The sequence below is a fragment of the Cygnus atratus genome, chromosome Z, assembly GCF_013377495.2.
Source record: "Cygnus atratus isolate AKBS03 ecotype Queensland, Australia chromosome Z, CAtr_DNAZoo_HiC_assembly, whole genome shotgun sequence".
Taxonomy (NCBI): Eukaryota; Metazoa; Chordata; class Aves; order Anseriformes; family Anatidae; genus Cygnus; species Cygnus atratus.
In genome coordinates this window covers 63808958-63953136 of record NC_066396.1, presented here as the reverse complement: position 1 = coordinate 63953136, position 144179 = coordinate 63808958, and the positions used below count along the sequence as shown (strand labels likewise).

The 144179-nt window shown below is 40.7% G+C and overlaps 1 protein-coding gene across 1 annotated transcript; it reads right to left on the bottom strand.

The window, feature by feature from the left end:
• Positions 1-56680: 56680 nt before the first annotated feature.
• Positions 56681-135243, bottom strand: ZNF608 (zinc finger protein 608). The gene is made up of 8 exons (XM_035567020.1): positions 134298-135243; positions 99567-99822; positions 64975-65062; positions 62044-64495; positions 59849-60266; positions 59115-59287; positions 58013-58166; positions 56681-56766 (listed from the first exon to the last, which is right to left on the bottom strand). Exons 1-8 carry the CDS (start codon positions 135183-135185, stop codon positions 56681-56683), a joined length of 4515 nt encoding a protein of 1504 aa, XP_035422913.1. The 5' UTR covers positions 135186-135243.
• Positions 135244-144179: the final 8936 nt, after the last annotated feature.

The following is a 144179-nucleotide window of genomic DNA, read 5'->3' as shown; positions in this document are numbered from 1 at the left end:
TTAATATTTTAAGAAGAATTTCATTTAGCAAAAAGTTATACATATTGGAATGTATATACACTTTATTATAGTTTGATTACCTTTCATTTATACAAAAGAGATTTGGTTCCATATTTCAATATTTTTTTACCTGTTCTATTACAATATGTGAGGTCTGTATGTAAATTTGAATTGCTGTTAACAGAATAATTAACAGTAGGGAATTTTCTTAATATTAAAATGGTGAAGAAAAAGATAAACATGTTGTCAGAAATGTTTGGAATGCCTGAATTCTGTGATTAATATCTGTGAATCTGTGAGTTGCTGCTTGCCAATTTATTCCAATTAAAATGTGAAAGAGAAGGTTATTCATTATAAATAACACAATTATCATGTGCACTTCTCCTTTGCTTTTCTTTTTTATGATAAAATGAAACTAGTTTCTTTATTACAGAGACAGTGTGTAGTGAAGTTAGAGTTAGTATAGCATTTTACCCTCCAAGTTATTCTGTGTTTCAAAAATTAAAAATATCAGCACTATGTTCAGTAATAAAACAAAATGAGGAGGACTGTAACAGGTCAAATCAAGCATCTGTCCAGCCCGGTTACAATGAGGAATTAGTACAAGATGCTTCGGAGTCGGTTACAACGTAGCACAACACTATAGACTTACAGCATTTTGTAGGTCCTAAATTCTGGCAATTAATGGATTAGAGACTCCCTGAGTTGGAAGCTATATCAAGACACTCATTTTTACTAGCTACTGAGCAACGTTTTTCTCTAAATTTTTCAAATCTCTCCTTGAATCCAACTACACTTAAGGTCTTCACAGTCTTCTGTAGCAGTTAGCCATATAATTGTAATTCCATGTGATATGGAGAAAGAAAATTATTTTTGTTTGTTTTAAAATTATTGCCCAGGATTTCCATACAATGCTCCCTAATCCTGACATTACAAGAAAGAATAAGGAAATGTTTTCTCTTCACCCTTTCAGTAATGCTTGTAACCTTACAGATGTCTGTCTATCACCTTTTTCCTGTGTTGTCTATTACCTTACAGAACCATTCAAGCCCATTTAGTTTCTTTGTTTGGAAATCATGTTATAATTCTGAGCATTCCTGGTGCCCTTTCCTGACTTTTGCTGTAAAATCTCCTGAGATACAATGACCAGATCTGTATTTAGGAATCAAGACTTGTGTTAGTAGGTGTAATCGAGGATTTCTACACCAGCATAACAATATTATTTGTTTTGCTCTCTGTTCTTTATCATGATTCTTCAGACGTTGTTGTCCCATTTGGACAGTTGGTGCTTCATCAGTTTCATACCTCATTGCTTTTGGAAGCCTTGAGTTAATGCTCTCTGAAGCTGGCAACAAGGCTACGGCAAGAGGAAGACATCATGAGTAAAGTACCCACCCTTCCCATCCATCAGAGATGCCTAATGTAGCATCTGAGCACCTGAACTCCATTAACTTCTGGGAGCCATCCGGAATTAGAGTCGATAAAGCCTTTTTTTTTTTTTTTTTCCGAAAAATATACATAAGGAGACTACAAGTTCCTAATCCTGTGGTAACTGGAAGCAGGTGAAGAGAGCCAGAAAAGGAATGAAAATGGGATGAAGAAACCAAGTTCCATCCTGGATCTAGACTGTTTCGAGCTGGTTCAGATCAGTAATTTGCTCTTGTTTCCCCTGTTGATTTGTGAAAAGTAGGTTTTATTACCAATTAATCCTAAGGAGTTCCATAGATTTATATCATATAAAATGGATCTGAACAGAGAAGCTTCAGGATTTTCTCCTGGGTGATAGAATAGAAATGATCCATTTTGCTTCTCTGTTACGGTTTTAATCTTTCTTTTACACCTCAATCACATTTTACTCCCATTAGCTCTTTAGCCATGTTCTTGTTCTGAGAAACTGAAATATACCATATTATAAACGTATGCTTTTAACAACTTCCTCTTCAATATCTTTTGAGTCTGTTCTTATTTCAGTTTTAAATTTAAGTCAACTGAGGCCATATTACTTTTTATTTTGCATTTTTTTTTGGACATCAGTTTTATATTCTGAAGGTTATCTTTTTAACTGCTTGTTTTTTACCTTCAATTTTTAACTTTTTTTTTTTTTTATTGTGGGGTTGGTGAACGGTAGGATTTGATATTGGTATTAATTTCATTATTTTTATTTTTGTTGTTGTTGTTTTTTCCCCCACAAACTTGTAAACAAGGATCTTGCCACTTCTTTTAGTTCTCTCTATCTCAAATCTCTCTTTATTCTCTTGGTTCACTTTCTTCTAGAACTTGTTAGCTCTGGCTAAGAAATACTTAACATTAATAGATCTTCTGTTTTCCTCTAGTAAATTTAGATATACCTTTCTTTTAAGCAGTTTACTAGTATATACTAGTGGCTGGGTTATAACTGATTGCATTAAATGTTTTATTTGGAATCTATCCTCAAATATGTGCCATTAAAAAATTGCCAGCCCCATCAAACACTTCCAATTTGAAAAGCACTTTGTTTAAGTCCTGTCCAGCTGCACAGTTTTTCATGTTTCTAGTCTGAATTATATACAGTGTTTCAGGCTAACCTAAGAACTGTGCAATGCAGTATATTTTTTCCTCTTGGCAGTGTTCATAGCTGTGAGAGACAAACTAGTTAAATTTTTTCAAATTGATTTATCTGTTTATGATCTCTTATTAACACATGCTGAACCCTTTTGTACTATCTCTTGCTTTTAAACTAGATAACATGAGCTATGGAAAAATGTTGTTGATTGCATCATGTCAAGATATAATATGATGTTATAGATCCTCTCTTCCAGAATTATTGGGCCAGAAAGTAGTGTATAGGAAATTCCAGGCCGTTAAACAGATTTCAAATTTTCTTTGTGGAAATCCCTGTCATGCAATAAATCATGCATCAAATAAACTGTGATTAAAATAGCTTTGTTATGCTTTTAGACTTCTGGCATATCTTACCAAAATATGTGGAGCTGAGGCAAAATAGCTCTCCAATTTTAGGGAGATGTCCTACTGCTGACCAAGTAGCAATGGCAGAAGTAGTGCTGTCTCACAGACTGCGTTTTTATTGCTGTATTATCCACCATTACTCTGAGCAGATGCTCCTTGATTTATGCCAAAATGCACTACATTTAAGACTGTGACATCCACACAAAACAGTTTAACCCACAACTAATCTAGTATACTGCATGTATACTTTCTTGCGTTTTCAAGACTGTCATTTCATATGAGTGTAAAGTATTTAAGTAAATAAATATATTTATTACTGCTTCAACAGCAACAACTGTAATTAAACCCCTATCAGAATGAAAATCCATGAAAAATAAGTAATGGAGGGGGTGTACAGTCTATTTTTATGGCAAAAACTGCTGTGGGGTTAATACCAGTGATACTCATAGTGTTAATATATACAGTAGTCTTTACACGGTTAATACATACTGATCAATTTTAATGTAAATTAATTGACAGGAATTTACTGCCTCTGGTTAAACACACAAAAGGCTTGGAGAATATATCTTTGAATTATTTATTTTTCTTCATCACCCAGTCTATTTTTTCAGCAAATATCTGGTTTCTTTTTGTTTAGAAAATAATTTCACCCAGCAAATAAAAGGCACTGTGTAATACAAATGCTTAAAATAAGTCATCTGGGGGTTGATCCAAAGCCCTTTGAAGTCAATGAGAGCTTGCCATTGACATCAGTGACGTCTGAATCAGATCCTCTAAGGGATAGATATAATAAAAACTGATGACAGAGAAGAAGGTTAAAGTTAAAAGGTAGATTAAAAAATAAAAAAAAAAAAGATGAAAGGAGAAAAAATTGCTGGACTCACGCAGCTTCATACCACTTGTGGTGAGTCCATCAAAATCTTTAACAACTTAAACTAAATACAAGTTTCTCTTTATCATGATCTATTAAATGATAGGGAGAATACAACAACAGTGTCCCAGACTTTGACTGAAGGTAGGTTCCCAAATCAGGTTGTGGTGTTCAGATGTGTTGCACTTACAGTAACTGCTGTCTATTTCAGAAATAGTAAAAACTTCACTGCAACATCAACGAGATATATAGTATTTTTCATGGGTGGCTCTTTTCTTGGTAATCTGTTTAGTGAAGAAATGCAATGTCAAAGAACTACGCATGTCACAACTGAAAAGACAATATACTTCCAAATATTACCCTCTTTTTATGACTAATTCTTTTCTTCTTGAAAGACTCTCCTTCCAACCTTCCAAATAGCATACTGTAATACTTTAATCTTTTTTTTTTTAAATGTAGCGGCATTCTCTCATTCATTTTCTGCCCTTCTGCAGTATCCATTCCTGAGTCCTATATCTTAAATACATATTTTTTATTTGGAACAAGTAGTTTAAGCAAATAGAAAATAAACATTTCAATCATAGCTGGCATTTTTAAATATTAATATTAGGCTAATATCTATGGAAGTAGATACTGGTGGAAAGCATCTCATTAACATCAGGACAATCTTTGATTCACTGTTTTCTGAGCTACATGACTATAAAAGCCCTTTTGATTCACTGTTTTCTGAGCTACATGACTATAACAGCACACACACTTCCTGTAACACATACCTGTAACACTTTCCATATGTACTTTCCTGAAACACATGCATAGTTCAGCTGTAAAGTTACATGACCTCCTCCAGTTTTAGGCCAGGTCAAACATTTGGTCTACATGTGCCTTTGAATTTATGCTAAAAAAAAAATCTGCGTGTATATAGTATTGGTACAGTCAAATACATGCAAGTAACTTTGAATATCTGATTCATTTAAATGTTCTTAATTTTCATAAATACATCATCTATGAAAGTTATGTTCAGTTTCTAAAGAACTTTTTTTTTTTTCTCAAGTGGTATGCCTTAAATCCTTTTGTATTCAGCCAACAATTATTTAATGGTTATGATTTTCCTCAGATTTTTCTAATGCCTCTTTATAAATTTTCATGTATGAGTATAAATAACACAATACACCCAGCTGCGTGTAGTGTGATATAATCTGAATAATTTGAGGTTGTACTAATTTTGGAATCTCACAATGCAGGTCTTACATTTATGATTTATTATGCCTAAACTGCAAATAATTGGCATTACATGGAACTAGGAATAAGACTACTTTATACAGTCTGTTGTGAACACACACCCCTGAAATAAATGAGCTGACAAAAAAAATTAACCCAAGCAGTGACAAATAACAGCGAAGATCTAGAGAGCAAAAGCATTGACCTGTTTAGGCCTGTGTGCTGGGGACTAGACAGACTTACAATCTCTACATCCTTGGATGCATAGAAAGCATTGAACAGATTGAAGTTATTTCATATTTTGAAAGATTTTTAATTTTTATCCAGCTTTCCCAGGCAATCAAGGACATTTAAGCCAAATGGATGAAATATAGATCAATCAATCCTATATTTTCATAGATAAGGTTCCAGGTGAATTAGCTTATAATGTTTAAAATTATCAGTAAGGGTCAAGTAATGCAAAGTGATAAATTTGTTACGTGTAGGACAATCACTTTTGTTTTCACAATAACCACTGAACATCTATGTTTTTTCCTAAGGCTCAGCTCACACAGGTAGGGAGGAATGTATACCAATGAGATTAAATACCTCTGTTAATGAAGAATTTAGGGCATTTTTCCAAACATTTAATAAACGTTCTGGAAGATTTTGTTTTACTCTAGAAGTCCAAAAGCAAGTAGTCCAATTTTTTTTTTCACTTTTGAGTTTTTCTTTCTTTTAAAAGACTTTCATCTGGAACAATAAGACTGGTTAAATATCTGTATGTGTGTATGTATATATTTATTGCAATTTTTCCCTGGATTCAATTATTGATGTTACAAATTAAAATGCATGATAGTGTTTTCTGAATGCTAAAAAATCTGACAGAAATTAGTACTGATAAATATTAAATGCTGTATTGATTTATAATAATGAGCAAACAAGAATATTTTAATTGTATTTCTATAACAAATATATAATTTGCATGCACATACCTATTTTCTGTTTGGAATAGCACATTCTCAGCAGCACATGTAAAATACATACCAAGGATATAACGAAACTGGAGGAAAGAAACTAAATAACATTTGGATACTTTTTACCTTTGTGATATTATCTATAAGGTCTTCAACAAGTGAAAACTTATTGTGCTAAAAGACCGTTTAGATCAACATCATGAATTGAGCAATCTACATAGCAATAAGAAAAGAGTTTTTTGTTTCTTTTTTGAACCTGTAAGATTTTGTCATTGCTTGATAATGGATTCTTTTGTTTCTGTACATTAATAGCTTTGGTTTTCTAAAATCAGTCAAGTGCATTATACAAGCTTACCATGCCAAAGAAGCACAGTCTGCTATTTGCTGCTTTTTTTATGCCTCCTCAACAGAAGAGACATAATTGTAAAGTTTGTATTATATCCTGGTTCCTTTCAGACACCTGAAACCTGGAGATCTAGAGAGTTAGCCTGGACTTTTCAAAACAGCAACTGAACTAAAATTATTCTAGGGTATTTTAATTATTCACATGACAGATGTTAAAATGGAAACAATCCAAGTGACAGAAAACTTCTATATGAATGTTAGCAACTTAACTGTTAAGGAATTAGGGAGATGCTTCCTAAAAGCTTTTCTTTGCTATTATATCCAAACCCAAGATCTGTCATGGTTTTGACTGCAACAGAGTTTTAATTTACTTTGTAGAGGCCTGTATGATGCTGTGGTTTGGAATTTTGATTAAAACAATGCTGATAACACATGGATGTTTCAGTTGTTGCAGAGCAGTGCTCACACAGAGCCGAGGATGTTTCGGCATCTGGTGCTGCCCTGCCAGTGAGGAGGCTTGGGGGTGCACCAGGAGCTGGGAGGGGACACAGCCAGGACTGCGAGTCCAGGCTGACCAAAGGGGTGTCCTCTACTGTGTGGTGTCATGCTCAGCAATAAAAGTTGGGGAAAAGAAGGAGGAAAGTGTTCAGAGTGATGGCATCTGTCTGCCCAAAGAACCACTATGCATGCTGAGCCCTGCTTTCCTGGGAGTGGCTGAACACCTGCCTGCCAATGAGAAGTAGCAAATGGATTCCTTGCTTTGCTTCACTTGTGCATGCAGCCTTTGCTTTACCTAGTGAGCTATCTTTATCCCAATCCCTGGGTTCTCACACTTTTACCTTTCTGATTCTCTCCTGCATCTCGCCTGGGAGAGTGAGCGAGCAGCTGGGTGGTGCAGAGCTGAACTCTAGGTAAAACCACAAGATCTTATGGTGACAAAATGTAAGGAAAAGACACCTCTTTGGGTAGTCAGACTCTGTGTGCTAAATCGCCACATATTAGGAATCTCTGGGTAGCCCAACATAGCAGCAGAGGCCACATGGCTGCTGGTGCTGGGAGCCCAGAGGCCAAGTAACCATGATGGGAAGGGCTCAGCAGCACAAGCACTTTGCTCTGCTTCTGGTCATGGTCCTGTCTCACTAACCTGATCTCTTTCTACGATAAGGTCATCTGCTAGGAGGATCAAGGGAAGCTGTTAGATGTAGTTTTTCTGGATTTTAATAAGATTTAGATACTGTTCTTCACAGTATCCTTGTGGACTAATTTTACACCTGTGGGATGAGCAGGTACATGGGGCTCCACAGTATAGAAAGGATGTTAAGTTCCTTGGAAGCATTCAGAGAAGGGCAGCAATATTGTCTAAAAGTCTGGAAAGCATGTCCTGTGAGGAGAGGCTGAGGGCACCTGTTTTATCAAGCTTGGAGAAAAGGAGGCTGAAGGGTGACCTCATTGCTCTCTGCAGCTTCCTGTGGAAGGGAAGTGGAGGTGCTCATCTTTTCTCTGTGGTGTCTAGTGACAGGACATGTGGGAATGGCTCAAAGCCGCACCAGGGTGGGGTTCAGACTGGACATAGGAAAAATTCATTTACTGTGATGGTGGTCATACACGGGCTTCTTAGAGAGGTAGTTGATGTCTTATACCACTTCGTGTTTAAGAAGCATTTGGTTAATGGTCTTAGTGATGTGTTTTAACTTTTGGTTAGTTCCAAAGTAGTCACAGTTGGACTCACTGACCTTTTTAGGTTTCTTCCAACAGAACTATTCTAGTCTAGTCGAGTCTAGTCTAGTCTACTGACCTGCATGAAAAGGATTGGGCTCACCAGTGCAGGTGCGATGCATGAGGGTCATTACTCACAGACTGTCATAGAGGAAAACAAACAGGGGATGTTGTATGGGCCCACCTCCTGGCTCAGAGGTCCTCCTGTTAGATCAAGTTGCTCAGGGTTGTGTACAATTAGGTTTTGACCCAGTTCTTCTAACCTCTCCTGGCACACCACGTGTGTCAGCCCCGTCTGCCTTGGCACCTCTCCCTTGGATTTGCACCAGTGCATCCACATCTTTCTTGCCCTGGGGAACCAAAACAGGACACTGCATTCCAGGTGCTGTTGTTTCACAAGTGAAACCCCAGAGCTGAGCAGTTACCCAACAATTCCAATCCCACTTTTTTCTCCTCCCATGCAGAGGAAATAATTCACAAATCTAAGGACTGTTCACTTGCCTACACATAGGTGCCTTGTACTTCTAAAGGATGGTCATTCCCCTGTCTTTCTTTGTGATCTGTCAGCTTTGGGAATAGATGATGCTACAGCTTGGGAAGCTTGTGCCTTTCTGAAGTGGCAGCTGGAAATCAGTTAGTACTCTCAAAGGTGTTTCAGCTGACACTAACATCGATGCATGAGCAGTGAGTCCCTCCTTCACTACCTGATTGTACAGAGCCTTTGTAGGAGACATGCAGATGTTGAAAGTAAGGAGCTTCCCTAACAACTTTCCCTGTCTCATCCAACACAAAGGTGATGCTCCAGTTAAAGTCACACTGTGGTATATGTCTGGCCACCCACTCAGTTTACATGGTGTTTTTAGTTGTGCTTTTTATCAGTCCATCTATATGAAATGCTCCTCACCTCCATGAACTTCAGTGTTCATCCATTCTTTATTTATCTGACAGCTATTCCATTCTTCCCTGCCATCTGCAACAAAATGTCATGATTTGAGGCCCTGGGTATCAATTATGACAAATATCTCTATTTAGTGCAGAGTAGCTGTAGGGGGTATGTTTAGTTTTTCTTTCTGTCTTTCTGAGAAGTAAAATTGCCAGGTGGGAACCTGAGGAAGGAAATATGCTGTTGGAGCAATAAGGAGGAAAAGACATTTAAAGTAATGCTGTAATTCTGCCAATTCAATCAAATTTAAAAGAAGACTGGAAATCCAGGATAATAAAGTCCCTAAAGTATGTGTGAAAATTGGCAGCTGTGGAGAGGACAGCAACATCCCCAGTGCCCCTGCAAGGGGGCCGGCAGGCTGTACCCAGCCATAGCCAGGGCAGACCGTGCCTGCCTGGAAATGTGGCCATGGGGAGCAGAGAGAGGCAGCATTGAGAGATGGATGGCGCTCTGCAGGGTAAAGCATGCTGCCCTGTAGAAAATCTCATTTCATTAATTCTCCTGTTCGTTGAAAACCATTTTTCCAAACAGCAGTAGCAGCCCACCAGCAAGCTTGTGGTATGAACAATAATGTGGGACATAATTGCTCTATTTGTCTAAATGCCTTCACCCCTAGCCCTTCCCTTTCCTGTCAATTTAGATTGATGTTTTTAGGGGTAGAGCTTGTCTCTTAGTGAATGTTCAGTGGCATCTTAATAATTGTGAAGGTCCTGCAGCATGACAAAAAATAATGTGTGTGGTTTAGTACAGTGTGACTGATTTGGAGCCCAAAATAACCCAGGTGAATGGAGGGGCTGGATTTGATAGTTGATCCTGAGCTATCAAACCTAGCTCAGCACCACAGAAATATACAACATCAAACTGAATACCTGGCAACAAGACAAACCAGTATGGTATCAACTCAGAGGCTTACAGTGGGTGTTAAAACTCATAGTTAGCCACCTGCAATAAAAATGCAAGCAATGCTTAATGCTGCAATAAACAAGCTAAGACTGCTTAGTGATCAGCCAAGTGTTTCCTTGCATCAGGGAGGACAGGGTTCATACCACAGCTCTGGGAAGACCTGGAGGCTGTAGTTTCATGTTGGGTGATGGGGCCAAGCAGAGGTTTTCTCTGAAAGGTTGGCTCCTCTGCCCAGGGCTACCTCACAGCCTCACAGTCTCTGTGCTGGGGCTGAAATGAGAGAATGAAAAATGGGGAGAGCAGCCATGCCTGCTTTGCTGCTGCAGATGTTGTGGCATTGTCACTTTAGTTTGGTGCTTGACTGTTCTGTATAACCAGGAGATCACCGCTTTGCTGGTGGCTTTGTAATCAGCAAAAAGGGAGTCCCAAAGCCAAGGAGGGTTACGCAGACTAAAGACAAACCCACTTTTTTTTTTTTTTTTTTTTTAATAAACTCAAAGTTGTTTTCACCTGGTCCTTCTAAAGCTCACAGACAATCTCTTGAACCTAGCGTAGCTTAGGGCTAAGGAGACTTCTCCCATGCCAATTTCCCTGACCTGGTTTCAGAAATATCTTTCTATAGTACCCTCGATGGAGATGTCACACCATGCTTGTTTGGCTTTTTGACAACACCAAAACAGTCCTAGACAGACACTTCTGTTTTCCTGATCAATGATACTGCACCTCAGAACAAGCTGCGCTGCACCATGAGCTGGTCTCTGCCATACAAATGCACATATTATATTATATCTATATATATTTCTCTTTCTATATATATATGTATGCATTTATATTCTCAACACAGAGGATGAAATAATTCTCCACCATGTACATTTTTGTGCTCTTAAGGCACACTGTTGCTCTGCAAGCAAAACAGTAGATCTTTCATTTGCCGGTGACATTGCACAAAGTGCTTATAATTCAGTGTTAGCTTATCAGCTGTCCAATCTTCCACTCCAGGGAATGTGTCAACCATCAAAAGGAGTGGAGGAGGTGTGCTGAATCTTAATGGCTTCTATTTCATCAGACTCACTTTCTTAAGGGCATTTAATCAATGAGGACAAGTAGTAGGCAGATTTTTAAATAAATGTGTCACTTTAGGTTAATCCACAGTACAGCTGAATGTATTTGTTTATGTGATTCCCTGAATATGTTCTTCTGCTGCTCAGCTGAATTGATAATCTGTAAATCAAAACATGTTACAAGTAGTTTTAAACTAGCCCTTGAGCAATAGCTTCATTTGACCTACTGGTATCTAAACCATCCAGAAGTTTCAGATCCAAGGGTATTTAATGTCAGTGTTTCATATTCAGCAGAGTTTCACGGAAACCTTTGCCTCAGTGAATTAAATTGTTTTCTGGTCACTACAGGCTTGTAGAAATATTTTGTAGACTGCTTCTCTTTAATCACATTTTATTTTTTCTTCTTTTCTTTTCTTTTCTTTTCTTTTCTTTTCTTTTCTTTTCTTTTCTTTTCTTTTCTTTTCTTTTCTTTTCTTTCTTTTTTCCTTTCCTTTCCTTTCCTTTCCTTTCCTTTCCTTTCCTTTCCTTTCCTTTCCTTTCCTTTCCTTTCCTTTCCTTTCCTTTCCTTTCCTTTCCTTTCCTTTCCTTTCCTTTCCTTTCCTTTCCTTTCCTTTCCTTTCCTTTCCTTTCCTTTCCTTTCCTTTCCTTTCCTTTCCTTTCCTTTCCTTTCCTTTCCTTTCCTTTCCTTTCCTTTCCTTTCCTTTCCTTTCCTTTCCTTTTCTTTTTTCTCTTCTCTTCTTCTCTTCTCTTCTCTTCTCTTCTCTTCTCTTCTCTTCTCTTCTCTTCTCTTCTCTTCTCTTCTCTTCTCTTCTCTCTTCTCTCTTCTCTTCTATTTTTTCTCTTTTCTCTTTTTTTTTCTTCCTTTCTTTTTGTGAAATACAGAAACTAAATGAGAAAGTGAAATTAAAAAAAACACAATATTTTGAAATATTTTAAAATTGCATGTTAGCATTACTTGTTACCAATAATTTAACAACTAATGTAAACATATAATAGGATAATCTAAGAAATCTTATGTACGTTTAAGACAGTTAAAATGCACAAACTGTTAAAATTGTATGAATAGGTAGATATAGCTGTGTGTGCATGGGCAGGTGATAAACAGATACCCACAAGCTCTGATTTACTACATTTTAACTCTTCTAATTAAAACACTGAATCTGTTTATCCTTTCTGCTCAGACACGAAACAAAAGTTATCAGAAAATTCATGGGGGAAAATTGGTCACAAATTATGGTACGTTAATTGTACAATTACACCAATATATACTGTTGTTCAGAGAGAGGAAAGCTGACAGACTAGCGGAAAAAAATATCTAGCCCATCCATATGAGATTTGCACTGATGTAAAATATTGGCTAAGTTGCTTTGATTTCAACTGATAAGACCAAGATTATAATCAAGCCTAACAGCTAGACTGAACATCATTTGTGCTACTCAGCTGTAAGAACATATAAGGTGTGGCTGCGTAGTTAAAATCCCTAAGAGACCAATGCTGGCTTTACCTGCATAATGACCACTGTAATAGTGCAGAAATTATACTGTGCAGTAATAGAAAACTTTCACCTACAGCCGTTTATTGGGGCCTTTGGTGGAAATACTCTGCAGATCAAAGTGTGTGACATTGTGAAGGACATCTGTGATTATGAGAGGCTGCTTGTGTTATGTAATACAAATCACTCAAGCATGGGCATTCAACCAGAATATGACTTTCCAGTTCATGTGAGGAGTAATTAGATTGACGAGAGCGCGTCACAGGCAGAACAGTGAAATAAAATAAACTGCATCAACAGTGCTCATGGACAAAACAGAAAATAAGGCTGAACGTGTGTTACAGGTGCTCTCTGTAACGTTCTTACAATTTTAAGGGTGATTCTCACATGACTTTAGCCTATCACAACCGCTCCATTTCCAAGCTACACAGCACTAGCATTGTAAATGCTCTTATAAACGTATGTATAATGGATACTTTCAAATGCATATTCATGTGACAATTTGTATTACAATTTTACTCTTCTCCATTCACGACAAATTAAATTCATTCCTGTGCATCCTACTGGTAATGTACAATTAGCATCCCGAGACTGCAATCTATTTTTTCTCTTAACTTGCAGGCGGGTTTGAAGACAGCAGGTAAAACCTACCTTATCCCTTTAAAAACAATCTTTAATATGAATCTGAATGCCACGTAAATCAATCTATCCCATAAACTGTCTCAACCTCTTTAAACATATCTCTGTGTTAGCTTTAACATCATTATGTCCCATTGTGATGAAAATGGACTTTGTGTCCTGTGATAATGAAAATAGCCACTTTATGCAGTTTTTGCCAGCAATTATCCAGGCTTTTCTCAGACTCTAGAGAAATCTAAGCTAATTGCTTTGGGACATTTGCTACATTTCCATAAATTCTTTGTTAATTTTTCATGAGAAACTGTTATTGCAGCTGGCCTTAAAGTTCCCATTGTATTCAATAATGTAAAGAAGTCATTATGAAAACATAACCAATTCACTAGCGCCTCCATCAAAGCTATGCTCTTTTTATCTACATGTATTCTCAGGTGAGACTGAATGACTCATCCAAACCCTTCAATGGATCTTTTTTGTATTTTGATGCAAGCTTTTCTTCATCTGAGCTTACTCAAAGCAAACCTAAAAGTGGTTCTATGTGGTGCATGACCTTGTCATTATAGGACATGATTTGAGTTTGCTTTATCTGACAGTTGGCTATGGAATTGCATTTATACCTACTCGTGAAGCCAAAGACAAAGAATTCTGTTTTAAGTGACATGGTAGTAATAAAAATGAGGCACATTTCCAAGGGAACGCTTCACCACTTGTGATGTTGTATTTGATTTATTGATTAGTCTGAACTCAAAGTCACAATTTCTGTAGACTAGAAACAACAATAAAATATTAATCTGAATCCACTGCAGTGCATTTTGTGCAGATATCCAGTAATACAAACACAGGTTCTATTCCAAGTGGTATTGAGCACTGCTTATCAGGTTCCTTTTTTCTTTCTTTACTCACCTAGAGTACAGTACACTGGTGCATGTTTTCCTCTGCAACATTCTCCTGAAATGTAGTGATTATGAAAGTTGTTGTATTAATTAGATGAAACGCTACAAGACAGTGAGGAAGAATAAATTCGAATGAGGAGTTCTGGGGTAACTGCAGGTCGTTGCAGACTTCTGAAATAACAGCAGCTGTGGGCAGCTGGCTACAGCTTGTCAAGTGTTTTGCAGAAAGAATACTGCACAAATTAGAAAACAAGAACCATCAAAAGCATGGCTAAAGTTGTGTTATCGACTGTGAAAAAGTATGTCACTGTCTTCTGCAAGATGCAGAGTAAAAGTAATGACTGCATTGAGGACAAGCTTCTCAATACAAAAAATCAGTTTTGCTTGATTTTGGTGGTGCCATGCCAGTTTTCTCTCACTACAACACCAGCCTTGATGAGGCTTGAACAAAAGCATCAGTGCAGTCCACCAAGATGCCACTTTAAAAGTCCCTGAACTGCAAGAAACCTGCTTGGCTCCCCCAGAACCCTGAAAAACACTAAGAACCAAAAGTAAAATAAAATAAATAAAATAAAATAAAATAAAATAAAATAAAATAAAATAAAATAAAATTGAGCCTGTTGCATTTGCAGTTTACAGATTTCCACCATTCAGCTCTTTCTGTTGTGATCACAAAATATTGACCTCTTCATAATCAGATATGTGTCACTGCCAGCTCTGAAGCAGTTCATATAATTTTCAGCGAAAGACACACTTCTGCAGTGATTTTCCTTGACATACTGTAACTGAAGAGAGAGTGCATTTCTGAGAAACAAAAGGAAATGAAGAGGAGCAGGGTGAAAAAATCACCCTGAAAATATAAGGATAAGCCAGTGTATTCCTAGTTAGATAATATTGCTTAGTGATATGATTAATGGAAAGCACAGGTTTTCTTGATATCAATAGCAACCATTATATGCTAGATCTGGATCATTTAATGACCTATATTTCTCTAAGGTCCTCTAATGTCTGATTGCTGAAAAAGGCAAGGGATTGTAAACAAACCTCAAAAATATCTAAGGTTTGACTCAGAAACATGCTCACAAATCCCATTGCTTATTCTAAGCTTTTCTAAACCTCTTTTGTGTGGTAATGAAGCAGAGGATCATTGTATGATTGGATCTCTTTTTCTTTTGTGGGTAGGTGGTCTAAAATAAAAGAAAACCAATACTGCTTGTGATATTTATCTTAATCTGAAGCAAGTAAAATGCAAAATTTTAAATAAGTAATATGGTAACCCCACTTTTTGCATTCTCACAAAAAAAAAAAAAAAAATAGTACATCTGGCTTCAGTATTGTTCACAGACTCAGGTTTTTCACGTTTGTTAGTGGATTCCCTGTGCTGGAGACTATTGATTCAAGAACCGTGCCCTTCCCATGCTGCTCAGCGTCTGCTGTGCTTTATTCTCTGAGGAACCGGCTGACTTGAATGGGAATATTGGCAGCATATGGCAATGCTCAGGACATCTGAAGTGGACGGTTCGTTATATGGGAAGGAGATTTACTCTTCTTTAGCTCTCATTGTTGCACGTGCTTTTGAGCAGCACACGCCCACTAACTCCCCAAGATGGCAATTTTACAGCTCCTCTTTTTCTAGGATTTGCTGCCCTGATGCTAACAGAAGTGAAAGAAACAGTACAGCAGCTCATAGGCTGAGATTTTAACTACTAAGCTGTTGGGGTCATCTGTTTTGTTTTGTTTGTTTTGTTTTGCTTTACTGCAGTGGTAGCAGAAATAGTGGGGGGCTGTTACTAGGAAGATAAACCTTCTGTGTATTTAACTTCAAATATATGTGAACAAGGCATATCTCTACTTTATCCAGAGCACTGGATGTGCGTTTTTGACCAAGAGGTACACCCTCTCCACATTCTTCCATTCAAAATAGGATGTGCTTTGAAAGAGAGAAATGACTGGAAGGCCTTCTCTCATCCCCAAAGTCTACACCTGCTGGAAGACTAATGGACTTACCAGCTGGTCTGCCTTTCTTTAATCATCTTCCTTCCAACATCTGCTCAAAATGGCCTAGGGAGGAGGGAAGAAAGATGGATCTGCTGGTGGGGTAGAGGACTGCCATTTCACAGGGGGTGTGAGAGACAGGAAAGCACAATTATGTTTTTCCCTGTGGGTTTGAGCAGAGTGAAATTGATGAAAAGGTGATGTTGCTTTGGAATTGGGCTAAGCGATGTATTAACTGAGAAGGGTGGGACAAGGATCAGTGGAAGAAACGTGGTACACAAAAAGCTGGAGAGTAGGAGAGGAGATAGAAACTTCTGTGCATTCATGAAAAGCTGTGAACATCTGTGTGTTTACAGAGGATTGTAGTGGGAGCCAAAGGACAGAAAGGAAAGAGGAGTAGGGAGGTGCAAATGCAGGGAGCAAATCCAAGTCTTCTTGCTCAGGAGAACTAAGCCAATGTTTCTTGTACAAACACTGCTTCGGTCATGCAGGAAAAATGACTCAGCTTCTGGGGACTAACTGAATGTTTTGGCTGTGCTTCCCTAAGCAAGTCATTCTGCTTCATTTGTACATGATAATTGCAACAGGCTTTACAGCTCGTAGTCCCCTTACTGTTAAAGAAAATTTCACGTGGACCAATTTAGGCCAGAAGGCCAGTTTTATTGTATCTTGATCATGTTCACAAGTTCATACAAAGGCTAGATAATTTCTTCTTTGGTAGCTGAGTCTTAATGGTGTTTTCTTTTACATGCCAGCTATTTTCTAGCTTTTAAGTATTTTGTCACTCTGATATTGCCTGAACCATGAAAGCTAATGAAGTGATTACATAAGCTAGTGAATACGGCTTGGTTCTTGTCTCTTTTCTTTGCTAGAGTATCTGTTAAATACATGAGCAAAAAACAGCTCTCTGAACTACTGGGGGAAAAAAATAGAAGCAGGAGCACACACATGCAGTAAAGTAGCCTTAGATTTTTACACACCCATTAGTGTTTAATTTCAGTCTATCAGACAATTAAGAAGATTGTTTAGGTAGTATTTGTATAAAAGGCATGTATAAAATTTTCACTGAATCATTAGCTGGGTATAAGACTGATCACCAAAAGCAAAGCAAAACCCAACCAACCAAAGACTTCCATTCTCACAACGATTATTCTATTCTGATCAGCTGGGTGTATGGAAATATCCCTTGACATGCATATATACAGTATTGATTTCCCTATAAGTGCAGTCCAGCACTATCACATTCTAATTACATAGCTGTGCTATGAAGACAATTGTTCACTGAAAGCTGCTGGGAAGGCAAAGTTCACGTGCCTTTAAAAGCAAAACAAAACAAAATGTAAACTTTTGACTGTTAAAATTCATTACGCTTTCCGCTGCTCTTCACTTCAATGAAGGATCTCGCAGGAAAGATGTTACAGCAATGAAAAACCCATTGCTTTACATGGTGCTGTGTTTGCAAATTCCCTGCGGCTAGTGCATTTCTTTCCCAAACTGAAAGAAATGAAGTGTCATGTACATCAGGTTGTTCTTCATTGCTCACATTCCTCTTTGTGTTGACCAGAATTTTTCATCACAAGAATGCAAGAATGGCACTTTACTTAAAGATAGTGCGTTATGTTAAGCAGACAGTATTGTCGTTATTTAGCTGCTATGGTAGACTGTGGATGCAGTCCTGTTGATTTTATTAAAGAGGTTGTCAGGATCTATAATTCACACATCATTAACCACTTCATTAAGACTACAGCAGCTCTGTGAGCCCTAAACTTGTAACAGTTTCAAGACAATACAAGTAAATGCTCACTGTCTGAGACATGCAGACATCTCCAGTGACTTGTTCACTGGATAGTTAAAAGGCAGTGTTGGTTTTTAAGAAATACTTTTTTTTCAAACTATAAGCATGAATGCATAAAACATGTTCACATAGAATTTATTTGATTTAAGTTAAAAGCATTACTTTGCAATGAGGTGTGCATTCTCACATCGTCAATCAAAAAATAAAAGGCAATAACATACCAAAATGTACAGTCATTTAAGCATTTTCATATGGTTTAAGTTTTCTTTACTGGAATATGAAGCATCCGGTGTCCTGAAACAATGTGAAGGAAAACACTAACAGCTGTGAGCAATGTGAATCATATTTATTTAAGAACTTAAAATTAATGGAGCATTAATTATGTAGAGATAATTTTTATTTCCCTATTATTTTCCCAGAGTCCTTCTATATTTCTGTTTTGCTATAGTCAGTGTCTGTCCCTTGTTTCTCTTTCTGTCTTTCACCAGATACCTCCTTCTGTCTTTCCCTGCTTCTTTTGCTAGAGCTACCCACTCAGACACAAGCATATACCATGGATTTTTGAGCTGTGCTTTGGAGCCTGGTCAACTTGAGCACATTTGGAAGCAAGCAGAAAGATTTACACTTCCACCCATAAGCTGTGGAAGCCTCCTGGGTGGGATGCATGTGCAGCTCTCACAGCTCTTCCACCCCTCTTTTCAGAGCCACCAGCCATCCCTCCTTACACTCAGGGAGTCTTTTGTCACAGCTCCACGGTGTCCCTGTGAATTCAGATCCTGTGCACCTGTCCCATAGGCTGCCAGCCTTCTCCCACACTTCCATCACCCCGAGCACCCCAGCCCCATGGTCAGCCCCACAGCCACCCCTGCAGATGCCCTGGCTCAGAGCCACCAGGATGCTCTGAGCTCGTGTCCCAACAGGTCTGGACCTGCATTTCCGGGACCAAGTGCGTTGCACTGCAGTTCCCCAGCAGACTGGCATCCATAAGCCAGGGTTCTGCTCAAGCTATAGGCACTACCTAACATATAAAGAGCCAAAATCTGCATTGCTTGCAAAAAGCAAGCAAAAGCTGAGCAGATATCTGTGGAAAGCTGGCAGCCTTGTGGGAGTTTCAGTCCACTGCTATTGTTAGAGGTAGAGTCAAGGGAAGAGCAAACCCAGAGCTATCACAAGAGTAGGGAAGCCCAGGGAAACTGAGGGTTCCCTGGCCATCACACTCTATGGGTTTTTATCGCATTCTTTTGGAAGGCTGCTAAATAAAATAAATAGCCCTTATTTTATTTGTTGTTATCAGTCCAGGAGCGCTATGCAAAGCATAATTGATTGATATTGCCCTGAAAGTCCATTTGAGTTTTGCTGACTTTGAGTTTACAGCTTCACTGAAAAATTAAATCGCATATTTGTTGCCATACAGTAAATCTCTGGGTAAATGTACTGTCAGCAAGCATGTCGTACCTTTCTTGGAGTCAGTATGTGAATATCTCTATTGACATTTTTGTGGGGAAATAAGTCAAATTTTATTTTCAGAAAGTTTTTTCTCTTCTCCTCCCCATTTACCTATAGAGATGCACAGATATAGAGATAGCTTTCTGCTCAGTCATGCTAGATTCTTTCAAGGTTAAATCCCAGGTCTCCAGGGGAATGCATTATTCTCTTTGCAAGATGTCAATGTTTCCAAGAATGGTCTAAAAAGGAAAAAAAAAAAAAGGCATTTTTTCCAACAGCACATTGCTTACAACTATTTTTGCCAGGGCAGAGCAGTTCATAATGGTCACCAGTTATAACATGCTCACAATTTATTGGGATGTCTGGGCAGTAAAACTGTGGCTTGCGTTGAGATTATTGTTTCTATATTTTGGTATAGTAGTAGTTACTGAGAAATAAAATCAGGTAGGGTTAGTAGCGTTTGTCTATAGCCCCATCCAAACATGTCAAATACAACAAAACTGGCTTTTGTAAAAGAGGAATGAATGAGGAACTCTGATTTATTTATTTATTTATTTATTTTCTGTAATAATCACTGGTGAGTATTTGTGCTCTCAGCAGAAAAAGTGCTGGTAATTTTGGGAACCGCTAGATCTTGAAAAACCAGAAGGCTAGTCACTGTATAAACAGTTAGAAGCCAATATTTTATTTATTTATTTATTTATCTATTTATTTGCCATGACCTTGCACTGACCTCAGCCTTGAAGTAGGAACTTCTTTGCAAGAGATAAACATTAATGCCTTCCTGTCTGTCCAGGACAGATGGCCTAAGACATGGCAGTAAATTCAATCTGACCAAGGACATTCTCTGGCAATGAAGCCAGCCTAGAAAGAATGGCACACATCCTTTCCTTTAAACTATCTTACTGCTCAAGACAAGTTGGCCAAACCTGAACCCACAGGTTCTGCACAGTCACAAGCAATGCCCAGCACAAGACTGCTAGCTGGTACAGACAAATCTGGGCTGAGGCAGCCCTGGCACTGTCGGTGTGGGTAGCTGAGCCTAGTGCCCAGATCTGTTCCCCAGCACTGTTTCATTTCACAGTATACCATATAGCAAGGGGGCTGCTTCTGGTGCTGTCCACTTTTTCTGGGGAGTAAATCTACGCATTCCATGTTCATTTTACCTAGAAAACTTGAAGGAAATACAAGCAGTGACCTCTTAAAGGAAGGTCAATTGTTACTACAAAAGCTTCTGAGCAAGTCAGATTGTATTCATACATTTTCCCAGCACAATTAGCACATTTCTTTCACAGCCTTATCCTTTCCCTGCAACCTGTATTAATTCTTAAACTAAAAAGTAGATTAAAAAAAAAAAAAAGAGAGAGAAACAAAAGAAAAGAAAGCTCAGATATTCCAGATATTCCTAACTGACCTGGCTGTGTGGAGGGTTGTTTGTGTCTGGAGTCTGGATGACAAGAGGCTTGTATCTACGGCAAATCAACATGTTGTAAACGCTACAGAAAGTTAGCAAGGCTTAATTAATTAGTCCCACAAGACAGTATTGTTGACTAACTGGGCAAGTCAACAGTAAAATATTTTTCCTAAGAGATCATCCAACTTCGCAAGAGCTGAAAACTCAAAAACTTGTGATTATGGGCTGCAAACAAAAACTCATAGAATTCATCATGAGAAAATCTTTGTCACATATAATTGTAAAAAAAAAAAAAAAAGTGTTTGAAAAATAACTAGAAAAAACAGAAATGTCTTTCCAATAGATACAGAAAAAAATAGAAGAAAAGCTGCCTTATCCCTCCCGTGCAATTCCAGAAACCTGCAGACCTAACACAAAGATACTGTGAAACAAGCAAGTACATCTACAACAGCCACGTGAATACACCTCCCATTGGCAAGTTATCATCATCATACAATTCACTAAAGCAACCACAGTTCATGCTTAATCAATGCAAAAGTAAAGAGCAGCCCAACACAACCCTCTTAATTACAAAAATATAATAATAATAATAACAATAATTAAAAAATACAAATAAAAATAAAAGGTTAAAAAGGTACGTGACAGATTTTGGCGAGAACTCAGCATGAAATGTTAGCCTTCAGAGCTCAGACCTAACTGCTGCTTAGGTCTGAGCTCTTAGGTCACTCAAGAATCAGTGATGGTCTAGATGACCAGTATTCTGGGCTAAAAGGACTTTTGGTATGGCATTATGTGATAACCCTTAATCACCTGCCTTTCTGATGGGCAATGTATATACCTCCCTTGCTCACTCCTTCACTTCTCAGCTTATCCATAACAGCCAGGAAGTACAAATTACTTTCCCTTTTCATTTTTATTTTTATTCTATTTAAGACTTTTAGCTCTGATCAGACTCTTCTCAAAACTGAAATCCCTCATTTCTGACCATTTTCATTCCACATCTTGGATGTGGATGTTTCATTCCACATCTAATGTCCAAAAAAAAAGACAGGGCAAGGCACTGACTTCTTCCCATTGCTCTATAGAGTGGGATCATTACTTCATGTGTTACAGAATTTGCTATTTCATATCCCAGCATGGTGTGCTGTTGCTTTCACAATAGCATGACGCTGTTGACATTCTTCACTTTGATCCGCAATAAACCCCTACAAAGTCAATACCTATCCACTACTTGTGCAGTTTATTTTTACTTACCTAAGTACCTCGTTTTGCAAATGTTTTTCAGTGCACTTTACCTGTTCTGTTATGATTATTTAGCATTACTAGAATGACATTAAACTCCAAAAATGATGGCAAAATGTGAAAGTTCAGCCAAAGGAAACAGCCATCTCAAACTCAGAAATTCTTCCAAAATGGAAGTTTTTAACTGTTACCTAATGTTTTGTGTGTATATTTGTCTCCTTGCACATCCATGGGGCACTACGTCAGTCCAAACATTTCCCAGTGTCGTCAAACAATGGATATTCTTCATATATTAGAGGTGGCAAAGAAACCTTGTCTGAAATCCATCAACACTAACCTATTTTGCAACCAGTAGATTTTTTTTTTTCTGTTCTGGAAACTACAAACTGGTAAAAAGGGAAAAATATTTTAAAATTAACCCCTTACAGGAAGGCATTAGTCATAGCACAGAAACATCATTTGCAAAAAAATAAAATAAAATAAAAAAATCATAGAACAGAAACCTCTTACTGGAAAATTTTAGACAGTAGAGTACATTTGCCTGTACTCTAGGTCTTGTCATAGCCATGCCACTTTCCTAAGAGTAAGTTTGTGTTCTCTTGGGTACCATCAGAAAGATGCCTGAAGAAGCCAGGTGAAGAAGGGAATCCAGAGATGGTGCTTAAATTTTTCTCATTTCAATGAGTTGTGAATAACTATAAATTAGGACATACAGAGCACAATTAAACATACATAGTGTTACTTCTCTTACATTTTAGCCTAGGTGAGAAGCACCTGTCTTGTCAGGATAGGCTTCTGGCCTGGATGACCTGGCTTCAATATGTTTGCTATTGTGTTTTTGTGGGGAGGTCAGCTTGTAGGTACGACAATGAAAGCAAAGTCAAAGAAAGAAATCTTGCACCTGGAACAGATTATTTTTTTTTTTCCACTTTCATTCACTGTTTTGGAAAAACCTTCTATGAGAGAAAATGTAATTGGCTTACAGAGGTGTCTGTTGTGCCAAGAATGCATTATTGCCCAGTCTTCCTCTCAGAATTATAAAGAGTCTTGATTATGACCTTAGCTCAGAGCACCCAGAGGGAAATGTATTTTAATGTATTTTAATGCTTTGTGGTAACTGAAGTTTACTGAAGAATGAAGACTTCCTGAATAAATGTTCTGTGCAATTCTGAGATGTTGTAGACAGCCTGATCCTACAAATATACATCTGCCCTATAGATGGGTAGATGCCTTTGTTCTGCTGGGTTTGCAGAGCCTACTTTGGCTTTTATGGTATTTTCTGTGCTTTGGAGAATTCTGGATTTGCTGTGAACTGCTAGATCACATTTCAACTATTTTTTGCCTAGTTTTCTAAAGGTACTGTCTTACGCAGTCACTATCCCATCAGTGTCTTCCTGGTAATGTTTTAACTTTGACCTAATTTCTCAGAGGAGAGGGTCTCATGGAGAGCCCAACAAATCATTTGTAGGAATAAATTGATGCCCACAGAGGAGAAAAGCCAACAAACTCTCTCAACTGAATAAAAACAAGAGTTCAACATGTATCTGTTTTGTTTTGTTTTGTTTTGTTTTGTTTTGTTTTGTTTTTTAATCTTGTAACTAGTACATAGCTGAAGTATGTGCTTCCTAACTATCCAGTAGGTATTGGGTTAGAAGTAAGGTAAAAGTACTTCTTTTGGTAAGAACTTTGGAAGATAGAGCTAGAGCAAGCCAAAAGGGATGGGCCAAGATTGTTGCTTGAAGACTGTAGTCTCTCAATTCACAGGAAACAAGGCCACATTCACAGAGCAGTTTGGTATTTCAAGGAGACATTTACATGCAGTTCAATAATAAAAACTAAAAAAAAAAAAAAAAGAGTATCGAAAATAAAAATACATTTTACTTTATTTCAATTTCTTTTTTTTTTTTCAAACATCGAGACACTGACTACTTCTAGAAACATGGTCATAAAATCATATAAAATCATTTAGGTTCTGAAAATATACATGAGATCATCTAGTCCAGCTTAAGAGACAGAGTAGTACAGTGGATAAAATCAGTAAAGAAGAATGATTAACCCAATTGTCAAATATCAATCCACTAATTCCCCTCGTCTGACGGATATCAGGGAAGAAGGACTCAGTGCTGGGAAAGGCAGAGGGAAACCCCTTGAGAGGACAGAATGGCTGAGGGTGGAAGGGACCTCTGGAGGTCACCTTGGAAAATGTCCACACTCCAGCAGGCTCCCCTCCAGCAGGCGGCCCAGGGCCATGTCCTGATGGTGTTTGAATATCTCCAGGGATGGAGACTCTACCACCTCCCTGGACAACCTGTTCCAGTCCTAAGTCACCTTCAGAGTCCAAAAGTGTCACCTGATCACAGGCTCACAGTCACAGAGTGGCTGCGCTTGGAAGGGGCCTCTGGAGATCATGTAGTCCAGCCCCTTTCTCAAAGAGAGCCTCCTGGAGCAAGTTGCCCAGGACCCTGTCAGGGTGATATTCTGAAGTTCTCCAAGGATGGAGACGCTGCCACCCCTAGGCAACCTGTTCAAGTAGTCGGTCACTCAGGCTGGGGTGCACAGCAGGGATGGGGTTGTCAGCATGGCCTGCATTCCTGGCGGCTGCACGAGATGCAGTTCCTCAGGACCTGCAGGCTGGATGCTGGCCAGAGGGCTTGGACAGCCACGGGCTCGTGCTGGGAAGTGGGAGACTGGAAGAGGATGACGGACATGCCTTCTGTGTTGGCATATGCGTTAAATGCAATCATCGTATGCACCACAAAACGCTCCCCTCTGGCTTTCCTCCACTCTGGAGACAAAGTTGGAAAGTCTTCCTTAGAGGAGGTAGCTCTTTGGTTTTGAAACAAACAAACAAAAAACAGAACAACGGAAAAGTATCAGGGCATTTATTGCACGTAGAAGAGTTCAATGTGCACAGCTCCTGATGCTTCCATTCTGAGGTGGAAGAAGACTGGAACCACAGGCCAGGCCAGGCGCCCCCCTGCACGCCATGGGGTACGCCCCCGAGGAGACCTGCGTGCACGAGCCTGCTGGGAGGTGCCATTTGCAGGCCCCGCAGCTGCGCTGCCCCTGGATGCTGGGTTGGGCCCCACAGGTTCTCTCCTCCGAGCTGAGGGGCCGTGGCTGGTGGGCCGTCCGCGTGAGTTGTAGTGCTCCTGCGGGGATCTGCTGTGCGGCTCATGGTGGAGCAGCTCCAGGTGGGGCTCTGTCCTCACTCACTTTGTCCAGGGCTCGTGCAGGCACACACGCAAGTCGTGCAGGCTCGAGCAGGACTGTGAGCGTGCTGGCCAACTGTTGGCTTTGCGGAGAGCGGCAGCTGTAGACCCTGAGCCAAGGCAGCCCCCTGCCAGTGCTGCTGTCCCTGCTGCCTGGCTGTGGGGTGCTGAGGGTCCCACAGAACGACTATCCTGTGGCTGTGGGCACGAGGAGTGTGCTGGGGCTGTGAGAAGTGCTGAAGGCTCCCAGTGCATTGCTGTGCCTTTCCTGACCACCTCCTTCAGGTACCCTGGGCTAACTCCAGCTTTGTTTGGGATGGAGCCTTGGGACTCCGGGGTCCTGGGCATGCCAGCTCTTCCCCCAGCGCTTGCTGACAGGATGCCAGAGCCCACCTTGGGCTTGAGCACTGGGCAAGTGAGGAGGACATCAGGGCTTCCCTTCCTGCTGTTCCTCCTCTTCTGCCTCACACATCCAACAGGGTGAAGATGCACATCCCATCCTGCCCCACTCACTTGTGTCTGCCCTGCCCCAGCTCCTGCCAAGCCCCACCTGGAGCCACTCCGCAATGAGCCGCACGTGCTCCCCCTGCCCAGGCCCTTTTGCCCAAGGCTGCACCAAAGGCTGCTATCGCTGCTTCTCAGACTGGAACAGGTTGCTCAAAGCCCCGGAATATGTATGCCACCTCCACACCTTCACCCTCTTAAGGAAGAATACTTGAGGAGCTGTCAGAATGCTGTTGGGTTAGGATTACCAGGGAAGCAGTGACAGGTGACCATATAGTGGGGGTCTGCTACAGGTCACTTGACCTGGAAATCCAAGCGGTTGAGGTCCTCTAAAGACAGATAGAAGCAGCTTTCCTTTCAGAAGCCCTGGTCATCATGGGAGTTTTTGGCCATCCCCATATCTATTGGAAAGACAACACAGCAGAGAATAAGCAATCTAAGAAATTCCTGGTATGTGTTGGTGAACTTTTTTGCTCAATGGATAGAGGAGCCAATGAGGAGAGGTGCTGCACCTCTGTGCAGCACCAAGGAGGTGCTGATTGTGAATGTGATGGTCAATGTCTGTTTTGGCTGCAGTGACCATGAAATGGTGGAATACAAGAGTCAGCAAGGAGGGTGCACAGCAAGCTCACCGCCTCAGTCTTCAGTAGAGCTGCCTTTGGGCTCTTCAAAATTCTGCTTGGTAGGGTACTGTAGGATAAGGCTCTGGAGGGAAGAGTGGCCTAGGAAAGCTGGTTAATAGTCAAGGACCACCTACTGCAAACTCTGGAGTAATGCATCCCAGCAAAGAGGACGTCAGGCAAAAATGCCAGGAGGCCTTCACGGATGAACAAGGAGCTCCTGGCCAAACTCAAACATAAAAATGAAGTGTACAGAAGGTGGAAGCAAGGGCAGGTGATGTGGGAAGAATATGGAGACAATGTCTGAGCAGCTAAGGATCAAGTTAGGTAAACTAAAGCCCAGATAGAATTGAATCTGACAATTTAGGGACATCAAGGACAACAAGAACAGCTTCTACAAGTATGCCAGTAACAAAAGGAAGACTAGGAAAATTGTGAGTCCTCTCCAGAAGGAAACAGGAGAACTGGTTATCCAGGACTTGGAGAAAGCTGAAGGACTCCACATTTTTTTTCATTGTCTCAGTCTTCACTGGCAAGTGCTCTAGTCACATAGCCCAATTCATAGAATCCAAAGGCAGGGACTGGGACTATGAGGTATCACACACTGTAAGAGAAGATCAGGTTCAAGACCATCTAATGAGCCTGAATGTACAAAAGTCCGTGGGACCTGATGACATGCATCTGAGTGTCCCAAGGGAACTGAAAAATAAAGTTACTAAGCCACTGTCCATCATATTTGAGAGGTCGTGGCAGTCTGGTGATGTTCCCACTGATTGGAAGAGGGAAATCATAAGCCCAATATTTAAAAAAGGAAAAAAGGTGAACTTGAGGAACTACAATACAGTCAGTATCACCTCTGTGCCAGGCAGGATCGTGGAGCAGATCCTCCTGGAAACTGTGCTAAGGTACATGGAAAATAAGGAGGTGATGGGTGACAGCCAACATGGATATACTAAGGGCAGATCATGCCTGACAAATCTGGTGGTCTTCTGTAACAGGTTTATGGCATTGCTGCATAAAGGAGCAACTGACATCATCTACCTGGACTTGTGGAAAGTATTTGACCATATCCAGCACAACATCCTTCTCTCTAAAATAGAGAGACATGGATTTGATAGATGGACCATTCAGTTGCTAAGGAATTAGCTAGATGGTTGCATTCAAAGAGCTCTGTTCAATGACTTGCTGTCGAGGTGGAGACCAGTGATGAGTGTTGTCCCTCAGGGGTCTGTACTGGGACCAGCGCTGTTTGACATCTATGCTAGGGACATGGACAGTAGGACTGAGTGCACCCTCAGCATATTTGCAGATGACACCAAGCTGTGTTGTGCGGTTGATGCACTGGAATGCCATTCAGAGGGACCTGGGCAGGCTTGAGAGGTGGGCCTGTGCAAACTTCATGAAGTTCAACAAGGCCAAGTACAAGGTCCTGCACCTCAGGATTGCCCACCCCAAGCACAAATACACGCTGGGCAGAGAATGGACTGAGAGCAGCCCTGATGAGAATGACCTGGGGTTATTGGTGGATGAGAAGTTCAACATGAGCCAGCAATGTCTGCTTGCAGCCCATAAAGCCAATGAATCCTGGGCTGCATCAAAAGCAGCATGGCCAGGAGGGCGAGGGAGGCACCAGTCACCCTCTACTCTGCACTCATGAGACCCCCCTGGAGTACTGCATTCAGCTCTGGGGCCCCCAGCACAAGAAGGACATGGACATGTCAGAATGAGTCCAGAGGAGGCAGCAAAGGGATGGAGCACCTCTGCTTTGAAGACAGGCTGAAAGAATTGAGGTTGTTCATCCTGGAAAAGAGAAGGCTCTGGGGAGACCTTCTAGTGGCCTTCCAGTACCTAAAGGGGGCCTACAGGAAAGCTGGGGAGGGACTCTTTGTCAGGGAGTGGAGTGATAGGACAAGGAGAAATAGCTTTCAACTAAAAGAGGTTGGGTTTAGATTAGATATTGGGAAGAACTTCATTACTCTGAGGGTGGTGAGGCACTGGCACAGGCTGCCCAGAGAAGCTGTGGATGCCCCATTCCTGGAAGTGTTCAAGGCCAGGTTGGATGGGGCTTTGGGCAACCTGGTTGAGTGGAAGGTGTCCCTGCCCATGGCAGGGGGGGTTGGAACTGCGTGGACTTTAATGTCCCTTCCAACCCGAATCATTCTATGACTCTATGATCTGTGGTAGTATTATTCTGTGAATTTGAAGACAAAACTTGCTCAGCTGTGCTTTCTCCCTTTTGCAAACCTGGTGAAATTATATATTTCTGCACTGTGAAACACAAATTAAAGCCAACTGGTCCTATTGCTTAGGCAAAGAATCACCTTTTGAACACTTGCACACATTCTAAAAACCCAAAGATTTTTTAGCACCAGTTAGCTGTTTCAAGCCAATGATTTCAACCATAACCAGTTTACTCAACTCTGTTCTTACAGCATGTTTTACATATAATCTTAGAAAAAAACCATATCTTTCGAGGCTGAAGCTTGGGAATAAAACAAAAATCAGCAGCTGAAGATAAAGTAACGTATAAAACCCTACTAGCAATTAGAAAGAAATCTCCTGGCATGAATGCTTTATCCCATAAGGTCCATGACCTTCCCATTAAGCATTACATGCTTTTTCTAGCTTCAGACTGACACTATAAACAGCTTTCCACAGGAAAAAAAAAAATAAAGGTTTAAAAAAATCTTTATGTTTCAAGGTGGAGCCTGTTCATGGCTTTAACTTCATTACTATTTCAAAAAGCAGTGCGGCACTCACCATATACTGATGTAAGTTAAACTCTTATCTATTTACATATTAAAATCTCTTGTCAAAGTCCTAGAACTATTCTACAATTTATAAATCTAAAATGCTTATGGGGTCCTTCTGTCTCTGTGGAAACTGGAGTCCCAAAGTAGTCTGAACTCTAAATCAAGGGTAACCTGAACAAAGACACATGAACTGCAGTAATCTCTCTGCCATATGTGCTTTATAAAATTCCTCTATGGCACCAGTGTGGTAATATGAATCCAAACTGTTGACCTACTAGATTTCAGCCATTTATCTAAAACAAGAGATGTCCTCTCCTTTTAACTGTGTCTTCACCATCAACAAGTTTAATATCACACAGAGGTGTATAGATGAAATTACACAGAATACTTTTAAAGACTGCAATGAAAGATAATCACTATAAATATATTTATACATCCCCATTACCAGGTACCATGCACTGCTGTTTTTCTGGAATCCTGCCCTGATTTCTAACCTAATCCTGGTGCCTGACAGTGTACACCAAATTTATGTGTACATCCAAGATGTATGTAATACACAGAACATGCACACTAAACAAAGCATTTCTCACACATGGCAGTGGGATAGCATGACCCTTACAAGTCTGAATAGTGTCATGATTTTTTTCTTGTAGGCTGATGGCCTTTGTGCTTTGAATCCTTGCAATTGGTTTTTGGATTAAGGTTAATCTAACAGAGTAAAACTTTGTCTACAGGTAAATAGGTTTTAGACAAATGAAAATAGCAGTGGCTTTAAAAGTGCCTTTTCTGTCACGGATGTAATGTGAGGACAACTAATTCAAGGTGATAATGTTAATGGAGGTTGATAAAGTGTTTGAGCAGACATTTGTATGGATTTATCAAGTGAAGCATGCATCTGAAATGCATTAGAAATGATCATCTCACACTGATTAAGGATGTAACATTTCCTTCCATTGAGACATGTTTTACACCTGGGGGGCTGTATTGAGTCTTGCAAATAGCTTAAGTATTTCACAGGCAAATTGTATGTTCCTCACTTCTGCATGTTCTGTCACTAACTGAACAGAGACGCCAGAAATCTCAGCTCTTAAAACAAAACAAAACAAAACAAAACAAACAAACAAACAAACAAAAAACTTTCACTGTTTTTCTGTCCAAAACAGCCTTTGTATTATGAACCAGCCTTTTTGCAAGTGCTCTAATACATTTTGAGATGTTTCTCTTGTATTCCCTTAGCAAGCTATGACACAGTTAGATAGACATGAGGAAACTTCAGCCTTGTGAACACTTGCCCATGAGAGACATGTAATCCCTGGCAGCAGTGCTTAATCACATTCCTCAGTCAGGTGTCAAACAGAGCAAAGGCACAAACACACAAGCAAGTTTTGTTCAGAGGACCTCAAAAAACCAGCCAAGTGGCAAATTTGGACATCTGTGCTCGACTGTGGCTGTCCTGTTTTTCCAGTCTAATCTGTCAAGATAACCATTTCCCCATTCTCTTAAACAAACACAGACTTCCTTGTTTAAACACTACAACAGTTCTAACAGAGCACAGGTTTTAATCATTCTCTGCTAAGTACACTAGCAAGAGACTGCAAAAAGAAACAAAACATCTTAAATGTAAGCTGCTGATTTTGCTCTGTGCAGAAGAATAGAGCATGCAACCCTCAAATTTCAGATGGACTGTAAACAGTGGGCTTGTAAGAAAATGCTGCAGCTTAAAAAGATACGAGCTCTTTTTTTGGCCTTTCAGTTTAAAGGAGCAGCTGAATTCAATTCTACTCTGACAGAATAATTAGAATGGGGGAAGGGGAGGGTTCATTTTTCTTTTCCTATAGGGTACACTTTCCTACAGATTTTCTCTTCTACTCAGATTATATTAATGTAGCATTAGTGAAAGGTTTTCCATGAGTAATATAATCATAAAATATGATAAATGTTGAACTATAATCATTTATATTTAGTCACTGCTTTTAATACCAAAATCTAGGAAGAAATAAGATGTCTTTCACAGGAAATATAGATACATAAATAAATCCAATTAAAATCAGTCCCTTTTTTTTTTTTTTTTTTAATATTGGCTTATCTTTTTACTCTCTTCAGGCTTTTTCCCTCCCTGTTCTTTTCTATTAGTTCTGGTTTATTCTATTCACTTCTGTATTATTTATCTTAGATTTTTTTATTTTTCTGCACATTGTTCTCTTGCTCTTCTCTTCTGTAACTGCTTGTCCTTTTTCTCTTTGAAAGGAGCATTTCTCTTCCATTCATTCTTCATTGCTTTTATGCCCAGCACCCATTACTGACCCACACACATGCTTTCTCTCTCCTTTTGCTATGATCTTACGCTTCTTTTCTGTTCTTTTGTCTGTTTCTTTTCATTGCATTCTATTGTCTCTTTCTTGCTGTCCCCTATCACGTTCATTCTTATCCTTTATCCCCAAAGTCTACTTTTTCTTGCCATTGAATCTCTCCTTTTAACTCTTTCTCAGTACGGGATTTCCCCACATCCTATTTCCAACATATGGTGCTTCTAACCTCTCATTCCTTATGAAGTCTCTCTTCCTGTCCTGCAGCAAAAGAAATATTTCTACTGACAGAAATACTACTCTCCTGTCTTTCTTTTTCACCTCTTGTTTTATTTACACTACAGCAACAGCTGAGTCATATCACGTGCTCAGAAATCAGTCTGCACAGGGTTTGGATCTTGTGATTTCCCACACAAATAATTCTGATAATTTTCCACCTGTGAGTCACCTGGGTGTACTCTGGGTGTGGGTTCTGGTTTGGGAGACTCCTTTTTCCTCAACAGAAGAAGGGTCTCAGCCAAGCCCATGCAGCAGACCCCCATCACAAAGTTTCCCATATAGTTCATACAGACTTCCAAGAGCTCCTCTTCTGTGGCACTCTGGTTGAAAATATTAAAAAAAAAAAAAAAAAAACAAAAAAAAAACAACAACCCTGCGGAGGGATTTTTAAAATACTTTATTCTTGGATAATACAGAAACCACACTGATCCATGTACAAACAAGAACCCTACATATGTCTCTTGGCCAGAGTTAGTTCTTCCCTCTTCAGTTATTCTTCAGGTTCAATTTATGACTGAGGCAGCTCCACTCCTTTCCTCTTCTTTGTTACTCTCCTGTTTTCCAAGGATGGTTCTTCAGTGGAGTAGGGAGAGAGGTCAGATAGGTCTGGAGAAGATATCTGTCTTCAAGTAAGACCTGTTCACCCTTGTTAGGTTACTCACCACTTTTAATATCCTAGTCAGATGGCTCATACCCAGCTCTGAGAGAAAGGCTAAGACAACTGACTTCCATTATCTTAGACTGTTGACAAAATATGTCATTTCTCCCTTATATTCAGGATAAAAAGAACTAGGCAACTGGTTTTACAGCACAAAATGAGATGAAACAATCCAGAAGTGTCATGTGCAGTGAATCTGAAATACAGTGTATTTTGACAAAATGAGATGCAGACAAATTCTCAAAAACGTCATGATTTCTTGCACAGTACTGTATAGAAAATGCTTCATCAATAGTGTATGGACACTGGAAACAGCCAGTCACATACCTGGAAAATGTTTCTCCTACCCAAAAGGTGCAGTGTGCTGCTCAGATCAGTACTTCAGATTGAACAAAATAATAACTCTTAGATGCTTCAGTGGTATAGCTACCATTCTTGCTCATTGCTAAATAATGCCAATACCCAAACAAACACTAAGGAAAAAAATTAGTAGCTAAGAATCATAAGTAGCCCAGATCTGGACAGAACCAGAAGCTGTTCATCACAGTCTTAGCAGGCAATAAGTCTTAAAGACTTGGACACTGGAAATGAAAAAAAAATCTAGTCATATCCCCATGAGACAGGAGTGAAAAAAAGACCTCTGATCTAACTGGAAAAAGGACCTACAAAAACCAGCAAGCCCTGGTTCGGGTCTTTGACCTAGGTCTGACTGCCTCAAGGTAAGTTTCCCTCACATGGGAAATCCAGACTTGTTTGCTACGGGGGGTCCCTTTAAGGACCAAGTGCAGTCTCAATTAAAAAATAGACATTTTAAAACTTCTGCAAAGAATTTTAGCAGCACCCACATAGAAATTCTTTTTCTTTCTGAAGTGTGACCATCCTTAGAAAATCCTTGAATCCAGAACTTATTTAAAGACAGATTTTAAACATTTCTAAAATTGCACTGTACTTCTCTGTGCTTGCAAAGATGTCTGTCTTTGAGTCTTCTATACATGCTATCATCTCAGCATTGTGCAAAATAAATTGCATCCTTCAAAATTATGAGGTCTGCTTTGGGAAACCTACAGTAGATTTCTCATGTCTACTGTGTTGAGGTCATCCTTTGAAGCAACACATCATGGGTGAGTTGTCTTCCACTTAGTGTTAGAAATTCTGCTGAGGGCTTTTATGTTTATGCAACATTGTGGTGTCTTTCCTCAGTTCTGATAAGGAGACTAACAAAACCATGGAAGGCTAATGAATTAGAGATGCAACATCCAGATTTCCTTCCATATTTTCCTGCTAATCTTGCCCTACAAAGTGGTTAGCTAAGCAAGTTCATAATCCATCAACACTTGCACATTCTGCAATTACTAATCACCTGGAGGAATTTATAGCTTGGGGAAAAGAGCATAGTTCTAAGAAGAATCCAAATATTAGTGAGGGCTGATGTTGCAAGGTAGTTTCTCACAAACGGAATGGAATATTGTCCTGAAGGTTTAAATGTCAGAACATTATGCGGGGAAATGCAAATGGCCATATCACTCAGTGAAAAGATGAGGTTTTCATAAAACTAGATGCAAAGTGTGTGAAGCGAGGAATTTAGAGAAAGACAGAACAGACTGTAAGCAAGAATGAGAATAGAAATAAAAACTCCAGAGGCATATGAATGGAACGAGCATCTACAAAGGAGAAATGTGAGAATGAAGAAATAGGACTCCAGAACACCAGGGCTGTCAGACATGGTATGTGACTGACCATCCAGATTTCAGGCTGGTGTCCAGGCTAGGATAGCATTTGGCCTGATGTGGCCCAGGACTGGCTTGCATTCCTGCTAGGGCATGCTGCTGGCTCATGCTCACAGTGGTGACCAGTGTCTTTACCCAGTCAGACTGCAGCCCATGCCTTTGCTTGAGATCACTGTGTCCCAGGTACAGGACTTAAAGTTAACTTTGTTAAACCTTGTGCCATTCTTTATGACCAAACCATCCAACCTGTCAATGTCTTTCTGTACAGTTGCTCTTCCTCCCTCTGTACATAAAAGCTGCTACTACTTTGGTGTCATATTCAAACTTAACCCTCGGTAAATATGTGTTGGCTTTTCTCAGTTGCATTCGTGTCCTTCGGGTGCTTGAAAGCAACTCACCAGGAGGTCTGTACCACAGTTTTTTCAGGGACTGCAACATCCTTTTCTCAGGCTTGAAACATCCTGGATCTGTATTTGTTCTGACCTGGCTGTGATTTCCCAGAACTGTTATCTTCAGTTTAACACCATATGTATTGGAAGGACACAAATGGGGTACGTCCAAAGTTTGTGTATATCACTTGAGGAGATGACATACAAAATGGCATTGTAGAAGCAGATGCTCCTGTGACTCATTTAGTCCCTAAAAAGCCCTTTAAGAGGTTCATTTGGGTCTTAGAGCATCCTGTAGTATAGCTGAAGGGTGAGCATACAGTATAGCTTTTGGATGGGAAAGAGAAGAAGCTACCCAGAAGCTGTGCAAAATGTCTTCAGTACATAGGCCAGGTCAAGCACTAATGGTACTTCTCCCTTTTTTGTCATGACCCAGTATGTGTCCAGCACTGTGCTGCCCACCCACACAGGCATACATTATCTGAGCATCCTCTGATGAGGCCCTGAGTAGTCATATCAATACCTTCACGAGCATGCCCTGTAAGGACAATATAGGCATATACTTTGTGGGTTTTGCCTGTGTATATGTCAGGCTGTGAGTGAGCACTCTGACTTACAGAGCACTCTGTAAGGCTGTGAGTGGCCAGGATGTTCTGACTCGCACCTTAAAATCTCTCTGTTGAGAGAAAGAAGGTAGAATGAATATTTGTTTGATAAACTCAATAGAAGATGTACCTGAAGGCACTTCTTATAAGGCAACACAAAAGGGATCATACAAAATACTAAAACCTACTTTGAATATTTTCTAACAGAAGAAATAGGTTTTGCAGCATAATACAATAGTAAGGGAATAAAGTTATCACTAATATATTTCTACCATCGTATATCTCTGCCTTTACTTTCAGACAAAGTAATTTAAACTGTTACACTGTACAGATACCATGTAAAGTCACAGAAAGGCTGCATTCTTTTTCAGAAGAAGGTGAATTTTAGCACTTCAACAGTAAGTCAGATTCAAGAGCCATGTTGGCACAATCAATATAGTTTTATGAATATTTAGTTTATTAGCAGCATGAATAATTAATTCAATCAAGGTAGACTCCTTTAAAAAGAAATTTACTAATCTGTCAACCAATACAGCAACAAAACACTAGAAAAAGCTTGCTAGGAAATACTTGCTAAGAGGCACAACTTTAAAAAAGAATCAATTATTAGATTAAAAATATTATAAATACTTTTCTTCTGAACCGTGTGGTTCAACTGCAGCATTGTCTTCACAAAAATTCACAACTGTGAAAAGTGGGTGAAAAACAAATGATTTTGTTATATATATATATATATATATAGATATAATTATATCTATATATATGAATGTATAAAACGTAACATCCTACAGGAGATATTTCCCATCTAAAATAAATGTTAAATGAATGTATTGCTTACTTCAGAATGATTTAAATATTGTTCAATAATTAATGTGCTGCTGTGCTAATGTGGCATTATAGAGAAGAACTAATTCAAAGGCAAGTAGTAGTATCAGATGAAAGTTTTGCTTTGGGGACTTTTATTATTTAGAAGCTATTTTTTATCATGAATTTAAACTCAGGTGGCTTAGATTTGAGGCCGTATGGTTGTGGCTGCCTGCTACATGCATGCATGCTCTCCAGCCCACCAGCCCGTACAGCCCAGAGACAGGGACTCCAGAACAGCTTTCTGCATTCAAGCTATCACATGGGTGTGCAAACATTTTTAACCCTGCCACCTCCTTGCTATTGTAGCTAAGATATAAAGGAAGAATGCAGCGTCCTGGCTTTGTCTTGCACTTCAGTCCTACGGAGAAGCAAACGTTAAGAATGAGGAAAATTAGGCAGACAGCCCTGTGTGGCCCAGAGAAAGACATGCTCTTCTGTGCGGGCCAGGGCCCCTTACATAAATGGGAGAAGGCTCTATGAATGAGATCATTTTGACTTCCTCTGCTCACATGCTAATGCGGGCTTTCTTTCCTTTGGCTGAAGCAGGTCAGCCATGTAGCACGGTTCAGCGCCGCATTGTGAAACATTTCCGAGCCCCTGGTGCCTGCGCTGTGACTCAGGTCTAACGAACGTGATGTGAGAGGGCTTCTCCCAGCAGTCCAGCATCCACGGAGCCCACCTTGGTCTTCCCACTGAGATGTCTGCAGAGAAGCCCACAGCAACCAGCAGGATCAGGAGGAACCACAGGCAGTGGGTTTGATTGCAGGCCACTTCTCAAGGGTTTATTAAAATGAGGTTTGTGTGTGCCCTGCCCTCACTGAGAGCAAATTAAATTTTAACGGGGTGCAGCTCTAGCGTTTAAGAGTGCCAGCCATCACAGACAAGTGACAGTGAAATCAGACAGACACACTCTTTTTCCTGGTGTTTATTTAGTGGCTTTTTTTTTAATCCTTGGATGACTTTGCCCTCAAATTCTTTTACAGTTTGCTCACTGAGTTATGTTCACTCCAAAGATGTGCATCCAGTTAGTTTCCTCTGCTCCCACAGCAATCATCAATTCAAGCTAAAGTGAAAGGGTCAAATTGAGAGGCAAGTAGAGAGTGGTGTAAATTTCTTGTTAGTGAACCGGTCCAAATTTGTGAAATTCTTTGGTATTGTACCAAAGTCATCCCTGTTTTAAGTGAAAACGAAGTCCATTAATTTCTTTGGGAATGGCATGTTTTTTACTCTCTGCTTGATTCATTGGGCCAGATTACCTCTATACCCTTGACACGACTGCGAATTTGGATTAATTATTAATTATTAATTGTTGTTAATTATTAATTACTTATGTGAACATAAATCTGTATAATTCACTGCTGAGAGGGGAATGGGGCTGATGTAGGAAAAAAGAAAGTGTAAGACCAACGAGTTTACATGTATAAATGCGTGCATATATACATACATATATATATGTGTATATACCTATACATATGAAATTTTAAAAGTATACTTAAAAACAGAATATATCGCACATTAAAAATTAGAGAAACAGAAAGGCATATATATGTCGTTTGCTGTGGAATTACTTCTAACCATAAGCTTTTTTAATGAGCCTTCATTCATGGAAACTTTGCATCAGCTGCAATTTTCTCCTCTTTTTCAAAAGACATCTTTAGAGACGCTTTATCATATTACAAAACCACTATAAGAGTCCTAAATCCTTATGAAATGGATGCATTAGTCAGGGTAGGTCACTTTTAGCAGTAATGTTGTCAAGGACAGCCTCAGCTGCTCTTTTTTTATTATTTATTTTCACACTGTCCAGATTTGCTTGATATTGTTTTGCATTTTTAGCCCTGTTATCTCTGAAAGCCAGAATGAAGCATTATACCACAGTTATACTATTATCTCTGAAATATATGTGAACAAAGGCATATTCAGAAGTACATGCAGTTTGGAGGACATACTATATTCAACACTGGAAATATTTAATGGATCAGATTCTATTCAGTCCCTTTAGGCAGTACCATCTCTTCCTCACTCATGCATAAAATTAATATTAATATATTTTTAAAGGAGATTTGCAGGTATTTAGCTCTACGTGCTTGCCTGCACAAGAGCCTTATAGAATTCCTGTTATGGCTAGAATTAATTTGTGAACAAGCTGAAACAGGATGTTAGCACCTACAGCTGTAAAGACCACTGAACTATATGCCACATACATGAGGAGTCACCCACATTTCCTGCAACAGAGACCAATATACATTCGAGTGGACTGCAGTCTCTGAACTAAACACTGGAGCCTGGGCTGCTGTTATGTATCTCTGCAAGAGAAGCTAGAGCCTGGTTTGCAGTCTGCAATAGTGCTTCTCATTAGACACTCGCTAAACATATGTTTTTGAAATGGTGGAGAATTGTAATAAATTCCAGGGCTGTAGATGGGAGGACGCACAGCCTGGACCCAAATTCTTGGCTCTGAACACTTTGGATTTTAGATTTGGATCATAATCTAAGCAGACAGTCAATGTCAGATTTGCTGTGGTCAGAGTCTCATGTGAGCTGCCAATTGTATTTCCTATCAAGACAGCAGGAATTTTATGAAAGCAGCTGTTCTGGAGAGATTTTTGCTATTCTCCAGGCTGATTATAGCTGATTTGTCTTTATCTACTTCATACCATACTCAAACTTTGGGAAATGTACTTCATTATCCTGTTTGGAGTGACTGAGAGAGTAATGTTATCACCAGCAGACTGAAAAGACTCAGCTCACCTTCCCGCTTCACTCACTGGTAGACTCGTAGCTGTGAAATAGCGAAATGGTGGAGGAGATTTGCGTGGTGTTGTTCCTAACGTGCCATCAGACAGAGGAACGACCACTCAATACCACGCCGAAGGCTCTCTCTGCAAGGGAAGGCTGTGCTCCTGCTATGGAGACCTGTCCCTTCTGCCAAGAGACATGGGGACATCAAGAGCCATGCACAGGCTTTGGAGGGTGTCAGACCTCAGGTATGCAAACCAGCAGTTAAAACCCCAGCTGATCTTTGCAAAGCTCATATCGTACGCTCTGATGGATCATAGTACTGAAATCACTTCAGTCCAAGCTGATGAATACTGAATTGCTTCAATTTCTGCTGGCTTTTAACGGTCCCCTTGGGGGCCAGTACTCTGTTTGGAATGAACTTCCTAGCACACACACTGTCTACCCCAGCGTGTGCTGTAAATACAACATCAGTCAGACAGTTCTTAAGGAATTGTTAGACACTGGCTGATTCTTTAGATCTAATCACCTGCTCTTGAGAAACCTAATTAAAAAAACTTGCTAAAAATTTCTTCCAACTCCATGTGAATAGCACGTGTATCCTGGCCCTTGTATTCATTTGTAATACAATGGCCCCAAATATTCATCTGTAAGGACAAGATTTGACAAATGCTGCTGCTGCTGTCAAACCAATGTACAACCTCTTTTTGACTAAAAGGCACTGGCTTAGTTCAACTTTCAGAACAGAAGGCTGAAGGGAGACCTGACTGCTGTCTACAACTACTTAATGGGAGGATATAGGGAAAGTGGAGCCAGTCCCAAAGCTCGACAGGAGTGTGAGAAGAAACAACAAACACAAGCTGGAACATGGGAAACTTCAAGTAGGTAAAATAAAAACAATTTTCACCATGAAGGTGGTGAGACACTGGAAGAGAAGCCTGGAGAGGTGTGGGATTTTCACCCTTGAATATATCTAAAACTCAACTGGACACAGCCCTGAGAAACCTCATCTAACCAGACCTGCATCAAGCTGGGTGTTCTGTGATTCTAAGAGCAAAACAAGGAGGTGGGTTTAATAAAATACAGCTGTGGGTACCTGTTTCTGACCTTCGTTGGGCTCCAGAGTGTCCTAAGACAATCATGGCTCATCTGCTCAATTCTGTCTATACAAAATCATGACATTTCGTAGTGCTCGATTAAAATGTCCAAATACCCATCACTTAGCAACTTTACTGCTTTTTCCTGCTGTATGCAAACACAGAAGGCACTTCCAGACTTGGAATTTCTGTCAGGGGATGTCCTGCCTTACAAGCCTCTTAAGAGCCTTTTGGGGGATCAACAGGCATATGGTAAAGGATGATACAACCAGATCACCCAAGTAATATTGTCTAGTTGGTTTTCCAAGAGCTTCTTGGCAGAGTCTTTCATGATGCTGTAGTTAACTCAGCAGGCAGCTAAGTACCCCAGCAGCTCATTCTACACAAGTAGAATGAGGGAAAGAATCAGAAAGGTAAAAGCGCAAGAACTCAGGGGTTGAGATAAAGACAGTTTACTAGGTAAAGCAAAAGGCGCGCACGCAAGAAAAGCAAAACAAGGAATTCATTCACTGCTTCCCATCAGCAGGCAGGCGTTCAGCCACTCCCAGGAAAGCAGGGCTCAGCACACGTAATGGTTCCTCGGGCAGACAAATGCCGTCATTCTGAACGTTTCCCCTTTCCTCCTTCTTTACCCCAGCTTTTATTGCTGAGCATGACGGTATATGGTATGGAATATCCCCTTGGTGAGCCTGTGCCAGCTGTCCTGGCTGTGTCCCCTCCCAGCTCCTGGTGCACCCCCAGCCTCCTCGCTGGCAGGGCAGCACCAGAAACTGAAACATCCTTGGCTTGGCTCTGTGTAAGTGCTGCTCTGCAACAACTAAAAACATCGGTGTGTTATCACCACTATTTTCACCGTAAATCCAAAACACAGCATTGTGTGAGCCTCTACAAAGAAAATGAACTCTATCCCAGCCAAAACCATGACAATACCCACCCCTTGTTCCATACCATTTATGTCATGCTCAGGTCCCGTACTTTCCAATACATACTCATTAATCACCACCCTTCAATTAATAAACAGATATAATTTTCTTAGTCTATGGACCACCCATATGAAATGTCCATAAAATGTCCATAAAAAGTCCACTGATTTCTTTTAGTCCATGACTTAGCTTCTATCTGTTATGGTGGTCGCTCAGGACAGGAGAGGCGGTGTGTTGTGTGGAGTTATTGGACGCCAAAGCCAGCTCAGGTCGGGTCACTGCTGTACTTGCACTGCTTCTTGTGAGGCTCATCCTCTCTTGATTCAAGTGCTTCCTGCTATAGGAATCCTGTGATCAAGGGTTACAACAGTTTGAAGGCATATCCATCACAATCTCCACCCCTTGTCCTTTTGGACCAGGCCGTAGGGTTTAGCATTGCAGTGAACTCATCCCCTTGCCCCTGCTGCAGCCTGGGCTTGTCCACTGGCCACAGTCCCTTAGAGGTGTACCTGCTCTGGAATGGCCTCATTCACGAGCCACAGTCCCTTCAGAAGTCTACCTACTGTGTTGTGGACTTATCCATGGCTTCTAATGCCTTGGGGTCCACCTGCTCTGGTGTGGACTTAGTAATGCGCCACAGTCACTTTGAGGTGTCCATGCTCTGGCACAGCCCTTTTCACTGGCCTCAGACACTTGCTGTGTCATGGTCTTATCCACAGCCAGACACTTCAAGGTGTTGTGGCATGTCCTTATCCATGGACACTGCAAGGTGTACCTGCTACACAGCATGGACTTCTCCATGGCCGCAGACACTTTGGGGTGTACATGCTCTCATGTGGACTCACCCACAGCTCACAGTCTCTCTGACTTGAGTTTAGTCTGGAGCTCCAGCCTGTCTAGTACAGCAGCAATGAGAACAAAAACAAGAACAGCAGCAACGATCTGGCCATCTGACAGCCCCAGAGAATGGTCACAGCTGATATCAAAATGTTGCCAGGCACAACAAAGCAAGATGCTAAGGAGTAGAGCAAATGGCAGAAGCAGAAGCAGCCACTAACAAGCACTGGACTCTAACATAAAGTAAGGCAAGCAAGCCCCATGGCAAGCACAGGGAGCCAGCCAATTAGCAGCTAAACAGCCTATAATATCTCCACACTCCAATCAAATCTGTCATCATCTCGAACCCTTCATGATGTACGTTGGGCTCCATAAAGGACTGCTGTATTTTAACCTGGCAGGCAGCTCAGCACCACCCAGCTGCTCACCCACTCTCCCCAGGTAGATGGGGGAGAGAATCAGGAAGGTAAAACTGAGAGAGCTCATGGGTTGAGATAGAGACAGCCCACTTGGAAAAGCAAAAGCTGTGCACACAAGAAAAGCAAAATGAGGAATTCATTCACTGCTTCCCATTGGCAGGCAGGTGTTCAGCCACTCCCAGGAAAGCAGGGCTCAGCATGCATAGTGGTTCCTTGGGCAGACAAACGCCATCACTCCGAACATCCCCCTTTCCTCCTTCTTTACCCCAGATTATATTGCTGACCATGACACCACACAGTATGGGACATCCTTTTGGCCAGCCTGGGCCAGCTGTCCTGGCTGTGTCCCCTCCCAGCTCCTGGTGCACCCCCAGCCTCCTGCTAGCAGGGCAGCACCAGAAGCTGAAATGTCCTTGGCTCTGTGTGAGCACTGCTCTGCAACAAATGACACATCCGTGTGCTGTCACCACTGTTTTCATCACAACTCCAAAACACAGCATTGTGTGGATCTCTACATAGAAAATTAACTCTGTCCCAGACAAAACTATGACACATGATGGCTTTGAAAGAAACTCACCAGCATAGAAGTGCACATAGGGAAAAAATTGGCTAAAAGCCAGGAAGCTAAAGGTATGAATAAAAGGGGAGTTCTCACAACATGAAGATGGATATGTGTGTCCACAGCTTAACAATTACATTAGAAATAAAAAAAGAGGTTCAGGGAAGGATGGCAAGAATGATTGATAGTCTCCATATAGCAGGGAAAAAAAAAAAAAAGAAAAGAAATGAAAAAAAAAAGATTAGTCTGGAAATCTTCAGTGAGGGGAAAAAAAAGATCACTTAAGGGAGAATATATTAAAGTCTATAAAATCACAAGAGGTATAGGAGGAAGATGATTAGAACTGAAATTGGTTTTGTTACTTCCAGTACAGGAATCCAGGTCAATCAAATAAAGGTAACAGGCATTGCAGTCAGAGCTCACAGAAGGTCTTCATGCAATGGACAGAACACATGGGAAAATCCATGGCAAGGGACACTGTGAACGCAAGAAGTTTATATTGCATTCAAGAGGGGAGTGAACAAGCAGTTGAAAAATGTTTGCACATTACTACATAGAAAAAACACAAGAGGGTTGGAAAATACCCTGGATGAAAACTGCCAGAAAGCAGGAGAGTGTTGGCATGGGTGAGTATCCTCTTCGTGTGCTTTCCCAGGCATTTGCTTGTGGCTACCAGTGATGACCAAGCTAGCCAGATGTTTGGCCCCATGTTCCTTGACCTCCTCTTTGACCTTCCTTCACCCCGAGTACTGCAAAGAGCACCGAGCAAACAGGTTCCCTGGCCGCAGGGCCACCCAGCATTGCTCAGCGTGGACGTGTGCCTGGGGATGTTGTCCTTCTGCCTCCCGACCGGCTCCCCAGCACCTTCGTGTCCCAGGGTGGCCTCCTGGCTGTCCTCCTGCACAGCATGCGCCTGAAAGCTGCTGCAACTCTGAGCTTTGCATCTTAGCCCTGGAGCTACATCTTGGCAGACCTGAGGTGCCAGAAGAGGGAAAGTGAGGCAACTGTGTTGTGTGGACCTTTCTGCTGTGGAAGCAGCTGGATTTTCAAGAGCATTCAGGTGCCTAGAAAGCTCTTCAAGGGAATCTCAAAATGTGCTTTGCTAGATAGTTGCCAGATGCCTAACTCCCCTTGATTTCACTGTGATAGCACTTGTGGAAACATATATCTACCTATCTACATCTTTAGGTGCTTAAATCTCTCCAGTGTGCTGACCCCATGCCCTCCAGAACTTAAAAATAACTTTGCCTAATTGGACCCCTACTTGACCCCATGTGGCTTGAGGCCCACTCTGCCTGCATGGGATGACAGGGCAAATGAAAATGTATTAATCTGAAGTGAAAAGCACTTATTGCAGATGGAGTGGGGTCCTTTGAGGAACGTTTCTTGTCCCAAAGTTATGGACAGGCAGAGCAATTTTAATATTAATACTACATTTTAAATAATAGAGAAGCTGTGAGATGTTCAATTCATGGCCTAACAAACTATGAATCACACTTTTGTATGTCAGATTAAAGGACTGCAATCCATAACTTTTCATGGTTCTCTAGTACAACAGTGCTATTGTGGAAAATAGTATTAAGCAGGAAGCTGCTATCCATTTGGTTTTTGTCCTCAACACAACCAAAAAGAAAGAAAGGAAGAAGGAAATTGACTGGGACAGAGCTCCGTCTTTAAGCATGTCTGTACAGGATTGAGTAGACCATGCTGGAATATTTGGAGGGCAGGGTAAAATACTTTCAGTGGGAATACTAAATCCTGACACAGAACAAAAGACAAAACACAGAGCAGGAGACACAAAACCCACCACGTGTGTACATGCTGAAGGTGACCACGTCACTGGGAGACACACGTGTATGTGTGCTTATCCAAGGGTTCTGCTGTGCTCTTTTCTCAGGGAGCTGTTTTGTTACCAGACCTGGCCATTCCCATGCTCAGCACATTCACGATTCATTCCTCTGCCTTTGCTATTTGTTGCTTTGTTTCATTTGTTCCAATGTCTGCTGCTGTTAGCACATTCTCTGGCTCCTGATCCACTGGAGATGTCTTCTAGTCCAACGCACCTGCCCTCGGCAGCTCTGAGCTACAGGTTACAGCTCCGGAGGAGAGGGAGGTGTGGGAGAAAGCCTCCTCCTGCCTGCCCAGCCAACTGCTCCGCGTACAGCTTCAGGTGCAGACCATGTATCTTCAGCAATGCAGGCGTTTGGTTAGCTGTCTGGATGAGCCTGCGCCAAACACTTGGATTTAGAAAGTTTGTTTTCAGCCTTTGTGGCTGCAGCCCTGCTCCAGTCCAGTGCTCCTCCCCACACTATTTATTTAGCTAAAACACATAAAACTCTTGTCAGTGCAGCGAGGATGGGATTAGTTCCTTTCTTCTCTCTTCCAAGAGAAGCATTGTTTTACAAGAAGAAACAGCTTGTGTCCAAAAGTAAATAGGTTAGCAAAATTGCTGCTGTCATTGGTCAACAGGAGAATCCTCCCTTCCTGTGCAAAACAGCTCATTCATTTGGGTGGTTAAGAAAGAAATTAGGTGCCTGATTTTAGATGCCCACATCTGGAATTATTGGCCTACAGTCCTGAACTGACCCTTCTCATGCCCTAATTTAATTCACATCAACATTTTTTGCACAGCAGACCAGTGAATCCTAACAATGGATGTTTGTTGTAAACAACAACAACAACAACAACAAAAAATCACTGCTGCGACTTCAATTACAGTTAGCTAAGCTTAGCAGTGTGCTGCAGGTATCTTTGCTTGATACTTCCTAACTCTAAACGGACACGCACAGGAAATAAAGATCCCCAGAAGCCGCGCCAACCTCATTTGAACATTAGATTATTCACTTTCCCAACTAATCAATAATTGTTATAATTAAAATTGATAGCTGCAAATAACATGACAGAGTGCTGCTGCCAGAATACTGATTGTGTATTTGGCTTGGAAAGATAGGCAGGAGCGTGGAACACTTATTTTCCAATTTGCTTTTAGCTGTGTGCAAATTGCTATAGCTGTATCCAGCTGATTTAGACCTTGCCTGGAGGTACACTAGATTAATTGGGAGCCACACATTCATTGCTTACAGAATGGACTATGTAATTGGTGAAATTTGTTAGTGCCAGTTATAAAATAACTATATAGTTCTGCTTTTTAGTTGTCCTTTCATTACTCTTTCAGGAAGGGGGAAAAACAATTAGAACCTTTCAGACAATCAAGATTGCTTTTAAGTCTTTATGTAAAACTGCCAGTGTGACCATAGTCAATATTTTATGCAAGCAAACATTAGTGTGAATATGGTATTGATTTTTTTTTTTCAGAACTGAAAAGCTCTTCAGCACACACAAGAGAGATTTTTTGTCCTTGTTGCGACTGAACTTTAGATAATGAAACCATTATGTTGTTACTACCCAGAGCTTTCAAAAATAACTTTTTTTTTTTGAATCTTAACTAGCTTGTTATTAAACAGTAGAAAAATTCATTGTTATTTGTTAACACCCAAAAGCATTAAAAAAAGACTGTGGCTACAGCTTTCCTTAATCCATACTCCTCTGTTGCTTGTGTGTATGTAATTGGTACATGCAAAACCTACAGCTAAATATATAAATAACTCTACAATGGATTAATTCAGAATTATACGTTCTTGCGATTACTGATGAATCTAGGAGTCAAGAGCCATGACCTACACTTATTTCTGTTTCCCGTGTTATTCATGGCTTTACCCTTAAAAGGAACAAGCAGTAAACCAGCTACTTCTCCTTACAGCAGCTGTGATCCCTGGAAATGTCCTGCATTCTGCCTGTGGTGCAGAGCATGGTGCAGTTTCACAGACAGGGCTCAGGTGAGGCCCCAAACACACCCCTGCATTGTGAAGGGAGGAGATGTGGCTAGCCCAATGCCACCTTTAAAATTAGGTTTTGGTTGCTCAGGACACACAACCAGGCTACAAAGACGAGAGCCTCGCACAACTCTCATTTACAGCTCCTGTGGTCACACCTTTCCCTTGCACACATCAATCAAGCCTGTTGTAGTTAAGCTACAGATGCATGCTCCAAAAACACCCTATAGCTTCACAAGTACTGGCAAGCAGGCAAAGGAGAGGCAGCCTGTTAGTGGCCTCAATTAGTAAAAAAAAATATGAAGTTCACACCTTATTGAACATCTGAGAGTCCAAACAGGCAAGAAAGCCATTGAAATCTTGTCTTTACTAGCTGCAATTCTCATAGAACTACTCATTCTCCTTCAAGTCTCTTTTCCTTGGTGATTAGTTAGCAATTTACTTTTGATGGTGTTAGAAGATAGGGGTAATTCAGCTGTTGATTCAAGCACAGCATTGGACCTTGATGCTATCTTAGGGACTAAACACAACAGCTGAGCCAGTGGCAAACACATAGTTTAAAAAAGGGGTGTGGGTGTGTGAAAGGGGTATGGTGAAGAGGTCCCTCACTGCCATAAATGCCCTGATAGACCTTCTCCTGAAACCAGCATCATGTGTTTGCTTTACAGATGTCACATACAGAGATTTTCAATTCTCATTCTACTGATCATTATACACTAGTCAAATAAGCTTTAGTACAAGTTAGAGGGGTAACTGCATTATTGATAGATATCTCTTTGAAACCAGTGACCTGGTCTGAAATTTCTTTTCCTTTGTGTCTGGTACCAGATGCTGCCAAGAATCTGAATGGCCTGTGAATGCATTTTGTCTTTTTAAAGAAATAGGGGGAAAATCGTGGAAGTTGAACACCTTGAAACTTTTTTCTCCTTTTCACATGAACAAGATCTCAAAACAAAACAAAACATTACTAAAAATACTTGGCACTTAATCACAATATCACAAGAAGTGCTGAGGTTGGCAGGGACCTCTGGAGGCATCTGGTCCAACTCCCCGGCTCAGGCAGGGACACTTAGAGCTGCTTTCCCAGGAATACAGCCAGCAGCTTTGGAGTATCTCCAACTGGGGTGTATCCACAGCCTCCTTAGGCAACCTGTACTCAGTCACCCATACACCAAAGGAGTGTTTCCTCCTGTGCTTCAGTTTTTGTTCATTGCCCCTTGTCTTGCCACTGGGCACCACTAAAAAGAGCCTGGCTTTGTCAAATATTATGACAAATAGTATGAAATCTAATACTAATTTTGAAGATTCAGCTGAGGCCTCTTTTAATGCTGCATGCTGAAGTGCTAATTGTCCAAAAATATAGCAGCCAAAACAAAAGCATCTAGTAAGAACAAAACTATCATGTCTCATTATGGAAATACACTTGTTACAGAGAAAAATACTCTGGATGGATTTTCAAACGTGTATCAGCCAATTAATGAGGAAAAATATAGGTCCTTTGTACTGGTGGCTAGTAATCTAATACTGCCATTTCATGGGTCCCCCTAAAATATAAGAATTGGATCTACTTAACAAGAAAACACAGAGAACAGGACTCTGAGAGAGGGGAGTTGCCTGTTTGTAACATGACAGGTGTAGTGTCTTCTACAGACAAAGTTGTCATGGCCAAGCTTGAGCTCTGAGGTTACCTCATGCTTTATCTTGTCTCATTTTCTGTACATTGTTTGGACTTAATAAACCTCACCACTCCTGAGATAACAAATACCATGTCTCTTGATGCTGCAGACCTGTACCACTGAAGAAAACAAAGTGTACTGAGATGGCAGCTCAAGAGCCAGCAAAATACGAGCCTGCAGTGTGTGCCTGAGCACTTCACAACAGTCAGATTGGCTCTGAGGGTCCTTGATTCACATTAGCTACATAAACAAGACCTGTCTGTCCAGTGCCAACGCCTTACTAGGAGGCATTGCAGCCCCTGGTATCAGCATTTGCTCTCTACATGCTTGGTGCTCACCTGTGCTTGCTCAGTGACTTGTGCAATGCCACTCACTGTTCCTTGTGCTGCTTGGGTGACCCTGCTGGACTTGTGACTATCCAAATCCCTGTTCCAGTACAAAGTTTAGCATGGGAGTCTTTAGGGCAGACTCAGCAGTTTTCAGTTGGGTCACTTTTATGTCAATCCTATCCTGCCTACACATCAGGGCCAGTTTTAGTCATTCTCTCCTGAGAGAGAGAGATATATAGTATATATAGGTACATACGTTGAATGATCTACCAGCCCCATACACTGACATGCACGCTGCTGTTCTTTAACAATACTGAATTTTGGTACATCCTGCTGCAGGCAGGGAGCAGCCATTCCCCTGCGGCCTGTGGAGAAGCCCCTGGTGGAGCAGGCTGTCCCCCTGCAGCCCATGGGTCCCACATGGAGCAGATCTCCACGCTGCAGCCCCCCGTGGAGGAGCCCCCGCTGGAGCAGGTGGATGTGGCCTGGAGGAGGCTGCGGCCCATGGAGAGCCCCCACAGGAGCAGACCCCGGGCCGGAGCTGCAGCCCGTGGAGAGGAGCCCATGCAGGAGCAGGGGGTCTGGGGGGAGCTGCCGCCCACCCGTGGGGGACCCGTGCTGGAGCAGTTTGCTCCTGGGGGATGGATGGACCCCGTGGTACGGAGCCGTGTGGGAGCAGTTCTTGAAGAGCTGCTGCCTGTGGGCAGCCCCTGCAGGCTCAGTTCGGGAAGGACGTTGGGAGGGACCCCACGTGGAGCAATGGCAGAGAGCGACCGTGAGGGAGCGGCGCAGACAAAGCGTCAGGGACTGACTGCAGCCCCCATTCCTTGTTCTCCTGCACTGCTTGGGGAGAGGAGGTGGAAGAGGGTGAATCACGGGAAGGTTTTTTTAGTTTTAGTCCTCCTTGCATTAGTCTGTTATTAGTTGGTGGTAGATTACATTAATCTTCCTTATGCTGAGTCTGTTTTGCCCGTGATGGTAACTTGGGAGGGATCTTTCTGTCCTTATCTCAACCTACGAACCTTTTTCCATCAAATTTCCTCCAACAGCCCTTCTGAGGAGGCGGAATGAGAGAGTGGTGTGTTGGTACTGAGCTGTCCATTGGTGTTAAACCACCACAGCATGTAAAATGGAAACTGGCCATCTGAATCCAATGAAATCACAAGACAGCTACAGAGGCTGAGCATTTGGCAAATCCTCTATTAAAGGAAGCCAGATTATTTGAAAGCAGAATGATCATGAAAGGGCTCAGCAGACGCTTGAGGCAAAGCCTGGTACTAAATTGTTATGTTTCAAAACATGGCATGGGGAGACATATTGTATCATTGACATTTCAATGACCTTTTCTGTATGGAGCTCTGCTTAAAAATCAGTGGCTTGATCAGGCTCATCTCTGTGAGCACTTAAACTGATGTGGAGATGGAGGTGGGGAAAGGTGCGAAGAAAAGGCCATTAAAAAAGCCTTGCTCTGGCATGCATAAGCAATGGAATAGCAGAACCGTCAGCCCTTCCTGCAGTCCATCTAGCCCTTGATCTGCTTCTTCCCACTATCTCCTGGGAAACACAGAGACCCAAAGGAAGAAGGTAGTCAGGTTTTTGAAGCAACCAGCAGCACTGAATAGAGACTTATCAAGGAGAAACTGGTTCTGACAAGGAAGCTACCTTTCCCCTCTCCCCTCAAGTTTTTTCTAGTGTCTTGTGGACTCAAGTTTATACAACCAAGAAAATAGGAAAAAATGCAAAGAAAAAGAGGAACATTTTTTTCATGGCAGCCTAACTACGTCAGAAATTCTTCAATCAGAAAACTCTGGGGCTTTTTATCCCACCTCATTTACACTGTTCTGTAAGAGTCTGACTTGAAACACACACACAAAATTCCTCTTTCAACTTTCTTTTGACTAATTAAGAAAATATTAACGAGGGTCTGACTGAAGCACATTTCCTGCATATCCTTCTATTAGAAACAGCCCCAAACCAAGTCCAACAGAAACTACGCGTCCTTGTTCACCACTGCCAGGGTATGGCCAGCAGCAGGGGTTCCCCTGGGGCCATCCTGGTCTCATCACACCCTCCTCAGCCAGGAACTGCAACCATTTACCTGTCAAGATGTATACCTTAAAATTAGTCTCTTGTGTTTAGGGTTTAAAGGAGCTTTCAGAGAACCTTTGCTTCCTGATTCAGTTTTTTTTTTTTTTTTTCCATCAGGCACTGCTGTACCATTCAGCTTCATAAAGAAATCCTGAAGTATTATGCTGAAAGCTATAAATAAGCACTGTTCTACCATCAGCAAACTCAAACAACAGAAATCATGTAACTAACATACACCATTATACCACCCCAAATTACTTCACAACGCTACTAAAACTACTACAAAGCTACCGAAACATTACTACAGGTACTGGCTTTATTTTATAGCAGTTCATTTGTCTATAACAACATATGCTTTCAAAGTCCCCAGAGCATTTTTCTATATTATGGTGGAGAATAACAAGTTTTCTACTTGATAAATATTGTCAGGCAGCAAGTAATAATTACCTTTGCAAAATCCTAAGTTTGCTAATTTATCAGCCTAGACAAGAAGTTTCAGAGTTACTACTGAGGTTGAGAGTGCTATTTAGCATGTGCTGCTTAAAATTACTAACAGACACCGTGAGGATTTAAATGGTATTCTATAGGCATCAAAATTCCTTACAGAAATGGTTAAAAAAGTGAAAAAATAGTGTCTTTGAAAAGCTTTCCCATTCCTCAAAATGAAACTGCTTCAGCTAGTAAACAGTGGATATGCCAGAAAGGACTTTCCATGCTCTCTGGTAAAGCAGAATGTTGACTGGCTAAGTAAAGACATCCTGAATATGAGCTGAAACGCACTTACAAGTTATTAGACTTCTTTTGTTTTCCACTTTCTGTAAAAAAGAGAGTATCTATCTTTTAAAGCTTATGCTCTAAAGAAATGGATAAAGAGCATAATGAAAACAGTACAAATCAAGACCTAGGGTTTTTCCACATTAAACTGAAGAGGATAGCTTATTCTGCTACCAAAAGTCAAATGTACACTTGAATGAAACCATCACATATTTCTAAGTAAAAGTAACAAGTAGGACTTACTCACAAAAAAAAAAAAAAAAAGAAAGACTATCTGGCTATCTGAGCTTAGACAACAGCCTAATTAAAAACCTACATTAAGGAAAACTGTAGTTCATGGTAATGCTGTAGAGTATTTAATACAGAAAGCTAGGTAAAAGTTAAGACTGAAACAAATGAAGAAAACATCTCTTTTTCTAAAGCAGAGCAAAGCTGGCTCATTAAGTGATGACTATATACTTCCAGTTCTCTCTGATTCAAGGAAGTACAGCTTTAGACTTCCTGTATAGGCTTGATATCACTCCCAGTTTTCGAGGCAGTAATGGTTTCAACATAGCTTTCAAAACCATGAAGTCTTTTGTCAGTTATCTTAAGCTCCTTGTTAGTAATGGTCTGCTCTAACTACTCATGACATCTTGCACTATCATCTACATGATGTTAGAAGCATCCATTGCTATTACTCTGAAAGAACTATAAATATGACCTACGCTGTGGGAATTTCAAGTGAGACATGTTCTGTGTCCCAAACACTTTATGCTGAAGACAGGATACATTAACACAGCATAAGACAGGAAAAAAAAAAACACCACAGGTCAAAGAAGGGAACGTGATAAAAGAAAAGATCGGGAACTAATCAAGAGCTGAGATCACAAATGTATGCAGAAGGATTTTAGCTCTACAGATAGAATGAGTAAGTTTTGATGATATCAAATGGAAGTAAGCTAGAGGGCTTATTAAGTGGCCAAGTAAGGTAAAGGGGAGAGATGGAGAAAGATGTGGAGAGAAAGAGGAGTGAGAGAGTATGGAAAGCAAATATTAGAATGAGATTTTCTTTTATGATGAGGATGGTACATCTGTCAGTTGTGATAAGAGTGGCAAGACCATGATGCCAGAAGGAAATAAGCACTAGATTCCTTGCACAACTCCTCCACTCCTTCCCTGACAACAGCCAGGGTGGAGAGCTGCATAAGGGCACCATAGTGTTGTTTATGGTGTTTTTTGTGCTATCAGTGATACCTGGTGTATTTTAGAATGCATTAATGGACTCTCTCATCTTACATCTTCTGAAAGCACATGCACTGCCAGCAATTGTCAGAGACTTAATGACCCAATGATTACATCCAACCAACACACCCTTCAGAAGCAAGGGATGGGATGAGATGGCACAGAATTAGCTCTATGAGTTCTTAGGTGTTCACTAAAATGACCAGGGAATCTAAAAATATGAAACTGGAAAAATGTTTCTCCTGGGCCGCACTTTCAACAGTTCCTGTCTAGCCCTGCTAGTCATCCAACTCAGTCAGTTAGACCCCTGTCTTATTTGAGCCTCTAGACCTGCAAGTTAATCAAACAAACCAACCAACCAACCAACCATGCCCTCTCCATTCACATCTGTTTTCTTCCCAGTGCAAGCACCACAGGCAATAACTCCCTGGCTGGGGTTTTGGGTTGGTGTGATGGGCTCCCACTGACAGACCTTTCATTCCTCTAGCTGCATGCCATGGACAGGTTAGAAACTCACAGAAGTCACTGTAATACTAAAGCCCTCGTTCACCTCTACGAGACAGCTGGAACACCCGAATGAAAAATAGAACAGGGTCACTGACTGCAGCTGCTAGCAGAGCAGAGTGGTAAGGGTGTTAGCTGGAGGTCACAAGGAGCACAAGCCCTGCCTGTGGAAAACAACAGCACAGATACGTCTGTACCATGCTGCTTCAGCTGCCCCCTTCCAGTGACCAGCTTCTGTGGCCCTAAGTTCCCAGGTTTGTAAATTGTCCTCCTCATACTGCTGCTTCAGTTTGCTCATCCTTTGGATACACAAGGATGAAATGATTACAGCAGCTACATGTCAAACTTGGACACGTAGATGGATATCTTTTGGCTTTGGGGAGTTATTGAGCCAGCTGCACAGCCTTTAAGGAGGTCAGCATGGCAAGTGCTAAATTAAAAGGAAAGTTATGAAGATAGAAGGAAAAGAATAACCTTAAGTGGAGGGAGAAAATAAATGGCAATGCCTGCTAGCCTCTCTTACAAATTTCAAGGATATAATAAAGTTATAACATTAATTATAATTTTAACTGCTGCTTACCCCATATCAATCAGAGTAATTCATTCCAGTTACTTACAACACTATATTAAACCACACTAAATCAAAATCACCAATAGTGTGAATTTATAAGATCTGTTTTGCTGCAGAAGCATTAATGGTCTAGACTGAAAAGAAATCAATGGTACATTTCAATACAAAAACCATCTAAGCTTTTAATATAGAAGTAATAAGGCACTTATTTTTTAGGAGTTCTGCATTCACAATATCCCCATCCACAAAAAAAAAACACCTCTTCCTTCCCATTTTTGATGAACCTAATTTGTAGTATGTCACCACTGTGAAACTTCTGAACGTGTTCAGAACAAGACGATAGGAGTAAGCCACAGATGAATAATGTGTAGTAAAAATCAATAAACCTTATTACTAGTCACTATGGGAACTTATTTTATGCCTATAAAAATAAAACAATTATACCAATATGAATGGCAGATTCATCATAGCAATATAAAAAGTCCAAGTGTGCTTGTCTGCTGGGAATCTTTAATTCATCCTTCTGCATTAAGTATTCACAAGGCAGGAGAAATGGAACCGACTTCATAAACAAGCTCTAACTTCTAATAATTCACCCTGCCAAAAAAAACAAAACAGTAAAACTTTAAAAAACAGTTTTGACTACTAATATAACTGGGATACGCAGGAAAGGATAGAAGTTAAAGCCTCAAAAACCTGACCAGTAAATCTGACTTTTTTCAAGTCATAATTAGTGTTTTCATATTACTGTGTACTGTGTTTAGTGCAATTAAACAAACCAGGTGGTATAGCCACAAAAAAATATTTATTTTGTGGTAATACAAGTACCAATGGTTAAGCACAGCAATGGCCTTTTTCTTTTACTCTATATGTCCTCAGTTTTTGTGCATCTATTCATTTTGGGGGGGGTGCAATACAGACATAACCAAAAAAAAAAAATCACCTGAAATTTATAGTACACAGAGCTGTGCTAAAAAAGGCAAATCTCTAATGCCTTTTGGAGTACCTCTAATACCACCCGAGGCTACTATGGGCCTTTTCCAAGCCTACTGGGGTCAACAGAAAGAGGTCCAGTGCTATCACCTGGCTCGGGTCCCGCATAGCCCCTGGGAGAGGACAGCACTGCGGGCCCAGCAGGGCAGGCAGAGGATCTCTGCGGGGGCACACTGGTAACTGAGCCCCAGGGAGCACTTCTGAGACACAGACCAGCAGTGGAGCGGCAGCTTCAGGCTCTGCTATCTACACCTATGACACATCTTTCAAAGTGGCCCATAGACACCAAGAAAGTACAAAAACAACTTTTTTTCTTTATTCTGATTGCCAAATTATTTAAGGCAGGTATAAAAATGAAAGCATTCAATATACATTTTACATAAAATAAACTAGATTACAGCATAAAACAAGTAACCAGGCAATGGCATTAAAGTCTCTCTTCTAAAACTGGATAATTGTAAACATTAAAAAAAAGACTGCAGGACTATTCAAGTAATAGAACAATCACAGATGTCTTCTGTTATGCAGGCTATTGGTTATCTGCCATTCAAGATTATCAAAAAAGACATTTCATTATTCACAGATGCTCATTATTTTCCATTTAAAAATTTTACATTATGTACAACACAGTTTTTGTGGTACTAAGATCCCCATGCCTTCCAAAGGTATATTTTTCACAATACACAATTACAATGAAACAGTGAATACAGTAACATTTTACACTGATGCATCTTAATAGGAGCCACCAAATAGACATCTACATTGTACCAAAGTGTCATCACAGTTAACCTCTCTGAGAGCTTGTGGGAAATATCAGAAGGGTACGCAAGGTTCAGGCACACTGATACATAACATTATTTATTTACAATATGAAAGAAAAAAAATAAGAAAGAAGAGAAAAGAAACAAACAACCTTTTGTGGTTAACACTTTCTAAACATGACAAATACATTTCTCCTTTTACTATGTAGTTTGCAACTTAGCAGCAGACCCTGTGTGCGAGCCTGGTTATTGATACAAAAAAAGTAAAGAATATATATATATTTTTATATATATATGTATATATATATACGCATATATATATATAAAAACAGAAGTCTAATTACAGCAACATTTGTTACTCTGTGATAAAATCTGCAATTTACAAAAATGAAATGACTGGTTTTTGCCTGCCATTAAGGCATTTCAAATTAACACCATGGAACTGATGTCTGTAATAAAGCGCTTCCTCATGTGATCCAGTCACATGACAATGTACATCTCCAAACTCATCATTCTCTGAAAAGAGAAAGAAGAATGTTTTAGTATGCGGTGTCCTCTTTTACTACTGTTTTCTGCACCTCGGGCAAACGCTGTGAAATGAAACCTGCACAGTGCTCTCAAACCCAAGCAGGAAAGACATCTAAGCCACGTCCTCTTCCCGCCCCTGCCAGAAACAACATACTTGTGAGTAACATGTGCCGAGATCGATCTCCTGGGCTCTGAAACCCTAGCATGCATCAACTCTCTCAGAAGTAGAAACCCTTCTCATTCAAATAATTCCAGGTGAGAGCCTTACATGGCCACTTGTTTTCAGAGTCAGCTTTCAGAAGGACATCCATAACCACAGAACTTTATAGCACTACCTAATACGTCAAACTCCAAGACTTAACATGGCAGTGATGAGAAAGACCCTACTGTTAAGGGTGCTTTGGGACTTTCAGTTGAAATGGGATCATTATTATACACAAGAGTCTCTTTCCTCTTGAAGGATAAGGGTAACAGCTGGAGAGTAACTTCTACTGAAAACCTAGTAAATACCTGAGAGGCAAGAGTACAGTACTGGTATGTAACTTTAAAGTGATGTAACCTCTAATGGATTCCCAGGCAAACCTCTCTGAAAATAAAATCAGCAAACCAGGCAGACTTGCAGATTAGATAAACTCGTAAGTTTTCCTGGATCTACTACAATGGATCTGATTGAATACTAAATTTAAACCCCTTTAAAAAAAATACAACGAACAAACAAAAAAACAACTTATAATTTCACAATCACTTACTTTATCTTAATAATACCAACACTTATAGTCTATGGAAAATCTCAGAAGGCAGACTGCTTGCTCCCTGTTCATGATCTATGTTAAAATTAGAAGACGCAGCATGACAAAATGTCACCTTAAACAGAATAAAACTATGATTATCCCAAAGTCCCAGCCAAGTCCCTCCTCCTCCTTAAAAACTATGTCACACAAGGAACTTTAGACCATCAGAGGTTGTAAAATTTATTATTTGCTTTCTCCTCTCTATGTTAAAAAAAAAAAGTAACTTAAGATTTACTGGCTATTTACCTTCTTTGTGCAGGAAACATACCAGTTGCAGATGCCTGCGCAGCCACCTGCTGAGTGGCAACAAGGGCAGCAGAGGTCAATCCTGAGGGAAGAAGAAAGAAGGAATGTTGATGTACTTCTGGATTTAATGCATTTTTGTGAGAAATGGTAGAAAGCATCTCCAAGGCAAACAGATAAACAAACAAACAAAAAAACACCATTCAAAATGTGTGTGTGTGTGTTAACACTACACAAATGGCAAATGTTTTGGGCAACAGTATTAAGGAAATCTAACCAGTATGATCAACATGCCTTCTTATACTATACCGAATTGTCCTTGATAGATATTTTACAAGAAAATACAGCATTCCTACTGATTGTATTCCTTTCCAAGTACTGCACTGCATGCTGCTAAATGGTTTGTATGAATTCCTGAATAGGAAGCTCAGCAGAAGTAATAGGTACCAGGAACAAGAATCAAAAGTCACAGTGAATTACAGAAACGACACGCCAGCTGCTCAGAATACAATACTTTCATAATAACTTATCATTTTTACAGTTTTCCTACTGAACAAGCATAATGCATCCCATAGGCATACGGAATCACTGAATCAAACTGAGAAATTTCAAGACTTTTACACAGGAAAAATAGCTGCTGAGGCTCCAAGTGAACATAATGAATTAATGTCATTTTAGCCAGCAATTGTGATAGCACGTACTTTGCTGCATGGGAGGAAACCTCCTTTTAATTTAGCTAGAATCCAGGCTTAGTGAAAAACAGTCAAAGACTGGTACAAAACCTAGGGAGAATGAATCGTGTCTTACTGTGCTGCTTTTCCCTGACTGCAACTTTGTGCACTGCATTTGCCAAAATACAAAGAGTTCTCTTTTAGACGCGCAAATTATAACAAGCACAAACCCTTGTGACTCCAATGCCTTGTACATAAAATATGCTCATTATAAAATGCTTTTGTCTTTGCTATCTTCCATTGCTTACGCAACTCTAATTATACAAAAAAGAAGGTTGTTTGGTTTGTTTTTCACTGCCTTTCAGCCAGTTAATGTCAGTTTGCAGTAGGTATCAAAACATTCATGTGAATGACAGCCTAACTGGTACATCTTCAATAATGTTCTAAAACCCAGCTTTGCTAACAAAACCTAGTGTTTCTGAATGACGTTATCTATTTGCTGTTAGTCCTCACTGTGAGTTTCAAAACCTTCTTCCTAAAGGTAAAGCATTTCTGATTTAATAAGGGGATTCAAAATGCTTCATGTAGGTATGACTTGCAATGTCAAGGTAACAACTTTACATGGCGAGCTAATGCCATCACTGGAAACCTTCTGCTCACCTTGAAATGGGTCATACTGTCCAGGTATAAGTGGGTAACCCATTCCAACATGGGTGTGATGGTGTGTATGGAGATGTCGCTGGCTAAAAGGAGAATGACGGTCTCTTTCCCTTTCTGCTTCCCGTTCACGCTCAGCTGCTGATTTTTCCACGGGCTGGCAATAAAAGGTGAAAGCAAACTGGTATAAAACTTTTTCTTTAAAAAGGAGAAAATCTCAACAAAAACACACTCGCCAATATTATGTGGCAATGACATTCAAATGATGAAGCTTTTTTTTTTTCTGATGAAGAAGTTTATATAACAGATTATTTGCATTTGATTCTAATCTAAAGCTTGTGTCTCTGACTAATGGAAGATTTTCCATGAGCAGAAATTTTGAAGCAACACACTGCAGCACGAAGACTTCCACCATGCTGACCTCTAGTTTTGGGCACCCTTATGCTTGGCTGACTTGACAGTGCCTGAACAACCTATTTAAGCTGCTGAGAGCTGATGTAAATGAATCCTCAGCCCTCTTTAAAGCACTCAGGGGATCAAGCCTGCCTGAATAGCTAGAAAGCCCTTTCAAAAATAGAATCAGTCAGTGACTTGCTCACAGTTAAAACCAGCACCAATTTCTCTGAAAGTGACATAGCAGTGTTTGTGCTAACATGGAAATCTTCAGAAACAGGAGCTTGTAATGAGCTATTTGGAAGATACGGCTTCATGGTAAATACAGCAAGGTGATATTATGAGATCCCACAGCCCAGCTTTTCATTATAATATTATAATTATTATTAAATAATTATTAATTGCAATATTAATTATTAACTGTAATTATTAACTGCAATAAAGTGTGCACCAGGAAGTACCTCTGAATCTTGGTTTCTATACAAGTCCATTCATTTAAGCCAGAAAGACCCTGAGCACAGAACCCTGTTATATGTGTCACTTCCAATTTGCCACAGAAGCATTTTGACTTTAAATTGGTTTTATTTTAAGCAATACTCTAAAGAAGCATCATGCATTCAAAGCCTGACGTCCGACTGTGTGCTTCTTAAAATTATGTTCTTTACCCCTCCCCACAAGTACTGCTCCTTGGTAACAACAGATGAAGCCTTACAACAGGGGACTTGCTGCGATACTGGTTGGCATGCTGCTGGAGCAAATCCAGTGCTTTGGACTCAGTGGTTGATTTCGCGTTGATGCTTGGGCTGGTATTGACTTTCTCCGCCTCTTCTCTCCCTGACATCTTCCCGTAAACTGGGTAATGAAATCCTGGAGAGAGATAGGCCCCTGCAGGTAAACAGTAAATACCACATCAAGTTACTGTTTTCATATTTTGGATATATTGAGGTAGGAGGAGGGGATACCAGGACAGGGGGTAACATTAAAAATGAATCATGTGACTATCAAATGGTATCTTTCTTTTTTTTTTTTTTTAACCTACTTTACACTGATGAATGGAGGCTATAAAGAGGGTTGAGCTGATAGCCATTTCAGACATTTATGGGTCCTCTTTAAGTGAAAGGAATAGTAACTATAATGGTTCTGACAGTAAGTGCTTAGAATATTTTTATAGGCAATAAACTATCTGTCAGCCTAACAGCAATAGCAGACTGTCAAGGGTTGAGGAAACTCTGGCTGGAAATGGTGACAGTTCATAAAAGGAACATCTTGTATTAAATCAGTTTCATCTACAGAACTTTACCTAGTGGAAGCAGAAGCAATACAAATGTCACCCGCAAAGCTTCTAATTTACTCAAGCTACTAATAGAAATAGTAAAATGCAAGCTTTACTGCACTTTGAGAGTGTAAATCTTAACTAGTGTACAAGGCAAATTTCAGAATACATACCAGGATAGCTGTGCATTAGGACAGGAGAGACTGCACGATAGGCTGGATGGTTGGGATCGTACATCTGTGGATAAGGATAAGCATGCAAGTACTGGATATATGACTGATGCTGACTCATTGGTGAGGAAACTGCTACTCTAGCACCCCGAGAGTCCTTCCAATTTACAGGAGTCTTTCGATCATCGTTTTTTATCTTGTTCTCATCCACTGATTGAGAATCAGAACGCTTGACCTCTTTAGGCTCCTCTTTAATGCTTGCTAACGAGACAGGAAGGTTAGGCAGGGAACTTTCCTTGTTAGGTGTTTTTCTAGGGCTGTCTTCTTTTAACTTTTTCTCACGATCAAGTTCTTCTGATTTTTGCTGATCAAGGTATTTGGGCTGATAGACATAATGATGCCATGTTCGTGAATCTGGATCCTAATATGGAGGAGAAAACATATTTTTTTTCTGAACTTATATACTGAAATAAAATTATTATTGATATTCCCATATTTCAGTTAATGTACTTTTAATAGCTGTTTTAATAACATAACTGTATTACATAGAGGAGAGGTTTGCTTGCTACAGAGTGCCTTGAGCTCAAAGTCAAACCAACATTCCCATGAAAGAGCAAAAGGCTATTATAAAAATTTAATTCAATTGCTTCATCTTCTATCCTTCTTCAAGCCTTTAACTAGTTTAATCATGAAATACATATGCATTGTATCGAAGTTCTGAGACCACAATGTTCATAAAACATTTTAATTAAAGCCCACAGAGATATTTTCCCACTAGAGAGCAAAAAATATCTGTGAACCACAAAATTAAAGCTGCCTAATGATATGCCAGAGCTCTTAGATTACCTGGAACAATGAACCTGAAAAATGTATCTAGCTGGAAAGATGCTTGTGCTGTCTCTGACACTACAAACATTCACGAATCAGTGGAAGTCAGACATTTAGGCAGACTTCCTCATCTGACAGTCTTATTTTAAGTTTGTAAAACTATGCACATTAAGTATTTACAGGATCAAGATCACAAGGTTTAGGGAACACGTACAGGATATCACAAATACATTTTTGCTTAATACATTACACAGAGCAGTTCATAAACATGTTACAGAATTAAATAGATGAGTTCTTTACCAGACTACATCAAATCAGTATTGAACAATAACAGGAAGACTTTGTTGTGTGTTTTTTTTTTTTTTAATGCAAGATATGCAAGAGCTAATTGCAAACACCATCTCCAACAGATACACACTCATGGCACATGCAATGGAAACATAAGAACTAGACACTTGGACCGTCTGGTTCAAAAAATCATTTGAATCAGCAGAAATCTTCTCCTGCTCAGGCCTGTACCATCCCACTTCCTTTAGAGCTTCCTAACTCCCATTCACCTGACCCCACTGCATCTTCAAAGGCAGACTGTTAGGGTGAAGTCTGAGATGTACTGCACACCAGAACATGAAAGCATTAAGCACTGAGGCTCCAGTTCAGAGCACAGAGGCAGTAACATTGCCTGGAATTAAGGAAATCCGACATCTAGGAAGGTCAGCATGAGCCACTGGATGAAATTCTGGTTCCACTGAAGTCAATGGCAAAACTATCACTGACTTCAATGGAGAGATGATTTCATCCATTGTGTAGGTCTGTAGAGGCTGGAGGTTGGTAGAGGACAGAAGGGGAACTTAACTGTTTCAAAAAGGTCACCTTGGGTTAAGATAAAGAGCTGAGCTTCAAGCCAACTCTTCAAAGAACCAGTTCACCCATCTTTGTAAATGCCAACTGTCATTTAACAAAAAAAAAAAAACACTTCAAACCATGTTTCAAATCTACTTTAAGTCCTCTCACAATGAAAGCTGCTTATGTTGCTTGAAATTTCTCATTTCTGAACTAAGCAAATTGCTTAGTATTTACATCTAAAAGAGAAATCTAATTCTATTTTATTCATGCATGTAATTTAAAATAAGTCTATTCAGGTCTTAAGCCTGGGTTCTGTCATCACCTTGCTAGATTTTTTTTCTTTTCAAACAGCTCAACTGAAATGTCTATTGGTCTATTCACAGACTACATTACTAACCAGCAAGACAAAAAGGATTGCAAAGCTTGTTTGACTGCAAAGGTAGAAGAACATAGCAGAATCAGATACAAAATCTCACATGATTTAAGGATAAACCAAGACACTCTTGTTCCATTTCCTGTGATCTCACCTGTTTAAATCTCGTGGTTGGATCCACTCCTGTTTGCTTCATGGAGTCCATAACAGATTTCATCTCCACAGCCTCCTTTATGAGCTGATGGTTTTCCATTTGTTTGGCTTTGAAACTGTCAGACTGAAGCTGCTGCTGGTGATTGGAAAGGATCTGTGATTTGCTCGTCTCCTCAGCTTTGTTAGGGACTGAAGACCCTATTTTAGTGTTATTTTTGCTCGACTCTGGAGTTGAAGGGGCCTTTGAAATAGTAGCAGATGGAATATTTTTCTGCTTGTTATCATCCTTTCCAATTTCCTTCAAGGGGGGTTCATTCTTCCTTTCACAGTCCCTCCCGGTTTGTGCCATTTTCTGTTCTGCTAGTCGCTGGTCCTCATAGTATTTTTCATACTGCTGTCTGTAAGCAGGATTAGAGGCCATTAAGGACTTTTGGTCCATATAGAGCCCATAGGCATACTGTCCATAATAAAGTGACTGAGCAAGTGCAGGGTGTCTTTGCGTTATTACTGACTGATGTTGTGGCTGCAAATTAGAGGAACTGCTTTCACTTTTCTTGGCATCTGACAGTTCTGCCTTCTCTTTCTTCTCAGCCTCTTCCTCAGCCTCCTTTTTGATCTTCAGTCCCTGTGGGGTGCTGCTGTTCCCAGCTGCTGGGGTGCTGACCTGTCCAGAGTGCATGTAACTTGGAGAATAATAAGGATCGTAGCCATGGTAATAGGGAGAATGGGACTCTTTCGCTTGAGCCGATTGTGCTGTGGTTGAAGAATGTCCTTTTACAACACTGTCCTTATTAGAAATAATATCCGAAGGAGAGCTGGCCTTTGACCTCATGCCCTCTGACCGGCTGTCGGAGCCACCATCATCAGCTGCATCAGAGATATCCGAGTAAGCAGGGCTGTTGGTTTTAGCGGCAGCGCTATCTGCACCATTTTGTGTCAACACATGCAGTGGCGCCATCGAAGATTGTCCATTCACCAAAGTGCTGCATTCCATCCTGGAGGCACTCCCTATAGAAGGGCTGGGAGCATTGTCTGTGAACGTGTAAACCTTATCAGCTTCAGCCTTAATACTCGCCATCCTACTCTCTTGAGACTCGGAAAGTCCATTAGCTAACACTTCATTCTTGTTGAGATGGTCCTTTAAAAAATGTCCAGATAAATCTTTCCCAGACCCTTTTGAATCCTCTAGCTTTCCCAGCTTAGAATCCATCTTAGGGCTTCCAGTCTCTTTGCTTTCTTTGTCCTTTAGCTTTCGCTTCTCCTTTTTCTTTTTGTCTTTGAGTGATGTGAGAGCTGGGTTTACAGTGCTTGGCTCTCCCATAATTGTGGGCTTTGGTTGAATAGGTTTTAGCGGAGGGCTCTTTGGTGTAGCCTGAACAACAGTAGTTGTTAGAGAGGGCAGTCCCGGTATTGTCCCTGTAGTGCTGGTTGTAAAGGCTGTAGTAGGTATAGCTATTAACTGGGGAGGAGTCGGGGCTGGCGCTGGGGCAATGGGCCTGGCTGTTTTCAGTTTGGATAGGTTTTTATCCACTTTGCAATTATTAGCTTTCTTGCCTTTATCACCCATACTCTTCTTGTCTATTAGCCCTTCAGCCTCCAGTTTTGGCATTTCAGTTTGCAAATTGCCATCTGCTACAGAGCAATTATCCAGTGCGGCTGCCATATTAGAAATTACTGGAAGGCTGTTCAATTCACTGTTCAGACCCTTCTTTTTGCCAGAATTCTTGCCAGTTTTGGAACTGATAACTGAACTGGGGCCATTGCTGGTCAGTTCCCTTTTTCCCTTGGGGGTCCCTGGGGTAGTGATAGAGGAAGGAGATGTCGGTGCTTTTGGCGGATCAAAGCCTGGCAAATTTGTGCTTGGCTCACTGCATTCAAGTGCCACATTACTCAAAGCTTCTTCACAGTCTGAAATTTTGTCTTCACTGTCAGGCTCAAACTCCAGTTTGTTTTCTGGGTCTAAATGTGCATGAGCCTGGTGGTATCGTAGTCCATTAATGTGCTTGTACTTTTTGTTGCAGTTGGGGTGAGGACAGTCAATCAGCACTGGAGAAGAGCAGCCTTGGTCCAAAAAAGTAGTCTCTGGTTTCCCCTGTGGGGTGGTGGGAGTGCTTCTAGAGTTAGTACGAACACGTTTTCCACACTTATTGTCCTCCGAACTGGAGTTCAAGTCTAGCTCCATTGGAGGCTTACTTTTTCTCTTGTTTGTGGATGAGGGGCTGGCTTTGACTTCATCCACAGCGCAGTTTGGGGGTGTCCTGCGCCCACTTGAGTTAAGGCTGCCCCTCCTTCCCTTCCCATTAGCACCACCTCGATTCTTACTCTGAAGTCCTCTAGACTCGGTAAAACTCGTATCATTTCCAGGTACAGCTGCAGCTGCAGCAGACCTTGCCCTCTTCCCCCTGCCCCGTCCTCCTCGCATTTCCAGGTCACTTGTTGGAGATTCACAGAACCTATATATAAACAAGAGCAGATGTCATCAGCAGGAGCTGTGAACTGAACAGATACCAAAACAACACCATTTCCCATAACAAAACCTTTATTTACGTTAAAGGAAGGATGTCCTTTCAAATGAGAATGTTACAGTCTCAGAGGGAATGTGATTAAAAAAAGACAAAAATTGTAAAAACAAGACCAACTAATTAGTTGAAAAGAAAGCTTTTTGAAATCTACAGAAATGTATTTTTAAATTGATCCCCCCTGTGTCTGAATCCCATGTATTTCCCCTCATACTCAAAAACACAAAACAAAAGGAAATAAAAATGCCCACCCGCATGTCCCCACTTTTCAGCGTGGAAAAGAGAATTACTCATTTCATGGCTGTATGTTTTCTATTACATCCATTTGTTTTTTATTAATGTCCATATAGTCTCTGGGCAGAGACCAAGGGTGAAAACACAGCAGAGAAAAAACAGACTCAATGATTGCCTACCTGGGAGGGGCCCAGTCATGCTTTGTGCAGTCCAGCAGCGTTCCCACATAAGTCTTGTTCCTCCATGTAACGTTTACCACCAGGACACCTGCCAGTGGGAGAAAAACAAAGTATTATCACAGTCAGAACAATAACTGAGAGAGGTTTTTTGTTTTCTTCCTTTCTTTTTTTTTTCCACTTTTTTTCTTTCCCACAAAGCAAGAGCTTTATTCTCATTCGCTTTCAAACGCTGTGGTCTATACTCTTCCTCTTTTCTGGTTTCAGTGACCTCAAGTTAAAACCACAGGAAAGAGAGCAAACGAAAAAGAACAAGAATGTGTGTGTAAATGTGTGTGCATACATGTGTGTGTGTGTGCATATGCACCTATCAGTGTGTTCAATCAAGATACAGCTGACAGAAGGAAATGGTTTTTGCCATGTCCTGTTGTAAAATGCCAACACTCACCTCTTAATTTTGCTATTATTGCACATAATTGCTTTCGTTTGGCAGCCAGCCAGCATAAACTGAGCACAAGTTAGTGTTTAAATCAGTAGGCGACTGAGAAGAATCTGCTTTGCTTTGAACAATATGATAATGATGCTTCTATTTATTTGAAATTGCATATATCCAAACACACAAACACACACACAGATGCATTATAAGTTTTGTTCATCAGACAGAGATGTTTATTATTTGTCTTGCCTCTCCTCTGTGCAAAGCGTGGGACTAGACATGAAATCTCAATCATGCAGTACAGCTAAGAGGAATCACAATACAGATATGTAGAAAGACTCCTTTTAAAAAATATACTGCCATTTAATTGCTTCGCCACTTATGGCTTCTTTTAAATGCAAATACACCTGCCCACCTAAAGCTGACTTTGAATTTTGGTGGAAGGGGATGTCATTTAAACGTTTTCAGGCTCCCCTCAGACACTTGTTCGCACAGATAATTTATGGCCCTGTGTACGGAGCAGCCAATATAACGACCGCCTTACTCCACTGGCCACCACCACCGACAAGCATCAGGTAACAGCTCTCTCTTCTCATCAGAAGGTAACACTGAAGTGGAGCTGCAGGCACTATTCTACCCAGCCGAGTGGCACAGTGCAGCCTTTCCGACCCATAAGAGGCACCGAGGCTGACTTGCAGCCTCGTGACTCGTTTTCCCTTTGCGCTGCCCTTATTCTGGCTCTAGCTTTTCCATAGAGGATATAACAATGGCCCTGTGCCAGGCGGCCTGAGCCCGCCTGCCTGCTTGGTCTTACTGGTGTGATCCCTAATTCTGCACAATTAGGAACCACTCTGGTAAGGAGGCCGCGAGTGGTGCCCAGTCCCGATGAGGAGCGCTGCGACCTGGCCTCGTTCTGCAGCCTGGTGCTGTGCTGGCAGACCCGGGCGCATGCCACGAGGGAAGGCCTGTGTATGTAGCACCTGCCAGGGGCAACACAGCTCCCAAAAGGGCACCCTCAGCACCCCACCTGGTAGCACCACCGTGCCTCTCTCCCTCAGCACACTTTCCTTTTTCCGCAGCTAGCTCACCTGCTTTCTGTTGTTAAAATGCAATGGGCACTTTAAACAAAATAAAGGTATACCCCTAAATAAGTCTCTGCCTCCCTCAGTATCTTAATTCTTGCCTCTCTCTGTATGTGTGCTGTATTTGTAAATGAATTTATGAAAGAGCTGTTACCCATTAGAAAACACATGGTCTGCTACCTGTTATTAGAACAGAAGGCAAAAAAATAAGATGTGGAGCAGGCGTAACAATAAAACCCTCAAATCAATAAACATCTCAGTAATTCTTAGAAGACATTCAAATGACCTTCAAGTGTAAGAAAGTCAATATTTCAAAGCAAGCATAAGCAGTCAGTTACAGTCAGTTACATTTAGCATCTCATTAATTTTGTTAATCTTAGTGAAGGTCCCAGTATGTAAATAGAAGGGAAGATTGATCCCCACACTGTGTTAGAGTAACCATGGTAAGGAATACATTTCCTTTCCCTAATGAACAGCACATTACTCAACCACAGGTAAGATTCTACAGAACAGGCAGTGAAAGTAGCTTATTTAATCTTCTAAAATTATCACAGAAATGGGTCAAAAGAATAGAAGTAACATGGGAGGTAGAACTGACCCCTAAGGCAACATGCAACTGGCAGGCTTATTAGACTAAAGCACTGGGAAATGAAAACGGATATGAGGCAGGTAAGTAGCCTACTCTGTATGCTAGAGGCATTACCAAACAGAAAGTATTATTCTTGCTGCACCAGTCAGGGTGTTCTGTTACAGGTTTCTTTGATCCAAAATTCTTGTCCTAGCACAGAACTTGAGCACAAAACAAGAGCCTCTGCTGGCACTTCCTTCCAGGTCTCAGAGGCAGTAGACAAATTGTACCACAGCAGTCTTTTGTTCACCTCCAAATAATGCATCTGAGCATACAGAGCAGGAATTCATAGACACACTGGCCATTCTCTTATCTGAGCACGTGTGAGCTCTGCATGTACTGCTCTATCTCATGAGGTGAGCAGTGTATCACATGCAGGATCAAACCTCTCTGGGGCTGCACCAAGTCATAAGAAGTCCCTGTAGTGAGAAACTCCCCAGTACATTACACTGTACATTAGTCTGCAACAATCTTTTAACATTCATTTCCTTAGCATTGTCTGAAGAAGACTGAAAATGTGAGGGCAGTCTGAAAATCCCACAGGTTTCATACTATCTGAATACAGCAACGTATTTTCACTTGAGAAAAAAAAAAAAAAAAAAGCCCCAAAGGCTTTAACTACTTAAAATAAGCACTACTGAAGAATGGAAGAAGAAATCAGATGTTTGTAATGCAGTGTTATCTAAGGGTATCGGGGCTAAGACTCTAATTTAGGAAACCTGGTCAAAATGTCTAGTCCAGTTTTTGTGAGGTAGAATCAAACAATTGTGAATATATGTACATAATATACAAATGTTTCTTCTACCAAGTAATGTCATCAACTCAGTTTTAACAATTACCAGAGCACAATTAAAAAGATTTGGATTTAATAGAGAGAAACTTATCCCAAAACGGGAGTGTAAATTTCTTGATTTAATTCATTTATTATTCCATGCACAAACTACTCAACTATTCATTTGCAGTATTCCTGAAATTAGCTGTATTCTCCACAGTCCTCAGTGTGAAATGTGTTAAATTAAAGTAGCCAAGAATAAGAAATAATCTTTTCAAAATTTCAAAAGTTACTACCAATGCTACTCTTTTATCATCAAGGAGTAGGCACAGTAACTGGTTGATTGATAATGCTCAGGGATTGCCAAATGCAATCTAATATAGGGAAATGGGGTCATGTTACTTAGAAGCTTTACAATTCAATTCCCCTACCAGTCAGTACCTTTTCTGCCAAAATCCATTATTAGCCAACATAGGATCATACACAACCCTTAATGTAAGGTGACAGTCACACAGTATGTTACCTAGTGCCCACACTGTCAATGGATGTCTCTCCCTTAAAATCAAGGGGAATCTCAGTAGCCTGTAAGGAATAAAAAGGCTTTATGTATTTTGGTATTTTTTTTTCATGTTGGATGTATCTTTATGAGCTTTTTTCTTCACTCATCACATTCATAATCATAACTCAGGTAGCTAGACTCCTGGCAAAAAGTAAGCCAATGCTAGCTGGCAAAAACTAACACATGCCTAGAGGACCACAAAACAATTTTACATAAATGTGTGACAATTTCTACTCGGACTTTATTATGGAATGAACGGTCACATGTCACAAAAGCGATTTGTAATAAAATTACTTTCAGAAAGGAAGAAGCACTTTTGAAGCATTCTTTGAATGTGATACATCTTTCCTTTCCCTACCTTTCCTTCTTTTCAATGACCAAACACCAAAAAGCAGCACTAAAATGTCATTGGCTATTTACTATTAATTATGTCATAACAATTCGGAAACAAAGAAACCAATATTATTTTTTTGCTGTTTAAAAAAATAGCCATATTCTTTTACATTTAATCTAACAAATGCAGATGCGCTATTTTAATATAGAAAAATAATTATTACAGGAGATATTTAGCACCAAGCCAGGATAGTGTGCATGTTAACTACCTTGATATGGCACCTCTAGCAGCCGTGCTAAGCTTGTAAGGATCTACCCAAATCTCCTAAGATACACTCTAGTAGATGTTCTTTCACCTAAAGAAAAAAGGTTTTGTAACTTCATTTTCTGCAATAAACATAAACCAAGGATTTTTATGCTTTGTATTCAAAGTTCTGAAAATTAGATCATATGGCTAGGAATCAAATTATCCTGTTAATATCTTAAACGCAGGGCACAATTTTTGAAAATACTGGCTTTAGAAAACAAACACGTTCAAAGTCCAATGTAAGTAGACATTAATTAATCAGACTGGAAAGCCTGACTTAACTTTTACAGCATAGGCTGCTTTTGTGTTCAGATCACAGCAACCACTAAAAAATTCTGTTTTAGTTCAAGCTGATTATTTTCCTAGACAACTCAAAGATCAGTTATCTGAAAGGGTGAATGGGTATGCCTTCTTTTTTTTTTTTTTTTTTTTTTTTAAAAGGAGCTGTTCCCTCTATTCTTCGTAGAGAATCTGACCCAAAACTATCTTCTAAATTCTGGTGAAATCTGCACAAGGTCTTTTCTGAACACTTCTGTAACTAATTTACTGAAGATTATCCAGAAGATCTTCCAAAACTAGGAATATTTTTTTTTAATTTTTTTTTTTTTCAGTTACCAAAAACTACTGAACTACTGTTTAAACCTGAATGAAGACTTGTCCTAAATTCCCATTCGGTTAACGGTTCTGCCTACTGCCTTTACTGTACTATTTATTTTAGACGACTTTTGCTGATGGCAAAGGGAGACCTGCCAAAGTACATGGTGTTTTGTAGTCATCATAAGATTACTTTTTTAAAGTTTAGTATGACACTCTTGCAGCAATATTCTTGTTGTATACCATGTCTTCAAGGTTGAGATGAAACTCTCAATATTGAGAAGGCATTACACCATTATTTGACATAACATTATAACAAAATCAGTTCCTCCTATCTTTATTATCAGTGAATCCATAAATTTGTTTGTAAGCCAAATTCCATTTGACTTTTGTCCCAGCTTTAATGAGTACAAATAATACAGACATGCATGGGGTAGCCAAACCACAATATATATCCATCAACAGTGAGCACACTACCACCAAGGATTAAACACATTCTATTCTGCATCTGGCACAACAAAATTTTTTAATCCCACAAATACCTGTTTGACATCACTGTTCTAACACCAACTGAAGTATTTCAAGTGCAAAAAACAGACGGATGAAAATCTATAACCTTAGGATTATCTCAAGCTTTTTTATTACTATTTGTTTAGTAAGAGCAGCATAGCTCATTTGCCTCACAATATCCACCACACCGTCATAAATTCCAGATCCACATATACACCTGCAATTCATTCAGGCATGAAAAACACAGAACAATGTTTATATTAGACTTGCAATGTAAATGGCTTATATTTTCCTGATTGCTTCCATCAAGAAAGTAATATAAAATTAACAGTAAACATTCTATGTATAAAGTCAAGTCTTCTATGTTGAATACTGATCCTGTAGACATACAATTTATTTACTACTTTAATCACACTGTCTAGCATGGCACAAGAACTTAACTGCATCTACAGCAGGTGCACATGTAACAGGCATCAACATCAGCAAGTCTGAGAATGTAATGACTGTCAGGTGGCCTGGAAATGCAAGACTTTTTTTTTTTTTTTTTTTTTTTAAGTGCTGTACTGGTGGGCTGGATGTTTGAAAAGTCACTTTAACCACATCCTGTAAACAAACCATCTGGAGCACAGATCTGCAATTAGTCATCCTGGACATTGGACTTTATCTGAACAAATACTGTATAGCAATGAAGATGAGAAGATTGGATAGCATTAAGGAAAAGATGCATAATGAATTACTGTTGGTGCAGTCATAAACCTCTGAGACACTTAGCTGTGGTGTTAATTTAGTACTTTACGAAAGCATAGTAAGCTTAAAGGTTAAAAGGGCTAAAAGGCTAAAAACTGCTATTTTAGATCATGTTGCCCTGCTGGTGGCTAAAGCAGGCTGGTGTTACTCTGGCCACATAAATTACAGCAGCCTCTTCAACAGCATAACGAACTCTGCTCACATCCATGCAACTTCCAGTAAGTTCTGAGTAATGTCAACCTAAATTTGACACATACTTTATTCAACGGCACGCCCTTTTCTTCCCTCTTAAGTACGAAGTCATCAGCACAATGTATTTAAAGTTGCAACCACCACCTTAGCTTAAAGAACTGTGTCATACCTTTAATGAGATACAGGCAAAACATATATTCCCTGGACTTGCAGGTCTGTCATTTGTATTCCGAAAATAAGCATCAATTACAGAGTGAGTACCTCTTGAAGCCATAGAGTCAGGCCAGCGAGGAGACAACCTTTGCATGCCACCTAATAAAATGTTATTAGTAAGAAGGTTTATCTCAGAGCGTACAGAAGAATAAGCATTGAAATAACTGACTAAGGCCTGTTCCCTCACAAGCCCATGTGCTTAATACGCAGAAGAACACACAGCCACTTCCATCACTGTCACACCCCCTGCAGCCTTTGTTCTGAAGTCTGATGAGCTGTATTGATTTGGGAAAATCATTTTGCTTCTTGGAAAACTAGACTCTAGCTTATTCACTGCCATCAATTTCTTTCTCATGAAGACAGTTGGTCAATATTCAGTTGACTGGTCAGCTACAAGAAGCTCTGCTTTCTTTCCTTTTTAGTGCCTCCCTAGTAACGTTATTCTTTTCCAGCTTTATGATAAAAGAAAATAGCACATTAGAAGACTTCTTGCTAGGGGTGACCTGAAATGGTAACGCCTCCGGACAAAGCAATGACCAAAATGCTAAAGATAGGTTGGCTCTCTAGGACTGGCAACATCTAATCAATAATATTCATTATCAGTAACAACAATAATTATGGCACTCCGTTTTTTTCAGTGTATGTTTCTTCTAAGGACATCCTGCTTAACAAATAGCCAACAAGCAATACCTAAATACAAATGGACAGCTGAAAGAAAACCAAATGGTCCTAATCAAATATAAGGCTAAATTTTATACTCATTAAAAGAGCAACAGAAGATGCAATGAAAACTGTGTAATACCCTCACAGAAAGTATGTCAGATTGGGTCTCAAATGGCTTGTAGGTTTATCCACAACTGAATAGTTCTACTAAAATACAAGCTACTTAGAGTGGTGACTTTGAAAACTATGAAGCCACAGAAACCAACATAATTTTCTTCTGTCAAATTTATATGAAAGTGATTAGATTTTGGCAGGACTAGAAAAACTTGTGGATAAATTGCTGTTACACCTCTTGAATGTCAGACCACATATGTGTTTACAGGAAAAAGTGCAATTAATGTTATTATAAACTAACCATAGGTTTCTGACCTCCAGAGTACAACTAAGGATTTGTTTTTATACAAACTTTACCTTTTCTTTGGCCAACGTAACTGAACCACCTCACTGTTCCAGTGAAGCTTGAGAATAAAACTGCAGTCTTACTCTATTTCAGCTGATACTAAAAATCTAAGTTGAAAATCCTTTAACATCTGTGTGTTCTGAGGAAAACCAAATCTGCTCCAGAAATAAAGTATTTTGTTTCTAGCAGATTCTTTTTCTCTTTTACTTCAGTAATCATAACTGTGATTCACATACCCTGACACTAAAAGATGTCATATACACAACTTTAGAAGAAAGAAATGCTATTCTGTAATCCCGTGAATTTCTCGCTCCCTTCTCAAGGACTGTTATTTCAGCTCCTACGTTGCGGCACTGTGGAACACACAGACATTCTCCTGCCTTCTCATAGAACGAACGAAGGAAAAAAACACATGAAATCCACTGCCTGTGCTTGTAATGCTAGGACCATACGTCCCCTGAGATAAGCAACAGAACACAGGGCTTTTCAACTCATCTGTCACACTTGCTTCCTGCAGTTAATATTAATTACAGGATCTCTTCAGCTAGTTATTTCTCTCCCAAACTCTTTCACCCTTAAAGCAAGTAAATAGCAAAGCAAAACAAGACTGGAGTGTAGGGCAAATCGTTATTGTTTAAATATGAGAAGTAAGACCAAAAAGGGAAAAACATTTCTTCTCACCCTGACAAACGTTCAGGAGTTCCTTTAATAATTATCTGCCCCCTTCCTATTCTTCACATCTCCGACTCCAGACCACAGAAATACTGTTTTCATCAGCAGACAGACTGTTGAGAAGCAGCTGCAGAAATAGGGAAGCTGGTATATATTTATGTGTGCATGCATCAATGCATGTGTGTGCATCTATCTCAACACACACACAAAGGAAGCCTTAAAGAGCTTACACTTTTTTTTTTTTTCTTCCTAACAGGAGTACTAGGACATCTCAATAGAAGTTTGTGTCCCAGCTCTGAACTCTGCTTCTGCAGGAACAATTCACTTGGCGAGTAAAAGCCAAACAAATTACAGATGACAAAAGGCACCTATAAAGCGCCAAGTGTCTCTGGTGATTAGTCCTCCAGTGCTGTACATCACGATAAAGACCTGCCAGGTGCAAACAGTGGTACAATTATTTATCAAACAGTAGAGCAGCTAATGAAACATTAAGGAATGGGAAAGGGAAGAGAGAGAGTTTGTGGGAAAGAAACAGCATGGATAAAGAAACAATTCCAAGCCCAAACCATGAAAATGCTTCCAAATCTGTAGGCTGCAGATACCAGAACTGCAGTAGAGCCAGGCAGACAATTCTGCTCAACCTCAAAGAGCTACTGCTGATCCATATACCTCATTGGGATTGAGAAGCAGAGCCTCTTATAAATTATGACGCTTTATTTAAAGTCAAAGCATTTATTTGCTTTTGTGCCAGCTTTGGATCCTTTTCATCTCCAGCTACCAGGCCCAAGAGAACACATTCCTGTAGCTCTGCTGGCAGCCAGCTGTGGCCTCAGTAAATCATAAAGCCTCCTAACAAGCCATTCTTTACAAAGGCCAACTGCAGTTACTAGACACGATAACTTCTCTATTATTCCACTCACTGGAATTTAAAATAGCAATTTTAAACTGCTGGCTGAAAACACTGAAATCTCCTGACCTGCATTCGACCTGCGCACATATGCACGTGTATATGTGTGCCTGCGTTAAGCATTGCTTACTGCACGAAGATTTGTCCTCAGGATAAGTAAGGGAAAAGGATAAGTAAACACCTGAGGCAGACACACCCAAGACAAAGGGGAAGAAAAAAAGCATTTGGGATTTCTTTCACAGAACTCCCTTAAGATTTCTTGCAGCAGCTAGCAGGAGACAAGTACCTCTTCATTTGTTCAGTTTCTGGGGTTTGCAGAGACATGTTTTATTTTTGTGGAGGCAAATTTCATTAAGACCTTAATATAGTGACACCCTACTGTGAAATTTCACAGTAAAATTTATACAGCTAAAATCAGTGTATATTCAAATATGGGGCATGTATTAGAATACTGCAAATATAAACAAGAATTCTCTCTCTTCTACTTCCTTCCCACCTGTGCACCTAAAAGGAATCACTTAACTACGTTACGGTGAGGGCCACCATTTCCTCTGTGTAGGAAAAGCAGATAAAAACAAACAAACTTTTGAAGTCTGATGCCCTCCTTCACATACAATTCTTACACATTTGCTTCACTTTACGGTTTGGACTAACATTATTTTAAGGTCTGTTGTTCCTATAGTTAGTGGACGAAAAAAAAAAAAAAACAACGCCTAAAACTCCACCTTCTAGATTTCAAAACTGCAAAACAAATATTATGCATTGCCAAGCTCTTAAAAAAGGATCTCAGAAATGAAGGTGGCTACATGCTACAATTTTTACTAATCCTTTTCCACAGACTACATTTTTTTTTCCCCTCCTTTTTTTTTTTTTTAATTCCCTTCAAAAACAGCAGGCAGTGCTAAGCTTCCTACTATAAATTTCTTATATTTTACTAGGGAAAAAGAAGACCAGAACATGTACAAGTATTTCAGTAATACATGTAAAACACCAGTTCTTTTTGGTAAACAAGCCTAATGATCTATGACTAATAGCGTTCTCCTTGAGCAGAAGAAACGTAAAAGGGCTTTTGTTAGCATCTACTGAAGCGAAGTAGTCATTTCGCTGGGACAGAACAAAAGTTAGCTACTTATCAACTGACCAGCTTCAATAGATGTCACAGTTCTGCAGAGCAGTTCACCATGATTTTCTTTTCCCTGTTTTAAATTACCTCCCAAGTGGGTAAACTAGTAAAATGTCTAGTTAACCAGTTGACTTCTCCCAGCTGTTCATGAAGCATGTTCTGAAGCAATTCCAAGGGAAGTTACCAGCAAACAGATTTCCCATTAGTGATCAGTACACTTTCTGCTAGGCTTCTCTCATTTTGCCATGGACAATTTTCCTTCAAGTGTCCTTCATGCAGCATGTCCCAGTTTCTCCCCTTACTGGTAAGAGCCAGGCTGATTTTCCCTGACCTGCTGTGAACTACGCCTGCTACTACAGCCTCACTTGGCTTTTTTCATGCACTAGATCTGATCGACCTTTGACCTTCTTAGGTTTAGAAACAAAACCATTCAGACATTAAGTACAAGCCCACGTTCCACAAAATGTAAATAAAATCTTAAGAGTTCTAGGAATCCTAATATAATCAGCTAAAATTTCTTTTGGCAATGAAACATCCCTCAAATGAGCATCACAGTCATGCCCTCCCTCATTCAAGTACAACTAATGTGATGACAGAATCACATATTTCAGTATTATTAAACTATTTTCCCATGTCATTAAAAGAAAAAAAGAGGTTGGAATGTCAGACATGACTTAATTCCTTCCCTGGTCAGACAAACAATATCAAGATAAAGCTTGCTTTACTCCAGAATCCACACACAAATTTCTACATGAATTATTGACTGCACTCTGGCCTCATCCGAAAAAATGCTGGCCCCCAAGGCTGATAAGCTGTGACCCCAGGTGGCACATCCAGCCCCTCACAAGGGGCAGGGACATTATTGCTTTGCACTGAGGACTGCAGCATGAGAGCCAATCCATCAAGCTCCCTGACAGCTTTTACAGCCTCCTCACGTTCGGCCCAAGTCAAACTCCACAGCTCCTATTGTTCACATTATGCTTTTTTTCCCTGCCCTGATGAAGTTAGGGCAAGTCCAAGGCTTCAATGAGAAAGAAAGGCTATTGATAGCTGCCCAGAGTTTATTGACTCTGAGCTGTGCACCAATGGCCCAGAAGCCCTTTCCCTGAAAGTTACACATTCCTAATTGCTAATCATCATCACAATTCTGTACATCAGCAATTAGACACAGATTTGCATGAAAGAAAGGTGTAACTAACATTCAAGCAGATAGTCTCATCATCTTTACACAGTAAAAAAGATCCCCTAAGATGCACAACAAGAACTATAATCTTTCAGCCTCATAGAGCTGTCATACAAATGCCAGTATGTTCCCTAACATTGCAAGTGTATTAGAAAACCAGTGACCAAAACGGATTTGATTAAAAATATCCCTCGTGGAATCGTGATAAGCTAACTGCAGACAAGCGGGTATGTTTTTCTTTACCCATTCTATAGCATTTTAAGATCAGTATGTTGTGCTCAAAACAGAAAAACAATTTCAGAACTGACTTGGTGTCATTGTTTCTCCCCAGCGTTCTCCTGACGTCTAAAGATCATTTAAATGCAACAATGACAGAGAACAATACTGACTTGTCTTTGAAAACATTGACCCTTAATTGTTACAATTATTTTTAAATAACTATGTATCACTTCAGTTGCATGCATAAATCTTACTACCACCAACAGGCCATTTACACTGTCATAATGTGTCGTCATCACATGTTCAGAAACCCCTTTTTTTTTTTTGTCTAAGTATTTCAACATTGTTTAACATGACCGGATTTTACAGCTGGCAGAGTTCCATGCCTTTTTTCCTCTTTATCAGAGTTAAAACTGGAAAGAAGAAAAGGAAAGGGAGGATAAAACAGCTTCCAAAGGACTTGTTTTGATAGGAGTGGAGCTCTTGATCAACTACCAGCAGCCAAATGCAGTGACTCCAGAATTCAATTTCCCTGGATACTGAATAAGCAGAAGGAAGAGACTGTTTCTTCTTTTGAACTTAGCTGTAGCTTTAGATGATTCTGCCATTTAAAAAAAAATCCAGCCTTTGGAAAGGCTAATCTCATTTTAAATTACACAACAGCATTTGATAGACGTATGTAAATATTTAGTTACTTTCTTGAACCAGAATATCACTATTAAGATAGTGAGGGGCACTTCCAATTAAACTGGTTCATCCCCGTATTTGTTCATGCACTGACTTCACAATTGGATGGGAACTGGTACGATATTCAGTTTGAAAGAACAGCAGCTTCCTTCTGCTAAATCCCCTGGTACAGCAGCTTGCTCTTTCAGCTGTCATTCAGTCCAGCACGGCTTTTCATACAAAACCAGAGGAGATCAAGTGCAGACTAAAGGCTTGTTTCAAATGAAGGATTCCCCTCCCTCCCTGGATTTCAGCTGAAAGCATATTTACACGCTGAAGAATAAGAAGAACTCGTAATTTGTAGTCCATCAAATAGTGCATTTTCAGATTCTGGTGAAGATTAACTTTCACAGTTGTCTAGGTGGATACCTGAATAAATAGAGCAGTAAGGGAAGCACAAAGAAGCACTAGTAGTGCTGGAGTAGCATAATAAAAAATAAAATACAGCCAGCCTTTCAATTTATTTATATAACTACTGTGGATCAGTCACAGTATTAGTAACTCAAGTTTTTACCTGTATGAAAATTCTCCTATTTCCTTTCTTAAAAATAATAACAATGCATGCAACATCACATTTCTTGTCCCTACAGGGAAATAAGATGTGGCTGAGAAAAAACTAGCAAAGAAGTGTTAAAAGGTAAGTGCTGTAGCACCCAGAACTGCACTTGCAGTGTAGGTTAAAAAAAAAAGGATTCGTGTTTACAGTGCTGTCAATTAGATATCACTCACAGGCACTGCATTCAGCTGCTGATTTTTTTTTTTTTTTTTTAATGGAAATAAATGTAATGCTATTCTTGTCAACTTACAAAGCTGAGAAGTAATGCTGCTATATTTAATCTAAATGATGTTTTTCATGGATGCTCTGTAGGATGAATGATATCTGATTTAGAAAAATGACAGTGATTTCGCTGAGCTTTCCAAAATCAACACCCATTTTAGCTGAACAAAACAAGAGGCTGCTGAAGCACATTTGTCTCTCTGATGATGTATATTCACTAAGTACAGCCCATAACCCACCTACTCACAGCAGCTTCAGACAGTTAGCCTCACCCACAGCTCCTTGCAATTTAATGAACAGTCATATCCAACAAATCTCTTACCAATAGCCTGACAGTAGTTATTCTTTTAGACTCCAGGCCCAAAAGAGAAATTTGTCATTGCTTAAATAAATTTTACAGATGTAATAGATAAAGGCAATAAAGAAAACAGGGCTTTTATAAAACAAAATTGACAGAGCAGAAAGCTGTTCCTCTAGAATGTGCATTTGTGTGCGCAGGCGTGCTGGGCTTGTGTGTACTGAAGGGAAATAGACAATGAAGGTTAGGAAGCATGAAATGACAGCCTTCTTTGCCTTCCAGGGAACGTAAATTTTATTCGCAGGGTAAAAGCCATGGTTTTCAATCTGCATGCGTGATCAACAGAAACTGATTTCAAGGAGATTTGGGGGTATTTAACTTATTGCTCAGAGATGCAAATTCCATCTTGTACAACCATTATTGTAAAAATAGAGAAAAAAACAGATGATGTTTCAGGGCTCTGCTTAGACATTTTCATTTTTCAGATGTTCACAGCTCACTAAGCTTTCATTTCAAATAAGGACCTGTCTATACTGAAGCACCCAAATAAAGCAGTGTATGTTCCATATGTTTTAACCTAGTGTAAAACTCTTACTCAATAATACAGCTTAAATGAAAGAAATTCTTGAATATGTTTGCCACTACATAGCACACCCATGTTAATGTTCCTCCTTAAATGAGGAGGAAAACAGTGTTTAAATGCTTCAGTCAACATGGCAGCAGCACTAATGTGGATGCAGTGCTGAAAAGTTTTTGGAAATGAATAAAAAGATTCCTTGGCCTTTGGCATGTCTGCTGCGTTTCACAGTGGCTTTCTTAAAATTTTGTACCTCTTTTTTGATACTTCAACACTTATCACAAAACCGATCAGGTAGAAAACTGTTGTTGTTAAATTAAGAAATCACAAACCACAGATTCTTGAGCATAGTATGTCATGTTAATATATTATAGTACGAAAAATCTCTCTTAAGTGCAGCCTTTCCTAACAGAAAACAGATCTGTTCTTGAACACAGATGAGCTTCCCCTGTGTCAATAAACACAAATTGACTCTCTTTGAAACACAGAGGAAACTGGTTAATTTCTATCTCAATAAAATTTATGAAGCAATAAAAACTTTGTTGTACAAGCTGTGTGGCTTGTTTCACTTCCTTGTCACATGAATTAATGAGGAGAATTCTTCCCTTCTCTCAGAATCTTCACTCTGTTTCACAGGCTCACACTGGAAAGGGCACCTTACAGTGATCAAGAGACCCTGGAGTACAATTCTACTTTCCAGTCCTCACCTCAATTTCTTTCTAGAATTTGGCACTGAACATTTTAGTTTCCCATCTTTGTGATGACAATATTTGTGAACTTGATTGCCACTATATTGTGAATTGTGCTTAGTTATACAGTCTGACAGACACAAAAAGAAATGGCATGTGTGAACTAGGTAAACATCACCAGAACGAACTAGTACAACCCTTAATCCTATTTATGATACTGAAAACGTCAGCTAATTTGTCCTGTAACCCCTGAATAAGATCAAAAGGGGGGGAAAATTGTACTGTCTGAAAATATGTGCCTGTAAGAGCAGGAACAAAAAAGTCCAACAAAGATTTTATGTATAATATTTAGTCAGATTAAGTACAACTCTTCACTACATGTTTTATTGTCATTTGTCTTCTCTCTGACCACAGGAAGAAAGCCGCTTTTGACAGGCCACAAAAGCAAGGCTTCTGGGAATATTTTGTTCTCTCTCTTCAAATCCTCTGATCCATTAATTTCCTGACCTCTCTCCTAATACAAAACTACAGCTCACTCTTTACACAATCATCTTTGTCAGAATAACTTCTGCTCAGACAGCAGCTAATCCACCAAAGTTAATGGCTTCTGTCAGGAAGGAAGCAAGTGAAATGATGCTATCACTACACTACATGGATAAATCTACATACCTCAGGTGGACCTCTCCTTTTGTCAGACAGCAGCACCATGTACCAAACACAAACGTAATCTAGCTCTCTCGGTCCCAACATGTGAACGCAGTTCCATTAGCCAATGCATTTTTTTGTGGTGAGATTAAACCACTGGAGATTGTGGGCCTCACTGGGGTGGGAGACAACTGTATGAAAGGACTTCTCCCTTACTCTTGGTCCTCCACACTGAAGATGACCATCTGAAGCCACAAAGAAATCGGCAAAACCAATACTGTCTTCCCCCTTCCTTCAGTACTTTCTGTGTAATGTTCACAAAGAGATTAAGGGAACTTAGAGGGAAGGACGGAGTGGAATCACGCAGAACCAGGAACAGAAGACAACAGCACTGACAGAGTGCCACCAGGAAGAAGGTCAGCCCTCCATATACCTCCACCCACCATTCCCAGTAATGGGCCACCTCTCTGAACTGCAGACAACCAAATGCACTAACAACAGATGTCACAACAAGAAGTTTGTAACGCTTTGGGAAGGTGTGAAAGGAATGACAGTTGGCTGCCTTTCGCATTGGTTCAGCAGAATCCCCTCTCCTCACCCTGAAGGCAGCCGAGGCTGTGGCACCATTTCCTCACAGGTTCGCTGTGTTCAGAGGTCCTAACAATGATCCTTTGCATACCTCAGTCAGACAGCTACATGGATTGCAAAGGCTAGTTTTCCTCCTCATGGTCACTCTTCTGACAGAGACAGAAAAGACAACTACAGATTAAGGTAAAACCATGCATTTACGGTAATTGCTGAGGGCACACAAGAACACCGAGATACTTCTGCCTCTTTTGGGGAATTTAACAAAAGTAAGACTTTTGCCCATTACTGAGCAGTTGTTTTCTCCTGGAAGATTTTTCCTGTTCTGGCTGAAGAGCCTCTCCAAAAGTAATTTTGAAAAAGAAATGTTAAAATGACCTATGAAAAAGCCACAGGAGAGGGACAACTTGCTTTTGAAACAAAGATCAACAGCGGAGAGAGGGGACTGCAGATTTAGTACCAGGAAATGATATATTCTTCTCACCAAAGACCCAAACCCACCTAAAATATGTACCAAACTACTCAATCAGAAGTGTAACTAGATTTTTAATGAATGTCCATGGAAAACATCTGTAGAGGATTTGCAAAATGCCTTTTTCCCTTCACCATATGACAGACAGTCCAGATACAGTTTGCATCTTTTTTAGGAGGCATCCTCATTTTCTCTGCAGAGGCCGATGCACTATATACATAGTCAGAAACAGCCTCATTTTGTAGGAAATCCCTTGGGGACAGGCAGATGTAAGGCTGCTTGGCGAACTGAATCAGACTTCAAGGGAAAAAGGCTTGAGGACACAGAAGAACTGCTGCCAAGGAAACCCACAACCTCAGCTTTTTGTGGTCTCTTCCCAGCTAACAGGATTGGTAGGCTGGTAGAAAACTGCTGCCTTTATCCTTTCATTTGTGAGAAGGGTGATAAGATTTTGAAAACTGAAGGAAAGGGATACCATGAAAAAACCTCTTGAGCAAAGATTCTCTGTTGCAAAGCAGCCCCATTCTAACTTCCCTTCAGTTTTGCAAATTCATTTTAATTTATGCTTCTTTCCTCTGAAAATGTCTTTCCCCTTCTTCATAAAACTACTTAGTGACAGAGAAATATTTCTGAGAACACAAAAATCTGATTTTGGTCCATCGAAATTTACTGCGAAATTTACCAAAGAGTTTATAAAGACTATTAATACAGACTTTTTATTATTATTATTATTCTGATAGGGTCCTGAAGGCATATCAGAATCAAATCTTGAAGCAATCTGTTTTTCCTCAAACAATAATACACTGACTGACTGTTCCTTTTGTTAAGTTTCTGTTATTCTGAAACGAAACTTCTCAACCAATGGAGAAACTCAGGAGAACCTTAAACTTCATAAAACCTCAGGGGATAAAAAAAAAAAAAAAAAAACAAACTTATCCTTCATCAGTACTTTATACACTGATATAAAAAAGGCAGGTATCTCAGAAAGTCAGAAAGACACATGAAAGAAAGACTAGTGACTTCACAGCCTCTTCAGGTTTTCTAAAGTACAGAAAAGGAAGCTTGTTTCCAGGTTTGTCTAGAGGTTAGGCCATAAACACATCCACTTAAATTGACAATTCCCATGGCTGTGTCTTCTAATCTTAAAGACAGTGAAAGGGAGGCCTTTAGAAAGACCCCAAATGAATGATGAACAGAAGGGAGTGTTGTTTGTTAAAGCTTGCTATGAAGTCTCTTTCTCTGGCTTATAAAGTCATTCATGGGGAAAACACCACAAAAACAGGGAATCCTAAATACTGTCCTGATAGGTGACAGGAAATAATGGAACGAATGAGAAGAGTAGGAAGACTACGAGTGAAAGTCTGTCTTTTTATGGCTGGCTGCCAACTCTAATATGGACACCATAAATAAAATATACCCGGCCATATCTTTGAGACCTTGAAGATATTTTTTTCTCCTCTCCAACTAAAATTCAACATACAACCAACAACCCTCAAAAGAAACAAACAACACAATGCTAACACATATTTAGTGCTGGAAAAATATTCTATTGAAAACAGTTTGAAAAACTGAAGGAGATGAGCAGTATATCTTTATTACTCTCCAAATTGAAACCAACAGCCGCCCTCACAGAAGGAAGATTAGTGTTATTTATGCACCTCACTCAGAATCAATGGCACTCTTGGATCTCAATAAGCTGTATTATGTCTCTAACACTTCTTTCCCTCATTCTTCATTAGACAACTCTAAAAGATTGTTACAGCAAAACAAAGGTTACTGGAGAAGTGTCCTTTGAAATTATGAGATATTTACAAGCTTCATATTGGTATGAAGAATGTAATTTTAAGCCAGGCCCAGAGGTAACATTCCAGTCAAGAACACCTCCACAGTCTCTTTTTTTTTTTTTTTCCCCTTCGGCTGTATAGATTCAACAGTTGGTCTCTTCATTACTAGACTGTCCAAAGGAGAGTTGTTCTCTGTTCCATATTTAGTCCTCATGAGCCCTTGATTAATAACTGACTGCTATAATTTATATATAGCCCTGGTTTAGGCAGCTTAATTTCCTTTTTACTGACATTTTTAAATATTTCACTAAATGCTGTTCAACTGATTTTAAAAAATGAGACACTCCATGTCCTAATTTCCTAGAAAATTTCTGTGTGACAAATAAAAAAAAAAAAAAAAACCAACCAAAACAACTATAAACTATCTTGCTCTAAGAAATACAGAACTATAGAGCTGAGGGGATCTCAAGAAGTCCAGTTCGCCCACCTAGTTGGTTCTTGACCAGTATCAGCCTCTCTCCTGAGAAATGTTTTCGCAGTTTTTTTTTCCTCTAACAGCAGGTTTCACAAGCCACCAGACAAACTATTCCAAAGACTCATTATCCCTCCTGTTAGAAATGCTTCTCTAATGTCTGACTTGAGTATTTCTTGCCACAATTTAAGGTCAGTATTTCCTGTCCTTTCTGCCATGGTCACAAAGAACAGAGCAACCTGTGATACACCACCTATCTCAGATCTCAGCTGTCTCAATATCCCCCTTCCCTCAACCTCCAATCAAAACAACAAAAAAATAGCAAACAAACAAAACAAAACCCTGAATTAATTTATTTTCACATTGAATATTTCACCATTATGATGTATTTTCCAACCTAAAATGTCTTTTGACTTCTTTGGACAATATTTGAGTATAAACAGAGTTAGGGGCAAAATGGAAACTAATTAAATCCTGTGGTTAGGAATATAACACTATTAACTAATCTATTTCCACTAAACCTGTATTTCTAACAAAAACACACTGTAGCTGGCCTGAACTTTCTGTTGTAAATACCTTATACTACAGCAACAATTAGTTAACACATATTTTTGAAAAAGTTTTTCAAGGAATGGGTTTAGAGGGGAGGTTTTTTTTTTTAAAAAAAAAGACCAAAGAAGAAAAACTATTGCACAGCCTTTTTTTTCTTCTTCTTTTCTTTTGCACTGCTTAGAACAGAAACCTCTTGTGAGGTCTTCCAAAATAACAATTCAGCAAAAAGTGAATGCTGAAGCCACTGAGTCAGCCCTTTTAAGCCCTTTTTTCAAAAAGGCAGCTTTCAATGAGTCTATTTTAAATGTTTCCCCCCCACCACCCCCCATGTTATTCTTATATAAAAACTTTCCCTCCCAACCCTTTCTCTTTGGAAATTTGGTAACCATAGTTTCTGTATCCTGCTGAGACTTGATATGTAGAGCTGTATTCTACCTGCTATTAAGCTGCTGATAGCAGTGTTTCTGTTGCAATTTATGAGAAATGTCAGTTGAAGGCAGAGAGTATTGTACACACTATATTTTCCCAGCTGGATACCTCCGTGAGCAGAAAGCAAAAACATGAATACACATGCTCCATACATTTGGGATGGGGAGGGGAGAGACTGCAGGGAATAAAGGCTGCAGGTTAGGTGTGATGTTGGGTGGTCTGAAACTGGTGGAAGATGAACGTGTAAATAGGAAGCTACCTCTAACAATATCAGGAAACACAGAGGTTCTTGGTGCAGTTGTTGATGCTGTATCACCGACAGGGAGGTCACTCTGGAGATTGCTCAGATGCCTCCTTCCCTTACACAAACTGAATCGTTGGATTTTGAACGTAGTGACATTCCTGTTTGTTTCTCTCACCCAGGCCCGCAGCTTCTTGTTTAATGTTTAGCACGAAGACCTTTTAATCCTGAACACTGTTTAGCCATTTCAGCGGTATTATATCTGAGGGTATTTTGTTTTCTTTCTTTTGTTTTTCAGTAGAATGAGAACCAAGTCACCAAATACAGGAAATAAAATCATGTCTTAACTTGCTCTTCAGAGCTCTTCAGGATCAGTTTGCTTACTTCAATGATAGTGATATAGCAATACACTCAGTGGTGAAAATATCTGAGCCTTTCCTGGATAACAAGGACAGCAGCTTTCATGTTTCTTCATCGCACAGACAGCTAAAGGTAATGGACCTTACCAGAGAGAGGAATCAAAGTCCAATTCAGCACAGAGTGAATGGGAATTAAAGCAAAATGCTGGCTCTGTCTTCTAAAACCACCACAGGGCCATAACACTTTCTATACCAGAAAGCATTGAAGATTACAGATGAAAGTATTCACTGAAGATTACTGCTCTGCAAGAACTGCCTCCCTGGAGATCAGAGTTTTGTGGCCAAGATTTTCTCTCCAGAGAGTACAGTATTGAAATGAAAGTGTTCAGGCAAATAACATAACAAATCCCCTAGTTTATGCCTCCACAGTCCACACTATTCAGAAACATTCACCTGTCGATGAAGAACTACTCCAGATTTAAAAGTCCCCAGTAAAGAAGACAATGATTGTTACAGAAGCAAAATGATTCATTATGGAACATGCGTTGCTCCCATAGCATGTGTCTTCCCAAAAGTTACCAACTCTTGCCACTACTAACTGGCTTCCAAATTTGCAATTAAACTTTGTCATCCCCCAAATCACCTCCTCCATTAGAAGACTGGAACTGAAAATCCCAAACCCACTAAAGTTAAACTGCTCACAGTCAAACTGAGGATAGAGCCAATTACCATTTAAATAACAACATGAAACTCTTTGAAGAAAAGGGCTTTTGATTTCCAAGTTTCAAATGCTGAACAGTTTAAATCTGAGTTCTTTAAATTTCCAGGGAAAAAGCGAAAAAAAAAAAGGGACTCTGACCCAGTCTGTCATTCATGTACTTAAATCCCTAACATTTTTTACTGTTAAATGCAGCTGTCTTGGCATGTAATTAGTGGCAATATCATCATCAATATCATGGTTATTAAATGCTTAAGTAACTTTTCTTTCAGGTCATTCTAGTGTGAGGGAACAGGGAGTAGCAAAAAGTGAAAGGAAGACAGGCCAAGAGTGAAATGCAGGTTGTATTTTACATCTTTCTCCTTATGGAATGATAAATTTCAAATTTCCAAATATTCATCAAATCACACTTTGCTGTTAATACATATTTTGCAAATTTGAATGCCTTGTTAATTTCAAATTCAAAATAGTGTAAGGTCAAATGGCATTAAAAATCTCATTTGGGCAGAACGACGAATGCTGTTCCTTTTGAGTGGCAGAGTCAAACAAAATTGTATTGAACTGCAGTTCAAATTTCTGTCATTTTTTAATGCTTGCTCTGGAGAGCTTGGAAGGAATGATGCTTTAAAAAGTGCTTTAGCCTTTGACACCCTATGGAGTTTGCTGATGTCACACTTCCTAATTGACACAACACAGGGTCTGCACAGCACATTGCTATAACATTTGTTTTACAAGTGCACATTTCACAGGAAACCAACGATTAATTTCCCAAAGACTTACGGGCATACATTTCCAAAAAGGGAAAAAATAAAACTGTTACATATCCACACAAATCAAAATTCACAGAATCATGGCAGCTAGCCAGAGAAACTACTCCAGGTCTGCTCTCCCATCTGCTTGGTCTGTTAACTATCAGAGAATAAAATCAAATTGCTCCTTCTGCAACTAATTCTGAGAACTCCTTAAAAAAAAATTCCCATGATGCAACTTCAGTAATGCAGAATGCCTTACAATGGTCAATAAATGCCCTAGCACAGCGCGATGTAGACAAAACAGCTCAGAAATAAACTCGCTCCCCAACCATGGAAAAGGTGCTGCAGCAAGCTGTCATCGCTGATAACAAAAAGACCTCTCTTGATCCCTGCAGCAGACTGAGCCCTCCAGCAGATGAGCTCAGCCAAGTCTCGATGTAGTGGGAGACGTCACCTGCTCTTGCATATCTGCCCCAACCCTTTGCTTGAGGCTACAGCCCTTGGAGCAGGAAGGGTAGAAACAAATGCATGCCAGATCCTTGGTCACTTCCAATCACATTATTAAAGTAAAATGAAACTGGCACTGGCTTATGCAGGTTTGTGAACTTGCGGGCACTGGGAAGCATACGCAATCCCTGATGTTGCTTCTCCTAAATGGGAGGTAACTACACAGATCAACAGCCTGAGCAGCTGAGGCTGATAATACCTTCAGCTATTTGTCTGCTGTAGCCATGACAAGTAATTCTCAGTTTATTGCAGTGTACCCTGTCAAAATCATTATTTTTTCTTTTAATCTATAAATTAAAAGCCCATAGACTTGCATAGCTTTTCTATGTCTACCATTGCAATGGTTTACAGTAATTAATATACTACAGGTTTCTACTTCACAGATTAAAAAATAATTTGACTAGGAGCACTTTCAAGAGCTGCCCATAAATCAGCCTGCTCTGCTTGTAAAGTTCAACTCAAGAGTTATTGTGTCTATTGTGCATCTTAAGGTTCAAAGAAAGATTATTCATGCATTCATTCATAGCCAAGAATGTATCCCAGCAATGAAATTTACCCTTCAAAGCTGACCCAAGCTTAACCACCAGGCTGACTAAATAATTTAATTGCACAATGATACGCTATATCCCTTTTCTGAAGATTGTGTTTTTGGTGAATCAAGCTAGGTTTACACCAGTGGTATGTTAATGGCACAAATTCGAAAAGTGTAAGCAGCTGCTGTCCACAAACATTGCCAAAATGAATAATAGGAATGCAAACAAATCTCCTGGTATACAGCTAGGTTTTTTAAAGTATTTAAAAATTGTAGGGTTACAAAATTGCTTCTGTGGAAGAAAGAGGCAGAAAATAGATGAAAGCAAAGCTGTTATTTACAGACAGCCCCTAATAACTGAGTAACGTTGCCAGTATAGGAACATTAATTCTGTCACCTACTTTTCATACCCACCAATTTATTTTCCTTTCTATGTGGGGTTTCTGTGACTAGATGTAATCACAAAAAGAACAGTGAGTGTTCTTGTAACATACAAAAAAGTCAGAGGAGTCCCGGAGCAACTTTCAAGAGAAGCTGTCTGGTTCAGCTAATTCAGTAAACATTCCAGCCCTTCCTAGCTACAACAAGCCAATGCAGCTAGACTGAAGATTAAGCAGAAGGATAACAATTACATTGTGTGCTACTGTTAGCGATGCAAAGACTCTAAATCTCCTTGAAGCTGAAAGCAAATTAGCAGCTTTGCCTGCAACAAGCTGTCTGTCCAAATGGAGGTTGGTTTTCACAACAGTATTACTAACTGTGCCCCTTGAAGACAACTCTTTGGGGATACAAAAACATTTTCTCTAAGTTATTTCCTGTCAATTCCTTGTCTAGACCAACAGAACCATTTGTAACCTGATCACCACCTACAGTCTTGAAGCAAAACCCCTGAGGAGTCCCTCTCCCTCTATATTTTTACTCATTTTGTAAGTAACTTGATTGGACAGAATCAAGATAAAAGCAAAGAAATTGACTTAGTCTTACAGTTCCTGTTTCATAAAAACGCACCACCAATTGGTAAATCTGAACTTCTACAGCGTCTCTGGTCAGCACGAAGCTGTACCTTACAACAACATGGAGGTTGAGGCCTCCAAAACTTCATGTTCTGGAGAAGGGAAAACTCAAAGAAACGGATCTGAACAACTTTTGACACACACAGACAAAGTCTAGGAGACTACTTTCAAGCAACACATGAAGGTTTGTTATGGGAAGTTTGCAAAAGAACTATGCTGGAAGAAAACGTATGTTGTTAAATGGGTGCCTCAGGCTTTCACACGCTGGATCAGCCCAAGTTGGAAGCACTGGGGAGAAGTCTCTGCCTTGTACCAGCATTTGTGAGCACAACTTTGCTGCCTTCTTTTCCCTTGTCACTAAAATTATGTTTGAACATTTTCTGGACTAAAGCTGTTGCCAAAACAGGCTGACTAGCCAGTTTAATAAGAAACAAAATATGCCATTATGTTTCAAAAACCAAGGCCTTTCCCTCCCACGGTAAGCAACACTCCACTCTGGAGGAAATTGGGCTTAGCTGGGGTGTGCAAAAAATTGGCTGTGTTGAGAAAATTCAGAGAGTGGCTACTGTCAAAGAACTAAACTATATAGCCACTTAAGAGATCTGATGTGCTTATAAATACTGAATTCTTAATTTTTATAAGACTAACAAAAAGACTTTTTCTTTCCTTCACACACTAAAGGAAAAATGAAAGACTTTTCAAATCCATGTGAACCATGAACGAAATGTTGTTTCCCTATTAAAGAATTCATATAAAAATATATATTTTTTTTTAATTAAGTAACAAACAGTAGCTTCCACTGATTGACCTTCAGGTTTTACTATGGCTAACAAAGGTCCCTAGCTGGGAACAGTTCCAACCTTGGATGATTTGTCCACCTTTCTCTTTTTTTTTTTTTAATTGCTCAAGTTTATAACCAGTGATGCTTCTTAATCTCCAACTGAATGAAATTAACTGATAGCTGAAGGTTCTTTTGATGAAACTGGTTTGGAGGCAGACAAACTTGTACTGGTTTCATAGCCACCAAGAGTGGCTTGAACAAAATTTCTGAAGAAGCAAAAATTAATTTCTTACAAAACTTTTTCATTAATGACAGAACCTACAGAAACACTTTTCAGAACTTTAATAAAATTGTAGTGAATAACCTAAAAAGTGAACCTTTTTTAAAATCGGTAACACACATTAGAGCAAAATGTGTTACTGACTCCTCTACAAATTGACATCAGCTAATCTCTTCCCTAAGGAAAACTGCTCCCTTAGTGAAACCTGAGACTGTTCTTTCTACTTCTAAAATCTCCTAACTCCGGGGGGGGGGGGGGGGGGGGGGGGGTCGGCGGGTTGTCACACAGCCTCAGGCTTTAAAAGATCCACAAAAGCCAGCTCTGTGTGAATACAAGGTTAAGAAGTATAGGTTCAGTCACTGTAGGGGAAAGTAAACAGGCAGTAGAACATAATTACTTGTTTCAACCTACTTAAATGCAGAAGTTTTAAAGTGAGTAGGGGAAAAAAAAAAAAAAAAACATCTCTAGAGTAACTGAAGATTGATCTGGAACTGCTTCTCCACAACACTCGTCCTCAGTGTTAAGAGCTGACATCTACCTACAATTAACTTCAGCTCCATTTTTTGGAGACCTCTATACCACTGGCTAAGTCACTGGAAAAAAAGCCAATAGGCTGTTCTAGGTGTTATGACTATACAGAAACAAACAAACAAACAAAAGACTTCAGACAAAACAAAATCACTTAAGTATACTAAAATACCACATAAAGCAAAGCCCTAGGAAATTTCCCAAGGAAGCTTAACAATTGACATCTGTCAAAAAAATGTAGGGAAAAAAGAAGGCTTTTCTTAAATACCTCTTTAATTAATTTATTTTTTAACAATTGAATCCTTAACCGGGGTAGTAAATTCAGGGTGTAACTAGTTCTATGACCTTTTTTTTTTTTTTTCCCAGGTGCTATTTATTCCCTTAAATCTCACGGAGTTGGGGATATAAAATTGATGAATCTCAATTGTGGTTTCCATTGCAATGCTGGCTTTAATAAATCTAGAGCTAGTTTTTTAGTCTAAATCAAGAAAGCTGTTTCCCTTGAGCTTTTCTTTTTCGATATTCTACTCTTTGTCTTCACACTCAACCTCTACCTTTCCTCTCTACCTGTCTCAGAATAAAAACAAACTGTAATCTTTTAGTAACCACGCAGGCCAAAGACCTCTTCACTGTTCAAAATTCTTAAAATGAGGTTTTTGTTCCATTTTTTGGATTGTCACCAAAAATTCCAGACTAGAGCTAGTTATTACCACATCATAACAATTGGAAAGAATTATGAATATACACTCGGGGTGACAAAATGTACGTTTCCACTGATTCTAAAAAATGAAAAACTGCATGTTAGGCTACACACTGGTCTTGTGCATGCAAGCTAATCTCAATGCCAAAAGCATCTTTCTGCTACACAGTTTATATACGTATTTTAAGATATATCTTAAATCTTTTATTAAAGATTTGATTCTTTTATTAAACTGGTATTTATCTGAGTTAGTGAAAACATAGTCCCGTAACAGAGAGAATTCTCATTCACCACCCTCTACAGCATAAGCAATACATAGGAGCGTAGCAAAACTAGAAGACCACAGCTTGTCCGAACTAGTTAAACTATGTACAAAATTTGAGTGACTGTGAGAACATCTTTAAATAAGTGGTTTAATCCCTGAGCCACACCAGTTAAAGATATCATTTCAGTCATGCTTGTATTCCTCACTCCAGTGATATTTATTCAGTAAGAAAACACTTGCACGCATACACACTTTCTTTATTAGCAGTCAATCTCTCCCCCCTGCTATCCAGAAATCCAAACACCACATGTTGCAAGTATTTTGTACTGGAATGGTCTCATTTCTAAGCAATCTGCTGCTATTGAGATTTTGCTTTTGAGCAGTAAATGCTCAAAACTCTTGCTTTTCTTAAAGCAACTCCTTCAGTCTTCATAACCTCACTGCTTGAGCAGGCTCAGTTTCACATTCAAATAGCTCCAAGCAAATGTTTCCAACCTCAATTATCCTCCTTCCTTTTTCTATGCACCCTCCCTGCCCCCATATGCTTGTTTGTAAAAGGGATAGTTTTCTATGTATGTACAAGCAGAGCAGGGAGTCTTCCTCTGTAGCAGTCTGCCAAGACGCAGCTTTTTATGTAAGCATTGTCTGGAATTTGGATGGTTTTGTGTTTTTTTTCATCCTCTGCCTGGGGTTATACCAAGATGGTTGCACCCAACCTCACTGAGCTGTAAAATGTGGCATTTACCAGCTCGCTGCAGACAAACTGGCTGTTACTAACCTGGATAAATAAGACACTTAGGATACTCTCGGTCAGTTACTGCAACTGAACTACGGCTGTGCTCTGCTTAGCATCACATCTCTATCCCTAAGCGCGGAGCAACAAGATGAGCACTGGGCAGTAAACAAATTACGCACCCCCCCCCCCCCCCGAGCCTTAGAGATGCACAGCGTCTGTAAACAATGCTGTAGGACTAGCACTACTTAGAGCCTGCAGTGTGCGTATGTTCAAGGAGGAAAGCTGACATTTAGAAACCAAATTTAACATTTAACGTAACAGCCTATTTACATGTTTGCTGATCTGAAGCAATGGTGTAAGGAAGGAATGGAAGGGGCAATGAACTAGCTGAATTTCTCCACTGTGTTAAGAAAGCTGGAAATTCATAGTGGTTCTGTTTTCATCTCATCTTTTTCTCTTTTTTTTCTATTACAGAAATTCACTAACATGTGATGCATTCTATTACCTAAACAAATAGCCTTAAACTTAAATTACTGTTCAAATGAACAAGTAGTTGAGCATTTCTGAAAAAAGGAGTGTTCTGTAAAAGAATCAGAATTAAACTTGAGGTCAAAATATCTCCTTCTGACCTATAGCTCTGCCAGCAGGGAACATTTATAATCTATTTTGCATCTCTCCTTCACTGAGAAGGTTTATACTGACACCATTTATCTACTGTTTGCTGTGAACTAAGAGCCCACAAAAGTTTGGTTATCGTAGGCTGGCTGATTCATGGCAACTCATTAAAGTCACATCAACTCAGCTGTGTACACCTGGCTCATAAGAGCTGGTCCCAATGGCTTAAAAACACTTTAAGTAGCTTCTGTGGATAACACAGGGGTTTGCCCCTAAAATTATTATTCGCTTCAATTATTTAAGGTGAAAACACTATCAAACAGAGGAGAAGTAGCAGACTAATTGGGAAACTGAAGGGTGCACGTAACAGTTTGTTCAGCCAGAGAGTTCCCTTTTTGGTTGTCTCAGCATAAGCATTTTTGCTACAGACATGCCACAAGAATAAAGTATGTCAAAATGCAACTAACGCTATACTGGCTTAGTCCGAGCACTCCTTGCCTCCCAAAGAGGCCTGCACTACGTGCTGCAGACAAACACACGAGAAACACTGCAGAAGCCAGTTATATAACAACATCAGGATTCACATCCATTAACAAGCACTTACACTGTAAGGACAGGCACAATGGTGAGGTGATCAACCAACCACATGAAGTTTAACAAAGGCAAGTGCCGGGTCCTGCACCTGGGACAGGGCAACCCTGGCTATACGTACAGACTGGGCAATGAGTCACTGGGGAGCAGCCCCGCAGAGAGGGACCTGGGGGTTGTGGTTGACAGCAAGTTGAATATGAGCCAGCAGTGTGCCCTGGCAGCCAGGAAGGCCAACCGTATCCTGGGATGCATCAAGCATGGCATTGCTTGTCGGTCGAGGGAAGCGATTGTCCCGCTCTACTCTGTGCTGGTGCAGCCTCACCTCGAGTACTGTGTGCAGTTCTGGGCATCACAGTACAAAAAGGACATTAAACTGTTGGAGTGTCCAGAGGAGGGTGACGAAGATGGTGAAGGGCCTAGAGGGGAAGACATATGAGGAGCGGCTGAGGTCACCAGGCCTGTTCAGCCTGGAGAAGAGGAGGCTGAGGGGGGACCTCATCTCGGTCTACAACTTCCCCGCGAAGGGGAGTGGAGAGGCAGGTGACCTATTCACTGTAAACACCAGTGATAGGACCCACGGGAATGGTGTTAAGCTGAGGCGGGGGAAGTTTAGGCTGGACATCAGGAAGAGGTTCTTCACCGAGAGGGTGGTCGCACACTGGAACAGGCTCCCCAGGGACATAGTCACTGCACCAACCCTGTCTGAATTTAAAAAGTGATTGGACTGTGCACTCATGGTCACATGGTCTAAACTTTGGGCAGACCTGTGCAGTGCCAAGAGTTGGACTTGATGATCCTTATGGGTCCCTTCCAACTCGGGATATTCTATGATTCTATGATCAAGAAGGTCCCATAGACCCAACAAGCCTCAGCACACCTACTCCTAAATCCCTCTCACAGTCCAAGTCCTGTAAAATTAAACTCTTAAAAACTTTTCTCAGACAGCCTCCATTGTCTCTAGGACACAAAGCATGACCTCCCAGATGTCTCTTGCAACATAGGTACAGTTTCCATAAAACACAACACTGTCTTTGCATTTCTCGTGTGCTATGAGTTTCTATGTGATGCACGCCAAGCGTCAGACTCCATGTACCTTACCTAATCCAGTGGGGCAGCAGAGCTCTACAAACAATTATATATTTCAGGCTTTGTTAAGTCCATTCATTTACTGGCTCTGGATCTCACAGACAAGAGAAAGAGGAACAGTAAAACGTAACATCTCTAAATATAAACACCTGTGCAGGCTTTTTGTGGTCACATACATTTTGATGATACTGGCTGGCACTCATACATGTCAGCTGATGGCTCTCCTAACTGCAGAAAAAAGCTGGGTTTAGCTTTTTTGGCTAGCTACATGAAGGGAACACCTATCTCCTCCATGAGCTGCTTCTCCCTAACACAGACAAAACCAAGCATGATGTTTGAACAGAGAACATCTTTGTGCTTCTCTCCCATAAAAATACCCACTGTCTTTCAGTTCTGTACTGAACATGGTGGTTAAGAATACCAAGCTGCTACTTCCTGTATGCAGCAAGTTAATGCTCAACATTACACATAAAGGGCAGAATACAAATGCACCCAGCTTGAAAGCTTATCCGTTTTTTCCAACTGCATTGCATGGTTTAATAAATGACATTACCTCGCTCTATAATCCTTGCCTGAGCTCAAGACAACAGTCTTGATTAACCACATTTATCTGGATTTTCATGTATTCTCGTAAGGTTCTTTGATAAAACAGATTAGAAAAAAATCTAATTTCTGCATCTGTTTACTTATATATTTGACAGTGCTTTCGACATTACAGGTTTCATTGTTTCATCATGCCTTTGCATATGTGAAAGTAGGAAGATGTGGTTGTTAAACCACAAAATATTGCTAAGGGGAATCAGAGGCAGCCTGACTACTTTTCATTCTTCTAATGCTATTTCTATACTCACATACACACCCTTACTTATACACACGTGTATGAACACATACATAACCAAAGACATTTAAAACAGACTGTGTTCTTTCAAAACAGCATTTTGCAAAACCAACACCACCTAGTACGGCAAGGAGGAATTAACCTTAGTTCTGTGCAACAGGTATGTTTTCAAAACAACACCTATGCATCCTAGATGCAAACATGGCTGAGAAAACCACCCACAAGTATCAGCATGTCTCTGGGTTACCTAAGTATTCTCCTTTCTCCTTGAAATTTCTGCAAAATAGTGTCAGAACTGATGCTAGCATAGATCTGGAACACCGTAGAGGTGATCCCATCACATTTCTGAGATCCAATATAATTAAAATACAGCAAACTTCAGACTCCTGTTTCTGACACCTGCCAACTAGTCTTGAATTATAAAATCAACAAGCGAACACTTTAAAAAATCCAACACATTATTCCATTATTTATTACTGAAGAACAACAGCAAGTTTTACCCAAGCTGCACAAGAGGAAGAATGTCGATGCAGCAATGCGAGAACTCGAGCGCTGCGTGTTGACAGCTTGTTCTGCACACAAAGGCAGCAAGGTGACGGATGGCTGTCTCCTACACAGTTCTCAAGCAAACAAGACATCATCAGAACTAGTGCTTCTCACATCTAAAGGCTAACTCTATTACTAGATGCTGAACCAAAAACAGGACATGACCCAGGGCAACTGCGTGTGAGAAAACAGAAAAGCGAGCTCTAAGCGATTTAGAAAGTTGGTTGGTGGTTTCCTTTTTTTCTGGGTCATTTTTATTTCCTCCAGGCAGTAAGAAACAATTGCTCTCTTCAAAACTGTTTTCCCAGAAGATAATTACACCATTTAGCAAGTACCTGATTCTAGATAAACCTTATTTCTCAGTATGGAAATACAGACATTTAGCAGTTGCTTCCCAGAAAGAACCAAACAACAAAATACACCCCAGTAACACTACCAAGCTGCTTGTTATGATGGATTTTTACTGCTACTGGATGGTAGCTCCTGGTATCAAATGTCCACATCAGCTGCAAACTTTCAGGTTGATTTGCCCATAACCATTTCTCATTCCACTCTTATACGATAACCTCAACTAGTTCCTTCCATACAATTTCTTCTTCAACCATTTACACCACTTCAGATACATTTTCAAGTCATTTAAACAAGGATGTTACACTGAAGAAAATGCATGCAGGATACATATATCGAAATTAAACACTACACAACTGAATAATGCAACTGAGAAATGCTCACATGATAATGGCATTCTCAGGAAATTATATTAGTAACACCACAGCTGTGGTTAATTACAAAGCCTTGTAATAAAATGTGACAGAATTCACATGCCAGCTTCACCTATACACATCTTAAGACTGAAACACTCTGGGAAAAAGTCTGATTTATTATATCTGCCGATTAAATCAACTGAATAGGTTATCATGGAGTAAATGAAAAGAGCTCTAGTAACAACACTCTCTTTGATCAGCCATGATTTTGTCTGAAATCCAAGGGTGCTTTTTTTCCCCCCTTTGGAGCAATTTTCTTAAAAACACAAGTAATAAAACCAAACATCATCCTTCTTGTGACCCTGAAGAAACAATGCAACAGAACTTCAACATTCCTAAAAGAAAACTGGTTACTTCAGATACTGAAAACCTTCAAAACATGCATTCTTGAGAAAATATCTTTTCCTCTAGAAAGCATGTGGCGGAATTAACAAAGAGTTCTATATAAACCATTGGATTTCACCTTCCTGTACTCACTTTACCTTTTTTTTTTTTTTTTTAAGTAACTGTTCACCACATCCTTTCTGTGTTTGCATTCTGAATGCTAGCTGCTGCAGCATACAATGTCTGCTCAGCAGCACATTTGGTTCACAGTTCCCATATGCAATAGTGGTTATGCAGACATCCTACAAGCCTGTTCTAATCAGCTTACGACTCATCTTACAGAGTGGCTAAATCAGATACAAAACAATTCAAATATCTCAAAACACAAGCCAAGGTCAGAAATTTTCATACCTTAGCTTCTTGTTGTTGGTGGTAGTGGTATATTTTTTTTCCTAAAACAGCCATTTGATTTATAGACAGCTAAATAGATGTCAGTCTGCATGAATGTTTTTATTAGGCTTTGGAAACCAGTGAAGAGAGTAAACATGAAAAAACATACGGGTATCACAAAAGAAATTCATATTTCAATTGGACATTATGAACAACAAGATGGTTTTGTATCTCACCAGCTACAATGATTTTGGTTAGAGTATTCTGGATCTACACCAACTTTAGCTAAGGTCGTGTTCTGGCCTAATTAAAGTCAGAATCGTAACTAGAGAAAACGAGTATCTGATAATTATCCTTCTGTTAAAGGCAAATACAAGATCCATCTGCACCCTGTTTTCTAAAATTTGGCAGAAATGGCTTTATGCAAGCTGCTACATAGTTGCTTTCATGAATGTGTCAGAAAATTTGAAAACAGCTAAATATATACATATATGTGTGCCCCAAATGTCAAAACCCAATTAAAATGCAAAACCAATCAAGAACTCATTTTTCATAATAGAGTCTTGATTGTGAACACTGGTTTGGAGGAAAAACGGAATACAAGTTACGATATTTTCTTCAGTTAAGCAGTCTGAAACAATACAAGACCACAGTACAAACTGTACAACACAAAATCCTATCAATTATCTTCAGTTGCTAAATCTACACTCTAGCTACAGTTCTAGAGCATTTAAAATCCCACTGCATGTATCACTGTACTCACTCATAGATGTAGACTTGCCAAACAGTATTTGTAAAGCTGTGAAAACAGGCACATTCAAACCCATTACACTTAAACATGCCGTCATTGAACTCTGAGTTGTTTCAGAAAATTGTTTTAGACAAACCGGGAAAAGGTTAAGGGAGTTAATTTCTATTAAATAACAAGAGCTTTTAAACCAGTGGAGTGCTGAGAAACTGGTAAATGGAATGTCATCGTGACCAGAACACACTTTTTTTTTTTAAAACTTCATTTCTGGTGCCAAACCTTTAACAAGACAGGCTTCTTAAATTCAGTGGGGGTCAGAAGTTTAGTTTATTCAGCAAGAATAACACTATTAACAGCTACTGCTCTTTAATGTCACCACAGTTAACGCCCACACATTCCAGCTCCAGTTAATACAGGCCAGTCAAGGAAAACTGGAGTTGCTATGGGCAGTCATCTCTGCAGGGATATTTTAAAACAGAATTTATATTGTGCTTTAAAAACAATCTAAGAGGATCAATCTACCTTATGAATCTGCTGTAGACATATAGAGAGAAAGATGGATGGATGAAAGCATATACAAGCGAGTAAATCTGACTCTATTGATTTTTCACAGGACAGTGCAGAACACTTTGGTGAGGTCTTATGTATCACTGCAAAGGACCAAATGCCATTAAACGTATGTCTGCAGGATGTCAGGATTTATCACGAAGCAATGCACCGCTGTATTCTTTCATTACATCCTTTAGTAAATAATCTTGTTCTCACTGTTGACGGTGGTAGACCACTAACAATTAAACGATCCTCAAAACAGATGTAAGAGTAATCAAAGGGAGACTCTCACGCAGCTATAACTGGAGAAATCCAGTACTGTCAAAACAAAAACCGCAGTAGTTTAGGGGATACATGCAGTATTTTTAATATTAACAAGAGAATAATAATGAGCTTCTGAAAACCAAAATGGAAAAATCTGCATATCACAGCATAATCCTCTTTCTACTTTGTTCTAAATCATAGCCAATCAACATTCAGAATTCCCCGAAGCTCTCCAGCACTCCTACTTGGCCAAATGCCTTCAAAGGGTATTAAAGAAATCAGTCTGGCTTAGATAGCACTTCTTCACCAGATGGAACATCTCTCTTAGAACAAGGATGTTTTCCTCTTAAACCACGTTTCAAACAACCAAAATGCAAATGATTGTCACAGTATCAAACAGAATTTCTGAAGGGTCTCTGGGGCGTCCGTTATTATATAATGGCAGAATTTTTGATCGTAGTATCTGATATCCAAAATACTCAGCTTTCTAAGTTTTCATCTGAAACATTCACATATCCACTCCTCTCATATTCACTCTCCTCATGATTTGCATTTAAACAGCATATTTATGCTATTCTGTTAGATTTTTATTCATATGCATTTCTCAATACAGAAATACAAAACAATTCTATTGTTTATTGGGGTTACATGGCAGGTCATTTGGAAAAAGATGACTGCTTAAAAAATAAAAACCTGCTGTTTGTTTTTAAAAGAAAAACACACTAGCTTAGCTAGCAGCTGTGTCTGCCACTGTACATTATGATATCCCAATAGACAAGCAAGCCCCTGCACAGTACCCAGGCAGAATCTCCTCCTTGTTAATGTATCTAACAGACAAGCCTAGTGGAAAAAACAATTTACCTTCTTCGGTTTCATGCCACACAATTCCTTCCAAGTTCACGCTGGTCCCAGGCTCACAGGGTCCAAGGCATTCGGGTTCTGTTACAACTCCAATCTCACAAGTATTTACACCCACTGAACGAGTCCGTACCAAAAGCTGCTCGACTGGTGCTGCAATATTGGATGAAGATGGGGAAAAGTAGGAAGGCAGAATCTGAGGTGTGATACTGCTGGAAATCGGAGGTGGAGGTGCAGGCACTGTAAACAGGGGATCAACCTGAAAACAACAGACAAACTTACTATAACGATGCTGTGAGATTTAAAAAAAAAAAAAAAAAAAAAGCTAAAAACAAACAAAAGAAAATCCAGTTTGCTTGGACTGCATTTGCATATGCAGGGATTTGGAGTACCATTGGTAATTTCAGTTTTATGAATTTAATTTTGTCGACATCAGCCCAAATCCTGCACATGAAAAATTATGTACAAAAATATCTATCGTGCTAAACAAGGCAAATTGCTACGTTTCTACAAGACTATTCCCTGTTGTCACAGACAGCTAGTATAAAATAAACATTTTTGGGTTTTGTTTTGTTTTTAAGAAAAAAGGATTGCGGACACTTTTTTCTTGGTGCTGACAGAGACTGATTTGTGGATGGAAATTAATTTTGCAAACTGGCAACTTTATTTTCTATTTAAAGAAAAACATTTATAAAGACAGAACAAAGACACACAAATGACATTTTTTTCATCTGCATCATCTAGAAATTAGTACTTGGAACAATTCTAATACCCAAATGCCATCAAATATAATTTCTTGTCTTCCAGTCACTTAAAATGCATTAGGATCACCCACCTAACAGCTTACAGATAACATTTACGTCTTTCCACTTGAAATAACAGATGAGGACTTTTACAGAAATCTATCAAAACCACGTAATATCTAAGGGCTTCCAAAACGCATGCATGGAAGAATACAATTTGCCAGACAATCAGCCTGTGCACAGAAAACTCATATACAGTCAATGCGTCTATATGGACTTTAGAAGTTATCTTTGCTGTATGACTTTCAATATACCCAGTAGTATATTTTCTGTACAAGGATCTGGCCTGAGTGTTCTTAGTATTTTACTATGGTCACAAGGTCTTTTGAAACTGAAAAGATAAATGAGGATTGTACCCACTAAACTAGCTAAAACAATTAAATGTAACTCCTAAAATTCATGTGTATTTGGCCCACTGGACCATAGACACCACACTCCAAAATCCTTCTTCAGTCCAACAATTCAGAAAGATAGCTTTCTAGCTACTTTCAAATTGATGATTAAATGTCTTTGAGTCTAGGTTGTTTTTAATTTTGGACTCCTGTAAGAAGGCTTAACAGGAAAGAGAAGATGACTCACTTCACATTGTCATCTAGGTCTCATTTAAATATATCTTAACATAGATCAAAGTTAATTCTGCATTGTCTTAAAGCCCAATTAGCAAATGGGAGGCAACAAGAAGAAAGTACTAAAGAGTATTACCCTTCTATCACATATATTTTGGATCACATATCAGATCACTCATCTCATGGACACTTTTGATAATGAGAAAATGAAATGAAAATCTAAAATGATAAAGGTAAATGGCCTTTGTAACAATTAATTCTTTTGCTTTAAGCATTATTCATAAAAACAGAGAGCCAACTTGTAATTGTGCATGCAGGTCCTGAGTGAGCTAAATATTAAACAAAAGCATTTAGTATGATCTTTGTATGATGAGCCTGGACTGTGATCTCGATTATACTAGAACCAGGGAGAAGACAGGAGAGACCTATAATCACATTCTTCCCTTATAACTTTTCTTCACTGGAGAGGAGGTAGGGGAGGAGGAGCTCTGCTAATTTAAGACTGTGATAGGACTTCATATAGGCCTTTGTATTTAGGAATAATTTTCAGGTTAGAGATAGAACAAAGCAAAGGGGAAAAAAAATCAAAGCACAACATGAATACTAAAAATATCCATTAGGTGTAAAAGCCTACTAATACCAACAAAACACTACCAAGCACAAGCAGTTACTGTGGCACAAACCAATGCAGTGGTGCAGCAGTATCTTCACTCTTTACGCCATGGTGCTTGCAAAGTCTAAGCACAAACACATATCCCTTGCAACCCAGACATGAGTGCACACATGCAAATCAAGTACTAAATGGCCCCCAGGAGCAACAGTTCTCTCTTGCAATGTCTAGCAGTAAGCATAAAACCATGAGCCGTGTGCCTGGTCCGAGGGCACACGGGCTTTGTGCTACATGGATGGGCTGCCTCACGGGGCTCTGTCAGCGTCTCACCATCGGCATGTACCCTGTGGTGCCATTTGGAGGAGTACTCAACCCTCAACCCACCTCATCACAAGCCAGAGGAGAACGTGTATCCTCAGCTGGCAGGGCAGGGGAGCCTTGTGCTTTAGAAAAGCTAAGCCTTATAAAACCTTTATAAAATGAAGAAACGCTATTGAATGGCCTGCTTGATGGTTTACGTGGTGTTTTGTAATGCTGTGCAAAATCTCCTAGTCCGCATGCAACATCATTCTTCCATAAAACACGCTCATCACAAGGACAGAGGAAAAAAAAAAAAAAGAAAATTTGCAATTATCAAATTAAACTAGCAAATGTTTTAAATGAATGCAGACTAAACAGGCAGATGTGTCTTCCATTTTCCAAGTCTTGTAATTGGTAAAAACCAGCTAAAAAGAAAGCACAGATCTGAGAGTGTAGCCTACCAACTTCGTTACAAATATTTGTACTCGGCTCTGGCTTATTTAGAACTGCTAATAGATGTCCATGTTTTCCACGAAAATGACTCCTATGGGACAAGGCCAAAGAGTGGCTTCTGCAGAGAAAGGGGCTGCTGCTGTGCTACATCCGAGCACTGAGCCTCTGGCTGAGAACTCAGTGGACATTAACTCTCCCTGAGGGTCGTGAGAGCTTCACGAGTATGATGACCTTACTCATACTACAAAATACACAGAGCGTAAATATTGCTTCAGTTTTCCGTGTTTTAAAACGACCCCATCCTGTTTGATAACCGTAATGCCAGCAGAGCGGAGTGGAGGCTCTCAGTGATAGCTGTGGTGACACGGTTGTTGTCTTGAATCCTCCAAAGGGCACTGATGTGAGCTATTAGAGGCAAAGAGGGAGGCAGGAAGGCCGCCATCTCCAGTGGAAAACAGGCACATAAGACTAACATCTGGTGGCGGCAGACTGTCAAACTGAGGAAAGTTAATGTCAAGAATAGACGCTCTGCAGTTTCTCATTGTTATTTCTGCATGATTATTCCCAGGTGTTGTTGCATACTGAGCAGTAGCCTTTCTGTTTATCACACAATCCAATATGAGAATGAAAAGCTAAATCTGAGGAGAGTTATTTACATAGATGCTCTCTTTATACACATAATCAAAGGGCTCCAGAAAAGACTGAAATATCCAAGCAATATTTTCTTCATTCACCTAATTCCAAGAGCTTTTGAGAGCTGATTAGTAACAAAGGTTACAAAGCTGGAGTGTTATTCATGGCAGCTTTCCACTGCCAAGTGTTTGATTGTATCGGAGAGCTATGGCTCTCGGTAGCAGAAAGCTCACAGAAAATGAAGAATGCCTGCCAAGCACTGTAGTCAGTGCTCCATGGAGTGCTCCTCTATCTGAACATGACAAAAAATATTTTGGTGGCAGCATGACATTAGCCTGTATGTGGAAAAGGGTCTGGATATGAGAGGAAATGCCACTCTAGCTACTTTCTAATATGCAGACCTTCTAATAAACAGGGTTTTCCTTCACTTACGGAGGCACTTTAGATGCTGTAATTAAGTTTTAATCATCAAAACTCATCTTTCCAATGCAGTGTAAGTTTCTAAAATCATGTTTGCAAATGGATATTTGAGTTCTTTGCAGACAATTTCCTGCTGACCTATGGGCAATGCCGAGCGCAGAGAAGGCAGCGCACAGATTTGAGGGGACTTCTTAGATGGGCAAGTGCTCAGCATCCTACTATTGCAATCAGCCATATCATACTCTGATTCCTCCAGGGGTGGAAGAATGTCAAGTCCTTCTGGGACAGACTCTCTCATGTACTCCCATGGGAAACCCACATGAATCAAAGAGCAGCAAAATCTCAGGAACATCTATGGTCATATGCGCCATGCCATTTATTTATCTGACCAGAAGCAAATTCACAGTATTACTCAAAGTAAACTCCCTTTTTACAGAGATTTAAGCAGATAACATTTGATCATACTACCACATGAATGTATTCTGTATCTATTCATATCTATGCCCCATTCCTGGAGGCGTTCACGGCCAGGCTCGATGCAGCTTTGGGCAGCCTGCTCTAGTGGTTAGCAACCCTGCCAGGACCAGGGGGGTTGAAACTAGATGATCTTTAAGGTCCTTTTCAACCCAGGCCATTCTATGATTTATTTCATTAGTTTCAACTTTGAAAACTTTCAGAGGGCATCTGTCTAAAGTGTGAAATGTTTCTGTCATAGTCAGAAAATGCAAACAAGAAAATAGCTGCCACACAGCCAGGCCATGTGATGTGAACCACTGAAGTGTGCAATCACATCTATAGCCATGAAAGTATGTGTAGTTTCGCCTCATTAATGAGGATACATCTTTGAAGATAAATTTTCATGAAGATAGAGTCTACCAGCATAAGACCAAACAGGGTCATACACCACTGCAGTGTTACCATGTGACTCTGAAATGTACATGCCAAAAGCCATTCACTCCATCTACCAATATACAGACTGGAGAAAAGTCCAGGTTTAAGAAGCAGCTTTAAGGCTCAGGATAACCCCTTGCAAGAAATTATTGCCTTCTAAATTGAGTAACATTTACTACAGGCATTGCCAAGTGGGAATATCTGCAGCAGCAGAAACAATGCAAGAACCTATTCCAGACCTAATTTGGGGTATACCTAAAAAACAAAGCCTGACTCTTTGCAAAACTAAATCATTCCTTAAAAAAGACACCGATGTAAGATTGAAAGAAATGAGAAACCTCCAACCTTGAAACTGACACTGACAAGATCTTTAGAGTTATTATTACTTAATGTGTCCGAAATGAAAAGCAGGAAATACAGGAAATCAGGCCTATATGAAAGTCTTGCTTCTCTCCAAATTGCTTTTCCTAGATTTCACGGTATAGGAGAGATTACCTTGTTTTTATATAAAGTATGCCTGCCCTACCTTAATGCTCTAAAGCAACCACGACCCTAGAAGACCTCATTCTAATCTCATTCACAACATCATAAATCAGAAGTAATTCTAACGAAATTAATGAAAACTACTTTGAAAGAAAACAAATGTGAGAGAATCTGACATGGAAAAAATGTTAGTGTGCTCTGGAGTGTGTCTGCCCTTCTTGACATCTCATACAACCCTTGCCCCACAAGAACTTACATCTAAAACATAAAGCTAGTCCTTCATATTCTACTCTGTTATCTTAGGCATATTTGTTACCCTGTAACAAAAATGACCTCCATAAAGAATATTGGTTTTATCTGAAAAATATCAATACTGATCTCAATTCAGTATTTCTTTCATTCAAACTCACTCAACAAGCCATGCAGAAGAATTTTGACTCTGTACTTAACAGAACTGATGTTTGTTGTTTTTTTTTTTTAAAATAGCACTAAATTGTTCTCAGAAGTAATTATACCTCTGAAATACTGTTTAATAACAAAGATGTATTTATTAAAACACATATTTACTGACTAATACAGGCATTTTAGGAAAACAAGTTTTCTACATCAAATTATTGGGGAAAAAAGGTCAGTGCTGTTAAAGACATGTTTAGAATATAGGAAAGAAACATAAGACGCAGATGCAGAGATCTGTTACAAGCCTTACATTCAACATACAGGACAGTCAGAGGTAGTAAGGAAATTAGTTAATTTGGTCAACTTATTTGAGAATCACAGGAGCTTGAATATTAAGGAAGAATGAAGGAGATTCAGACTGCCTAAATTGCATCCAAATTTTAGACTTAAATTCTCAATTCAAGAATAATCCATAAAATGTGCTTTCCCAATATTGTAGTATATTGACAAGAAATCCAAGATGTAATTGTGTTGAACTGAGTAACACAAGTAGCATCTACATGAAGACTCTAAGTATTTCCTGTACCTAAAGTAAACTTCTCCACTTAACTCAACTGAAAGCTGGGGAAGGAAAAAAAAAAATTAAAAAAAAAAGCAAGTAAAAAGACACTGTAAGGGAAAATGGCCCTTTTTTCTCCATACATTAGCACATCACTCACATCTGGAATAACTTCTGTATTCTGAATAGAAGCAAAAAAAATCCACTCAAAACTCTTATGCTATTTTCTGTAATGGGAAAAAAATACTGCTTGTATTCAAGTTTTTTCTATGCCACTCAATTAACGGCTAAACGAGCAAACACAGTCCTGCAAAGACAGTACTTTTTGATAGTTATGTACTCTTTGTGCATGCAGACCTCCAGACCTTCTCACTCAGGATAGGACTGTATCTTTGGCTGTTCCACCAATACTATACAGGTGATATTTTTTAGGACAGCACTAACATACAATGAAGAGCACGATGAGAACTGAAAGCTTTCAGTAGGGTTTAATGCAGAGACAATGGTGCTGAACACCAGGCATGGAAACCACCTTGTCCTCTCTTGTATCTCCTGTTCTAGCTCAGATGCTTGGGATTTCCCGGCGACATTCACCCGTTTTACTGTGGGAAAGATGAGCATTTGACAGTTGCCAGTGATATCCTTCTGCCAAGGGCTGCATCTGTGGAAAAACTGTATGTCAATTCAAAGTTTGGCAGAGGCCTGGGAGGATGCCCAGATCACCACCTGCAATTTTCTAGTGAAGATATTTCTCCTCTTTCAGCCCAAGAAAACCATATTTATTGAGATAACTTTGCCCATAGGTCTCTAGAGCAGCCTTCTCCGTTGAAAGTTGGTTTCTCCTACTCAGCAGCTCTGTCTGCACTTCCAGTCTTCAGTTACCACATGGCTGTTTTGCTAAGCCTTAACAGAGAATGAACAGCACTGAACCTCTCTCAAGATCCCTATGCTGTCTGCAGAGACACACACTGTTCCACTCGTCAAGAAAGACATTTCTGTGAACTGTTTGGATTTACAGAGAGCATGCACAAGATGATCTCCAGTACCAGACAGTGTCATGTGACCAAATACGGTAAAAATCGAGGCACCAGTATTTCCTAGTAAGGGATTAGGTATACCTTTTTCTAGTTCTGTGACCTTTTGGAAGAGGTAAACTATGACAATGATGGTTTTCGTCTAAACAAAATGACAATCACTGCTTCTTCTCCACAAGTGTTTGCTTGACTCAACCCTGAAAAACATAAGGTATTTCCTTACAGAAATGCATTGAACTGTTGCATTTCTTTTCAAGTTTTCATTCCCTCTCCAAGCAAATCTTACCACAACCCTACAACCCTGCAGCAGCAGTTAACAAAACTAACAAAAGATGGTTTCAGTTAGTCAGTGTCACTGCAGCTCTGGTGGAAGATCTGCCTTTGATTCTTTATATCCCTACTGGAATGGCTGCAATCTAGTTCTGCGATTTTTGTTTCCAGGAATCTGCATTGCAAAATCCGGACTAAAGCAAGACTCTGAGGAGAGCAAGAGTACCTTTAGTCAGGCTTCTTCGCGCTTCATTGACTTCTCGCACATTGATATGCCAGCATTAGATTTTTGTTTCCTTCTACCCATTTCTTGACTACTCTACTTTGTGAGTTTTAAGTCTGTACATGGTGATTCAGGCTGTTGATTCCTCGGTTCATTAATTCACCTCTATAATCCTCAAACAAAGAACTGAACTTCCCTGATGGTCTATGTATACAAAAACTTTTTATTTGTCTAACTAGATTCTTACAGATGATATTTTTAGCATGTTCTGAATATTAATCATTTCACTTCATGGACCTCTATTTATCCATGTCTACTGACCCCAAAAATTCTAATTTAAATAGCCCTTAGATGAGACAGGTGAATCTTCCTATAATATTGCCTTACGTCTCTCACTTGGGCTTTTGCATAGAATGTAGGATCCTGCCTTGGTTAGTTCCACTCTCTGTCTCATACAACATTTCATGGTATTAGCTATAAACACTACAAAGCACCTGATACCATGCCCCAGATCTATTTAAAGAACAAGTCATTATTACTACCTTTAAGAAAGGGACAGATGCATTTATGATTTTTCAGCAGCTCACTGAAGAAAACAAGTTTAAAATGACCTTTCAGCTTCCATTTTCAGCCTGGTAATTCTACTGAAAAGGAAGCTGAATCATTATTATTTAGCTATTCCTACAACTACCTGCTGTTGGAGAATTATAGTTAATAATAATAAAAAAGTTTTACTCTCAAAGTAAAAAATAAAAATTAAAACAAAACAACAACAAAAAAAACAACCAACTCTCCAGCCCTCCCAATTCAGAATATTTACAATCTCTTAGGGAAAGTCAACTTATTATAAAATTCTTTTTTTTTTTTTTTTCCTTTCAACTAGTGTATATCTTAACTCTGGTGTAAATCCAGAGTAGTTTCGCTGAAGCAAAACTAATGGCAGAATTTGGATTGTAGTGTTTGTTTTACCAGCTACAGGGGTAATCAGCATTTCAAATAATTTTTTATGTGAAGATTTTTAAGAGGAAATAATCCTTGTGAGGAGGAAACTGCTAATACTTATTTCATTCAGAATGCATTTTTTTTTCCTCTTTGTACACTGAATATGGCACTGACACAAAGTGTCCAATAATCCTTAATGAAACTAAAGGATTAAATTTGCAATATGAAGACAAATATAAGATCTGGAGTCAACACTGAAGACTTCTGTAAATTTACTTACCCACTTGCCTCAGTTTTGAGATAATTCAGTCTTGGCAGAGAGGAAAAACCCAGCTTTAGTGTTCTTTTAATTCTCTTTCATGAAACTATCTACACTATAGGCACCAAATCATCTGGTTACATGCCCTGGAACAGACAGGTGAAGCTTGCTCTTCCTGTGGCTTAGCAGCAGGCAACCTTGAGATGCCTCTTCCCATGTCCCTACCTCGAAGACATTTTTTTCCTACTGATTTTACCTTAGTACCCAGGGATCCTCATTAGCATGTTCTCTAAGCACCCAGCACAGACAAAAGTTTATGTTTGCAGACTTTCAGTAAAGGCTTATCATTCCTGTCTTGCTGAGGAAGAATCAGAGCCATGGAAAGGACATGGTTTCACTCCACAAATTCCAGATACCGTTACTGAAACACCTTGTGCTTCAGTACATCAGTCTAACCTTTAATTTCACCTTTCACACGCTGTCTCATAGACTATTTTACAGTCCAGCAGTGATCAACAACTGCTGCAAATGAAGCTTCCTTTCTGTTCAAATAAAGCAAAGGAAAGCATTAGCTCAAATATTCCACATTTTATGTGTGGTATTCTACAGTCACTCGCACCTTCTATTCTCTGCTCTGCCTGAATTGTACACGTGCTTTTTACTCTGTTCACTGCATGATGAATTTATAACAAAAAGAAACATTTCTGTGCACATGATAGAAACTCAAATATTTTGCTCAACTGAAATAAAGAATAAAACTAATCTAAGCTGTCATGAAATCATGAAATGCCTCTGGCAGTTCTATCAAACTATATAGACATGTACAGATCCTTTGAAGAAATGAAACTGCAGTTTATCAAGTGTGATTTATAAGCAACACAGATTTAGCTAGGAGATAACACTGCTGTCTAATCATCAGTAGTCAGACAACAGCCATGTGAACACATCAATTATGGGCCACTGCCAAAAGCCCTTGAGATCCCAGAGATTAACAGCCAATCCTCTATTTTACAAGCTCACATCAAAAAGAATATTAATAAGAGGAGGGGCAATGTGAAAGCTTGTCAGAGTAATTCACGCACTAAAACAAGGCATTTTTCCCTTTGCTCTGCCTTGAACTGGTCCATGAAAAAAGCTGGCATCAGCTACAAAGCGCAAAGCTGCCAATTTTTCAGAAAATGTTTTTCATTAACATATGGGAAGTTGTAAAAGGCTGCAAAAGCCCTATTTGGTGGATAAAGGCGACAACTTCTATGCATTCCTTTCCTGAATGTATCAATTATACAACCTCAATCATTATTCAGATACTTGGAAATGAACATCCACGAACAGAAGTGTTTGATGGCTTTTCTCTCAAAGCCAGAGCCATTTACTATTATAAACAAATTAGCCCGCCTTCCAGGCATCCATTTACTCTGTCTCACTAATGACTTACAAAAGCTAAAGCAGAAATACTACCAAATCAGGTTCACTTCAGTCTTCAAAGGTGTGGGAAAAGGTCCCACAAACGTGCCTTTCTTTCTGACTTGTATGCAGCGTGGCTGACAAGAGGTTTATTTTTCTTCCATGCAAATGAAGAGAAACAACATGAGAATATAGGAAGACAAAAGCTGCTACATCTCTGTAAAAATGCAAACATGCAAACATGGCTATTGTGATGGACCTAAACCAGCCTACCACTGGCACTTGAAATGCTGTAAAATGAACTGGTTAGTCTTTGAGCTCGGTTCACTCACTATCCTGTCATCAGTTATCCCTGTCTGGACCTGACCCAGGGGTCTAAAAATGCAAAGAGTTGTCTAACAGCATGCCTCTCTGATCAATTCCACCAATGCTGTATTTTAGGGTACGCTGTGAAGGAGGGAATTCGGTTTGCGGGGCCTTTCCAGAGCTACCTTACCATGCTCTAGCTCAGGTACTGCCAGCAATTAACTAAAGGGCAGGTAAGAGGCAGGAACCTCCTAGGCTGGATCTGCTGCTTGGAGCCTGTAACGCAAGAATTACACCCCCAGCACACACGCTGACCAACAGTCACTCCGAACAGTTGCACTTTGCTCTGTTCTTCCAGACACTTGTCCCCGTCAGCCGCTTTCACCAAGCCTGCTGCCCATCCTGGCAGAGGATGGCACACAGGCAGCAGCCTTCCTGAGCAGTGGATTCGTACTGCAGAGCAGCAGGAGCACAGGGACCTTGTTTGGGTGGACCCTGTTTGGGTGGATAACCACACTGGTGGTAGCCTCCACGGCCGTCCCTGCTGCAGGGACACCTGCCGTAGCAATTTTAACTGAGGCTGCCGTCTTCCATCAGCTCTTGTGTTCCCACAGCTGAGCAGGTGCACGGCTCAGATCCTGACAAAAAGCTCCATGATTTGTCTCTTGGTTTTGGTGGGACTCATCCTGACATGCCAGGCCCAGGGGAAAGCGGGACGCAACAGCTCAGTTTGAGATCAGTTTCCACAGGTGAGACCCCCTCCAGGCATCACACATGCACTGAAGGGCACGGACGACCCTCACAACCTTCTGCTGGCACAGGTGTGGAGGTGGCAGCTGCCCACAGAGACCTGTCGCATCTCAGGTGCACCCCGATGCCTGACAACTCCATATTATGCGTCACAGGCCTTCGCTGACTTGGGCTTGTGCTTTCTTCTTCCCCTAGTGAAAGCTGTGCCTGAAAGCACAGCCTGCTGTACGGCACCAGGTCCTCAAAGATCTACCACTCACAGATTAACAGCTGACAGAATTTTAGAAATACTTTGTATGTTACCCTAGACACAGTTGGGGAACATGTCCACTGATACATGTCCAAAAATGATGTATGTCTTTTTCACGTCTAATAGGGACTCCATGCTGCAAGAGGCCACCTTCAAAAAACCTAAATCTTTAATTTCAGTGTATTCTCTTGTGCTTCATCTCTATTATTTTATGAGGACTGCCGATTTTGAGATGATTTTGTGATTTTGCATTAGCTGCTTAAAAGCTTACCTGGGAAAACATTTATTGGGGAGATGTCATCTAAACCAATTGCTAACCTCCATAAGAGTATCATAAAATAGGAAAGTGATTCAACAATGGTGCAGCTTATCAAATACTTTTTTTTTTTAATGAAAATATGTTAGCTTTATTAAGAGGCCATGTTCTTGTTCAGCTGGCCAAGACAGGAAATTTATCTTCCAAGCGTTCTCTCACATAGTTTCCAATTTTGAATGAACTAATGCAGACTAATGCCAAATGTGGAACTTGGTGTGCCAAGTGGCATATGTAAGGTTTGACAGGAGTAGCCTTCCAGCATCTAGCAAATTACAGAGAGAGAGACTTTATTTATTTTTAGACTGAGTTCAAAGAATCATCAAGATTTTCTAACTTTTCAACTTAAAAGACATCATTTACAGAGAGTGACGAGCAGTCTGTGTACAAAAGTCTTGGACACCCCAAATGTCTCAAATCAGGCAATTAAGGATCTCTTAAATCATTATTGAAAAAAACGGTTTAAGAGCACAAACAAATAATATGGTGCCTGGATCAGCTAGGTCCTAACAAAAATAGAAAGAGTTTAATTGACTAATGACTTTTAGATTTGCTCCTGCTATGCCTCCTAACATGCTATCAACAAATTCAGGATGCAACAGCTAGTGACAACAAAAACTTTCATAAACCAAGTGCATGGCATAACTTAAATCAAGTAACCCTTTTTTGGTGGTGATCCTGCACAAATGCTCTGCGTGTTTTACATTCTACAGTTCAAGGAAGTGTGAAAATGATATAGATAGGAGCGCTGTAAAACAGGGAATGCTTGAGAAGATAATAGTTGGATGATATCCCTAATACTGAGCTCCTGATGATGCATAACGGCAGAATCTTTCTTCCAAGCAACACTGGCTTCTGTTCAAATTCACTTTTAGAAAGTTGCTGATACACTGGTTTTCAGCACTGTGTCAGGCTCTAAACACTTATTTAAGACAGTGTTAATGACTTAGATAATCACACAGTTTTATAGTTCTATAATGTACTGTGCTATAAAAATTAAACCAGCGTTTATTACACCTCTGCTACTTTTACTTTCCCTCTTATTGCACCAACTCTTAAATGAGTTAAAGAAAATACTGTACAACAATAAAACATAAAAAGTGCACTGGTTGACAACAGTTCTCAATGTGTAATATGGTATTTTAGTTCAAAGCCTACTCTCAAACAAAGTAGTTCCGAACACTACTTTCGGATACCAAAAATGACAACATACTTACTTTTCAATTTTGAAGGAGCTACCCAGTCTGAAAATGTAGAAAACGCTATCAACACTTAATTACCTTAAAGTGATACACATTAAAAATGAAACTACCTGGCTTGTAGCACTTCAGACTCCTTACAGACACTAGAAACAATGTAGTCATCTTTCCTTTTTGTGTTTGAAATGGGTGAAATACAATTCAATCTGTTTCTGCAAAATTGTAGGTTTTTACATAGTCTCTTTGATGTTACAAAATATTTATGTGACAGGTCCTGATACTGTACTGTTAAAAATGCATTGAGAAGAAAGTTTCCTTTATCACCAGAGTACCAATATGACTAATGGTCAAGCAGAAAAAAAAAAAGACTGCAAGATACCCAAAGACATACTTGTGTGTGAGGACAGAGAAATGAGAAAAATGAACACCAAAAATAACCTTGGAAAATGTGTAAGAAGTCATCTGAGGTAGAGATAGAGTCGGTGGATCTTTGAATACAAGCACAAAACTTCAGATACATGCTTACACTGAAAGCTAACTTTTCCATTAAAAAAAAAAAAAAGGTGAAAAACTTCAGATAAACACAAACATCTTCAATCTCAATATACATAAAATAGAAAATTCTTCACTCTCACACGGCAAAGGAAAAAGTATTTAAACTACCATAATCTGGATTAGTTTGAGTATTTACTTAAGACTGACTACTTGCTTTCATTACTGTTTAAAATTAGAAGAGAATCACCGAGCATTCTATTGAAATCAGTGTAACAACACTTAAAGTCTGCACAGTATTTGTTACTGCCTGCAAAACGGATATAGCATCTGTCCCAAAATAAATGATATTAATTCACCCACCCAAATCATGTTAAAGAGTCTGGTGATAATGTAGGAATGAATGCTGTCCGTGCTTATGGCATAGTATGACTAAGTTCCATGCCATAGTGCAGTCAATTTCCTTTGTGGTTCTAAAACTCTGAAAGGCTGAAATAAAAGATGTACTTATTTGGATGTGAATTTGGGCTCTAAAAGCCTCTTCTGATGGAGCTATTCAGTATGGAAATATATCGGTAATGTCCAGTAACTCCATAATCTTTCCATCTCAATTTCACTGTCTATAAAATGGCGACAGCATTGCTATTATGAAGCTTATCGCCAGCCTGCATACTATATTTAATTAGAACTTAAAACACAGAACTGATGGCAGATTTTCAGAATAGCTCACGAATCGAAACAACAGGCCAGATGTTCAAAAGAACAAAGCACACTGGGTGCATGGCTTCCCCTCAGATTCTCTTATAATAGCAAAAGTAGGTGCTAGACTGTCGAAAAATCTTACCATAGCTGTAGGTGTTAACCACATAAAAAACTGCCTTTCAGAAATGAACTCCTAATGACTACTTTGCTTTGAGATCCTTGGAAGAAGAATGAAAGAACCAAGCATTGAACTATTTAGACTTAATTCCTCTTTTCATTGCCATAAAAGGAATCTGTAATTTGGTCTTCCATCTGTTTGGGGGCAAGGAAGAGACTGTTTCTTGGCTTGCTTTTTCCTTAGTATCACACAGAAAGTCTTTTTTTTTTTTTTTTTTGCACCCATTCGTTCTAAGTAAAACGAAGAATGAAGACTAGAGATCGAGCAGGATGCCAGTGGATAAATATGACAAATTAAGCTGTGCTTCCTTCTCCTACACACAAGCCTTCAGCTTAGTCCAGCACATCACAACAGCACAACAGAGGAGAATGTATTGGCTTTTTCTGCTACACTCACATTTGCATGAAAAGGAGCAGTCAAATGAAAATTAAGCACTTAAACAGCTTAAAAAGCACTGGTTCAGAATACTGTACTTCAATAAAACATTCATTGTTATTCAATGCTTGGCAAATGACATTGCCATCAAATACTAGTAGAAGAACCGTGAAGAATAAATGCTATCTGAAAAAGAGGCTTGTACTTATGCAGCGCTAATGACCATCTAAAAGAGCGATTCTGCATGGTTACATCCTCTTTTAGATTCGCAGCTGCTGTTTCACAAGAGCAGCCATACATCATGATCTGGAGCCATTTTAGGCTATCCTTGTGCTTTAAAGAGCAATATGGGCAGCAAAGAACTCCTAATCTGCAGAGCAAAACTCAAGTCAGTAACAAGTTTATTTAACCGCGATGACTGAGGATTTTAATACACCGCTCATTGTAACAGCAGCGACAAACAGGAAAGAGATCTCCACATTTAGCTTCATTAGAGAGTAAACATTCTCATTATTAGATTTCATTCTAATTAATTATAGCAGTGGCACAGAGTAGTACATAAGCCACATCTTTAAAAAGGTCAGATAACTGTATATTTTAAGACTATAATACTTATATTTTAATTAATGTCTAATTTGTTTATTTAACAACATGCCGATCCTATAAACATCGCTAATTAACTGATATACAGTGACTTTTCAGAAAGTTAACATCTTGGGAACAAACACCGTTTTACTGAACTTTGATTTGATAATCAAAGGCAACATTAATATCCACTAAATTAGTCGTAGACTTTGTGGGCATGCCAAAAATAGCCTTCACTTTCTAACTGCATGAGATTTACAGCCACGCCCTTCAGAGCAAAGCGTTTTCTCCAGTTATGCACACTTCTCCAAGCTCAGGTTACCTGGAAGCAACAACACTCAGGTCTCTGCCCAGTACATAGTTGTGGCTTAGTAACACATCTCTTTAGGTCTTTAATTAGGACAGACAAAAAGCAAACCAGTCTTGATGTTCTTTTGGCTACCGTACTAGCTTGCCTCATACATTATCTTTGCCTCTTTCTAGAGCTACCTAAGGCACACTTCTCAGGCCAGGTCATTCAAGCTATCCCTGAGCTACCCTGAAAACAGCATGTGCCGTCATCATGGAAACTCCCAAGATATCTTTATGTACAGATTCGGGATAGGAAGTTCCAGCACTGAGAACCCGGGGCTGGTGCCAGTTCAGACTGTCAGGAGCTCCACCAGAGGTTAACAACAATTAACCAGGAAACATGGTGGTTTGCTTTCAGCCCCCTGTACTAATGGAGCTGACTGCCAAAATACACTTCTTGTGCTTTTTATGCTTCCCTTGCTGAGATGAAAGTAACTTGAAATCCAAGTTACAACAAGCACAAGCATCTGTATGAAAATTCTGGCATACTGAAGAAAGACTAACCCTTTGGTAATTTGTTACAGCCACATGCTTCTCTGCACTGTCAGAGTACCCAAGGGGAACAAGTTCACATTAAATGTTCATCAATATATACTGGTTACTAAGAACCTACAGTTTCGTGTCACACACCTTACTCACAGTATCGTATCACAGGTATGAAGAGAAGGACAAGAAAGCCAAAATTCATGAGTTCCTCTAACCTCATGTTGACAACACAGGCACTCAAGAAAGAGACTGCTCCCTTACTGATGACCTACACTCTCTTGCTTCTTCTTCCCTTCCAAAAAGGTGTTTTTTTATTTCCTTGTCATGGGATAGCTCACAGAAACCTAGCTAACGTGCATTAAATTAAGACTTGGAGAGCAGCACCCCATTTTCACAATCACACCACCAGCTGCCTGCCTCAACAGCACAGATTTGTCACATAAGCACAGAATCAATCAAATTAAATCACCTGCACAAAGAATCATTTGGTCACCTATTAGTACAGGTTACCGTAACTATTACACCTGGCACACAGGGCAATCAACAGGCCAATAAATATATTCCCATAGAAGTGTTCAGCACTCAAGAGTGCCATAAAAACAAAGCTGTTTCTGTCTTGTGCCAGCTCCAAAACAATCTCTAAACTGGAAAATGAGTTTTCTAAAGCCTGGTGACAAGTGTGGAAACAGAGTCAAGAAAAATCCCTAGAGACATGGCTTAACATCCTCCCCCTAAAAAAGGGCTTCCCTGGAAGAACAGAGGTGTGAATATTCTTTACCTGGGTGCAACTGACTTGCATGAAGAGACTCCATTCCAGCTCCTACCACTACACCCCTAGCCTCCCTCCTCCTTACTCTGTGATATTCCTCCTGGAGACTCTGGAGTGCCTGGCAACCAGACAGGCAGTTCAGAACCCCCAAATACTGATAATGAGGGGGTCTGTATGGACACTTGGAGGACAAGGCAATAAAAGATACAAGGATTTCACACTCAGGTTTCCAAAGGTACTGTCACTTCAGGCTAATGAAATCTACTTAGTTCCCCCAATAAAATGAAAACCCTGAAAGAGCTGTTCCAGATACATGGCCTACCCTGGAGACTTTGCTACATTTTTGCGGTTTCACAACACATTTTCCTATCAATTTGGAAATATTTTCCTCTCCTCAGTAACTGGTTGATAAATCCACAGAAACGAGAGGCAAAACTGTCAGTCTACAGCAGGGAACAAAAGATTTGGCTACTTATATAATCTGTCAAGTGAACAGGAGATTCTTAGAGAAAATTTTCTGCCTATATTCTACCTCTTCTGGTAACACTGAATATGGCACTAGATGGGGAAAAATAGTGAAAAAGGCACTTCAGTGAAAGATTACACTGCACAGAATTAGCATCATACAAATGCAAGTAACGGTAAGAATAATCACTGATCTGGTGGAAATAAGGGGAGAGAATTACACATGAAGTAGTGGTGACCATCTAGAAGAAAGACTCTAAATGCTCATGTCTCTTGATATTTGTTGTTGTTGAATAAATTCCTCTGGTTAACCAGGAGATTGAAAATGTCAGTCTAAATGCCCAAATATGCTGCAGTCACACACCTGCAACTGAACTAGACTGAAACTAAGGCATCAAACGCAGCTCCTTATCACCAGCCCCACCTCACCTCCTCTGGAAATCACTGCCTTCTTCTCCAAACTGCCCACACAACCACACATGCAGCCACCTTTTATCCCAACCAATCTGGACGCTTGGTTCAAATAGACATGCCATTTGGATCACTTGGACTTTTTGTTTGTTTTTGACAGAAGCAAGCTAGGGAACAGCCCAAACTGCAAAAGCAGGAGGAAATATGAGAAGGTACTCATCAGTGACGGGTACTGGCAGCACCCTGGGAAGATGCAGTGGGAAGCACATGTGGGACCACAGCTCCCGTGCAGTTTTCAGGAACCTAACAGAACTGTTCCACTGGTGCTCGCAGGCTGAGGCATGCTCTGGCAGCCAGCTGCCAGTTTTGTCCTGGCACTGCTCCACTCACACCCACTTCACAGATACAGCCTCACTGTACATCCAGATGCAAAGGCTACATACAGCCATGACAAATTTGTAGACACTCTTTTGTAAGAGAGCTGTGCAAAACCTTTTGCAAGAGAACTCAGCAAAAACATGACCTTTCCTGTCCTTAAATCAAGAAAACAAGATTTACCATAGCCCACTTCCACAGTGGCAAACCAATAAAGATATCAAAGAATTTCAACAGGGCTGTAATAGGATTTCATCTTGTAAGTACTGGCTCTTCTAAGTGCAGCCTGACTTACACCATAGCACTACTCAAAAGACTTGTAGTGATGCTCTGCTCTTATACTGAAAAACAATGAATTCTGCAATTCAGCTCTCAAGCAAGTCACGAGGTTATTTTCAAATGAAGACTTAATTTAAAAGGAGAGTCAATCTCAAAATAATATTTCCTCTCTGCTCATAGCCTGGTTTCTCAGAGAATGCTTTACAAATTTAGCAACGACTAAAACAAATTAGTCCAGTACACTGACTTTCCGTTTCCAGATTAGACGACCTTCTCTAAAATAAAACACTGAAGATGCTTAAACTATGAGAAGAAACAACACAGGTGCCATAGTCCTCATCCATGGAGCTACTCTCCATTCACACAAGTAAGCACAGTGACTTCTTTGTACCATAGAGGCAAGATCTGATTCAAAACACCTATGGGCCATACAGATGTAGGACAAACAGGACACAGGAAAAAGGTACTGTGACCTATATATTTAAACTTATCAAAGGTTTGGTTCCTGGAAGATCCTCAAGTGATTCAACCTGCTTTCCTCCTCTCATCCCCCATTCAATTCTGAAAGTAGTACTACATTTGCCTGGCTCTTCTTGGAAGCATTTGAAGTTGTTAAATGTAATTACAAGGCAGAGGGCTCTTATGCCACCATATGTACTATCCATACCTATTTTTTATCTCAATGAGTTCAGATCATGTCCAGAATTTCATTTTGCTAACAATTTTACCAGCCTTCTGGCTGGCATAAAAATCAAAAGGAGCCTGTAAGAAATCTTACAAAATCCTGAGATTAAGTAATTTCTTGGCCTTAAATTGCTGATTTAGAAGGCAAATTTCCTTTTGAATTTACAAAGGCCCACATTCAGGGCAACATTGCTTAATTATTGTTTTGACTCTACCAATGAGACAGAAAAGCTCAGTAAGCCTAACTTCACTACATTGATCAAAAAAGTAAGAATTGGCCTGGGGTGAATTTGTCTCCTGATAGTTAAGCCTCATACAGCCACAAAAAAGGATTAATTTTGTCTTGAGAATTTATGGAACTTCACCCATTATTTCAGTGCTATCATTTTCACTGTGAAGTATGAAGACCACCCATGCATCTGTTAGAGGCAGCAACAACAATAAAATTATACACTTGTAATTAGATGCAAAAAATATTACCATGCTGAGACTATGCCTCCAGAGGAAACAAACTTCCTCTTACAGTCTGTTTCTGCGGCTGTGCCAGTTGTGCTGTGAAAATTCCAGTGTGAACATTACAGTGTGAAATCACAATACCAGAACAGAGTTCTTTAAGGGTCACTCAGAACACTGCTTTCAATCATGTAACATATGATGTTAGTGCTCAATTTACCAAATAGGCATCAGATGATAGAGGGTGGTTTACTGTTCCAAGGGAAATAGCCATTTCATTGCTAATGGACAAAAGGAAGGGACATCAACATGCTAAGAATACACATACAATTAAAACTGCTTGTAACAGGCAGAATTCCTATCTAACTTTCCAGGCAGTATCCTCCTTGCAGAGATGTTAGTGCTAATGTTGCCACTCGTTCCCAGGCAAGCAGATTCCACCTCTAAATGCAATTAGTGAAATGGACTGTTACTTGGAAATACAGCTGCATGCATGTTACCATGTAGTCTCTCTCATTCTCTGGGTAAGGAAATACAGCAGAAGCTAATAGAAATAAATAAATAAAAAAAATAGAGAAGAATACTGTTCCTAGGGTTACTATGCGGTACACTACAGTTTGTCAGGAACATTTTTAATAGCCCAAGCTCCTGGCACTGCTGCTTATTTTTGCTTATATATAAGCAGAAGGAGTAATACTCCATATAGTGTCAGAAGTTTCAGTCAAGAGATACAAAAAGAAACAACACATTGCAGTGCTAAGCACTTAAAAGGCCACACCTAAAGGTCATTTAACATTTTTCTGTCCTCTTACAATTACACAGCATAATACACACTGAAAGCTTTCCTATTCCCTTACTGGATTTCATATATGAATAACTGACAATTTCTTTTTTTGCCTGTATTTTTTGATTTTTCTTTACTTGAGCTTCCTGCTAGTCAAAGGGATAAAAACCTCAATGCCTACTTTATCCTAATTTAAAGGGAATCAAACTAAAAGAGTATTTTATAATGGCTTCAAACAACCAGACACAACTTGCCCAATTATTCTCTCACAGAAACTTATTACAGCTACTGAGGATGTAAAATCAAGTGCGTATAGCCAAATCTTCATAGGCTCAGCATACTCTTCAGAAGGTTCATAATCTGATCAAATCAACGCCAATTTTCACATAAACAATCTTTCCCCAAAGGCTCTGCCTCCCAAGCTACAGATGGCAGGGATGTTTTGTATATAAACAAAATCACAGAATCATTAAGATTGGAAAAGACCTCCAAGATCATCTGGTCCAACCATCCCCCTACCACCAACGTCACCCACTAAACCACGTCCCTACGCACCACATCCAACTTTTCCGTAAACACCCCCAGGGACGGTGACTCCACCACCTCCCTGGGCAACCTGTTCCAATGCCTGACTGCTCTTTCTGAGAAGAAATGTCTCCTCATTTCCAACCTGAATCTCCCTTGGCGCAACTTGAGGCCATTCCCTCTTTTCTTTTACATGAGGGTTTGGTTTCTAATGTCCACATTTAGGCTTCCCAAATTAATTGCCATGTTGGTGATAGTGAGGAAATTACAGTAAAGAAGTCACAGAAAAATCAGCTTGAAAGGTGGAAGTGTTGAAAGGATGCAAATTACTGAGAAAAGGAGATTCAAACAAAAAAGCTTAAACAACCTTTAACTGTAGAGGTCACTCCACTTGTGCTATAAGACTTTCCTGCCTTTGACCTTTAAACCAATGACTCATGAAAATGGTATCTTCAAATTTGCAGACAAGCAGCTAGTAGGTCTTTTAAAAAAATGTTGTACAACAATAAATCAGGAAGCACAAGCACTTTTGAGCCTTTTGAACTGTCTGCTAATTAATTACAATACTGAAACAATGAAACAAAGGCCCATTAAAAAAAAAACTCTCATAAAGAAAAAAAAATAGAAATTAAGAATGTTGTCGGGGAGAGGGCTTGAAACAAATGAAGTACGATTAACAGGGGCATTCCAACCGTCCCCCGTTCAGACAGAAAACAAAACAGGGCAGGTCTTCTTGCCACCAGCGGGTGCCCCTTAGCTGGAAGCAGCTACAGCTGTCAGGTTGCTGTCAGAGTGTAAAGCGCACCAACGCTCCCTTCTCCCACCCTTTTGTTCCTACTAAATATGTGCGCTGTGCTCAGCAGCCTCTGCTGTTAAACAATTCATTTTTCCTTGCCTCCTCTGTTTTAGGAGGAGGTAAAAATAGAAGGACTTATTCACAAAATGTAAAGCTCATTTCCTGTACCTTAGTGCCTCATTCTTTCACCTCCTTGTCCATAGGATTTGGCTACCAAATAGGTCTTAATCTGTAAACAAATGATTTGCTCTACAATTAAACCATTCATTTCCTTTTTTTTCTTTCTTTAGCTGTTTGGCTGCTGTCCAATGTGGAGGCTCATAGGTTCTTCTATTATTTAGTGCTGGTTAAAAGGCAATAAGCTCATTTAGAGTTTATAAAACTATAAGCTATCAACAAAAGCATTTAATGCTTCTCACGAGCACCGTGGCTTTTGCCTGAAAAATTAATAATGTGGGGTTGTGTGCGTGCATGTGTATGTGTACATACCTTTGGGCATGAGGGTCTGTTTTTTTATGTGCTGCCCTGGTTAAGCACCGTGGATATCTTTAAGCCTGTTCCTGTAAGCTGCAAATACATACATTCCACTTTGGCTTCAATTATCTGTGCACTTTTTTTCTCGACAGCCGATAATCATAGGAACTGCAATTCACCTTGACTTCAAAGCTGGCCCTCACAGAGTTCAATGTTGCATGAGAAAAAAAAGGTCACGCTGCTGCAGCATTTCACCATGTTTGCAAATACTGTTTCCTCATAAAATGATGTTGTGAATCACAAGAGTCTACAAGAGGAAGCGAAATCTTTAGAGAAATAAATAGCATTCTAGGTTTCTCATCTATGCAGTTAAGAGTCATTTTTGACCCAAGAAAAATCAGGGTAACATCAAGGTCATTTTCCTCTATCTCTGTTTTTACATTTTTGTTCCTGATGGAAAATACTTTCTCAGGAACTGTGAACCCAAACACGATGCATGTGCGTGTTCACCTCCACTCCGATATTCACATATATAGCATGGGGCTAGCACGCTACTGACTCAATGCGGGATGGTAAAGACAGTGAAACATTTCAAAAAATCTGTCTATAAGTAAGTGAATTACTGCAAATGAACAGCTAAATTTACAGGTGCAAATCTCATTTAGAAATGACAGGTACTTAGCAATATCAACTTCAGCAATATTACCTCCCAATGAAATTCCGCAAGCCTATTTAAAGTCTATTATGGCTGCTGACATCAATCTGCCAAGCTGCAGAGTGCTAAACTCTACTGAAGATTTGCACCTATAAATTTAGCTACTGGTACATTTGAATTAAATATACTGTGTTTCTCCATATAGGCAACTACAGACATAAGGCACTGAGGCAGAAGGGCAATCAAGCAGAACTGTCATGGAGGCTTCAATGCTGGTTTTGCCCAAACAAAAGTTCAGCCTGCAAGCAGGGTTTAGATTCCAGTCCTTTCTCCAGTGTATTAATCTAGATCTCTGGACTTTCCATCCAAAAATTCACTTTTTCCCCAGTGAACTGTAAAGGCTGTATCCCTAATGAAATTACTCATAGGAATACAAATGTTAACTGAGAATCCCAAAACTGCATTTATATCAAATCTTTTAAAGATACACCCATGTACTCATGTAGATACACGTATACACAAGTACAGACACCTATAGGGGGATGCATGCAAACAGATTTTAATTAGCTCTATCTACAAAAACTCACTAAAGACCAAATGAATCTCTGTCTCTCCCCTCCCACCCTTTCAACCAAATGATGACTTCTAGAGTCAGGGATAGTAAGTGACTTGCAGACAGGTGGCAACTAAGTACACTCATTCTCAAAAACTACAGTAAAGGTTAAAAAAAAATTGCTGTGTTAGCCCTGGGGAAAAAAAAAAAAGTGCTTTGTATCCTGCTTTGGCATAGTAATCACAAATTTAACCTTAATTATAAGTATTGTTCATTTTTAGAATTTATCCATATGTGATGCATCTTCTGTAATTACCAGTCAGCTGAAAAGGTTTTGTAAACATAAAGCAGTAAGAGGCATTTTAAGTCTACAGTAAATATTACAGTTTGAGGAAAAAGGTAAATCTTGGAAGTGCTTTGAAAACAGTTGGCAACTCTTCCTCCCAGCATAAATCTGAAGGCTCAAAAATAAATATTCAAGAGCATTAATTTGTTTCTAGATGTGTGCGTGCAAGTAAAACAGCAGCCATAATGTGGAAATTTGAGTCACATTTTGCAACTAATTGGAAGCAGATTAGAATTCTGCCTCAGGGGAACATTGTCAAACTAGAAGCTGGAGCAAATGAAGAAAGAGGTGAAAGCATCGTGAAGAGCTGACAGATTTACAGTGCTCAAGGCAATAAACGGGTACTAGATGAAAATGAATGTGCCTCACTGTACGGCATGCAGTTCTCAGTCATATCTCAGCAGTAACAGCATACAGCCATGAAACTATTATTTTCAGAGAGATGGTGAAGGAAAGAGTAAGAATAAGAAAAATACTATCCAGGTGGCATGGAAAAAAAATACAAATCATACTGAGACTCAAGTTGCTACAGGAATAATCAAATTGGTCATACTAGGCCTTGTTCTGTAACCTGGACTCATCTCAGGCAGGACTTACTCAGACAAAGTAATGAACTACTTATTTGAATTGAGCAAAAGTCAAAGCATTAAGCATGTAGCAGAAAAAAAAATCAAGCAGGTTTGATATTTTTAAAGCTAAGAATAACACAGAAGCCTGCAAACAGATACATCAGAGGCAAAGGGAAAATTCTTTTTTAAGGAGTGATTACAAAAGGTTGGAGGGGAATATAAAAATGAAAATAAAGCATAGAGAAAAATGTACCAATGCTGTAATGGAAACAGCTGCTAGCTTTCTCCTTCAGTGTTTGGCACCTGGTGCAGAATCACAGGAAAGATTGTTAAAGGATCTGGACATGAAATGTAAATAAAGACTATTAGCAAAAACTCAGCTGCTGTATTTGTAAAACAGTAGCATTTCTTTATGTGTGTGTGTGCCTGTATACACCCTATATACATACACAGATGTACATACACACACATATGTATGTATTTGTTTATATACATACATGCATAAATGTATATAACCCTATCCTTAAAAGGCAACTAGCAACACTAAGTGTATTACCCGAGACTACACCTTACTAGTGGTTGAAGAGTGTCAGATGAGTTTAGCTTTATAGGAAGGCAGGGAGTGCCAACAACAATCTTCACTGTTCTCAAATTACAACAATTTTTTCCCTTCAAATTCCTGAACTCCAGTGCAATTCAACATACCCTGCCTAACATTAAACCCAGGGCAAAAAACAACTGGTAAAACTCTACGTCAAGTATGTTCAGTAGAGCCAGCACGCCTCTGGAGTGTTAGATCTGTATCTTCAGTGCGCGCTAACTAAACAAGTCCCTGGACATTTACTAAATCAGATTTAAAATTTCTAGCAGCAAAACAGAGTTGCATTGAGGTCCATTTCTAATTTTATTTGCTTCTAACTATTACCTTTTGTTGCAGAGATACAAATCTAGTTCCATTCTCCTCCTTCAAAAAGAAAGAATTGGCAAGAACACGAAGCCCTGGAACATGCAACTACTGCCATTACCCCACTGCTTTAAGCCTATAATAAAGCACAGATTTGATAGTCCTATCCATGTAGTGTGGCAAACCACACACAAATAAACAGTTCTCCATGAAGAATGAAAACCCAAAGACCAAACTCTTCCAATTCAAACATTATTGTTGCTTTTAACATGAGCCATCTGCAGGAATCAGCCAAGGAGGTGACAGGAAATCCAAAAATAATTTGGTCTGGCCCTGTGCACTATGAGAACTGAGATTACAAATTGCATTTAACTCTTCTCAATGGTTGAGGGAAGCAGTGAAAACTGTAAAATCTGTGCTTGTGTAATGTAGACCTATGGGCACACAGAGATACACTTCTACCATAGCTCAATGCAGTATCACTGAAATTCACCAATGAAGGTGGCATTTGAGTAGTGTGAATTTAGAAGTGAGGAACGGACTTAACAGAGCCCCTGAATTAACTCAACGGCTAATGCAAGAAATTAAGTGTGTGCAAAATCAAAGCGCCTTGTGCATCAGAGGCCAGATGCACCTCAATTTCCTAGGAAATTCAGCCTAAACTTGACTGCTGTCTTTTATCAGAATAATAGAAAGTGAATTCTAGGAGTTTACGTAAGTGTGACCAATTGGAGCTTACTCCTCTGCTGCTAATTGAAGCATGAGAGGAAAAAAAAAAAAAAAAAAAGGAGCCAGTTTCTGAGAGCAAACTACAAATATACTTTTTCATATTCCACTGCCACATGATAAAAAACAGAATCAAGCTGACTGGTAGAAACTTGACTGGCAACCAAAGACCAAGCTATTATTTCAAACTGTTATGGGAAAGCAATGAAATTGCTACCAGGTCTCCTCATGTTACTCTTCAATAAAAAGAAGCCATCAGGGAAATAAGAGGAAAAGAAAACACATCAAAACCTCTAAAGTTCCTTTAAGTAAAAGTATACTTTCGTGGCATAATGCCATCTGCTTGCTGGTTAACATGACAAGACAATTCAATAACTAGAATACCAGTGTTCCGAAAACACCAAGTAACCACAATCAATAGATTTTTAGTTTGCTCTTTTGACTGCAAAAAATTGCGTTCGCACACCACTATTGGCATATGCTTCAAATATCCCCATGGGCACATTTTCCTTGTGTTATTATTTGACAGTGTAGATTCCCAGGAGACTGAATCACCTCAGCCAAGCTGGGTTTGTGCCCGGGAATAAGATTTAGTCTAGGACGAATCAAAAACTGGGAGAGGAAAATGGGAGAAGATAAGTGAACCAATTTTAAGTGCTTATTATTTCTAAAGACCATATTGAGTCATAATGGTTGAGAAAGGTTTATCATAAAGGACTCAATTCAACATTGCCCTTCTTTACATTAAAATTTACTAAAAAAAAAAACGGGGGTGGGGGGGATTTCAAATTTAAATTTCCAATGGCTTTTTCTGAATAGCCTCAGTGGAAATTACAGGTAGATGTTAGAGAAGGTGAGATTTAGCAGCGTTTGCTTGCCTACTAGAAAAGCAGAGATAATACACTTCTCTCCATAAAATACAACTCATTTACTGGTAGTGTTGTGATCAAACACCATAGCTACCCTTCAGGTCGAAAATCTAAATACATGTACAATCCCCAAGCCTCTTTCATTGCATGCAACTTACCCTACTCACTCCCTTACATCTTTTGATCAAATAGTCCTGTTTATAAACACAGAGTGTGTATGTATACATGCACATGTACACAGAGCCATAAGAAGCAACCATCTATTCCTACCTGCCTGAATCTTCTTTTATCTTTTTCCAAAAAAAAAAAAAAAAAAAAAAGGAAAACAAAAATTACAAAGAACGTGCTTGTCAGCCAAGTCACTCTGACTAGTTTTACAACCTTTCATTCAAATGTAAAGACTTTGTTCCAATTGCCAAGACCATTTAGCCGAAATTAAGACAAAATGCAACAGAGAGTGCTTACTGAAACCCTGGCTACGGCACAACCCAAAATCACAGTCTGATCTTTGCATTTGCCCAAATGGCTACTCATAGCCTGCAATGAACTGTGGGTATAATTAATGAACATAATCAAAAAAACTTATGATTTAAAATCTCATATTAAGAAAACCCCAGAAGTCCTTCTATGAAAACCGGTTATTATCTTTATTCAAATTATCTTATTTCAAACATATTTTTAAGCAAATTAAAAAATGATAGCTTGCATTATTATTCACTTTGGTTAAACGCTGCACCACAGAAGAGCTGGGGCAGAAACATTCTGATGTGAAAAGGAAAAAAGAAAAGTTTGCCAAATTGAAGAAAAAAAAATATATATATAAACAAGCTTTTATGAATTTTAAAAACATACTTACATTTTGTATTTACATCATAATCAGAAATTTTCACAGACAACCATTTTGCTATCTTTCACCCAACAGGGAATGTTGTATATAGACCAGAGTTTTTAGAAGATCAATGTATTTCCTGTGATTATTATTAACAAATAAAAATAACTCCTCAGTATGAAAATATAGCAAAACAAACACAAGCTTTTAGCAGAACTATGGCCAGCCCTTCAACAGAAGTCAATGCACCCACAGCTGTGACCACCATCTGAGGACCCATGAGAGGATGTATTTATTATAAGCAATAAAGCACAATCAAGAAGTCAGATAAGCTCTCTGTCCTTCCAGGAAATGCAGTAACACATTGTAGCGTACACTGCAACATTACGTAAGTACAAGGTAAAGCCAGCATAGTGTCAACCCTCTTAAGTAAAGAATAACCTATCTGTTGGATCAGCTGTACTAAGTACATCAGCTCAGAGCAAGGCAGACTAAAATGTAGTTATACTCGGCAATCTCACCCGTATACCATGGAACAAACCTGGAATACGTAGCCAACTGGCAATGCAAAACTTGAGTGCTACAACTGAGGAACACTGAACATCCAGCAAGTACACGCCAAGCTGCTCAAGCATCCCTGGAAGAGACACAACCTGTTTCTAAGAGTGGGTGATGAAAACCTCAAATACCTAACTCTTATGTCTTTACCAGAAACAGCAGTGAAGGTGGTATTTCTAATAGCAGAAATGTTAGTGTTTCTGAGTCTGCCTTCCTGACAACACTTGTAAAATGTGCTCAGATACCACGTGCACTGGTAACACTGCCCCAGGCTGGCAGACCCACATCGCATAAATAAAAGGAGCACTTCAAAGACTCTTGCAGTCAAGGCTATGGGCAGCTGGGTCAACAGCAGCACAGTCTGTCGAGTCACACTGGGCACTCTGAAGGCAACTATTCAAGGCCTACTTGGTCTACGTCTCCCACTCCACTTCCTTCTGTCCTCTGATCAGGAAGGTCTGCTGACCTACAGTTTCACGGACCCTGCCTGATGACCTTTAATCCCACGTGTGGTTTCTGGACATGTGGGATCCTCCTGGCTCCGAAGGGAGGAAAGGGTGCCAGTATGCAGCTGTGCGGTGCACTCAATAGTGGTGTCACAGCTGGCACCATTTCAAGGGTGTCTCAGCTCACCCACTCTCCCTCCTACCTGCCCCCTGGGCTTTAACCACGTAGCATGTGGTCTGGCTCTCAGCTGGAACAACATCTCCAAACACCCTGTGGAGCTGACCAAGTCACCCCTCAGGACACACTCAAGTGTCCTGTGATCTAGGGACTCATCATGGAGACTACAGCAAATCTGGAAAGTCCAGGCAGGGCACTGGGGCCAGGCAACCACCAGGCGTGCAGGTACAGAACAGGATGATGGATTTTCTGAGCATCTTCACTAAAGGCCACAAGGAAGAAACTGAAGCGGACCCGAGCATGACAAGTGTTCAGTTTGCGGTGGGTTCCATTTTGTTCCACACTGCTGCCTATTCTCAACACTTTCTCCCTAAGGAAACATAATTTACACTGTTGTGGACTGTTCTTGGTTTTTTTTCCCCCTTTTATTAATACCTCTGTTTTACAAAGCAACCACAGGACGAGTCCTGCCGCCACTGACATAACAGTGTTTAGCCTAGCAGTACAAATGCAGATCGCAGGGATGGTAGAGCAAACTGAGGGGGACACTGCCTTCAGGATGTGTTCAATTAGCAGAAGGCAGCCCAAGCTCTCCTGTAAACACCAGCGCTAGGGAATATGGAGATGGCACCTCCTCAAAACCGCATCACTCATTTCTTACGCACAAACCACAACAGTTTTAGCGTGCAAGGAAACCCACACATTCCTGATTTCCAATTTACATTGCCATTGTCAAAACAGTTTTCCAACAGTCAAGGCCCTCAGCAGAGGAGCAGGAACGTGGCTGCAGCCTGGGGTCTGGGCTTCACCCTTCAGCCCGGACCGCGCGGATCCGCCCTGCAGCCTGCCATTAACTTGTCTGCTTCCTGTCAGGCCACGCACAGATAATGCCATTTATCTCGGGGCGGCACAACACCAGTCTAATGACTTCAGTCAAAGGCCTCCAACAAAGGCCGGATGGTGTTTTATCCAGGGCTCGCAGGCTGCAGCCAGGAATCTCACTGCCAAACAGGTCAGAACTCAAGTTATCTTTAAAAGAGTAATTTTCCCGCTATCAGCGATCCTAGAACAACTCTCCCAAGTCTCTGCATGGAAAAATTTCGTCAGTGGTTTTATCATATGTGATTAGGTGACTGATAAGAGCTTGCTAAAGTTATCTTTGGAGAGTCTTCTTTTTATTTTTTTTCCTCCTTCCTTTTACCTCTTGGGGAAAAACTGACAGAATAATTCAGGTTCTAGCTAAATAGTAAGATCTTTGAAGGACTGACCCTTATTGTGTTTGCCTGCAGGAGGTGATTCACTATTATAAATTCTTCAATGACTGAGCTTCTGGAAATCTCTTTAAATGAAAGTGGAACCGGTTAACTATATGTACGAACATGTGTTTTCGCAGTCTCTTCTGTATTATTGCATTTCAGAAAGCTTCTATAAAGTGCCAGGTGAACTTTTTAAAATAATGATAATAATAATAAAAAAGGAGAGAGTCTCAAAAATATGGGCAAATCTCAACTATTCTATTCCTGGTTTTATGCTGAAAACTAGGAACAGATGGTACTTTCCATGTTCCTTGAATCTGGTTATTGAACACCTCTGTGGTTACGGGAGATTTTGCTTAGCACTTTTAACATACATTTCATTTATTGGACTATAAAATGCTACTTTGGAAAAACAAGTCTTTATATAGCTATAATTAAAACAGTCTTGCAGCAAAGCCCTTTAACATGGAGAACATGGTTAACCTCATGACATCTGGACAATCAATCCCTTCCTTTTTACTGGGTATTTATGAAGTTATTAAAATTGTAAAATTACTGGTGCCGAAAGCACAGCCTTTTCCCAGCAGTCCCACGCCGTGCCCCAGAGGCTCCGTGGAGGGGTGCTGCAGCAGGTCTGCTCGCGCGGCCACGCCAGGGTCAGTGGCTTCACGCCCACCACCTCCCTTGGCCAAAGGGCAGCACCTCTTCACCCAGCTCAGAAAGCACCGCCACGCTGCGAGGCTGCCCTACAGGACTTTGAGAACCCTGAGCCGTGCTTATTGTTAGGCACCCATAGTTATCACTTTTTAACAGCTAAATCCCTTATGTAGCTTTCAAAACAGTTTGCTGTCAAACAACAATAGACTTTGTTCTTTAATTACAGCGGGTGACCTGCTTGCCCTTTTATTTCACAGTGAATAAACTACACCCAAGGCCAGCGAGGAAAGTACATGAAAAGCATATCGCCATAACACCATTAAACAAAGCATGTACTTAAATGATTTACATCAGTGGGTAAAATGCACACAAATTTCCTGACAAAGTGTAGATCACCCTCAATCCTGCTACGAGAAGCGAAGATAAAATGAACAATACCAGCCAACACGTTAATTTGCTGACGACAATGTTCAGATGCGAAATGCAGTCTTAATCCAACGCAACGTGCTAAGACAACAGAAAAATCCAACCCTGGAATATCACTTGACATTCATTTAAAAACTGCACCTGACTACAGCTTCAGATCTTCTGTATTATTTTCATTTAAACACACAGATTTTCATATGCCAACTACCATTTTCCCATATCTCAGAGTACATTGTGACATTGTGTTTGAATCCCCAAATCTTCCTGCAACACACAGATAGTAATTTTCTGTTGATAAACTGAACTCTTTTCAATGTAACAGCTGTTAAAAATACAAAAACATAGCTAAAACAGATGAAGAGTTCATGCTGACAAACAGTAACTGTGCTAAAAATGGTATGGTATGGATAAGGAATGGAAAATGGAGACAGGTTTTAACACCAAAAATCTTCGGAGTGGTTAGCCTACCTGTCAAAGCTACTTATTCAGACATGTCACTGGTGGCTTAACCACAAAATGGGCTGCATGAATATAGCTCAAACATCTTAGAATTACAGCATACTTTGACTTTATCCACATATTAGGGGAGTGGCGACTTTTACAACATACTTGCGGTTTCTGCATAAAAGAGCCAGCAGAACACAGTCATTGATTTAATTAGGCTTCATAAGATCCTATTTATCATGTTTTACATGACTTTCTGCAGCAAGGAAACAGAATAAATAGACCAAAAATAGACATTGAAGCATGCTGTGAAAACTAAACAGTGACTACAACTCCAGGGAATCTGCTCCAAGCTTTTCACAAATAGTAAACATATGCAATTCTGCACCAGATACAAAAAACCTTTAGATTTTGACTCAGCAGGCATTAACTCGTTTCTATCTATTAGGACACATCCAAATTCGTGAGACATGTCTTTCACTGCATTAAGATAACTGGAAATTGATTTTAACATGCAGGCTTGAAAATTATGTGTCTACAGACACAAGGTGCTTTATCCAAGTAAAGCACATCCATCCTAGTCTGAACACAAATTTAAAACCCTTACAGAAAAAAGAAAAAAGAAAAAAAAGCCCTAATGATTATTAACCATTTGGGAAAAACGCCAAAACAACAAACATAAAACACTGAAGTTTCACTACCACCACTGTCAGCAATGAGGTTTATTATTGTCGTATGTCTAGTAGGGAACATTCTCTAGGAAGAGAAATGCTAAGGGATGTTATTTAAGACAGCAAGCAAGCACACCAGTGTGCCAGACAATGGCCAACACTGCACGACTCTAATGTGTGAAGCCTGTATTAAAGTCACTGTGTGCCAACAGCAGTGGCTGTTAGCAGAAATCCACGCTCCAACTCAACTGCTATTGGAGCAGCAGCCACAACGCCAAGGGTACCACCGGCTCTAAAGCACCCCATACGTGTTTGCTCTGAATTTACAGGCCGTTCCATTTACATTGCACATAGGATTACTCACATGTATGTGAGTTCTTCATACAATTTCCTGTGTGACTTGAGACTGAAAAGAACACAAAAACTGGAGAAACCACACCACTCTCTAATCTCTGTTGCCATGACAGCAGCCTTTGAGATACTGAAATGTTCAGATTGCCAGCTAAACAAAATTGTTGAATATGAACATTTGGCTGAAAGATTAAAAGGCTAAGGGGGTTGCAAAAGGGCAGTACCTCCCACATTCCAGGCAGCCACTGAATCCAATCAAACGGCTCTGACTCTTTAACCACAACCATTGTGAAGACTGGATTAGGGCAATTTATCTAGATAGTTAAAACAGATTAGAGAACTGCAATTTGAAGACTATTGGCAACAAAAGTAAATGCCTACTGTACTAAGTTAATAAAGAGAGCATGAGATTTTAGGACACCTTCTCACAGTGAGCAGAACTTCCATAAATCAAAGCATATACATATGCATTGAATCAATCTGGTTTTCTCTCATCTGCATTTAGAAAAGGTCACAAGGTTCATTCAAATTCATCTGTAGATATGCTATCTTAAAAGCAGTAATATGCATACAATATGAAATTTGATTTGTTCCTTGCCTCGAATACAAGCCCTTGAAATTATTTTCAAGTTTCTACCAATATCTCATGTCACAAACACCCAAATCTAATCCTCAAAAGTCGACTTTGACGTTACAAAACCTTCAGCACCGCTGAAATGCTAAAAAGCTGGTAACAGGTCATAAAGAGCCATAACTTTTCCCTGAGACCTACAGCCCTCCCAGACGCTTGCAGACCATACCATTAACACCAGCCCGAAAGTTTTCCTATCACTGAGCATTTGCCCAGGGAAACAGTAAAAGCAAATAATTTAGGAGCACAGCAGCAGACAATGAGGTCTCAGTCTAACACCCTGATGCTACTCGCTCATGGGGCGTCGACTTGCTCCATTTTTGGGGTAGGCTGATAGGTAGGTTAGGTTATCCGTGCTGGACAACCTGTGGAGTCCATCTGACCCATGATCTAGCCCCCCAGACCCCACTACAACACCGTCTGCCCTGGGACGGAGCAGCTCCCGCTGACACCAGAACCTCCTCCAACAAGCTGTTACAAAAGCCGTGCTCTGCCTCCACCCTTCCCTCTGAGCACAACAGTGGGCATTTATTCGTACAGAAAGCATCCTTGGCTGCATTAACATAAAGGAACAAAAGCGCACACCCCCGCTTGGTGCCTTTCACACATTTCCACCACTCAGCACACAAGCAGTGCACGTCCAAGCGCCAGCGGGGCTCAGACCAGTGAGCTCCTCTCTGCTCCGAGAGCCCTTTGGCACACGTACGTGTGTCGGGACAAGGTGCCTCCCCTCCTGCCAGCCTCCGCCTTCCAGCAAGACCAGGGGCACAGCCTGCCTGCTGGATCATTCCTCTCTGCACCAGCGCCTGGGGGCTGCTGCCCCACCGCAGGAGCCCCCCTGTGCAACAAGCATCCCTCGTCCCCACACAGGGACACGGCAGAGCCCAGGGGCCTTGTGGCTGCCTCCCTTTTCCCAGCCTTGGCTCTTGAGAGTGGGACTAGGGTGTGGGGTCCCTGTGGCCTCATGGCAGGACAGTTAGCACGTGCCCGAGCTGCTGCTGGAGGAGCTGGAGCTGTGCACCCCCTGAGGCAAATGGGGGCACCTCCAGCCTGCCGTCCCACGTGCCATCCCACCAGTACCAGCACTGCTGCTCTCGGCTGACACCGGGGACAGCTCACCCGGGGTCATCTCGGGGCTTCTCCTCCTGGGCAAAGGCCACCAGAAGGCAAGGGCAGGATGGTAACGTTCTCTGTGTCTGGAAACAGTGGGGGAAATTGTGTGGGAAAGGAGCACACCCAAAACGTGGTGTCTCCCACCCAGGGGAGGAGGTTTGTGTCCTTTTTTAGAGGAAGAACAGATGGATGTTACGGACACAGAGCAGAGGTAACGAGACAGGAGCCAAACACACAGCTGTGGGAAGTTTATCATAGACACGGGGTGACACGGAAGAGGAGGTGGAGAGGAGCTTTGTCCTACCTTTTCTGTCTTCAACTTCTTGATTCGCCTGTGGCTCTCTTCCTCCTCCTCTTCCTTCTTTACCAAAATAGAGTTCCCCATTAACCCTGAATCCGGGGCACTTTTGCTCACCTCCCCGACGGCGGTGGCAGCAGTGCAGTGGAAGGGGCTGCTGCTCCCACCGCCCTTGGACCCGTAGCCATAGAGGTGCCCTGTGGGGGCCTGGCCACTGCCACCCCCGGGGCCATTGGGGTGGCTCGGCTGCAGGTCGTGCTGCTTGTCCTTCCTGGACTTCCCCGCATCCTTATCCCGCTTGGAGCCTCTGCTGCCCTGGTTTTTACCTGGTTTCTCCTCTTTGTTTTTCCCACAAGAGGCAATAGTGGTGGTGGTGTTGCTGGTGTTGTTATTATTGCCATTCGGGTTACTGCTCACGCTTTGACCCAGTGCTGAATTCATGCCAGTTGCCTCTCCAGGGCGCCCTTGGACTTCCTGCCTCTTGCCAGCACTGCTGATCTCAGGAATCCCATACAAGGCAGCAGAAGGCAGAGATTTATTAGCATCCTTAGAAGTTTTACTCCTTTTCATTTTTGATTTGCTAGTCTCTTTGTGAGAGGAATTCCCCTGGGGAGCAGAGGGCTGAACAGAAGCAAATTTTAGGCCATCAGCTAAGGCTGAGGTAGTATTAGCCCCACTGGAAGCCAGACCCCCGCAATCCTTGGAGCTGGTGTTGCTGCTGCTGGTGGTATTGGTAGAATTATTCATCTCAAATTTCTGTCTGTCCTTCTCCAAATCGGCGTCCAAATCGATTATTAAATTCCCAACACCGATTTCCCAATCATCGCCACTGTCATAAGTGTCAACCGTGTTTGGATCCACACCTTTTCCTGTAGTGGAGGTGTTCAATGACATCCTGAAGATGAGATCTCTAGAGTAAAAATCCGATGAACTTTCCTTTGGAGATGTGGGGACATTCGTCTATCTCCGCTGGGCTTTTTTAAGTTTTAATTCTTCTTGTCTTCTTTCCCCAGGTGTGTCTAGGTTTATAACCTGCAGTCCACGTCCACCTTTTCCTGTGAGGAGGGGAAAAGTCGGATATTTCTTGTCGGGATCTTAGCAGAATATAACACAACTAATAAAAAGGGCCAAGGTAGGGGGAGCAAAATCATTCACTATTTCCACATTTTCCCCCTTAACTTTGTTAAACCAGAGGCAATAGCGGTGATGCTTTTACAGTGAGCATCTTTAATCTAGTTGTATCCCAACATCCACAATCTCTCTTTAAAAACATATCCACAAATAGAAACTTAAAAAAAAATTAACTGCATGATTTAAATCCACAAAGCTCAGGAAATACAGTCTTAGAAATGGTGCCTAGCTGTTGGAACACATGTTGTAATCTAACCCCTTGGACCACCACCTAGGCACGAACGGGAGAAAAGGAAGGACACAGATTCACTCCTCGCTGCATTCCATGGATTTCGTGGCTTTAAACCAGACCCTTGAAGTTCTGTGACTTTCCTATATTATCTTTTACCCCTTTTCTACTTAATCTCTTTTTTTCTGGAGGGGTGAGGGGAGAGAGGGGGTTGAGGGAAGTGGGAAACCTAATTCTCCTTGACACAATACAGCTTTCTATTAAAAACCGACAACCCATAAACACAAATGTTTACTGAAAAATATTAAACTCCATAGGTAAGAATAAAACAAAAAGGAAATAAAAAGATCTTTCTTTAAAATATATGCTCAAGGTAACAGTTCTAAATGCAGTTCTAATGCACTCCTAGGTCACACAATTGTTATGTCTGTTAAATATAGTATTACTGACTGTACAGGAAACTGATTAAGACATACACTTTAAGTGATCTGCACCAAGGTGGCCTCAGTGGCCGCAAATGAGTGTGTGTTTGACAAAGCTTAGTTAAAACGATTTTTAAAGGGATCTATCCCTTTTACAGTCGACTGTCGAAATATTTATACATATATATGCATAATGCTTACCTTTAATCCTTTATCATTTTTTAATTAAACCAGCAAATCAAACTGCTGTTCCCACTCGTCTCAGCAACAACTCTGTGTCTCATTTTACTTAAAGAGCAAGTGAACAAGAAGTAGAAAGCAAGTATCATCTCAGCCAGTATAAATCGGTCAGTAACACATCTCCCCCTACTTTGGCACACGGATCAGAAGTCCTTTTTTGTTTGTTTGGTTTTTCCTCCTCGCTTAGAAAAATAATAAAAAATAAAAAAAAATGCTGCTGTTCCTCACAACTTTACAAGCTGGTAGGTAATATTTCACATTCAGAACTGGAGCATCAGGTTTTTTTGTTTTGTTTTGTTTTTCTTTTTTTTTTTCTGCCTGTTTGCTTTCCTGAGTAAAAGCACGGAATCGTAATAATAATCACAGTAATTTAAAAAAATAAAATAAAAATGTTATCCCCAACTTCCCACTCCGTCTTCAGCCCCGTGCTCGGAGCCAGCCTGAGCAGTAAGTAATGATCCCGTGCAACAAACCTACAGGCGTCCGGGTGTTACGAGACAGAATGTGCTAACATCGGGATAAATTAGTGAAAGGGAGGAAGGGAAAAAAGAAGAAGAAAGGACTGAAAATCTGGGCTGGATTCCGCCTGTTAGTTGGGAAGTGGCATTTTTTTCGCCCGTCCTGACAGATCTGATTTCTTCAAGTAACTTGAGGGGGAGAAGGGGGGGGGGTAGGGAAGGAGGGGGAGGGGAAGGGGGGGGGGTAACCACCGATCTGATAAACCGGTTATCAAAACACTTGGGGGGGCGCCTTCACGGGGGGGGGGGGGATGGGATGGGGGGCGGCTTCATACCACCGCCGAGGAGAAATATCGTAATATTAAACAACCAAAAAAAAAAAAAAAACACACACAACACGGGAGCTAATCAGTCACGCGGTAAGTAATTCGGTAATTAGAGCCCGAGGAGATAAAGCAGACGACCTTTTCTTCAGGACAGACCGCTCCCCCCTCATTGTCTCCGCCAGCCTCACGCAGCCCGGCTCCTTCCTCCCCCCCCGCCATCCCCTCACCCCACCCCCACCCCCCACCCCACCCCCAAGTCAGACAGCCGCGGAGCTTTAAGCTTTAGTATTTTTAATTAGCCGGCGATGGGAAGCTAAAAGCCGTAATGAATTGCCGCCGGCGGGGGGGGGGGGGGGGTGCTGAGGGAGGAGGAGGGGAGGAGGGGGAGGGGCGCTCGCGCCCAGCAACCGCCAACCCCCGCAGCGCGGCGGTTTCGTTACGGCTCAGGCCGTGCGCGCGCGCGTCACGTGACGCCGCCGAGCGCCATTGGCTGCCGGCGGAGGGCGAGCGCTGAGGGGGGAGCGGGGCTCGGCCCGGCCGCTCGGCGGCTGGGCGGGGAGCCGCTGACGCCGCCGGGCGGCCCCCAGCCCCGGTGCCCGGCCTCGTCTCACCGGCACCGGCGTGTGACGGAGGGAGGGCAGGGAGGGAGTGCTGCGGCGAGGCGCCTTACCGGCCGCTCCTCGCCTCACCGGCCTCCTCGCGGCTCGGATGGCGGCCGCCTCGCCGTGCCGCTGGGGAGCGGCTGCGGGCGGTGGGTAACGGGCTCCCCCCGTGCCGTGCCGTGCTATCCCGTCCCGTTCCGGCCCCCACGGGCAGCCCGGACCCCCGGCAGGCGCTGTCCCCCCTCCCCGAGCGCACCGCCAGTGTGATTGGTGTGGCCACGCTGCTCTCGCCCTCCTATCTCCATCCACTCTGCTCGTGGGATTTATTTCTCCTCAAACCCCTGAAAACCCTACTTCCTTCAACTCCCAAAACTCGCAGAAAAAGAAATTAATAATAATAATAAAAAAAAAAATCCCCTCCAAGTGCTACAAACAACCACGCAACCGTACTTACGGTCTGTATTGGCTCGAGTTGACCTTTTCCTCCTAACTGCATTGAGTGTTTTTGTTGCAGCCGCTTTTTTATTATTTTTTTGAAAGAAAAAAAAATGTCTTCAACAGATTTATTGTGTTTGGGAGAAGAGAAGCACCAGATACCATGAACCTCCCTTTCTTTCTAGAAACAAAATTAAAAAATAAAAGCGGGGGGGGGAGGGGAAGGGACCCACCCCCCTGCAGGCACACAGCCGTTCTCACACCCCCACACACTCGCGTACACACACACGTATTTACACGTGCAGGGGGCCGGGGCGGGGGCGCGCAGCCCGGGCCAGGTACCTGGAGGGACTTCTCTTTGTTCGCGGTGCCCCCGCGCCCGCGGCCAATCGGAGTCCGGCTTTTGTGGAACCGCGCGCTCTGATTGGCCGCCGCTCCTCCTGCCTGCCGGCGGGGGCGCGAGGCGGGAGCGCGCACATGGCGCCTTGCACACGCACACACACACGCGCGCACACGTTGCACGCGATGCAGCGAGCGGGCTGCATGCCCCTTGAGCGGCACCAAGGCTTGCAGCCCTCCGGCTGCAGCCAGCCGGGTGCAAGCCGCGTTTCCCGTTTCAATTATCCCGTATGACATTTTGGGCTTAAAAACAGAAAAAAAAAAAAACAAAGGGAAAAAAAAAAAGAAGAAGAAAAAAAAACACAAAAAAACAGAAAAAAAAGAAAAGATAAGAAAAAAAAAAAGAGAGAAAGGAGGGGAAAAAAACAACCCAAGGTGTATCACAGCTCTGCCAAGACTCACACGCTGGGAGGAAGGCTCCCTCATTTCGTTTCTTTAATTTAATTTCAGGGCAGTTTTGGAAGCGGTGATGAATGATTTTTTTTTTTCCTGTGCCGGTTTCAAAGAGGCAATTTAGGCATCTCGCTCATAATTTTTAAATGCCCCCTCGTTCGGGATTATAACAGCTTGAGGCCGGCGAGAGGGGGCTGGTAATACACATGTGCGATTATTCCCGTGCTTGGCGGAGGTGTCAAGCAAAACACGGAAAAGCAAACGGTGTCTGCAGGAGGGGGCTGGGGCCGGGCGGGACAGGGCAGGGCAGGGCAGAGCCCCCAGCCCACCGCAGCCCACCCTGCACACCATCCGCAGCGCCCATCGCCTGGCCGGCCGCGGTCCCGGCTCCTTTCTGCAACATGGCTTAAGTTAGGCAGGTCGGGTGGTGGTTCCCCCCAACCCCCCCCCCCTCTTTTTTTTTTTTCGGAAGGAGGGGGAGCAGAAAATAACCCTTTTGTTTCCAGCCCCCTGATTTACTGCTGCAGGCACTGAACTGTGAACGCCAGCGACCGTATAACTACCACGTGAGCATCCTTTCACAGGAATTAGTAACACAAATCTTCCCTATCGGGCTTTGTGTCGCTCCGGAGTAGTGCCCCCCACACACTTCGCCACCCCCCTTTGTTTAGCCGGCGAGCCATTGTGCCACGCCGCTGCGTTAAATCGCCTTTAACCCTTCGCAGCCGAGCAGCCTGGCATCCACCGGGGGGCGGCCGGCGGAGGGGCAGCGGGCAGGGCCGTGCCGGGCCGTGCCAGGCTTGCACCTGGGCGTGCAAGGCGTGGGAGAGCGGTGGGGCGGCGTTTCACACGGGGCCGTGTCACACGGAGCTCGGGGCTGGAGGAGGGGGTGCAGGGGGGGGTACAGGGAGGGGTCCCCTGGGGAAATCGGTGACACGCTGTCAGGGCAGCAAGGCCAGACCTCGGGGTGTCAGGGTGGGTTTTGCGCGGGTGTGTGGTGCGGTTTTTTCAGCCTACTTAGTCGCAGATCGCTGTTCCTGTTTCTTTACGATATGTATTTTTCAGATTTAGGTAATAGCCCTGATTTTTCAATATCGACCTCTGTTTAGACACGTTTCACTTTGGGCTGCTTCTCGTCTGCGAAATTACAGTCATTTTCACATTATTATACAGTGAGTAGGAGACAGTTTGTATTTAGCATCGGGTGGGGGAAGGGGTATTATGGGAAGCGATCTGCTACGGTCAGCACATAATTTCGACCCAAAGAAAATTGCTTCTGAATAGATGGTCTGTTAACTAGCCAAGGAACAGTCGCCGGGCGAGATGGCAAGAATGCCTCTGCTTTATCGGCCTCACACCATTGCCTTAATTCCCCAGAGCAGCGGCCAGCGGAGCAGCCTCTCCCGCGGCCGCCCAAGGATGGGTAAAAAGCCCTGGCAGCCCTGCATGGGTCGGAGGAGGGCTGTGCCGCACCGGCCCCAAGCAGGATTTATTTTTTTTTTTTTGCCCCTTTTTTGCCCTCGGGTGCCCAAATTCACACCGCGGTGTCGGGGTGGAAACCTCCCCGCTTCGGAGGGGCCTCGCCCGCTCGCCGAACTACATTGCGCCTCCGTGCTGGCACGCGTTTTACGAGGCAGACAGAAGGCCAGTAAATTAGCGGTGTTTGTCTAAAAATAGGAAATCCGCTTTTAATTGATGCAGCTAAGGGACCCGCCCCCCCCCTCCTTATCCTACCAGGCGCACGCATCTCTCGCCCTGACAAAAAATGACACCGGCGAGCACCAATTTACAGTGCCAGGCCCTCATCGTGCGCTCCCGGACAGCCTAAAACCCTAAAACCCCGTGTGTTGTGCACCAAGGCTTCCTTTTTCCCCCCGCCGGGATAAATCACGGCCGGCCGCCGGCCGCGGGCACGCGCTGCCCCGGGACGCGGGGGCGCGCCTCTCCCCGAGCCGCCCGGCGCCCCGGCCGCGGGGCGGGCAGCCAATCAGCGCCGCAGAAATCGCTTTCCCGGCCTCTGATTGGCTGCGGCCTCCGAGCTCGTGTGCGGCTCCGGCCGGAGCGCGCGGCCCGGGGGGTGGGGAGGGCGGCCGTGGGAGCGCGCGGGGCGCGGGGCGGTGCCGTGATTTTGTTCACTCGTGTGAAACTCGCCAACGCCACGTGGTTTTATTTATTTATTTATGTATTTATTTTTAATGCCTAGGTGCCTGCAGGCTCGGTACCAAGCCCTGCACGTCTGCGCTGGTTAAGGCAATTTTTCCCTTTCTCCTCCACCTTGCACCAAAACGAACAAAAATCTATTCCCCTCCAGGATTTATTTACCGGGTTAATTAGGCAAACAGTGGACGACACTTCCTTTGTGTACACGTACACGGTTTCTCATGGCAGATGTAAAAGCGGCGCATGGGACGCTATCATGTTGATCAAAAAAAATTTTGGGGTACCGACTCCTGAGTATCCCCCCAATTTGTCAGAGCCTGTCCCGCAGTCTCCTGGTCAGGTCTGCAGTCGGTGTGCGCAAACCACTGGTGCTGCAGATTAGTTGTGGATAATTTATTACAGCTTTGCAGCCTGCCAGTGATCCATAAACTGAAGTGTGGGAACTGGTGATACAAGCGTACAGACAAGTCATTATAGACTTGGCAGATACTTATGTTACTTTTTTTTTTTTTTTTTAAAGAGGCAAGGCTAACAACGTTTTCTTCTTTAGAGCAGTCCGTAGGCTCCTTTCCATTTATATGCATATTCACAACGACTCTCAGTTTGATATCTAATCTGAAGGTCACTATCTCTGATGCTTTGGCATATAAATATATGTAATGTATGAACACAAAGTACCACTGTGGTGTTTGTAGACGAGCAGCAAAAATGACCTGGCAACTGGCAATTGTAGGGAATGATTTATGAAAGAGTCTGTGTGTATATTTATATTTACTCGGGTGATAGGGGCACAGTCTAAAGGGTACACAGGACAGAAACTGGTACACAGGACAGAAACTATCTAAGAACAAGAGGGATAAAAATAAGAAATACATCTGTTGAAGGTTAAGAAAAATAAAACTGACAAAGAGTTTTGCTAATCGGTGAAATAAATAGCATCCTGAGGGAAGTTCTTAAGTCCCATTGCATGGGACTTTAACACTGGTCTGGAAAATGCACTAAAAAACAGATACTATCAAGAATAATTGTATTTTGGCATTGGAATGGACTGAATGACCTCGTAAGTCTCTCCCATTTCCTAACTTAACAGTTCTGCGAAATTCTTCTGTAGAATTTGTACTACAAACCTTTGACCTGGACATGAATGTAGCCTTCAGCTTGCTGTATACTCAATTTCCCTACAACTAATTCAAACAACAGCTTTCTTATTTATGTAGTACATTGTGTAAACATTCAGACAATATTTAAAGATGTATTTATTGTTTAATAGCCTGCGTGTGATAGGAAACAGGCAATACATGTTAAAATCTGTTACAGCGTTTTGTCATAGCCTTAGCTATATTGCATGCTGTATTTTTTACAGCTACTTTCATACAAAATAGCGTAATGTTTCACAGTCGATTATAATTTGTAATAGAAATGATGGATGAAGGTACAGTATTTTAGTCAGGCAGCATCCACATTATAGTAGTGCTAGGGAGAAAAATGTACAAAAGGCCAGTGGCTGGGTGCCATACTTCAGATTTTCAGAGAGAACAAATGAGCATGGGGAAATGAAACAGAGGCTTAGGGAATAGGATTAGATTGTTTTATTAGAGAGAAGGCTAGGAGTCATAGGCCAGGGAGAGGGAAGATGAGTCTTGAAATGGAATTTGCAGAGAAGTAGTCAGCCAGACGTAAGGAGTCTGCAGCAGAAGCTGTGGTGAGAGTAATTTGTTGTCCAATGTGAAAGAAGGGAGAGTAGGCAGGAGCCTGACATTGGGTGAGCAGAAGGAATCAGCCAGAGATAAGATCAGATAGTACATATTAGGATTAAGATAATGGTGACTAAGACGCAGAGTGTGTGGAGTGAGGAATGAATCTGTGAAAGTTTTCGAAGCTGAGGTTAGGTATGCCAACCTCAGGGGAGGAAGAAGGAAAACATGCTGCTACAGTTTCGAGAGAAAAGAGCCTGAAGAGGACGACCCTGAAAAATCACCACAGAAGTTATCAGAATGTGTCTGGGAGTTGCTATCTGCTAGATTTAAAAACTGCAGAGGTGTGGAAGGAGAAAATAAGTGCTCTAGGAGCAGATGAGTGCCTGAGATCTTGATAATCAGGCTGAGAGGCGTATTAATAAATGAAGTATATGTGCTGCTGGAGCTACAAGTGAAGAGAGCGTGTATATGTATACGAGAGCAGGCAGCTATGGCCCCTGCCTTTTCTGTCAGTCCTCATTGCTCTCCTGTTGTTTCCTTTGCTGTACTGGAGGCAGGAAGAGAGAAACCCCAAGAGACCTACCTACCCTTAGCTGCGCAGGAAGGGACCTGACAGAAAAGAAGCACGAGGAGGCAGAGATCGAGACAGTAGAGGAAAAAAAAAGGAGGGAAGGGGGAGGGGGTGTTGAGACCAAGAGAGGGAGACAGAAGAGGACGACAGTGCAAATACAAAAGGGGAAGAATGATCTCATTAGTGCAGAGGATGGGGGATTGGATGTTCTTTTCTCAGCTGTGTCACAATTATTGTGTGACCTTGGGAAGGTCACGGTACTTCTCTCTGTGACTCAGTCATCTTGCCTTGAAATGGTAACAAAAACAATGCGTGGATGTAAAAACATCCTTAGTTCCTCAGGCGAAAATAACGCAGTTACATTTTTTTTAGTGGAAAGGGAAGGAGGATCAGATGAGACATTACTTACATTCCAGGCTTACTCACATTCTCTATGGATCTACCTGAAACTGCAGAACTGCATTCTTGATGTCTAAGAAGACCTATCCAGCCTTAAGACACTAGCTGAATAGATACAGGCCAAAAAATCACACACAGGTCTGAGCTATATCTGCATTATGTAAGGAATCTCTGTGCTTTCAAAATCTTTAAGTGGGGATGGGGGGATGACTGCTGACATTTTTTGTCTTATATGCTCAATGAGAGAATAATGAGACTTTTTACAAGGGCACGTAGTGACGGAACAAGGGATAATGATTTTAAACTGAAATAGGGTAGATTTAGATTATATTTGAGGAAGAAATCCTTCACTCTGAGAGAGGTGAAGCACTGGCACAGGCTGCCCAGAGAAGCTGTAGATGCCCCATCCCTGGAGGTGTTCAAGAC

Bases quoted from the DNA above. Each gene is read 5' to 3' on its own strand.
- ZNF608 (XM_035567020.1), bottom strand. From the start codon at position 135,185: ATGTCATTGAACACCTCCACTACAGGAAAAGGTGTGGATCCAAACACG. The intron at 64,496-64,974 runs GTAGGCAATCAT...GTTTATATATAG, and splicing joins CATGACTGGGCCCCTCCCAG to GTTCTGTGAATCTCCAACAA. The intron at 58,167-59,114 runs GTAAGGCTTCAT...TTTTATTGCCAG, and splicing joins ATCGCAGCAAGTCCCCTGTT to CCCGTGGAAAAATCAGCAGC.